Source organism: Notolepis coatsorum (genome assembly GCF_963971535.1).
Source record: "Notolepis coatsorum genome assembly, chromosome: 7".
Taxonomy (NCBI): Eukaryota; Metazoa; Chordata; class Actinopteri; order Aulopiformes; family Paralepididae; genus Notolepis; species Notolepis coatsorum.
In genome coordinates, this window is record NC_140171.1 from 34,065,337 (window position 1) to 34,209,515 (window position 144,179).

At 44.4% G+C, this 144,179-nt stretch overlaps 6 protein-coding genes across 6 annotated transcripts; 1 reads left to right on the plus strand and 5 right to left on the minus strand.

Moving 5' to 3' along the window:
• Positions 1 to 10,011: 10,011 nt before the first annotated feature.
• LOC311231875 (regulator of G-protein signaling 5) lies at positions 10,012 to 16,193 on the plus strand. Its single transcript, XM_084318504.1, has 5 exons — positions 10,012 to 10,153; positions 10,707 to 10,775; positions 10,885 to 10,937; positions 13,545 to 13,708; positions 14,269 to 16,193. The coding sequence occupies exons 1-5, from the start codon at positions 10,110 to 10,112 to the stop codon at positions 14,434 to 14,436; spliced, it is 498 nt and encodes a 165-aa protein (XP_084174630.1). The 5' UTR covers positions 10,012 to 10,109; the 3' UTR covers positions 14,437 to 16,193.
• cUnh19orf53 (chromosome Un C19orf53 homolog) lies at positions 15,440 to 17,732 on the minus strand. The gene is made up of 3 exons (XM_084318505.1): positions 17,584 to 17,732; positions 16,837 to 16,892; positions 15,440 to 16,571 (listed from the first exon to the last, which is right to left on the minus strand). Exons 1-3 carry the CDS (start codon positions 17,672 to 17,674, stop codon positions 16,425 to 16,427), a joined length of 294 nt encoding a protein of 97 aa, XP_084174631.1. The 5' UTR covers positions 17,675 to 17,732; the 3' UTR covers positions 15,440 to 16,424.
• Positions 17,733 to 30,137: 12,405 nt separating this feature from the next.
• On the minus strand, positions 30,138 to 45,472 carry mri1 (methylthioribose-1-phosphate isomerase 1). The gene is made up of 6 exons (XM_084318555.1): positions 45,062 to 45,472; positions 37,133 to 37,356; positions 36,360 to 36,529; positions 35,655 to 35,831; positions 34,587 to 34,811; positions 30,138 to 33,978 (listed from the first exon to the last, which is right to left on the minus strand). The coding sequence occupies exons 1-6, from the start codon at positions 45,191 to 45,193 to the stop codon at positions 33,845 to 33,847; spliced, it is 1,062 nt and encodes a 353-aa protein (XP_084174681.1). The 5' UTR covers positions 45,194 to 45,472; the 3' UTR covers positions 30,138 to 33,844.
• A 6,500-nt stretch (positions 45,473 to 51,972) lies between these two features.
• cc2d1a (coiled-coil and C2 domain containing 1A) lies at positions 51,973 to 107,367 on the minus strand. The gene is made up of 28 exons (XM_084318530.1): positions 107,215 to 107,367; positions 106,686 to 106,774; positions 106,432 to 106,558; positions 105,258 to 105,364; positions 102,357 to 102,599; positions 100,817 to 101,144; positions 100,392 to 100,501; positions 97,276 to 97,348; positions 95,426 to 95,530; positions 92,874 to 93,001; positions 92,551 to 92,623; positions 91,157 to 91,284; positions 90,239 to 90,329; positions 79,958 to 80,034; positions 79,738 to 79,833; positions 74,766 to 74,888; positions 72,710 to 72,768; positions 71,884 to 72,000; positions 68,775 to 68,848; positions 68,009 to 68,067; positions 67,416 to 67,567; positions 67,119 to 67,209; positions 66,029 to 66,184; positions 64,445 to 64,630; positions 64,191 to 64,317; positions 57,782 to 57,858; positions 57,526 to 57,573; positions 51,973 to 56,610 (listed from the first exon to the last, which is right to left on the minus strand). Exons 2-28 carry the CDS (start codon positions 106,740 to 106,742, stop codon positions 56,578 to 56,580), a joined length of 3,045 nt encoding a protein of 1,014 aa, XP_084174656.1. The 5' UTR covers positions 106,743 to 106,774; positions 107,215 to 107,367; the 3' UTR covers positions 51,973 to 56,577.
• A 13,401-nt stretch (positions 107,368 to 120,768) lies between these two features.
• nanos3 (nanos homolog 3) lies at positions 120,769 to 121,419 on the minus strand (the record flags this gene model as incomplete). Its single annotated transcript, XM_084318243.1, has 1 exon — positions 120,769 to 121,419. The coding sequence occupies one exon, from the start codon at positions 121,417 to 121,419 to the stop codon at positions 120,769 to 120,771; it is 651 nt and encodes a 216-aa protein (XP_084174369.1).
• A 1,156-nt stretch (positions 121,420 to 122,575) lies between these two features.
• LOC311231616 (uncharacterized protein) lies at positions 122,576 to 131,700 on the minus strand (the record flags this gene model as incomplete). The annotated part of the gene is made up of 8 exons (XM_084318244.1): positions 122,576 to 122,585; positions 126,938 to 127,112; positions 127,953 to 128,058; positions 128,242 to 128,403; positions 128,873 to 128,976; positions 130,397 to 130,550; positions 131,328 to 131,493; positions 131,627 to 131,700. 8 exons carry the CDS (start codon positions 131,698 to 131,700, stop codon positions 122,576 to 122,578), a joined length of 951 nt encoding a protein of 316 aa, XP_084174370.1.
• Positions 131,701 to 144,179: the final 12,479 nt, after the last annotated feature.

The following is a 144,179-nucleotide window of genomic DNA, read 5'->3' on the forward strand; positions in this document are numbered from 1 at the left end:
GTCACCCACACTAATTACAAGTGTGGTTCAGTCAACTCTACGACAAGCGGTTCAAAATATACAAAAAGCGGGCGCGGCCTAAGGATCAAGATGAATCCCCTGAAGGGGAGGAGCCGAACCATGGGGGCGTGGTCAACATAGACCAATGAAAGGGGATATCCCTACTGATTATGATGTCATAATAGAACATTTTAGAACATTTGTGTTCTATATATATAGAACAATTCTAACAATTCTATATTCAACAATTATCTCAGAAGAACGGCAAATGGAGCTACGAATTCCCAGAACGACCGATATTTGCGATCAGTCGAAGGGCGAGGGGTCGGAGTACAGTGGGGAGGAGAGTGAGAAAGAAGAGAGGGAGGAGGAGGGGTGGGGAAAGTACGTTTGCTGTGGAACGGTGGACGAGCCTTGCCCACCGTGTTGCTGTGTCAAAGGGGATGAGAGGAGAGAAGAACTAGCTGTAAAGAAGAAGAAGAAGGAAGAGGAAGAACGGCAAATGGAGCTACGAATTCCCAGAACGACCGATATTCGCGATCAGTCAAAGGGCGAGGGGTCGGAGTACAGGGGGGAGGAGAGTGAGAAAGAAGAGAGGGAGGAGGAGGGGTGGAAAACGGTGAGGAAGAAGAGGAAGAAGCGGACGGAGAGGAACGACAGCGATGGGGATAGTCAGGGCAAGGGTGAGAGTAGTGGGGAGGAGAGGGGGGGAGAAGGGGGGAAGAGGAAGAAAGTGGGGGACGATAGCTCAAGTGGGCCGGGAGACGAGGGTGCTGGAAAAGATGTGGCAAAAGAGGAAGTGATCCATATAGTGGTCAGGCTTGAGAGGGAGAGGGGTGAGGGGAAGGTAGGTAGGCTCGAGTGGCCCAAACTCATTGCCGCGCAACTAGGAGAGGTAAAGTACGTGAACGTTTTGTGGGATGGGAATCTGGCCGTAGGGTGTGGTAGTGAGGGGCAGGTGGAGGTGGCTAGGACGATGCGGGGCATTGGGGGGGTGGGTATAAGTAAGGTGGCGAGAGTAGGGGAGAAGAGGGGGGGGGATGTAAGGGGGTTTTAGCTGGGGTACCGGTCGAGGTTACAGTAGAGCAGCTGGTGAAAGAGCTAATGGAGGACGGGCGTAATGGCATAGTTAAGAGTGCAGAAAGGATGAAGAGGGGAGCAGAGAGGGCAGTGACGGGGACGGTAGTGATTACATTTGAGGGGGTTGTTCCTAGGGTGGTGTTTGTAGGGCGTAGGATGTATAGGGTTAGGGAATTTGTTCATGATCCTCTTAGGTGCTATAGGTGCCAGGAGTTTGGCCATATAGCTATCACGTGTAGGAAGGGGCTGAGGTGCGCTAGGTGTGGCGGGGATCATGAATATGGGAAGTGTGGAGAGGGAGTGAAGCCGAAGTGCTGTAGTTGTGGTGGGGAGCATAGTGTAGCGTTTAGGGGGTGCGAGATGATGATGAAGGAGGTCGCGGATTGGAGAGAGAGAAGGGAGGGTAAGTTGACGTATGCTGGGGCGGTTAGCAGGGCAGGACAGGGTAGCCAAGAAAGGGTGCAGGGGGTTGAAGGAGGGCATTTGGCAGTGAGGGTAGAGCAGGTAGAGAGGGGAAGGGAGGAGAAATTAGGTATTGTGGCCTTCGTGGCAGGGGTAGTTACTGGTATGGCAGAGGCTAAGGGTAAAACAGCGATTGTGAAGATGATTGTTAGGATAGCGGTTCAACATCTGGGATTGGAAGGTCTGGACTGGGAGGTGGTGTATAGCGAATTGGCTGAGGGGGCTGCGAGGGACAAGGCTGCGAGGGACAAAGCAGCCCAGGATAAGATAGCAGGGGGCAAGGTGGGTCCCGCGGAGGGGGGCTCAGACAGGAAGTAGCAGCAGAAGCTGCACTCCAATGGACAATGTAGGTGATGACGGGGTCCAGTAGAAGAAGAAAAAGAAGGTGAAGAAGGAGAAGAAGAAGAGCCCATAAAAAGAATTGCGGAGGGCAGTAATACGCCTCGATGCGTCTACTCTGCCGGAAATTCAAATAAGAAGAAGAAGAAGAATTCTCTCAGAAGATTTTATTCTGAAGAAGAATCAGGACTGACACATAGACTGAAGCCTGCATTTCTCAAACAGTAGGCCTAGGTGAGTGTCCACAACGGCTAGCTAGCTGTTCTACTTGAATACTGAATGTTAATATTGAATCAGACACTATTGAATACTGAATGTTAATATTGAATCAGACAATATTGAATACTGAATGAAAAAAGACTCATTAATCAGAATCAGAGTAATCACTTTATTTGAGGATATTAAAAAGATTATACTTTATTTTTATTTTTTTATTATTAAAAACTAAGGTTCGATTTAATCAGATTAATCACTTTATTCAAATTGAGGATTTAGTTTGAGGATAAAAAAATAAAGTATAATAATTATTTTTATTTTTTTAAATTAAAATTAAAAACGAAGGTTCAAATGTCTGTTCGAAAAACCCTGACGAAGTTTGAATCCCAAAAACAGGCTTCGGGGACAGCCTTACCAAACATTATTTATATTATTCAAATGAAACTCAAACATGTTCCGTTGTGAGGTCACAGTATGATGTCATAATAGCACATTCTAGAACATTTGTATCTATTCAACAATTCTCTCAGAAGATCTCATTGTGCATCTTTAAACAGGACTAATCAGTCCTGTTCAGACCGATAGACTAAACAACAACACATAGACTGAAGCCTGCATTTCTCAAACAAGATGCCTAAGGCTATGTGTCCACCAGGGACGTTTTATGAGTTGTCAGCTCCTTTCTGTCATTCATTTATATGCTGGAGAAGCGACAGGCGCGCTCCTCTTCCCAGCGACGCGCCTCGCGTTTTATGAGCTCTGGGCGGCAGCGTTTTTGGTCGGAGTGCTCTCAGCGCATAAAGTTGAAACTAGTTAAACTTTTTGGAAAGGAGCGCGCTCATCAATGTAACTAGGGATGCACCGAATATTAGGCCACCGAAAAAATTTCGGCTTTTGGCCGAAAGAGTTTTTTCACCGAAAATATATCACCGAATGTCAAAGAACAGAAACAACCTATAACCTAACACGTGTTGTTGTGATGATGTCATCAAAACACGGCTTCAGTCATTACATGCGCAACGTGAGCTCTTCAGTCCTGCGTTCTGCAGCCTGTGATAACTCCTCTTGGGACTCGGGAGTCGCGCTGTTTCTATGTAAACTCCGCGCGCAACGCGTCCAATAAATGCGTCTTTAACATGCTTTATATCCTCACCATTACTATATGCCCGTCGCGGTTAAAAACCTTTTTGATTAACGTTAGCGTTAAGCTAGCTAACAAGGCTTCCGGTCCTCTTTCACTCGTCTCTCTTAAAGCTACGTCATCCCCCGCTAATAGTCACGGGAGATGTACTAATTACAACAGTCTGTTATGGTTTGAAACCGACCCCAACAGCACGGCACAGACAGGTAGTTCAGAGTTAGCCAAAGACTAGGGCGTATTTATTTCTGAAACAGGAATGGGCGAAATAACAATAAGAACAACAAAGGGGAGAATGTTCTTGGCAGAGTTGTCTGCGGCTCTGCAGATCGTCCCGGTATTGAGATGGTGAAGCGGCGTAGCGCCACTGCCTCTGCGGCTCTGCAGCTACTCCAGGATCCAACTCGGGGAGGAACGGAGAGAGAGAGAGAGTGGTCAATAAACAAGCCAACGAGCATTAACTGTGAGTAATAAACGGGATTTTATTAAACGGGATTTAAGATAAATTGGCCGAAGTCGGCTTTCCTTCCACTTAACACCCCTGCAAAAAAAGATATAACCCTCCCAGGTGAGATACCTATGGTAAAACATTTTAGATGCTTGGGAGTGGAAATATTCCCCACCATAAGACAGACGGTGAAGCACAATTACACTAAAATACAAAACAAAATCAAAGACGACCTTGACAGGTGGACAAAACTTAAAAACTCAGTACAGGCAAGGGTATCAATAGTTAAGATGGATGTACTACCTAGAATCAACTTCTTTAGCTCAATGCTACCGTTACCCCCTCCAGAGGGTTACTGGAAAAGATTACACTCCTCCACATACACATTTATTTGGAATAACAAACCACCACGTATAAAAAGATCCACCGCACAGAGAAATAAAGCAGACGGCATGGCATTTCCAGATTTTTTCCACTATTTTAAGGCATACACATTAAGACCATTGACAACATGGTTTGATCCCCAAGCATTAGTATCCTGGAGAAAATTGGAAGAAAACATAGTAGCCCCACATAGACTTAAGGACATAGCATACACTAAACTACCAATCAAGCACTGTGAGCGGAAATTTGGCCCCATAATTACCCATGCGATCCGGATATGGCGTGAAACACAAAAAAATATCCTAACCCACAAAAATGGCACAATCACACCCCCTTATTCAATAACAATGCACTCTTAATTGAAAAACGTCCTATAAGATTCCCTACAGTATATGGGAAGAGCAAGGCATACACTCATTAGGGGATGTTTTTAACAACCAGGGCTTCTGTAGTTATGGAGAAATATGCACAAAATTTAATCTCACCAAGTCCACATGGCTTTTTTACATACAGTTACGGCTATGTTTGAAGTCTCACGGTGTTCCATTAGACATACCAGTTGAACACCACAGATACCACAAATTCTTCTATGAAAGAGAGACATCGAGAGGTTTTGTTTCAGGTTTTTATCATCAATTACTAACGTCCTCGTATGAAACCCTCCAACTAGACTCTGTCTGGAGGAGGGATATACCAGACCTGGAAAGTGACTTTGATTGGCAAGGAGCATGGGCAAATGTCCGACTTACATCAAGGAACCCGGACCATCAACAAATCAATCTTAACTATATTCACAGGACATACTTGACTCCTATAAGAATGAACAGAATGGGTCTTAAACAAGACTCCAAATGCTCCCAATGTACAAATGGAGACGAAGGGACATTTATGCACATGTATTGGGACTGCCCACCAGTTAAGGCATTCTGGAAAGATGTGACCCAACAACTATCAAAACTCGTATCTTGGAATATACCAGTACACCCCTCTGTATTACTATTGAATGATGTTTTTGAGTTTGCAGTAAATCCACAGCTAAAGAGATTGGTTTTATCGGGAATCACAGTAGCTAAAAAGCTGATCGCATCACGTTGGTTTCAACCGGAAAAAATTTGCCGGAAAGTTTGGTTTCTTACATATCTCGATGTGATTTATCAAGAAATATCTACAGCAAGAATTCTGGGTCTCAATGAATCCAAAATGTCATTGTGGTTAGAAGTGGTGGAGAGAATAAAAGCTAGCTTATAATGGTAGTGTCTGGTTAGGAGCGAGGGATAATGGAGGTACTATCCAAGGAGGGGTCCGGGAGGGGGGGGGGGGTTCGAGCTGGAGCATATGTGTTGTGAAGGGCCAGATTAAACTGAGAATATCCCTTTATTGTTTGATATACTTTGTATATTATTTATATATATACACGGAATATCCCTTTACCTGCGTTCAGACCAGAGTAATATTTGCTCTCCTATTGGACAGCGCCCCCAGGCGCCAGCGCGCAAGCCCCCAACGGCAAGTTCAAAGACAACTGCAGGCATGTCGGAACATGCCCGGAGTCAGCGTAGTAATACGAGACAAGGACTGAGGTTGGGACTAGATATTCACTTAAGTATAAATACGGCGCAGGTGTGAACAGCAGCAGTTCGTCTAAGTAGCTGTTCTTCAAGTTCGGTAAAACAGTGAAGTGAGCAACCTTGCGTCTAAACAGAGCATTGAGAACCGCATGCGAATAGAATGGTAAAAGTGTCAGAGTTTAATGAAGTAACGTTGAGTTCGACTTAATCTAATGTGAAGTAAATAGTCGATCATTTATTGTATATCGTGCGGCCACAGTTCTTTCGTGTGTAGCATTACCCAGCGGTTCGTCGTGTCTTTAGCTAGTGTACTTAACCCGGCTGTGTGGCCTAAATACGTCACCCACACCCGAGGAGTCCTAGGCGGAGAACCGTTGGACATGTACACAGGAGAATCGGCGTCGGCGATTGCAGAACCATTCCTGGTTGGATTATATTGATTTGGGACGTGACCACCGGAGAAGAGCATCGTTGATTTCCACTATCGTTTGGGATTCAACCTCGTGAGGATTACAACTCGGGCCTGCCTCGTGGACGGGGCTGGCTAGCTGTCATCAATGCTGTCGGGCATTTGGATTACAATTATTGCTTTTGCTGCTGATCAAGGGAGTTTACAAGGACCGACTCCTGTACCTGGAGTCTCTTTATTCCTCATTGAATCAGACGGAGTACCCGAACATTCCTCTACCCTCCAGGCCTTACACAGGCCTTACACCCCGGAGGGAACCCATTGTCTCCAGTCGGTACCAGTGTTGCCCTATATAATTGCTACTATACAACAGGTGGTGTCAACTTAGACACATCGTAGGATTCCTGCTATTCTTAGTGACTTATGCTCTTGACTGACTTTACGTATATTCTTCGGCATACAAGCGCGACCCTAATTCTCATTCTGTAACCTAACGTTGCCTAATAATAATAAATTACCCTCAAATACTATTTCTGTGTCAATGCCGTGTTCTTGTGGGTGTTCACCATCTATATTTGATGTACTGTCTGGCCAGTAATTAAAGTACATAACTAGCAGTGGTTTAATCTATCACAATCTTTAATACAGTCAGGGTTTTGTAACCCCTCAGTTACAATATGTGTGTAGGGTTTTAGATAACAGGTATTAGGGGTATATCCTGTATAAGACATTGGTATAATTGGTAATTTCGTTGGATATACACTGTATACGGTAAAATATTATTATATATTTTTTTTGCGTTCTGTTTCTGTACTTGCATGTAATTTTAGCCATCTTAAATTGTTAGTTTCTTTATGCATTGTGTGTTGAGTACTGACTTTTAATAATTTTGTTTTGCAATAATAAAAAAAATAAAAAATAAAAAAAAACAAGCCAACGGAATACAGAGGCAGTCCAGTCCTCCTTAGCTGAGTCCAGTATAATCACACGTGACTTAATCTTCAGTGTTACCAACACACAAGTTTAGCTGAGCCCAGTACAATCCCACGTGACTTAATCTTCAGTGTTACCAACACACAAGTTTAGCTGAGTCCAGTACAAAACAAAAACGGCAAATCTTCAGTGTTCTCCAAACACACAGAAAACAGAGAATCCAAAAGGTTCGTTCCAAAAACTCACCAAAGCGCAAATGCGCAAAGCGGGCAACGAGGCACAGCTCCAACGGATGATAGAGATACACAACAGCGGCGACTTCCATAGACGTCCTGAAGAAAAACAGACGAGGCACAACAATGGGGGGAACAGGCAGTAGCAGTGGTAATCCAAAACGACCCGACAACGACTGACAGAAAGACCCGAGTATATGAAGGGCTCTGGAGCGCTGATTACAAACAAACAACAGGTGCGTGACGGCAATTGGTAATTGACCTAGAAGCGTGTGGCGGCAATGAGCCAATCCTCCTCACAGTACCTTGAAGCGTGTGGCGGGAATGGGCCAATCCTCACACAGTCCTTCCATGTAGGCTAGATTAAACGCTGTGAATTATGACAGTAGTTCAAGTTTCTTTATTAGTTGTCATACAAAAATACAGAGTACATTTATAAAATGCTTACTGTAGCCACTACAGTAACATCATTAAGTCAGGGGGGGTGTAGACTACCATATGTCTTCTCTGTTGGTGGTCTGGGAATGGTGTAGACTACCATATGTCTCCTTTGTTGGTCTGGGAATGGTGTAGACCAGTGTTTCTCAACTGGTGGGTCGCGGGGCCATTTTGAATGGGTGTGTGTGTAAAAAAAAAAAAAATTACAATTCTTTTTTAAAACTTTTTTTAAAACTTTTTTTTTTTAGCACTACCTATCTTTGTGAAAGTGGCTTCTCAGCTCTGGTCCAGCTGAAGACTAAGCAGAGGAACAGATTGGACATTGAGCACAACCTCAGAGTTGCTTTGTCTACCATCACCCCAGACTTTGAGACTCTTGTCAGGAGCAAACAACATCCCCAATTATCCCATTAGTTCCCTGGGATGTTAAGCTAAGAAGTCTGCTAAGAAGCATATATTATTTATTATTATTAGAATTTTATTTCATTGGGTTTTTAGCCCTAGTTGCACTTTTGTAGCATCCCCAGTTATCCCATTAGTTCCCCAAACTTAGGTCTGTTATGTTAAGCTAAGAAGTCTGCTAAGAAGCATATATTATTTATTATTATTATTTTATTTCATTGTGTTTTTAGCCCTAGTTGCACTTTTGTTGCAACACCGGTTATCCCATTAGTTCCCCCAAATTTAGGTCTGTTATGTTAAGGCATAACAAAAAATATTGTTTGTTTCCGGTTGCCGACCGACCCTGCCGATTTAGGTGCGACCCAATATATTTTGAGTTTTTTAATAAAGTTTCATAGAAATCTTAGTCAAACCTTTAGTATTATGGATATTAAACATGCTGGCAGAGTACATGCACCCATGTTGTTGTGAACATTTTAATTAAATAAAGAAATTCCCTATCCATAGTCGCCGTGGGAAAGAATAAAATAAAAAAATTAAATAAAATAAATTCCCTACCTACCCATGCCTTAACTGACAACCAACAGGAAACAAACAATATTTTTTTGTATGCCTAAGCTAAGAAGACTGAGAGAAGCAGCATATTATTTATTATTATTTTATTTCATTGGGTTTTTAGCCCTAGTTGCACTTTTGTTGCACTTTTTGTGTTTATTTCATGTTTTTAACAGTGCATGAAAGATTGTGTATTACTGCATTTTTTTTTTTTATAAATCAGAGTGGTTAAAAAAAAATTTGTCGCGAGTCAATGACTAAGGAAAATGTTGGGTCCCGAGGCTAGACCAGTTGAGAACCACTGGTGTGTAGACTACCATATGTCTCCTTTGATACATGGGGAGTCGCCAGCCGCTTCTTGTCACCCGTCACCTTCTTTTCACATCTGTTAGTGAAATTTAACCAACACCCTTCTGTACATGTGATGGAGGAGTGTACTGTGTATTGAATGCACAGTGCAGGATTGCATTTCCATATTTTAACTAAAACATGGGACAAGAGCTATTGCCTTATTATGCGTATTCCCCCCCAAAATAAATTCACTATTATAAGCAAAAAAATCTATTCAAATTGGCAAATTTTCCAAAATCCCAGAGCTTAACTTCTCATGGAATATGCCCGGAAGGCGAAAATAACACAATTGTATACTGCATGCAAAAACAGCATATGGCTATCATAAAGCAGGCATGTCTATAAAGGGGAGACTCATGGGTACCCACAAAATCCCATTTCATTCAGATATCCTGGTGAGAGGTCAAGGGACCTATTTTCTTTCTCTAACAGTATTGTACAGTATTTCAAGGAAAGCAGTAAGTCCATAATTATGCACCCCAGAAAGCATTGTTGTTCACAGTAAAGTACTGTTTTAAAGATAAACAGTAAGATGATGTAGGAATCTGGCTGTATATTCACAATGTATCAAGTTACAGTGTACAGATACTCCAGAGTTCTTTATTAAAACACATATATGCCACACACAAACATACACCCCCACCCCAAACAGATGAGTGATGCTGCAAATAGCCCACCTGCTTCTCTCTCATCGGGTCTTTTTCATTTGAATACACCTGCTAAACTACAGCAGAGAACAGATTGTGTTGATAGACTGTACAGACCACTGATGATCCCTAACCACCCATAACCCACCCACACACACACACACACACAGAGCGCCCTTGGTCTAATTGCCTTATTGTGTACCCTGGCTTGTTTTGTATCACCTGTTAACAGATCCAGTGCCTCAGTACTGGCACATTATTGCCCTGAAGCACATACACAACCTCTCCTACCAGACCCCCACCACCCCATATCTCCCCCCCATCTCCGATGTCTGGAAGATTGACAGAACAGATTAGACAAGCATGCTATATAAGACTGGCACAGGTAGCTGCAGCAGGAGAAGACACCCAGGTCATGGAGGAAGCTCTATGACTGAACACAGATCCATTCGTTTACCTACTTAACTCTTTTCGTCTATACGGGTCGTCTATAACAACAGGCTGAAATGTGCAAGGGTCTGTCATCTCTGCCCTCCTCCTGCCTGGAGAAGTGAGTATGGAAGGGAACTGTGTTTTTGGATGTGTACGTGAAGACATAATTTATTAATTTCAGAGTGGGTATCATGGCAACTATTTTGCACTGATGTTAAAATGTGCCATCCACAGCAGGTCACATGGCGTCGGTTAACGTGTGAAGGGATGTTGTGGAGAGTAACCTAAACCTAAACTCAGTTTACATACCTTTTAATTTGTGGAGTAGATTTTACCCACCTTTTTTTATCTTCATGCTTTAAATGCATGGTATATAGATTATAGTATATAGATTAAGTATCAGATTGAAAATACATTAGATGAAAATTGGGATTTTGTTTGAGTAAATAATACAAAATAGTACTATTCTATAAATTGTATAATTATTTATGTATATGGAAATATATATATATACAGTATACTTTATATTTTGTATATTGGAGATCATTGCCGTTACTGTGATTGTCGACTTGAGGTCAGTTAACCCACATTTTATTTGACCACTGCTTCACTGTGTGTGTGTGTGTGTGTGTGTGTGTGTGTGTGTGTGTGTGTGTGTGTGTGTGTTTCAGGGCAAAGGAGATGCGAGTGAAACTAACCCACCTAGCTGAGAAGCAGGAGTGGACGCTCCACAAGCATAAGTAGGCCTATACTAAAACAATAACCACAAGAAAAGAAAACTACTGAATGTTGAAACAAAATGTACGTGACATTGGCATTTGACAGTTTCTTTGTCTCTTGGTCTCATAGGAATCACGAAGACAAAGTTCCACATGACCTGGACTCTCTGCTCAGCAGCAAGAGTAAGAGCTGTGTGTCTCTGTCTCTCATCTCCAGTCTTCACCCTACATCTGTCTCTTTCCCTCCAGTCTTCTCTCTACATCTGTCTCTTTTCCTCCAGTCTTCTTTCTACATCTGTCTCTCATCTCCAGTCTTCTCTCTACATCTGTCTCTTTCCCTCCAGTCTTCTCCCTACATCTGTCTCTTTCCCTCATCCCCCAGTCTTCTCCCTACATCTGTCTCTTTCCCTCGTCCCCCAGTCTTCTCCCTACATCTGTCTCTTCACCTCGTCCCCCAGTCTTCTCCCTACATCTGTCTCTTCACCTCGTCCCCCAGTCTTCTCCCTACATCTGTCTCTTCACCTCGTCCCCCAGTCTTCTCCCTACATCTGTCTCTTCACCTCGTCCCCCAGTCTTCTCCCTACATCTGTCTCTTCACCTCGTCCCCCAGTCTTCTCCCTACATCTGTCTCTCCAGTCTCTCAAACTCTATCACATTAGTTTTAGATCAAGACAAAAACAAGAAATTCCCACCTTTAGATTGCATAATGTTGCATTTATTGCATAATACTAACAAGTTCCGTATTTGTACTCTGAATGGATCCAACATTGAGAAGCCTGATTGATTGATTGAACATTTTATTAACAGATTGCAGAATGGGTGCAATACAGTACAGCTCAATACACACAATTGTTAAGGGGATGCAGACCAGAGAAAGACTTCCCTCTTGTTTACATCAGGGTCCCCCATTTTCAATTCATCATAACATATATGACATACAGATAGACAGTACTGTTACATCTAGACATTAATGACATACCAGATCTACAAATATACAGTAGTTTATGAGTACACAAATAGTCTAAAAGAGACATTTGAGGGGGAAGAAACTGTCCCCATTTTAAGCCTCTGAGAATTTTGATTGATGACAAATGATCATTTAGAAAATACGCTGAAGGACTTCGTTCAGGTAGATAAACGGAGAAATTGCTAATTATAATTGTATTGGTTGGTTGGCAAATACACAATTTTTTAAATAGGTGAAAATAACACATTTGTTGTACTGCATGCAAAAGCAGCATGTGGTTAGTTCTGATAATCTCCCTCCAGTACAATATAGATTAGATTCAAATGTATTATCATCATACAGCACAAGTACAGTACACCGCAAATAAGTTTGACATCCAACCAGAGTGCAAATGTAACAGTAAAGTGCAATAGTAATATACGATGTACAGGTGAGGTATACATATATAAATTAGTACTACTGGGTGTAGTGCTAATCAGATGTATGTACAGAATTGTAATATTAATATGTACAGTGATACAGGTATAAAGACAGTATGATAGTAGTCATTCTGGTCAGCAGTGTAACTAGTAAGAGTAGGTAAGGGATATGTACAGATATAGTATCTACAGATACGTATGTAAAAGGATTATGTGCAGGTATATACAGACAGATGTGGATAGATATACGGTAAGAATAAATATATATATGGTATAATATACAGCATTATTGTACATGCTATCACACAGAATTATATGGGTTATATCCAGGTGTATAAGTTAGTAGGTACAGTATATAGGAGGTTTGTAGGACTCAAGACCAGACATGAAATCACAAGACCTCATTTTGAAAATCGCAGTCTTGTCTCACAATCAATCAAAATGCATTTTCACTTGGCCTTGAATCTTTCTTGAACCGCAAAGACTTGTGATGTCATCAAACCCTCCTGCCTATCGTCATGATTAGCGGAGAAATTGTGTACATTTTGACCACAAAATAATAAGTCATGGTCTTGATTTAGACTGCCGTTGTTCCGCTCTCTGTCCTGACTACTGTAGATCTCAGCCCCAGACGGTCTGTCTTGACTACCGTAGGTCTCAACCCGACAGTCTCGGTCTTGACTAATGTAGGTCTCAGCCCCAGACGGTCTGTCTTGACTACTGTAGGTCTCAGCTCCAGACGGTCTGTCTTGACTTGGTCTTGGACCCTTAAAATCTTGGGTCTTGATTGGAACTTGAGTGGAGGGTGCTACGATAATTACTTCTGCACACATCCCTGTAACTGGTATGACACTGTACATTTCTTATTACAAGAAAAGAGCAATCAGCTATCTACTCCCACAATACAGGAGAACTTACTAAACTTGAGAATATCTGATCTTGATAATACCTCATACCAGAAGGGTCTAGGGAAAAATTGCTTTTAGCTATTGTGTACCTTACAAATGGAACAAACATCAGAAGCAGGAACCTATCAAATAGACCTATGTCAAACACCGCCCACTTTTCTTGATCCACCAATCACACCTGTTACTTCCCATGGACAAATTTGTCAATTCGATGGATTCATTCTACCTTTGCTCTCATTGTGAAATTAGATCTTTCTTTTCCTGTTTGCATTATTGCTCAGTCTCTCTTATTAAGCTATGAAGATGACATCAGCATGTTCTTAAAGTTATTACAAGACCAAACCTTTCAACAGATGTAGAATGCGACCATTCTCTCCTTCTCAACTCTCGTTTCTCACCCTCCTCACATCACTGACCCGCCCCCTCTTCTCTCATCACCTATCCCCTCCTCCTTGCTCTATGACCTCCTATCTCTCCCTCTCTCGTCCTCCTCTAGTGGGTCTGCAGGCATTTAGCTGGTTCCTCCACTCAGAGTTCAGCGAAGAGAACCTGGAGTTCTGGTTGGCCTGCGAGGACTACAGGGTCTCCCCCTCACACCTCCAGGGGACCAGGGCCAGTGGCATCTACAGCCAGTTCATCAACCCTGACGCCCCGCAGGAGGTTGGTGGATGATGAGGCATTAAACAAATAAAATACTGGTCGGTGAGGAGGTGGAATGAGAAGAGGGAGCATACAAGTATGTTATCAAGGTGAAAATCAGTCCTTGAAGATGTCTAAAATTCAAGGTAGTATCTTCAGCATCAACGGTCACAATCGATATAGGTTAACATACAAAAGTATTTAAAAGTGAATCCTTTTAGGTAGGCTATTAACCTTTATAGGGTGGCAAACTATGTACAATTTAAAAATAATTACACCAAGATATTAGTTCAAAACATGTTTATCAAGTTAAATTAATAAACTAACTCATCAATTTTACTGATCGATGCGGTGGGATGTTCATATTCAGTTTCATTTCATAGGATTTATTTATTAAGACCTTTTTAAAGTTGCCTAAAACAGAAATGTACCTAAAGAACTATACTTCACCCTTTCAGATGTACAATGAGTTATCAGAGTTGATAACTAAGCAATATAATGATGTCACAATGATTACTGGCCACTGAAAGCTGTAAAAAAAAGAAAAACAACTACTCTCCACCCCTGGTGTGTGTTCTCAGGTGAATCTGGACTCAGAGACCAGGGAGGCTCTGCTGAGTGTCATGGACTCTCCGTCTGCAGACATGTTCCACGAGGCCCAGATGAAGATCTACAACCTGATGGCTAAAGACTCCTTCCCGCGCTTCCAGCGTTCCCCACAATGTACCCTAGCCATTAGGGTCCCATAGAGTAACAGACGGTACTAGCATGAAAAGGTTATCAAGTAACACTTCATTATCATTAGGCATGCATTTGTAATAATAACCAAGTGCTTTTGTGTGTATGTGTGCTTTGACATGTTGATTGTACTTAAGTACAACTGTAACAAGTACGTGAAAAGGGAAGCGGCTTTGCCAACCTAATATGGAGAATGTGTTCTAGCTGGGACACGCTGAAGAAATATCTAGCTGTCTTAACATTGTGAGTGTTTCAAAATGACAAACCTGCATGTGATTCTACCAAGGAATAAAGGTATATCATGAAAAGAATGCATGTTGTAGTAAATCCAGCTGTGTACATAGGACTCCAGAGCTGAGAAAAACCCCAGAATGTTACCGTTGAACCTAGGGATGTCCGATATTATCGGCCTACCGATATTGGCATTAAAATGTGATATCGGAAAATATCGGTATCGTTTTTTTTTTTTTTAACATTTCTATAACCTTTATTTAACCAGGCAAGTAAGAACAAATTCTGATTTTATTTATTGTCAAAAGTATGCATAATGTTGTGTTAATTCCACAACGAGATATGTAATGTTAATTACCTGAAATTATTCTGTTTTTTGGGGGGGGGGGGACCCTGCATATATCAGTATCGGTTGATATCGGTATCGGAAATTAAGAGTTGGACAATATCGGTATCGGTAAAAAAGCCAATATCGAGCATCCCTAGTTGAACCACATTGGTCCAAATGGCTCTGAAAGTCTTCAGACAGCTGAGTCAGTGGACACTAGCGTGGTCGGGTCACAAAGCTAGACTCAGACAGGATTGTCCTTGATGGACAGGGCTCACGGCCTTGAGACATTTCACACCCGCAGCAAAGGATCATGGGAGTGTGTAAACACATAGTGGATTGAAAGGAGGGAGAACCCAACCATACAAAGCCAGACAGGAGAGCCGGGAGTGTGTGTGCATCTGTAAACAAGACGAGACGTAGACACGGCACATCAGACAGACTTCACACACAAAACAAGTCATTAGTTACTATTTTGTCAACCTCACTTTATTCACACTTTTGTATTTGACCATTTTCTCTGTACAGTGGTATATCAATACAAAAATTCTAAAAACAGTGATGTTAACCCTCTTCTTAAAAAAAAATCACAAAAGTGGAATTCACAACGCACAAGCCAGCGATGAATATAACATCAGCATCTCAAGAGTGGCTTCCCGTCATATCCATTCCGTTTTGAGGGAGTACTTCTACAAGGTGAAAAGCAAGCAACCACACACTCTGGGTCTCACTAAAACCTCGATGATTTGCACTGTGGCGCCCCCCAGTGGAGGGTTTAGGGATCACTTTGCAGTCCTGAGACTACATTTCATTACCAAAAAGATCTCGTCTCTCGCTGCCAAGCCTTTCCTTTGTCATTTGCTGGACTTCTGAAAAAAGCTGTAGCTACAACGATCTCCCGAAGCCATATCTCTCCAGTCTTGTGCAAACATACAGTGAAACAACCCTGAGACAGAGGCTACAGATACAAGACTGTATCTACAGCTCTACAACTATGCTTGCACCCATCTTAGACACGTGCCGGGCTTCTAGAAAACACTGTAGATACAACAACAAGCTCCATTACTATACTTCTACACCATCTTCTGCTGTTGGACGGGAGAAGAGAAATCTTATTGGAATGATGGGCAACTGATGACTCTGCCGTTTTGAGTTGAGCAGCTTAGTGTTTCAGTATAATTAGACTCAAGCTGGCTAGGAGTTAGGGCTGGGCGATGACAAAAACACTTTTTTCTTGGAATACAATTCTCATGGTGCCATTTCATTAAATATTTCCATTTTCTTTTAGTTAAAAAAAAATACAGGAACACTTTTCTGAGGAATATCTATATTGTAGACAACGGTATAGTAAAACTCCATACCTTTGCATGGATCCATGATGATATACCTTCATATTCAGTATACCTCCCAGCCCTACTAAAAGAGTACAGTCATGCGTGTCTATTTGGAGCTGGTTCCTGCACGTGGAGCTCCTGGCTCGCGCTTCTTCTCTGGGACCTTCAAGACGCTCAGCTTCTTGTGGAGAGAGTGGCTGGCCTTCTGGACCACATCCAGCTCGATCTTGTTCCTTATGGCCACATCCAGGACCTTCAGGGAGCAGCATAGAAGCTCATGTTAGTGATGGGAGATTCATCTAGCTTTCCAGTATCCACTGATATGAACATTTTGTCTGATAATAAATGTTCCGTTATGGCTGATAACCGATTGAATTGGTTTGCATAAAATACATTTCTACGGTAATCCAATTTTGTACATACTGATAACATGAAAACACTGCCAAATAGAAAATGTCAATGGAACACATGGAAGTACCCAAACACAACCCACTCTACTTTCAACACTTGATTCTTACCCTCTTCAGTTTCTGCTGCTGGACCACATTTGCCTTTTTAGGTGCAATCAGCCTCGCTTTGTATAAAAAACAGACACATTGTCAACTTCACAATCATATTGACATTGTCAAGCTGTCACACATTTCTCACAATAGTCTACAACTAGGCAAATTAATGACAACGAAATCCCATTAAGCAAATACATGAGTTCAATATTTAATAACTCAATATCACTCTTAAATCTGGATAGACAACCAAGAGTCTGCTCTGTGGTTGTAATCTGTGGACAGTTTCCCATTATTATTATTATTATTATTATTATTATTATTATTATTATTATTATTATTATTATTATTATAATAAAAACAATATTCAAACGGCAGTTATGAACAGTAATGAACCAGAACAATGGTTAGGTTATCCACAGAAAATCACCCTGGATTAAGTGTCTGCCAATGGTCTCCCATGCAGTGTCCAAGGTTTTAGGGTTTAAGTTTTCGAATAGACTGAAAAGAGTAATAACGCGACATTAAACGTCCCTGATTGGACAGAAACGAGAATTGCAATGTCTTTGTTCTAAATCAGCGAGTTTCCAATATACAAAGAGACATTCTATGGGTCGAGTCCCTTCGACCTCCACTTGAGCCAACATGGCGGCTGCCACACATGTTCTAATCTAGCGGTTTGAAGAACACTCGTTTTTCAAGTCTGGCCCCTTTCACCGGGTAAATACCATAATAACAGCAAATATATTTATGAATATATACCTCCTTTCTTGAGTCCTTTTGTTTTGTGTTGTGTAGGTTTCTTTGATCCTCCTGGGCGCTCTCCCTTGAACTTCTGTTTACCTTGCGCCATCTTTCCGTGCAAATGTTTTTAAACCTTGACCCGGATACAGACTGTCGGTTTAAGCCCGCTGCTGCGCGTGATTTTTTTCCGTAGCCTCTGTTTCCGACGACGCTCTCTGATTGGCTAGGCCGCGTACAGCGAAGAAGAAAATACCCTCTCTGATTGGTTTAGCTCCGAAGGGTCTCTTCCGCCTTGTACATATATTCTCTGTTTCGAAGTGGTTTATAGGCATAGATATATATAGAACATAATATATATATATATACATTCTATATATATCTATGATTATAGTCGTGTTCGAGATGGATTTCGGTTCGCCTCGAAAGTAGACGAGTAGCCGAGTGAAGCCGGGGGAGGAGTTAAAAAGGCGGACACTTCCGATTTCACGAGAGCCTCTCGCCTAGTCTCGCATGGCAGATACGCTTTCACGTCATCACCACACACACATTACACACCTGTCCAGCTCATTATAATGCGATGGCCGTGTGCAAAATTAGATCAGATTCAAATGTACAGCACACCATATACTGCTATAGTGGAATATACTATTCATATACCATAATGTATACCATAATGTATACCACCATGTACAGTGTCCCCCACCCACCCCTCCTACCCACCCCCCCCCCCCCACCCACCTCCAATGTACAGTCCAATGTACAGTCCCATAATCCAATGTACAGTGTTGTTTGTACAGTTGTACAGTGTCCCCCACCCACCCCTCCTACCCAACCCCCCCCCCCCCCCACTCCTACCCAACACCCCCCCCCCCCCCAACCACCTCCAATGTACAGTCCCACCCCCACCTACCCAATCCAATGTACAGTTTCTACGCCTAATGTATATACTCTTTTCTTTCTGGACTCTTTTTGTATCACAAATACAGTACTGTAATTGCAAATCTGGTATGTCATAAATGTATAGATGTAGCAGTACTGTCTATCTGTATGTCATGTATGTCATATATGTTACGATGAATTGGAAATGGGGGACCCTGGTGTAAACAAGACGAAAGTCTTTCTCTGGTCTGCATCCCCTTAACAATTGTATGTATTGAGCTGTACTGCACTGTACCCATTCTGCAATCTGTTAATAAAGTTTTCATTCATTCATTCATTCATTCATTCATTCATTCATTCATTCATCTTGTTGCATGCTCCTGGCCGCACGCACACACAACACACTGCTGAATAATTCTGTTTTGCATCAATATATATATGTATACTGTGTATATTGAGGCAAAACAGAATTATATATACAGTATTGAGGCAAAACAGACGACGCATGTGTGTGTGTGTCTGACAGCTTGAAGTTTATCATGATGATGATATGATGATAACGCATAACATAATAAAGTTTTCAATCAATCAATCAATTAGCCTCAACGACTACCACCCTGTAGCCCTCACCTCCATAGCCATGAAGTGCTTTGAGAAGCTAGTGAAGGGCTACATCTGTTCCTCCCTCCCCATCAACCTGGACCCCCTGCAATTTGCATATCGCCCCAACAGGTCCACGGAGGACGCCATAGCCCATGTGCTGCACACAGCAGCATCACACCTGGACAAGAGGCAGGGGAACTATGTGAGAATGCTGTTCATCGACTACATCTCAGCATTCAATACCATAGTCCCCTCCAAACTCATAGCCAAGCTCAGGGACCTGGGCTTGAACTATGACCTCTGCCAGTGGGTCTTGGACTTCCTGACGGGCAGACCCCAGGTGGTAAGAGCAGGCAACTGCATCTCCTCATCCATCACGCTCAACATAGGGGCCCCCCAGGGCTGTGTTCTGAGCCCCCTCCTCTACTCCCTGTACACACATGACTGTGTGGCACAGCGGAACAACAACACAATCATCAAATTTGCTGATGACACAGTAGTGGTGGGCCTGATCTCTGCCAACGACGAGAGGGCCTACCTGGAAGAGGTAGAGAATATGTCACAGTGGTGTCAGGAGAACTGCCTCTCCCTGAACGTCAGCAAAACAAAAGAGATGATTGTGGACTTCAGGAGGTCGGGGGTCAAGGACTACAGCCCCCTCAGCATCGACGGGGCACCGGTTGAGAGAGTGAACAGTTTCAAGTACCTCGGAGCCCACATATCCGAGGACTTGACATGGACCACACACATTGACTGTTACGAAGGATCAGATTAAACCGAATATATATATTTATTACTTGATATATATTGCATAGTATTTGTATATCGTCTGATATCCCTTGTGTATTCTTTGTACATATACACGGAATATCCCTTTTACCTAGTACAGACCATAATATTTCGTTCTCCTATTGGACAGCGATCCCCTAGGCGCCACGGCCATACCCCCAAGGTCTAGTTCAAAGTCACCGCCAAGACATGCCTGGACATGACCGGCTCTGCGCAAGAATACGAGACAGAAATAAGGCTGGTACTAGTTTGTTCACCTAACGTATAAATACGGCGCAGGTGAATACAGAAGTACTGTTACCCAATAAGTTGAAGCCTCACACCACGATACAACGTGCTGTGAAGTGGGCCCGTTTTGCCCCAAAGTAGAGCCTTGAGACCGCGTGCGAATTGATAGCTGAAGTATCAGAGTTTAACGCTGTACCGTCGAGTTCGACCTATTCTATTATTCAGTAATAGTCTATTTATGTATAGTGTATCGTGCGGCTACCGTTCTACAGTGACCAGCATTACCAACGCTTCCTCGTACCTAGCTAGTGTGCTTATCCAGGCTGGGCGGCTTAACCTGGTGCCGTCATCCGAGGAGCCCTAGACGAGAACCGTGTGGATATGTACACTGGATAACCTACCCGACGACTGCAGAGCCCTTTTCGGCTGGATTATATTTGCTTTGGTCCTGTATCTGATGGAGCGGAGAATCGTCTACACCCACAACTGTGTGGGATTTACCCTGTGAGGAGCATCGTCGAGCCCGCCTCTAGGACGCCTGAGGCTGGCTAGCTTTCCTCCATGCTGCACTGCATACCGGAGAATAGCTGTTGTTCGTCTGCGGATCAAGAGATTATTGCACTGTCTCCTGTACCTGGAGTCTCCTTATTCCTCGTTGACCCAGACTTTCGTTACCGACAAATCCTCTCCCCTGCTGGCCTACAACCGGAGGGACCCTACTAGTATCTCCCGCTGCCCTACTAGTGTACCATAGATATAATTCCTATGATACAGGTGGTATTCATTATCTCCTGCGTAATATTCTAATGGACTTACGCTCTTGACCTATTCATGCACATTCTTCGCCTTACAAGCGCGACTCTAATTCTCAAGTAATGTAAGATAATCTTCGTGCTGCTAATAAATATTATTCTACCCCATATTTGTTGTGGAACCGTGTCATTGTGGAGGTGTTCATCTCATATACCTGTGTACTGTATGGCCAGTAGTAATGTACATAAGTCAGTAGTGGTTTAATGATACCATACTTATTCAATACAGTCAGGGAATTGTACCCCTCAGTTACATTGACAGTGTTGTGAAGAAGGCACAACAACGCCTCTACTTCCTCAGGCGCCTAAGGAAGTTCCAAGTCAGTCAGAAGATCCTTAGGAACTTCTACTCATGTACAATAGAGAGCATCCTGACTGGCAACATCACCTCCTGGTTTGGGAATAGCACTGCACAAGACCGTAGCAGACTACAAAGAGTGACACGTTCAGCCGAACGCACAATTGGAGGGGGGCTTCCCACCCTCCAGAACATTTACAACAAGCGGTGCAGGGGGAAGGCTAAGAGAATCATCAAGGAATCCAGCCACCCGAACAACTGCCTCTTTGAACTGCTGCGGTCAGGCAAGCGATACCGGAGTCTTAAGGCGAGCACAGAAAGACTCAGAAGAAGCTTCTATCCCCAGGCCATCAGGCTGCTAAACGAACAATAAACACTATGAAACAACCATCAAATGCACACAGCACACACACTCACTTAAACAAACAACACACTGCAGCACCCACTCTCCACACTTTAGATCACACAAACACAATTTATATTTATTGATAAAGGATTTGCACTACAACTCGTACACCTACTGTAAATTGTACCTAAATTGCACCTCATCCCATTTCTGCCTTGCACTATATAGAATTGTATATTAGTACACTGCATAGTATTGTATATTATATGGTAACTCAGTTACGTCTATTCTGCATCGAACATTGTACATATGTCTATACTGAACACTGTGACCTCATTTTTTTACTTCTAATTTACATGCTATACTATGTTATTTTATTTCATACTTATCTTGTCTTGCACAGTCTCTGGAGCGTAACAGTAAGAAGCATTTTGTATAAAAGCATTCTGTACTTCTGTATGACAACTATTAAAGAAACTTGAAACTCAAACGTCTCATAACTCCCTGGCTGTCACGTGGCTGGTGACTGACAACTTTTCTGAGCCAATAGGCGCTTTGCGCGACCGTAGCAAGTCGCTTCCCAGCCGGGAGCAGCCAGGCGGCGTGTAGCTTAATCCCAGCGGAAGAGTGCAAGAGCGCTTCCGCATCCTTCGCCATACGCCAGTACGGTAATGCGCATTTCCTTTTCCTTCGCCCAGGTGCTCGCGCGCGCATGCGCATGAGATCCCCGCTTGGTTCGACGCTTTGGTTCATATTAATCACATATTAACACGCTTTGGTTCATATTAATCACATATTAACGCTAACGCGCCATATTAGCACACATATATACACGCGATGGACGCAGCAGAGCTTGCGGCATTATGTAGCCGTAATCCCCCATGTTTTTCATTTGACGCTTAGCTCAACTGGTATGCCGCCGTGCTGTGGATCCTGCGGTCCGTTGGTGACAAGTTCGATTCCCTTCAATTTTTTTTTTTTATTTTTTTTTTAACATGCATTCTTTCGCTGGTTAAGTTTAGGCATGTTAACTTTAAGCATTGTTTCGGAGTTGGTTATGGTTAAGGTTAGGCATTGTTTCGGAGTTGGTTAAAGTTAGAAGGGTTAAGTTTAGGCGCTGTTAAGGAGCTGGTTAAGGTTAGAGTTTGTCTTAGAGAATGGCAATATTCTTTCGGAGTTGGTTATGGTTAAGGTTAAGGTTAGGCATTGTTTCGGAGTTGGTTAAGGTTAGAAGGGTTAAGTTTAGGCGCTGTTAAGAAGCTGGTTAAGGTTAAAGTTTGTCTTAGAGAATGGCAATAGACAGCCTATTTCCGCACTGCCGTCGCGATAATATACATGTATTCCATAATATGTAAAGTACAGTTGACAGCTGCGTTGTGTTAACGTTACAATGTACAGGGAAATAACATTATGTGGTCCTCGTTTGGATAATATGTAAAGTACAGTTGACAGCTGCATTGTGTTACGTTGCAATGTACGCGGAAATGCTGCGTTGTGTTGCAATGTACTACATGCATTCCATTTCGGCGTCTGAGCGGGGGGAAAGAAAATGCGCATTTGGAGGGCGTTACCGCGGCCAATCAGGGCAAAATGCGGAAGCGCTCTTGCACTCTTCCGCTGGGATTAAGCTACACGCAGCCGGGCGTGAGAGGTACTGTGGCGCCTCGCTCTTAAGGCTGTGCGTGGCTCGCTCCCGCGAGAGTTCCGCGCCTCGTCTCGTCAGATTTTCAGAGCAAGTCGGACAACATTCTAACCGTCATGCAACGTGCTTGGCGAGGCATATATCTATGGTAGTAAAACCTGCGCAGATCTGCGTCCGCCTATCCCATCTCGAACACGCCTTATGCTTAGGCATTCTTTCGAAGTGGTTATGCTTAGGCATTCTTTCGAAGTGGTTATGCTTAGAGTTAGCCAATCGGAGAGCGTCTTTTTCTTCTTCGCTGCAATCAAAGAGCGTCTTCGCTCACAGAGGCTACGTAAAAAAATCACGCCGCTGCTGCGGCAGTTATTAGGAAATAAACGAGGAACGTAAACAACCAACCAACCCAAAAAAAACAACAATGATTCATCATTAATAAACAGCCAACTAAAGTGAAGATTGACTGTTATGTAAGCAAATATAGTGTATACTGTTATAGAAAATATATGTGTCATCCTATTATTACATCATTTGTACAGCTTACTGACTGGGCATGTTCATAGCTCTGAAACAGTATATTCTCTGTACAGCCTTGACTAGTTAATATAGTTTAACTAGTGTACAGCTACTCAGGCAATAGGACACACATTCTAACAGTGTTCTTTATGATGAATTGAAAATGGGGGACCCTGATGTAAACAAGACTAAAGTCTTTCTCTGGTCTGCATCCCCTTAACAATTGTATGTATTGAGCTGTACTGTACTGTACCCATTCTGCAATCTGTTAACACTTTAATCGCCAAAAACGCCGTACCACGTCTTTCCCCGCCATGCTCATTCTGCCAAAGACGCCGTACCACGTCTTTGATATAAATATTTCAAAATTCTGTGATCGAAATCATATTTCTCCCCCGGAGACTTGAGATCTACTGTTGATCCCCTCTCAACTCTCCAACGGTTCAAGAGCGCCATCTGGTGGCCGATCGGCGGATCGCCCAGAGCGGAAACAGGAAATGGAAGCTGGTGCTCATTCCAATTCGGTCCGATCACTCGGTAATAGTCCCAGGACTCGAGCTAGACACAACGGATAGCAATCCGTTACCAATAACTCGATAAACAACATGATTTGGACGTATATACTATTATACAACCTGGAAATGGATTGCATATTTCTACATCCCATAATAGGAATATTTCTGTTCCACGCTCATCGCCCAACGCTATGAGGAAGCTACGGTAAGATTCAGCGTTATTTTTTAACGTGTTCGATACTAACTGCTCTAATGATCATATCACCCACACTAGATGAATCATCCAACGTTGGCCACGGAATTATAAACGACCCCCCCCCCCCCATCCGGTCAACATGAGATGATCAGTAGTAACTTCTAGAAGCACGTCCATTTGAAATTTTTTATCTCGCGCAGATTCCTATCAAGGGATTCTTAATAGGACTAGTTGTTAAAGATCCCTAAATATTCAGCACAACAATTGAATGAGGTTGGAGTGGGGTGGAATTTGGCAATGATCACGTGATGATCACCAGTACGACACATCTTCAGTTGTGTTCCTCGACCTCATTGGGTGTTTCGGCCATTTATCACAATAGACCCTCTGCCGAGGTTGGCCCACCACAGGCTGATCAGGCCTGGGTGTGTGTCGCACGGTGGCACCACGTGTTCATTTAGCAGCCCATGATGGGTCTCTACGTTTCAGCCACAACCAGTAACTGCTCCGTTCTGCTGCAGTGGCAAGTTCTTTGATTGCCTTTCGTTGGGCCTGTCCTCTGATCCCTACTTCCTTCAGGAGCCTTGTGGTGGAACTGGCTACAAAGCCTCTGCAGCCCACCTCCACTGGCCACACCTTCACGTTCCAGCCCCGCCCCTCTGCTTCAGCTGCTAAGTTGGCATATCGCAGCCTCTTCCGTTCAAATGCCTCATCGATGGCTTCCTCCCATGGGACCGTCAGCTCAACGATGAAGACACGCCGGCAAGATTTGGACCAGAGGACCAGGTCTGGGCGCAGGTTGGTCAAACTGTATTTGATCATCAATATAATGCATTTGGGGCTATAAATCACGTTCTGGAGAAAGCTGCAGAAAACGATAAAAACATACTTATACTTTAGAGTTAGACCGTATTTTAGTATGAATATGTGAATGAAAAAGTATAACGTTGCTACACCCTGAATAATAGATACTTGACGTTGAATGGGCCATAGTAATGTCAATTTAGCAATACAATTTAAAGTTATAGCCCTGCAAAGAAGGTAAACATCCCCATAGACAAATAGAGCTGGCGGAGGATGGTATATTAAGAATATAAGCCTGGCGACCAAAGTGTTAATAACGTTTTCAATCAATCAAGGCGAGACAGCACCCCCAAAATTGCCTTTTTGCTTTTTTTCGACAATATTGAGATTGTTATATTTTGCTTCCTAAACATGTCTTCTATGAAACTAGTGACAATAAAATGTCAATAACACACATTTAGTTGTTTATTTTACTTCATTTTGCCTGATTGCATCCATAATGTGCACATATTTAACACTTTGATTGCCTAAGGCTAAATTCATGATATACCATCCCTTGCCAGCTCTATTTGTCTATGGAGAAGTTCCCCTTCTTTGCAGGGCTATAACTTTTTAAATTCTATTGCTAAATTGCCATTATTAGGGCCCATTCAATGTCCTATATGTATTGTTCAGGGTGTATGAACGTTAAACTTTTTCATTCACATATTCATACTAAAATATGATCTAACGTATAAGTATGTTTTCATCTCTTTTTGCAGCTTTCTCCAGAACGTGATTTATAGCCCCAAATGCATTATATTGATATTGATTAGTGTCGAACACGGTAATATTACACGCTAAAACTCACCCCAGTCTCCGCGGGCCGTTGGGCGATCAGCGTGGGGTAGACAGTTTTCCATTATGGGATGTTGAAATACCCGGTCCATTTCCAGGTTGTATAATAATATATACGTCCAAATCATGTTGTTTTTTCGAGTTATTTGCAGCGATCGATGTTCACTGTGTGAAGACTGAGTCTCTCTAACATTAGCGAGTGCCCGGACCACATATGGAGTGAGTCCTGCCGGGTTAAAGGTAACATCCGTTTTTTTCGATCTGCCGATCGGCCACCAGATGGCGGTCTTGAACCGCTAGAGGATTGAGAGGAGATCACACTTGTGTCTCAGGGCCCCGGAAAGGAAATATGATTCCGATCACAGATTTTTGAAATATTGATATCAAAGACGAGTTACGGCGTCTTCGGCAACTTGAGCATGGCGGGGAAGGACGCCTAAACTCGTCATTTGGCAACTAAAGTGTTAATGGGGAAGTGCCTCATTTGCATATATAAACATAAAATTCAGGAAACTTGCAATATATTTTTTCTTAGTTTATATGTACAGTACATAACAAACTGGGAAAGTTTCATAGTGATATCTATTCAATAATTGTTTTGCCTATTAGAGGGTACTACACTTGCTACACTGTTTGTAGCCTGTGTGTAGTTCTGTTCAGTTCAATAACATTATTATTATTATTATTATTATTATTATTATTATTATTATTATTAAGTTATCAGGCATGTGTTTAGGTTGTCTATTACTAATGGTTTGATTGGGTGTTGTGTTTGTAAATAGCTGTTTCAAAAATAAAAAGTATGGAATTTTACAATACAAAACTTTTGAGGTCGTTTTCTGAAAAACTAGTTTTTATGCATTTTACTTACACAAAGAGTTGGAACTCCATTTCCCTAGTACCTACACACACACCAAACTTTCCACATTTCTTCCCATCCATATTATGCTTCTTTCTATAGGAAGTTTTGATGATATATATCATTCATAGCCAGGTTTATAATACATTTTATACCAAAACTAGGCGATAAATCGTATTTTTTATGACAGTAGACAGTATTTCCTGATGTATGGGCTGATAAGAGGACATAGCCACAAAGTCTTTCTATACGTTTTGTTTTGAATGTATCAACAAAATGAAACAAAGTTTTTGAATCTGGCATTATCCATTTTGGTGATGCGAGTCTTGGCGATACATGCAAATATGTGCATATTTAACACATTCGTGGCCAACCACGTATATATACGTGTTTCGGATCCAACGCTTGGCTTTTATTCCATTGTAATATCCTACTCAATGTCACAGAGCGGCACTGCAGATTTACCCTACTCTTGGGATTCGGAAAAGTGCATTACCGGCCAGATCCTCGTAGGGGCGCTGTCTCGATAATGCAGTGTTCCCTGTTACTTTTTTGTTAGCCTGAAGCTATGGCTTCACCAGATCGCCTGGAATACTTTTTGCGACGCGGAATTCAGTATGCAGTAAAGGAATATAGCATCAGCCAATGGACATAGCGATCTACCAGATGGCGATCGATAACTGGGAAATCCTGTTTGGGATCCAACCGGCCCACGGTAAGAGCTTTTTCACGTAAATTACAGCCCGATCGGGCCTTGCTTTGATAGCCGACCAGCGTATGAGGCTAATGCCGTTATTGGTAATCAATAATCAGAAAAGACGTCCCCGCCTCCCCCTTTCATGCATTCATGGTGGACCATGATACAGATAATATGCATTTTGAGTTTTAGCTCTAGCTTGTGTATAGCCGAAAACGCCATTCGATTTAACATTATTAGCTTAGCGCTCTGTATCTCACCTTCCAGGAAATACCCCAGAACATTGCGGTATATAGTTCATATTCACGACGCTATAAAATGGAAACGTATTGATGAAAAAATTATTTATTTAAGGCATATTGAAGGGACGGTTTATAGTGTCAATTGACAATGACAATGGACAGATAGCAATAATATAAAGTATAGATTTACAGTAGCTCTACAAACAGCCTCACGCATAATGCTTTTTTTTTTATTTATCCACTTTCTTTTCTTTTCTATTTTTCTCCCATCCCAATTTTCATATCGTCCAATTCAACCCTCCCCTGTCTTCGAACGTTGTTTCTTGCCTCCCACAAGCCGGCTGCAATGTGGACTAAGTCATACATAGCATGAGTCCCCTCCGATACTCGAGGTAACAGTCGTTGCATCTTTTCACCTGCGCGGCTCGATCTTTCAGCGTCAGGGGTCTGGGCTTTGGAGGGGCCCCGCCCCCGTCGCTTCTTGATTCTACTGCGCAGGCGCACCAACCGACCTGTAGGAGTCGCTGTCCACAACGCCCGATCCCCACCCTTCTGTTTCCCTCCCCGTAATACGGCCAATGTGTATTACTGTGGACGACCAGCTAAACTGAAAGCAATGTGGAGAGCGGGGCTCGAACAGGAAGCATCCTGTTCGAGCCTAGTCTCCAGCATTCGTTGCGAGCGCCTTGCCCACTGCGCCACGTAGCCGCCCCTGCACAATGAAAGGTTGTTATGATACGCTGGCCTTATAGAGTGAGATTAGACGGATCCCAGTGGCCGTGAAAGTGTTAACACTATCGGTGCCTACCTTGTTTACCTTTTTACCCCGTTGAATGCCATCATCCACTTCAATGTTAGCGTTAAAAACGCCTAATCTATGTTTTAAATTATGGCTATGTGTCTAATCTGCCCGTCGTAACCCGTGTTACCAAGTAAACAAATCACGGAACGATGGCCAGTTAGCCCGCGGCACCCTAGTACTACTAACGTTAGCTCTCAGAACGGTAGCCAGAAGCCTGCAGCATCCTAGTGCTACTATCGTTAGCTCTCAGAACGGTAGCCAGAAGCCTGCAGCATCCTAGTGCTACTATCGTTAGCTCTCAGAACGGTAGCCAGAAACCTGCAGCATCCTAGTACTAGTAACGTTAGCTCTCAGAACGGTAGCCAGAAGCCCGCAGCATCCTAGTGCTACTATCGTTAGCTCTCAGAACGGTAGCCAGAAGCCTGCAGCATCCTAGTACTACTATTGTTAGCTCTCAGAACGGTAGCCAGAAGCCTGCAGCATCCTAGTACTAGTAACATTAGCTCTCAGAACGTTAGCCAGAAGCCCGCAGCATCCTAGTACTAGTAACGTTAGCTCTCAGAACGGTAGCCAGTTAGCCCGCAGCACCAGCAACGGTAAGCGTGTCTCATTTAATTTCCACCACTGAAGCGGGTTTTCCCCTATCGATTGCGTCCCCCTGTGTGTAGACAACCAGCTCTGCGTGTGCTCGCTCCACTAGTGAGGACTGGTCTCGCCCTCTGCTGGCGCGTGCTGTGTGTGCACTACAACCAATGCCGTCCCTGTCAAAACTCCGTTTCAGTGTAATAGAAACTGAAACGCATCTGTGATTTTGACGGTATTGATTTTCAATACCGTCAGGATTTCTAAATACCCTGGTATACCGTCATACCGCCCAAGCCTAATGTGTACTTATGCACGCTATAGACACGGGCTGAAATATCGATTCTCTTATTTCCTCATCAGCGATCACAGCCACACACAGCATAGGGCAAACGCTTATATCTCAGTGAAAACAGGTCTGATTATCCTAAGACTGGTAAAATAGATTCCTTACCTGAGATCAGATGTTATCCAAAAAGTTACACAGGGATAGACTATAGGGGGCGCTTTATTCCCATCCTAGCTCCTGATGGGGCTGCTGTACCAACGGGAGACTCGGTTGATGAAATATGAATTCAGATCGCTAATAAAAAAATAAAACGCCATTTGTCGTCGTCGGCACTCACCGCGGGGGCTGATAAAACGCGATATGACGTCGCTGGCATCCAAAGTGTTAAGGGGGGACAGCACCCCCTAATAGGGAAAAAAAAATACTTGAATATATATCACTATGAAACTTTCCCAGTTTGTTATGTACATATAAACTAAGAAAAAATATATTGCAAGTTTTCTGAATTTTATGTTTATATATGCAAATGAGGCACTTCCACCATTAATATGATATTATGAATAAACCAGAGAATAATTTGGGGACCCTTTTTAATCTTCCCACGATCCTGACCCACTTTGAAAAACACTGAAATCATGGTGATTTTTGTTCCCTCTTCTTTAATGTACTGATGTGAAAGAGAAATCTCTTGAGTCATGACTGCAGTTATACAGCATTATATTCATATATATATATTAAAAAGAAATCCAGTTTTGAACTATCTTCACATATTACAAAACTAAACCCAGATCAAGTGATTATCAATAAGAACAATGACATACTTGCACCTAAAAGAGGCCCTCTGAACAACACTCCTATATGCTCACCAACCTCACTGCCGCTAATACACAAGCAAGCCAATGTAGGGAACGTTTTAAAACGAAAAGTGGGTAAAAGGTGACAACCAGCACAGAATTTCGTCACCAGATTATTATTATTCAGCCACTTTAGGGGTCGGACACCTTTAATAATTATGCCCAAACATTGCAGAATCTTCAAATGCCCCCAGAGGTTGATAACACCAGGACAAATATCCTAAACTTGGGATTGAAATTATCATTTTAAACAATGGTGAAATCTAGTGGAATCAAAAGTCCTGTAATGATGAGGATTATTCTGGAACCGGTCAATCTAGTTAGCCAGGACATGGTGGGCTAACAGTGCTAGCATGCCTGCATGATGTACATGTGTGGGAGGAGAGGTAGTATGTACGGTTGAGGAGGCCTCCCCGGTGTGGCATACTAAACGACAGCTTAAAAACAACTAGCAATCACAATGGCATCAAATAAAACAACAGATCACAGCCAAAGAGGTGTAAATTATCCTCATGATTTACAAACAAACCGTGTACCTTTTTTTTTCTTTTCTTTTTTAAAAAGGAAATAATTTTGCGAATCCGACGGCCACTAAATTGCTACATTATTCTGGATCGTCCCGATTTCTCTCTGTTCTCTTTAAATTTGTCTCAACAATAACCAAGACCAAGAATAAACACAATATGCACAAGTGTATCTTTACCCCTTGTGTGACTTAACAGCATCTGTTGTGAGAAGAGGAGGATAAGGAGGAGGGGTCAAGAAGAAAAGGGGGGGGGGAGACTGGGAATGAGAAGAGGAGGAACGAGGAGAGGGAAAAAAGTGGTAATTATTAGGACGTGGAACAGACAGTGACACTATGGATATTCTGGAATTGAAAGAAATCAAGTAACTTTTTCTCTAAATATTCTATCTTGTGGTTTTCCCTGGATCCCACAGCGGTACTGGAGGAGAGTGGTGGAGGGTGACTAGTAGGAAATCGGAATATCTGATGTGGTGTAGAAAGGCAGGGTTGGGTATTTGACCCTTGGAATGGTGAATAACCATGTGGGAAGAATGCATGGTCGTAGAGGGGGGGGGGGGGGGGGGGGGGGCAGTGAGAAGGTAGGCTACTAGGTACGATGAGGGGGTGGAGGGATTATACTGTAGGGTTAGAATGATAAGCTCAGGATGGGTCGGTCAGTGCAGTCGACAAACGTAGGACACACTGGAAACACCCGTCCTCATCCGTCCTCATCCTCGTCACATCACTCTAGCTGTAGGGCGGGCGTCACTCCTGTTAGCTCACAGGTTAAGAGATGGAACGCTGCTCTAGTGTTCTCTCCACGACGCGCTCCATCAGGCCAGCTAGCTGTAATCCACGCTGTGAACTGTAACAGAACTGTACTTGCTGGTGGTGTAAGGCAGTGTGAGCAGTGTGTGCCCCGGCTCTCGGCCTGTGACATTCAGTGTAGCGGGTAGGCAATGTCTCATTAGACTGTCCGAGTCCGTCTGCATAACTCTCAGAACAGGACGAGCTGATTCAGGACCAGCGGTCAGGTCACATAACCGCATGAACCTCACGATTTTAAACCGATCTCAGGTCAGTGCTCCTTAGTCTAAATTTCTTTATACACACAGCCCCTGATCTCGTACTAGACTGGTGGGTTGAAAGTTACGTCTCTAATAAGATGGCATTCCAGTCGATGAGAGGGATAGCTCCCTCTACACACAGCACCGAGGCAGGACTGTTTAGCTAAACATGGCTCCACCAGCTTTATCAAAAGGATAAACCACGGATATCTCGCTACCTTGCGACAGCTGGTGTCATTACACCAGCTAATCTCTTAGGACACAACGTAGAGTAGATGATCACAAACCATCCCACCAGCCTTAATAAACTGGTATGTCTATTTTACAGAAATACAATACAGGAGGTAGAAGAGACATTTCAAACTCAAAGCAGAAGCGGTTATTGGCAAAGTTAGCCATTTTAGCTTCTGAATTTCTATTGTGCATTCTGTGTGGTGGTGGTGGGTATTGATATGATTAAGTATGATGTTGTATGGTATGGTACAGTTGGGGGACAGCAAAGAGGTATAAATATAGCCATGTATTATAATAGGCTTCAGCTGACTATGGAGGACTGTTCTAGAAATGTCCATGTAGTGTTCAACATTTTGTAACAAGTAATAACACACCATGTGACTGGCCTTGCACGGAATGTTTGTGTATCCGTCTCCCTCCCGACATGGCTCGCCGTAACCATTGGTAACCACTTTCAGAAGAAAATGCCTAACTTCTGTGCAGTAGTAGAGTAGGGTATACATTGGAAAAATGTGATTACTGTTCCACTGCGACTTGTTTGCAAGATCCTGTAACAAAATACAGATTTGTGAAATTTCTGTTGATATTATTTCTCATATATCGACACATGGCAACAATTGTTTTGCACATAACAACCGATGTGTCTTCCGACATGGAGGAATAATTGGCGTCCCAAACATTCTGCGCAAGGCCACTATTCTCAATATCATTAAGCAATTCAGGCTCTCAAAATGTACAAGCTACTGATTTTCTTGAACTACACTATAAAAAGAAAACAAATGTTAATATAACATTTTTGATTGGGTGAATTTAGTGTTAAAACAACCACATATCTGGTTAGAATTATGCTACCATTAACTATTAGGGGTTAGTTTTGTACATATGTACACACTAGTATTAGGGTTATATATTTACAAGTAGGCAGCAGCATTTCAATCTCACTTGAGCACTATGGCTGATCAAAATTGTTACTATTAAATGACAAATCAGTACCTTTTATGAAGATACAAATGTTTCCACTGTAGCTAAGCAGGCCCCTGAAAAATAACCTTGGTAATGACTTGTCAAAGTTTGTTCACCTAGGCCAAATAGAATTTATGGAAGTCTAGCTGAGCACTATTTATCATTGCATAAGCCATTTTGTAAAAAGAGAAGGTGAGAGAGAAGGTGTGTGAGAGAGAGAGAGAGAGAGAGAGAGAGAGAGAGAGAGAGAGAGAGAGAGAGAGTGAATATGAAAGTATGAATTCCTTGGGATGAGATGAGCGGGAGACCAGAGAAAAAAGGAAAAGGAAGGGGGGTCAGGGGAGGAAGGGGGGTGTTGTATACTTCTGTGTCTGTTGCATCCCTGCAGTGTGTGTGTGTGTGTGTGTGTGTGAGAGACTGCAGAACCTGTGATTTTATGTGCGCGCCACTGATCTTTGTGCACCGACATGTGTGTGTGTGCAACACTGACTCTGTGTGTGTGTGTGTGCATGTGTGAGTACTTTTAATAAATGTAATAACTTAATTCCACCACAATCACGTCTGTGTGTGTGTGTGTGTGTGTGTGTGTGTGTGTGTGTGTGTGTGTGTACATGTGCGAGCATGTAGGTGCGAGCGTGTAGGTGTGTGCTGTGATGGACTGTTGAGTGTGAGTTGTCAAAGTTGCAGTAGCGCACGACGGACCAGCAGAGGGGGCTGAGGGGTCTACAGGGCAGTGAGGCGGCCGGTGAGAGCAGCCTGGAGCTCGGAGGGCAGGAAGACTCCCAGCTCTGTGATGATGCCACCTGTGATCAGCTGGTGAGGGGTCACGTCAAACGCTGGGTTCCACACCTCGATACCTGCAGGACAGGGGGGGGGGGGGGTTGATCTTTTTTGCCTTCTTTTAAAAAAAGAAAACATCGCTTTCACGTTGAAATCATGGAATACAGCAGGAATACACAACGACACAGCATTATGCAAAAAAATATGCAATCTTTCTTTCCTTTTTTACTTGTTTTTAGACACTTTGCATACAGTATACAGAAATAAAGATTGTGGGGTGGAGAGAGAGAGGGAGTGTGAGAGAGACAGAGAGATGCATGCACCTACACAGACACACTTCATCCTGCGCCTCCCCAGGGGCCTGTGTTCTTATTAAACTAATGTGTTTTAATTACTGTGATGTCACAGAGAACCTCTCCTTCTCTCCGACTGTCTAATTAGAGATCACATGACACGCCTCAATCAGCCCTCACTGAGCCACCTGGGACTAGCTCTCATCCTCCACTCCACATCTGTCACTTCTCCTCTCTCCACCACTCTATGTTCACTCTCTCTATTCTCTCCATCACTCTCAATGTCTATTCTCCTCTCTCCAACACTCTCTCACATCCACAAAAACCCCAGCCACCCCAAAAATCACACATCCACAAAACCCCAGCCACACCACGAACACCAGCTCTCTTACCTGGGGCGGCGATGCGGATTCCGTTGATGCTGGTGAGTTCCTCAGGGGGGCGCACCTCTATGACGATGTCCCTGCCGCTCTCCAGACTCAGGTCACATGACGTGCTGGGCGCCGCCACGTAGAAGGGAATGCTGTGGTGCTTGGCGGCAATAGCCAGCTGGTAGGTGCCCACCTTGTTGGCTGTGTCGCCATTGGCAACCACCCTGTCTGCCCCCACAACCACGGCTGAGATAGAGAGAGATGGGGGGGGGGGGGGGTGTTAAAAGGGAGAGCAGGAGTGAGAACAGAGGGGGGAAAGGAAAGAGCATAGGAAAAGACACACGAAGATAGACAAGACACACACACGTCACACACACACCTGGGTGATATGACCAAAATATCCCATCACAATATATTTTATTGTTTGTTTTGAAGGTAGAACGGTATTTAATGGTAGAAATTACAACGTGATATGACACGATTTCCTTTATGTCTTTATCTTGTAATACATTTGTCATAGTGCTATTTCATTCACATGGTTTTCTTTTTATTTAGTACTGCTTTAACCCTTACTATAGAGAAGGAGCTCCAGCAAAACCACCAGAGCTGGGGGACCATAGAGAAGATGGCCAAAGACAGATGCAAGTGGAGAAACTTTGTTGCTGCCCTATGCACCAGCCGGCATAATGGGGATAAGTAAGTAAAAAGTTAACCCTTTCACTGCCGCACTACCAAACGGTTAACCCTTTCACTGCGACAATTTGTCACACATAAGGTACATGGACAATGACATTATAGTGAAATGCTTGGTTCTGTATGAACCTCCTGCGATTGTGCCTCATAAAACAGCAAAAGACCAAACAATATACAAAACTAAAATGTACAAAATGCAAAAATGAGGTAGAAGAGGTATTTGTGTATGTAATGTGTAATGTAATAACGGAACACTGCAACAGTAGTTTGGTGTCTTATAAACCATGAGGGTAGAGCACTTTGTGTGTATGACACGAAAATAAAATAATCAATCAAATATATATATTATGATATGTATATAGTGGATGGCGGTATTGTAAAAGTTCACACACACACCTGTGATGGCCCTTTCTCTCATGGTGAGGGCAGCCATGCTGTCTGTGATGAGTGTAGCAGGGAAGCCCTCAGCCACGGCCTCATAGGCCGTCAGTCTGGCCCCCTGGTTGTACGGCCTGGTCTCTGTGCAGTACACACGCTTCAGCCTGCTCAGTGCATGGAGGCTACGCACCACACCTACAACACACACAGTCCTGGTTACAGTAACTTCATTATCGCCATGGCTATTAGGAAACCTTTTCATCTACTAGCCACAACCATTTCATCAGCATTATTGGTAAATGGAATGCATTTATATAGCTCTTTTATCCAAAGCGCTTTACAATTTTGTTCCTCACAGTCATTCACCCATTCACTCACACGGTCAAACACTGACAGCAGAGACAACCATGCAAGGTGCCAACCTGCTCATAGGGAGCAGTTAGGGGTTAAGTGTCTTGCTCAAGGACACTTAAGACACTTCTGGGAGAAGCCAGAATCGAACCGGGAACCTTCCGATTACCAGACGACTGCTCTACCTCCTGAGCCACGGAGTTTTTGGAATAGATTCGTGCCTCCAAAACAATGGTTGGTTTCCTGCCAAAGCAGCCGGTAGAATTAGACAAACTTATTAGCCGCAGCTAACATTCACCAACATTTTCCTAGTGGCTGGTATCAATTTCCCACCATGAATATCTCTCTGTATCAATCCAGTGCCAGCCTTACCAAGTGCAGTGCCGTATCCAGCGGTAGCCAGCGAGCCCGTGTTGCAGTGTGTGAGGATGGTGACAGAATCCCTCGGGACCCCAGACAGGATGTGCTGGGCGCCATAGTTACCAATCTTCTTGTTGTCATTGACGTCACGTTCCAGCATTTCCTCGATCCAGGCAATTACACTGCAGGGTGGGAGGCCGTTACAGGCAACGATTGAGATACTGATTGAGATGAGGAGTTAAGTGTGTCCATCAAGTTTGATCTTGTGCATTCTAACTATTCTAACAATTAAATCCCTGAATGATTCTCATTATCCTGCCTCATCATCTATAAGTCTCAGAAAAACAATGTTTCTCCTCAGTAACTGAGGAACCATATACTGTAAAGTTTTCAGATGAACAATATTTTCAAACTTTATTTTCTAAAGACGGTAAGTTGGTGTGTTGTGTTGATTCATAGTTAAAGACAAGTGATTTGAATTCACCAAAAAAGTTAAAAAGTAAAGTAATATAGAAACATGGGTAAACTGTCCTCTATCTATCGATCAATCTTGCCTACATCTCTTCCTCTCCTCTGGAACTGCTCTTCTTCATCATCTCAATGCTCTCTCCTTCCTTCATCTTTCTTGATTCTGCGACTCCTCTGTGCGTTAGCATTCTCTAAAGTTATGTACTATGGCTTCATCCTGTGACGTCTCTCCTTGCACTGCCTTTATGCGAGTCATTTGTAGTATTTGCACGTTTAAATAAAGCTAACGAAGTAACTCATTTGCCCTCCATCCCTACCTCTCCCGCAGCTGTTCAGAGTTCTTCTCCATGCTCTCGTTCTCAGCAAACTCTATCAGCTCGCGGGCGGCACGGCCCATGTTGACGGCAGTTGGTCGGGCGGAGGTCAGGTGACACAGGGACTCCCGGATGAAAGCCACAGGGTCGTCGCCTCCGGCCCCCGCCCGCAGCTCCACCGCCAGGCTGAGGCAGCCGACGATGGCGATGGCCGGGGCACCACGTACCTGGAGGAGACAAGAGGAGTTACTCATGTCTTCAGCGTCTCTATCTGACCCATGCTCCAGCCTTCAGCCATGTGGAGGGTCTCTCTTGCTAAAAACACCACTCATGTGTATGCAGGCCTCTTCAAGTTCAGTCTATCACATGATGATAGAACATTGTCTTAGGTTAGGGGCTCACAACCAACATAAAAACACACCCACAATTTAACGACTCGTAAAATTACATTAAAACACAAACATTTTTGCATTTTTGCAGGGGGGGGGGGGGGTTAAAAAGCTCACAGCATGATATCACACAAATGGTCCATCCACACCAATGCACCACTCTGCGGCGAGGTGCTGAACTGTCTAATTAGGTCTGAAGACCGACGGCTTCTCAGTTACAGTGGGTGACAATATTGTCACAAGGAAAGATGAAATTACCTACCTGGGTTCCATCCTAGAGGCTAATCTCTCCTGTGACAAAATGGCATCCAATGTAATAAAAAAAGTCAACCAACGAACTCGATTCTTGTACCGGATCTCCTCTCTGGTAAACAAGAATACCCTGAAGACTCTGGCAGGAGCACTCATTCAGGGGTACTACGACTATGCTTGCACCTCATGGTACCAAAGCACCTCAAAGGCGCTAAAAACAAAATTACAAACATCTTGACCTTACTCCTAGAACCCACCTCACCCCTGCCCACTTTGACAACCTAGGATGGCTTAGAGTAGACGACAGAGTACAGCAACTTGCAATGGGCCTGGTCTACAAGATACACTACACGACCAAGGTACCCATGTACATGTCAAATGTCAAGTTAGACCGCGCTCTCAAGATACGACACTGGGTGCTGAAATCCCATTAAGTATTATATAAAAGAAGCAGTGAAGCCAGACCAGCACTCTCAGGTTCAAAATTTAATGGCAGCCTGAAACAAACATGTTTCGGAAATATGTATTCCTTCTTCAGTGTTATAGCTTGCAAGCTATAACACTGAAGAAGGAATACATATTTCCGAAACATGTTTGTTTCAGGCTGCCATTAAATTTTGAACCTGAGACCCATGTACATGTCAAAATACTTCCCAAAGGTCAGTGAATACCACGATCACAACACCAGAGGGAGCTCCACAAATCATGTTAAACCCAGATTCGGCTCAAATAAGGGACTAAACACGTTTCGCAATTATGCCACATCAATGTGGAACGCCCTACCCAATGCTGTAAAGGAATGTGGATCACTACCCACTTTCAAAACCTCTCTCAAGGGACACCTACGGGAGACTGCAATTCAACACTGGCCCCTGTAAATATCCTAACCCAACCCCCTCCAATGTACAGTCATTTACATAGTATGGTTTTGTCAATAGTCCAATGTACAATTTTGTTTGTTTGTACAGTATCTCCTCCCCCCCCCCCCCCTCAATGTACAGTTTTGCTTGTTTATACAGTGTGCCCCCCCCCCCCCAACCACCTCCAATGTAAATTACCCAGTATGGTTGTCAATATCCCAATGTACCCAACCCCCCCCCCCCCCCACCCAACCTCCTCCAATGTACAGTTTCTACGTCAAATGTATATACTCCCTTTTCTTGACTCCTTCTGTATCACAAACAGTACTGCATTTGCAAATCTGGTATGTCATAAATGTATAGATGTAGCAGTACTGACTATCTGTATGTCATGTATGTCATATATGTCCTGATGAATTGAAAATGGGGGACCCTGATGTAAACAAGACGAAAGTCTTTCTCTGGTCTGCATCCCCTTAACAATTGTGTGTATTGAGCTGTACTGTATTGTACCCATTCTGCAATCTGTTAATAAAGTTTTCAATCAATCAATCAATCAATGAGCCCTCAGTTACAGGGAGCTTTCCTGGAGCCAGAGGGCTATGGTGTCCACTTGTGTGTATGTGGGTAGGAAGCGCTCGTCTGTTGGGGGGGCTATGGTGTCCACTTGTGTGTGTGTGGGTAGGAAGCGCTCGTCTGTTGGGGGGGCTATGGTGTCCACTTGTGTGTGTGAGTAGGAAGCGCTCGTCTGTCGGGGGGCTATGTCATCAGCATATGTTAAAAGTGATAATCTGTTGCTATTGCTGGTGGTTTTGTTTGTGTATATGGATAAAAGGATGGGTGACAAGAGCCCCTTGGGACCCTAGTATTTAAAACAGTGTTGCTGGATTTAAAGCGATTCACTTGGGGTCATGTTGGGGTCAGTCCTTTAAAAAAATAATCCTTAATCCAGTGTTACCAGCCAAGTAAGGTATCGGTGGAAAAAAAAAAAAAAAAAGTATTAACCAGTGTTGTGTTGACTTAGAGGTGGTGCAGAAGTGTGTTTGCATATTAAAAGCAGATGAAAAGCGCATGAATAGGGACTTCCGGTTGAGACACTGACAAGATGACAGCGTAAAGTGATAAACGTTTACTAATTAAAATATGAAAGAGGGCAGAGATGACTACTAGGAAAAAAAGATAAGAGACAAACACAGCTACAGTTGCAAGGCGAAATCGAACAAAGTCGATAGCTATGATAGCAACGAGGGCGATTCAACGCCTCTGGAAAATACAGTGGACTTGGGCCTGATACTGAGAGCCGAGAGATTTGACGGGAATACAAGACCCAACTCGAGGATATCAAACTAAGGGGAATTAACTAAAGCAAACATGAGACTGGACGAGGCTGAAGGGCGAATTATGAAGACTGAGGAGAGGATTCAGAACACGGATGATATCATGGCTGAAATGCTAAAGCTACAGGCTGAGATGGAAGATAAGCGAACAGATCTAGAGGGCCGCTCCAGGCGCGAAAATATCAGAATATATGGAATCCAGGAGGGGGCAGAAAAGGACTCCCCGTCGATGATCATGTTTGTGGAAAAACTACTCCGTGAAAACTTTGCCATCCCCGACATAACGAGTCTGCAAATCGAGAGAGCTCACCGTGCTATCAGCCCACAACCACCAGCGGGCATGCAGCCGAGATCCATTTTGGTAAAATTCCTCAGCTTCAGAACCAAAGAAACAACACTACGTGCGGCATGGCAAAAGAAAGGATTCACCTGGCAGGGGATGCGAGTCAATCTGGACAATGACTATGCCCCACGCATTCCCCAAAAACTGAAAGAATAATATTCTTTCCGTTTTTGGGGAATGCGTGGGGCATAGTCAGAGATACAGAAGGTACAGAAGAACCTGAAGGACAGATACTAGGCTTGGGCGGTATGACTTTTTTCATACCGTTACACCCTGATTACCTAATACCCCGGTTTACGGTATATGACGGTATGACTTTCATTATCATCAGGGGGGGGGGGGGCAACCCGTGTTACCAAGTAAACAAATCACGGAGATGGCCAGTTCTCCCGCAGCAAGCTAGTGCTAACGTTAAGCTCTCAGAATGCTAGCAGTTCTCCCGCAGCAAGCTAGTGCTAACGTTAAGCTCTCAGAATGGTAGCAGTTCTCCCGCAGCAAGCTAGTGCTAACGTTAAGCTCTCAGAATGCTAGCAGTTCTCCCGCAGCAAGCTAGTGCTAACGTTAAGCTCTCAGAATGGTAGCAGTTCTCCCGCAGCAAGCTAGTGCTAACGTTAAGCTCTCAGAATGCTAGCAGTTCTCCCGCAGCAAGCTAGTGCTAACGTTAAGCTCTCAGAATGCTAGCAGTTCTCCCGCAGCAAGCTAGTGCTAATGTTAAGCTCTCAGAATGCTAGCAGTTCTCTCGCAGCAAGCTAGTGCTAACGTTAAGCTCTCAGAATGCTAGCAGTTCTCCCGCAGCAAGCTAGTGCTAACGTTAAGCTCTCAGAATGGTAGCAGTTGGCCCGCAGCATCCTACACACAACAACAACACACTCTATCGTCACAATGCTTTACGGTATTTTCACAGCACTGTCGCAACATTACCGTAAAGCGTGAACACCGTTGTGATCATACACAACACTACAGTTAGCTCTCAGAATAGCCAGTTAGCACCAGCAACGGTAAGCGTGTCTCATTTAATTTCACTCACTGAAGCGGGGTTCCCCTCCTCCTCCTCCTCCTCCTGTGTGTAGAGACAACCAGCTCTGCATGGCTCGCCCCACTAGTGAGGACTAGTCTCGCCCTCTGCTGGCGCGTGTGTGCACTACAACAAAACTCTACCGTCGGTATTTCGAAATACCCCGGTATATCCTAATACCGTCATACCGCCCAAGCCTAACAGATACATCTACTTTCAAACAATGTTCCCTGCTCGGCTAAAAGTAAAATATGATGAGGGGACAATGCTCTACGAGACTGTCCCTCTATGCATTATGCACTTTACTATGATATGCACTTTAGGGGATATATTTTTTTTTATCCACTTTTTCTCCTTATTTTTCTCCCATTCCAATTTCGTATCGCCAATTCTCCCCTTCAATTCTCCCCTCCCCTGTCTTGAACGTTGCTAGACTATGCCTCCCACTGGTCGGCTGTAGTGAGGATAGAAGCCTTGTATCACGTATCCCCTCCGGTACACGAGGAGGCAGCCTGTCGCATCTTTTCACCAGACAGCGCGGACTCTCAGTGGCGAGGAGTAACGCGTGGGAGGCTCACGCTGCCCCCGATACTTCCTGTCTCTGCTGTAAAGGCGTCACCCAACCGACCTGTAGGAGTCGCTGTCCACAACGACCAATCCCCACCCATCGACTTTCCACCCGCTACCGCTGCCAATTGAGATAGTATGACGACTGGCCCAAGCCGCAGGCAATGCCGACTCGGGGAGTCGAGACCGGAGTCTCTTGCATTGGTGACGAGCGCAATCTCCGCTACGCCACCCAGCCGCCTTCACTTTAGGCCGGGGATGTTATCAACTTTTTATTTTATTTTTTTATTTTTACCGTTTCTACTCTGCTCCTGTATTGGATTAGTTGTAGACACTAGTGTTTGCTCTGTACCTGTATTCCAATGTGGATTCGTCCATACATGGCAAATAAAATCTCTGACTCTGACTCTGTAGAGGAGGCAACTCAAGACATGGCTATGGCCATGGTTACACTGGTGTAAAACAGCAACGTTCTATTTTCGCTTGCATGTCCAAGTTAAAAAGAAACGCAGTTTTGGCAGGAAAACGCGTTTTTCTAGTGGCAACGCTGAAAGGGTGTTTTCGTTTTGGAAACTCGCCGACAATGGTGCCATGTAATTTGCACGAGCCGGATACGGAGCCGTTCTGCCCAATGCCCATGCGCAGTAGAGACCGACGCCAAATTCTCCCCTGGCTGGACCTCGACTCCGTCCATTAGTTATTTCCAGTGTTTACAGCAGAGCTGTCCCAAGTAGCTGCGGCTACCAATGTGTTGTCAAGTCATTGTTATAAGGAGCCCAGTCCAAGCTACAACAGTCTGCATTCCCTTAACAATTGTTTGTATTGAGCCGTATTGTGTAATGTGTACCCATTCTGCAATCTGTTAAATAAAGTTTACATCCATTCATTCTGCTAGCATTAGGTCTGCCCATCAAGCCCATCGAGGCGCCGGAGACGCTGATGGAGCAGTTGAAGCAGCTGACATGGCAGATAGGCGGTAGGCGAACCGGGAGAAGTGAACCCCACTCCAGAGGTGCCACAGGCCTGAAGTCATTCTTGGCTTTGGCATGGGGTGGTTCCTTCCATGACCTGGGGACAAGACTGGTGTTCAGGAACAGCTGGAAAAGCCAAGCCTCCACAACACCCAGCCGAGCCTCCACACCACACCACCCAGCCGAGCCTCCACACCACACCACCCAGCCGAGCCTCCACACCACACCACCCAGCCGAGCCTCCACACCACACCACCCAGCCGAGCCTCCACACCACACCACCCAGCCGAGCCTCCACACCACACCACCCAGCCGAGCCTCCACACCACACCACCCAGCCGAGCCTCCACACCACACCACCCAGCTGAGCCTCCACACCACACCACCCAGCTGAGCCTCCACACCACACCACCCAGCCGAGCCTCCACACCACACCACCCTGCTGAGCCTCCACACTTGGCACAGGCCTGCAGGGGCGTAGATGGTGTTGGTCGGCATCCAGTCCTTCATGGGGGCCAGTCCTGTTGAACCTGGTGTAGAAGGTGTTGAGCGGCTCTGAGCAAGAGGCAGGGTCCGGGCGCTGTATCTGGGCCAGTTTCTGAGCATCATGGTGTCGAGACCCTGCCACGCCTTCCTCGCATTTCTCCTGGTGAACCTCTCCTCCGTCTAATTTTTCTAGCGGAGCTTGGCCAGCTTGGTTTTGCTTCAGCTACCTTTTCGGTTCATTGACACACATTTTGTCTGTCTGTATACATTCCATCTGAGGTTGAGAGACAGTGACACAGGGCTTGTTGTTAGGATAGAGTAGTCTCACCAGTTTAGTTGGAATGACATGTGTGAGCAGATGCATTGAGCAGCATGTTCAGGTCACTCGCACTTCTCAGGAAGATCATCTCCCAGTCAGTGAGCTCATAACACCCCCTCAGTGTTTCCACAGAGTCATTATTCCAAAACGGGATGATTTTTGAATAGACCTTCTGCATTTTCACTGCTGCTTGGCAGCAGTAATATTACATTATGGTCGGAGAAACCAAGGGGCCTTGGAGACATTATGCGCCAGGGAATATCTCCCAAACACAAGTGCAGCATTCTGTCATTTATAATCTGTAATCAGCTAATACTGTGTGTGTTTGTCTTCTTCATTAGACCAACCTATACTGACATATAAACAGGTAGATGAGTAGAACTGAAGCAATACAATGATGATCCAACAGTTGCCATAGTACACACACACACACACACACACACAGTATAGAGGGCCATGATGATATCATCTCTCTGTGAGAATCATCTATCTCCCAAGAGGCGCTATTATCATCATGACATCATCCTCTTTGCTTATGGTACATTCCATCACTCTGCCACACTGCGCCCCCCCCCCCCCCCCCCCCCACACAGCCTATAAGACAAAAGGATGAACATCTAGTAGGCACAGGTTCAGTGTTCACAGAGCAATAGGTATTCTAATCAAAGAGAAAAACCTAATAGTATTAAAAGATCTGAACACACCCTGCTCATGCTTCACACATGGCAAAAGATGCATCAAGTGAGGGTGTTAGAGTAGAGCACCGAGACCAAAACGCGAACAAAAAACCTGGAATAGATCATTAATAATTCATCAATAATCTCTTCCAGAGAAAAAAGGGGGGATATATTTCATGGATAGCTGGCTGTGTGCGGATATACCTAGTGTGTACTTGGTCGTACATGATAATGTGAAAACTGTAAATAAATGATGGGACCCCCAGCCCCCAGGTAGCTTTCGGGGATGCCCCGTTAATCGGGCGCTGATAAGCTTGGGGACTGACCGAGCCCCGGCTGTCTGGGGCGCCTCTATAATATACCACACCGGGGCCCCCCGACTGCACGCAGCAGCATCACTGTAGACTATTGTGGATACTATTGTGTGGGTGCGAATCGTGCGATAGAAGCGGGTGCTGTGGATGCGATTCAAAACAAAAACAGGCCAGGACCCCAGACAGTGACAAACCAGAGGACAACAAACAAACCAGCGCAGCCAGCCAGAGTCAACCACATGTGAATGATGAGCATCAACACAAAAGACCGAGAACCGCAAACAGAGTCAACATAGAACACACACATCATGCAGCATGCACAGTCAGGGGGAGACCTGGAGAGTCGGGGTGCGAGGAGGAGGAGGAGGATCATGGAGGGAGAAAGGCGAGCTTATTCCTTGCCTTCATCGACTTGATCGCCTCGTATCCATCCTGAACCGAGCGGACCTCGTCAAACACCGTCTCGTGCGGCAGCAGCAGCTGGTTGAGGATCTGCAGAGAGCCGGCCCGGTAGCGGATCGCTTCGAGCGTCATGACCCGAACAAGGAGATGGTGGATCGGATGGACTGGTGGCGGCGGTGCACACACACACACACACACACACACAAACACACTCACTCACAGTCTCACACACACTCACGCTCCACGCACACGTTGACGTGACAACAACGGCCTGGTTTGTCGGCGGCCCCGGGTGTCCAGATTGGAGCGAGGGGGTGCGGGAAGGAAGGAATCAAAAGGGGGCCCCGCCGGGGAATGAACGCTAGTTAGCCGCCTAGCAAGCTGTGTGGATTGGCGGAAGACGAGAGGGTTAAAATCTGTTCCCACTGACAGGCACACGGAACCACGTGTTCTCTCGAGCAGGAAGCCGTCCCGTCGCTGATCACGCCCACTTGGCACTCCTTGACGTTTCTAGTCTTCGCTCCTGTTGTGTTCAGGTCGCAATACTCCTCCGCCTGTCTGTCAAGCGAGCAGCAGGACCCTTTGAACTTCCGGTCAGGCACTTCCAAGATAAAAGCCCCCCATTCAAACTCGACAAAATACACAAATTGAAGTGATGTCACATAAATGTAATATACATAATTACATACCCTTGGAAAAGGGTTTATTGCATGTGAAAGTTGTATGTGTATGTATCAAGCATCCTTGACATCCAGGGACAACGATGTAAATAAGTCATTGGCTTTTTCGTTCCTATCCTTGACTAAAGCAATTATGTGATGTAATAATCTGTATATGTTTTGTTGTCTAAATAAATACCTACCTACCTACCTACATACCTACCTACCTATGCATATCCTTTTATATTGTGCTGACGAATTGTACTCTCAAGCTTGTTCCCATCACTCAGAAAGCCAATAAACGGGTACATTTCAAAGCTTGTTAAAAAAGAAAAAAAAGGAAAGAAATCGAATTGCTGCCACAAGACGATATACATGTAGACTAGATTCATACTTCCTATTTCATGGGGAATTGCTGTTTAAGGCATATCCTAATAATATAATTAACTGCTGATGCCATTTAAATACTACACATGTAGGGCTTGTTGCCTTGATTGATTGATTGATTGATTGATTGATTGATTGAAAAATGTATTAACAGATTGCAGAATGGGTACAATACAATACGGCTCAATACACACAATCGTTAAGGGGATGCAGACCAGAGAAAGACTTTCGTCTTGTTTACATCAGGGTCCCCTATTTTCAATTCATCATAACATATATGACATACATGACATACAGATAAACAGTACGGCTACATCTATACATTTATGACATACCAGATTTACAAATACAGTATTGTTTGTGATACAAAAAGAGTAAAAAAAAAAAAAGAGAGTACCGTATATACATTTGACGAAGAAACTGTACATTGGAGGAGGTGGGGGGGGGGGGACTGTACATTGGACGAGGTGGGGGGGGGGGTTGGGTAGGTGGGGACTGTACATTGGAGGTGGTTGGGGTGGGGTGGGGGGGGATGGGTAGGCAGGGTGGGGGTAACTGTACATTGGATTATCGACAAAACCTTACTTGGTCCAAGAAGAGGGTCTTGTGTATTACTGGGTTAGGACATTTACTGTACATTGGAGGGGGTTGGGTTAGGACATTTACAGGGGCCAGTTTCGAATTGCAGTCTCCCGTAGGTGCTCCTTGAGAGTGGTTTTAAAAGTCGGTAGTGATTCACATTCCTTTACAGCTGTGGGTAGGGCGTTCCACATTGATGTGGCATAATTGCGAAACGTGTTTAGTCCCTTGTTTGAGCCGAATCTGGGTTTAACATGATTTGTGGAGCTCCCTCTGGTGTTGTGGTCGTGGTATTCACTGACCTTTGGGAAGTATTTTGACATGTACATGGGTACCTTAGTCGTGTAGTGTATCTTGTAGACCAGGCCCTAGCGAGGGGGAGACCGGGGCACAGTGGATCAGAAATCTTATATTTCAGCATTTTTCCTGGCTTGATGACAGCATGGTTCTGGTCTATTGTGGAATTGATAGCAGAATATGTTCTCTATAAAACATGTCTATCATATCCTGCCAACTGCCAAATATGAGATGCTGAGATGGGGTTGAATGTAAAAATATATTTGATCCACTGTGCCCCAGTAACGGGATACAGTGGATCGCTACCTGGGGCACTGTGAATCAGTCCAGATATGATACATTATTTTTTCACAAACAGCATCTTTATTGTGTGAACGAAGCAAAACTTCCATGTACAAATAAGACATGTCAACAATAGACATATCAACCACACCAACAGTTGAAAATACTGAAACAATATGAAATGTTTTGCTATACTAGTAGCCTATGTAAAACCCAGCGTAATGCTGGGAACTTTCACACACGCATCTGACACATCCTGTACATTTGGGAAAATGAATGTGAATGATACATCATGGTCTCTGACTTCTGTCTGTCCAGGTTTACTGATGTACAAAGGACCCCTCCTGGCTACATTCCTATCTGTGAACAAGATAATCACGGCAACACCTAACATTGTATTATTTTCATGGTTATAATGAATAAAATGCATCGCAAACTAAACACACAACAGTGCTTCAACATATTATTCAATATTGAAAACCATCAGTTGCAGATGCTGAATTGTTTTACAATACCTAGTGCAGCATATTTGAATACAAGGAGAAATTGACTGGAAATATCATATGGCGTGCAACACGTGCTGTGCCACCATGCTGAATGGGGTTGGGCAGCTTTGCTACAACATCTTCAAACAAAACTTCTGATATGTCATCGATATTTGGGAAAATGAACGTGAATGACTTTGGTTTCTCACGTCGCATAAACTTCACTTCAAATGTGGTTTCATCAGCATCCACAATGCGGCTTTGGACCTGCCCTACATACATTGCATTGGTTTTCTTTGTTGCAAACTTTGTCAACACAAAATCTGTTGCCATCAGAGCATTGCAATCCGGCAATTCTAAGTCCTCTAGTTGGTCATCATCAAGGTTATCATAATCTGATGCGTCATCACAAAGTCTTCTCGCATCAGCATCCGTGTCAGAGTTTGACGTGTCTCCCTCCATATCATCATCGAATTGCAGCTTCCGCTCCTTCTTTTTAGCTACTTTTGGCTTTTTAGACTGTTGACTGCCTTGTTTGTTCTTCTTCCTTTTGCTCTGCTTGTTGGCTGCCCTGATTTGTTCTTTGATTGGAGTGTCTGTCAGAACAAGGGTTTTTCCCTTATTTTTTCCACCTTTGTTTTTGCGCTGTGGTGCCTTTGGAAAAAGGCTGATTTCTTCTGGTGTGATGATAGGCCTACTCAATTCTGTTGAAGTTGAACCAACTGCTTCGAGTGCCTTTGAAGATGTTGCAGTGTCATCTGGGGCTTCATGTGAAATTTCTGGTGCAGGTCGATGAAGTTCTTTGGCTGGTTTAATGTGGAGTGAAGGCGAACGGGTAAGCATTGCCCACTATCTGAGCGATATCATGGATTGTGATAGGTTGACCGGGGTGGTTGAGAATGAAAGCATTTGCTGCCTGGTTGAAGAATGCCTTGAAGGGTCCGTACACAGATCGATCCAATGGTTGCATTTTGTGGCTGCAGTGTGGTGGCAGAGTTAGCATAACCACACCGTTGTCCTTGGCAAGATCAATGGTTTCAATCGATAGATGGGTGTCATGGTTATCCAGTATTAGCAAAACTGGACGCTCCTTGGAACACTTGGTTGACTGGATGAAGTGTTGCATGAATGCTGTGAAGTTATCAGTAGTCATCCATCCTCAACAGTCCCTGGTAGAGCACCATGGATCATTGCATCTTTGAAATGCACTCGAGGGAATACCATAAATGGAGCAACGGAATTTCCAGCAGCATTTATTGTACCAAGCATTGTTACCAAAGTACCTCGCTCTCCTGAGGTAATCTTCCCAACTTGCTTCTCATTTTTGCAGGCGATCACTTTTGTGTTGCCAACTTTCTGGACGGTCATGCATCCAGTTTCATCTGTATTGTATATGTCATTTGGGCCGAACTTATGTCTCTTCATAAGCTTCTCCAAGTTTTCTGGGAATGTTTTTCCATTTCTAGCAGCAAATTCATACGCCAGCCCACAAACTTGTTTTCGCGTCAGTCCATACTGAATTTTTGATGCTTTGATCAGATAATCCTGCAGAAGTGTCTCTTCGGCATGCGTCAAAACCTGGCGGCAATTGTACTTTGGTGAGTATGCCATTGAATCTTTGCTTTCAGCATCTTGTGCTTTTTCCACGTATGTACGTAGAGTTGAGAACTTTATATCGTCTGTTTTACAAACATTGCGAATACTTTGTCCCGTGTCAAGTACTTTCTTGACGGCCTCTTTAATTTTTTCATTGTCGGTATTCCCAATTTTTCTGGAGTCCAGTTTTATGTTGCGTACCATTTTTCTCAAACCAGACAAAGCATGCAATAGTATGGCACAGAATTAATATATATATATATATATATATATATATATATATATATATATATATAGTTATATTTGGAATAAAAAATAGTTAAATTGAGGAGTTAATATTGCCGTTAGTCAACAAACAAAGCGACCTCCTTTTACCGGGGCACAGTGAATCACTTGAAAAATGTATCCACTGTGCCCCGATTCACTGTGCCCCGCATGCACTATGTGCAATCATGTGACATTTTTTCAATCATGGCCATTAGCAGCAGAGAGGACACATGCTCATAAAACTTCATTAAATATCCCTCAAATTACCAACATGTGCTTGGTTTCTTATTCCTGGATGATCTATACTAAATCACAAAAACAAAAGAAACCCGACATTTTACATTTGATGGTACAAAACAGGGATTACCTTTCAATTCTTCACAAAGGTGTGTTGCCTGGAAATTAAGCACATTTTCAGCTATGGATTAACCAGAGGCACACACTGATGACATCATCAAGGCATTCCTGTGTACAAGTTTCTATAAATAGCCACTGATTCACTGTGCCCCTTGAGCCACTGTGCCCCGGTCTCCCCTACTTATCATGGGGTGGCACGGAGTGCAACCCCGTCCCATGAAGAACGCATGCCTGGTTGTTGTTTATATCTTGCAGGCATACTTCCCATTTCCCCACGTGGAATGCACCCGATTGGATAAATTACATGTTGGTTCTCCAGTGTGACATCTAGTGGCTGAATGTTATATTTAAGCATTACATCACGCGCAGGAGTGGTTTGTGACCAATAAACTAGGGGTGGTCGTTAGGCCCGAGGCGCAGCCGAGGGTCGTTAGACCCCCCTAGGCATGGTTTATTGGTCACAAATCACGACTGCAAGTGATGTAAAGCTTTTATACAACTGCCAGATTCATCCAACCTTATTTCTATACAATAAACACACATTAATCGAAGATTTATTGAAAAAACCATCCGCCAGAAAAAGTAGTTCCCACAACTACAAAAAAGACAAGTTGCCTCCATGTGGAAGCAGCTTGAAGTGCATCCAACCAAACTAACACATCCAACTGTGTATTATTGGAATGATTGAGAGAAGTTGCCTCATGTGGAAGCAGCTTGAAGTGCATCCAACCAACTAACACATCCAACTGTGTATTATTGGAATGATTGATTGAAAATTTTATTACCAGATGCAGAATGGGTACAATACAGTACGGCTCAATACACACAATTGTTAAGGGAATGCAGACCTACTTTCCATAGAACTTCATTCTTAGATGCTTCTATATAAAGTAGGTAAAACAAATTAAAAAGTCTTCTTTGCCCTATAGGAAAAAAACGTTTTCTTCGCCCTATTCTTTTATTTATTTTTTTAAACCTACTGTAGAGGGCCTAAACTTAACCAGTTGGAAACCAAGCGTACAGTAATAAAATTAGCAATCAATCAATCAATCAACTCAATAGGCCATGCTCACTTAGAACAGCGCAGCACCCAGCTCTCTGACTATCCCCCGCGTTGCAGGCAGAGTGTGTGTGTGTGTGTGCGTGCGTGTGCGTGCGTGTGTGTGTGCGTGTGTGTGTGTGTGTATGTGTGTGGGGGGGGGGGGGGGGGTGTGTGGCGGTGGGTGGAGACTAGAGCGAGCGCTGACAGTCTAAAGGAAAAAGAAATTGAAAAAAAAAGCAAATTAATCCATCAAACAATCCGCGATTTTTCTTTTGTTACAGAATGATTCAAGACCCATCAATTACATCATCCAACATTGTTTAAACGACTAAGACATTCGCTGTGACAGAATCGCTTGATATTTAGTCGTTTAGTCGCCATTAACATATCCATTTGTAAAGATTATTGGCCACCTTCTTGTGATCCGGCAGAGTGATGTGATGTGGGTCGGTTGTGGGCGGGTCCTGGGCCAGCAGCGTGGATTGTTGCCAATAAAGACGTGTTAATGGCCAATCAGAATCGAGAAATTTGCATGCCGTTGTATAAAGCACTTTTAACTGCTACAAATTGTATCATAAAAACCGAATTTTCTCGCGCTTTTATTTCGAAGGCAAAATCGCTATACCGGAAGTGAAACTGCTGCCAGGTGCTGCGCCCGTGACGGAGACCTGAACGCAAGACCCTAGTTTTCTCCCCTCCTCCATTAGCCTTTCCCCTTTGTCAGTAGCATTTTCGCATTTAGATAAGTTATTAGCATAACGGCAAAGCCTGGAGCTTTTCCTACAATGGAAAGCAGTCTCAACAAAGGAGGGGTGGGTATACGATTCATCTGTACAGTCCAGAAATAGGGAAAGTAGCCTATATTATTTAGATAATGAACTGCCATCACGTTATTTATTTATTGCAAACAGGAAAAAGACAACACAATGCTTGTTTTTATATTTTAATTGAACCATGATCCCTCCCAAAACAACATACAACATCAAAGCCTAAACAATCAGGCATATATACCTTTCCACCTCCAGACACAATTCATCACATTTGCAATTAAAAAATAGAGCAAATTGCTGTATATAATATATTAACAAATTTACGCCGATTGCCATTACATGATAACATAACAGATACATGTAAAAGACAAAACAATAGTTGCCCAACCCCATATGGATACATTTACTGCAGTTGATTGGAACAAAAATACAAACAATCCACCAGTATGTTGCCCTTAGCTGCATACTCAAGACTGAGGGAGTGTGAAAATGAGAGGGGAGGCAGAGAGGCAGTGGGGAAATGAAGAGGGACAAAGCGTGTGAGAAATAACAGAAAGAGTATGTGAGCCACCAGCAGAACTAACTTTAATGTCCTCATGTCCCTACTCCCTACCCTGACCAACCAGCTACCACACGGAATACTGATGAGCCCATTGCCATAGCAACAGGACAGGCTCAGAGGCCATAGGGTTACGAAAGAAATCGGCTGACTTTTTGGGAGAAAGTGTGTGTTTGGGGGGGATGTGGGGTTAAAGTGGCTTCCCTCTGTTGATCAGAAAAGAGAGAGCTCACCATGAGAGAGCGAGAATGATTCCACAGATAGAGGTGGATGGTTGCTCTGTGGATCACTTTGGACTACACACATCAAGCTAGCTTTAACCAGGATTAAGTTAATGTTCCTGCTAGTGAAGCGTAGGGCAGAGGCTGGATTAGAACAAACCACTTATGAACCTCACATCTGACCCAGAAATTACTAGTAGTCAATACTAATCAACATTAAAGGAATAGGCCACGTTTTTTAAAGAAGAGTATCAGAAACCTCAATATCTTTCTCCATGCTGCCTAAATGCTTCTGTACATTTATCAGTTTTTGTGATTTCTCAGTACAAATTGCTTCAAGAAAACCAACGCATGTAGCAACAGTCTTAACTCCCAGAGCCCAACAATTCACCTCTTCCACAACGATACATGGATTTGCTACACATTTTTGCTGTTCCATGACAAATGCCGTAATTTCCATGACCTATTATTGTCAATATCTACATTCAGCTGATACATTTTAGTGTTAAATAGTTATTGTGACTGTCCCAGGCTTTATGTTGGCCAGCTATAACAATCACTTGGGATTTGGGATTGATCAGGAAGTGTTATTTTGGGTTATTATTCCTTCAAAAGATAACTAGATCTACTGCAGCAGCCACGCTTGCTATTTATAATTTGAGTAGTGAAAACAAGAAGTCTATGAACAAATGTCCATGTTTCAATGTCTTGGTGTAAAAGCCCCTCTAGATAGTCATACAAATGTCAAACACATTCATTTATTTATCTTAGTAGTTAGTCAGCGGCCTATTGTGATGTCACTGTAGATTTCAATGACACAGAATATTTTGTTGTGCACATGGTGACATCATTAGGGGATTAAAGCACTACAGGGAGATCCTCTGTTACTGAACAGCTCTGCTTGATGCGTCAGTGGTGAGGGATACGTTACCATAGAGATACAACTGTAGAGGAGAGACACATTGCTGTTGATGGAGTGGGATACAAATGCAGCCATCTTACCAGGGTCAACTATTCCTAATCATCTCCATAACAGCATCGTTTCATCAGCAATAGAATGCTTGATTTATCGTAAAACAGTGAGAGAAACATTACAAACATTCTAAATGCACTGCTCGATTTAGACCGTTGTTTATTTCATCCCTTTAAGTATTTTCCTGAGCTATTTAGCATTTTCTAGTTTACCCCTAAAGAAAACACGTTTACGTACGGAGATACGATTGGACGATATTTCTCTTCAACCAGTTAATGTCCAGCTCCAAAAATAGGTCAGCATTATCTTGGCCACTATTAGTAAATCTAATAACTTGGGACAAACCAAATATCTACTATTATCTAATATCTACTACCTAAGAAAGTGAGATATGGAGCACCTATAAAACCATTACACAAAGAAAAAAGTTCTTGTGACAAAAAAGAAAAGAAAAATGTAAATTGTACTTCCATGTTAGCTGATCTGTAGAAAATGTATTCCAGTAAGATATTTCCAACTATTATAGACACCTTAGGTTGTAACAACAGTTCGGTTTATGTAAAAACAGAAGTAAAAGCACCATACATGCTACTTCCAGGTAAGACGGCTGCCATATGGTCCCATTCCAGAATGGCAATTTATTATGACATGTTGCATCTATTGTTTCATATATATTACGTTCTCTAATCGATCACACGCGGGACACAATCCTTTGTCCAATATCCCAACTGATGACGACATCACAATGGACTTACCATTGTCCGCCAAAGAGTTGACAAGAAATCGAGTGGGCATTAAACCGGTAATAAGAGTAACAAGAATAATGTGAATAAATCGATGATGATGAAGGAGGAGTCAATGGAGCTTCTAGTTCTCAGCTTGTACCACATGTACAGAATAGTGGAAAATACATAGATGGGGAAATGCTCAGATATTGCCCCCCCTATCTCCCATCCCCCATACCTCTTCTCCCCATTTAACCCAGCGGGTGATTCTTTCTTGTCTCGATGAGTCGTCTCCTTGGTGACACAAACACTAATCCCTCATTATGGGATGCGGTTGGAGCCCCCCTTTTTTTATATTCCCATATCATACGGCTCCAAATGGAGCAGATTACTGTAATCTGGGAATACTGGAGCAGACAGATTATATTAAATTCATTATCCCCCCACACACACACACATACAATATGGGAAGGAGGTTTAGGACACCATAGTCCACGAGTTACACTTTCTAATTTTACATAGACAAAAGATTTGTTTGGTCATCTATAGAAGCTAAACGGTCAAGACATTTCACTGTGGCTGGTTCTTTGTCTGCAGTGGTTGTGGGGGTATGAGTGTTCATAGCTCCACTTGGTGCACATGGCAATTTTGAGCAGTCGGAATATTAGGACGATGATGGGAGAATTTGAGGACTGATGGGCTTGTTCTAATTACCGTCATCATCATCGTAACTGTAATCCATGTCCTGGTTTTTAACACATTGTCTGCCACGCAGTTTGGCCATCTTATACCACTCTCTGCCAGCGCTGTAAGCCTATGGAGTCGCTCACCTTGTTTGCAGGGCTATAACTTTTTAAATATTATAGCTATATCAACATTACTATGGCCCAGTCAACATCGGGTATCTATCGTTCCGGATGTGGGAACGTTATATTTTTCCATTCATACATTGTCGTGTTAGTACCCTCGTGAATATAAGTATGTTTTTAGAGTGTAGAGCAGTAATTCCTAGAACGCAAGTTATAGGCCCCGAAGCATATGATACATAATCGATTGGCGTTTTGTTCCTATACACGCTATATTAAAAAATTCAAATGTATATGATCGGTATACATTATGCTTCATCATGCATGAAGGAAAGGGGGAGGGGGGGTCGTTTATGATTCCTTGATCGTCAGTAACGGCTTTATTTAGTATGGGTTGATACGTTGATCAGACTGATTGCAGTGAAATAAATGGACAATCGAGCTGGAAATAACGTTAGATTCCTCTTACCTGTCGCAGATGAGTCTGGAGGAAAAAAAATCCAATTATATGATTTCGATCTGCTAGATCCATTTTCCGTTTGTATGACGCAATAAACGCCGAAATCATATTGATTCTTGCGTATCGAAAGCAATCCAATGCACTCGAGTGTGTATCTTGATCCACGTTACAAGATATTTCTGCCGGAGGATTTTCCCCGATGCACCGAGCGCCACTTCCGGTTTAGCGTGGAGTGTAACTCGCCCGAATTCCACCAGGCGGCGGTATTGAGGCGTTGCAATATCAGACAGGGTCCAGCTGCCTCCCGGAGGGAGGCTGGATGAATTATGAATGCCATGGCGAAAAAATGAAATAACGATCCCAAAAACGAGTTTACTCGTTGTTGGCGAACAACGATTGGCGGGCAATAACGAATATACTTGTTGTTGGCGCACAATGTGTTAATATGGGGAATCGATTTTATTTCCCACACTTCTTTTGCCTTGTAGTTAATTTAATTTGAAAGTTTTACACCCCTACCTGAGCCGGTGGACTAGGAAGCTTTGAGTGACTCTTAAAAAGAGGATTCCTCACTGAAGCAGACGGGAGAAAGAGGAGAACTTAACAGAAAGAACGAGGGGAGGTGGTTCAGAAGCAGCTCTCTGTGTTGCCTGGTGTTTAAGTGTAAATGAGGCGTCTTATCCCCCCTTGGCCTTGTTTCAACAGATGTATCGGGGTCCCTCTGCGGTTACAAGTCTACTTTGTGAGCAGAAATGAAACGGTGGAATATAAGAACTGCTGATGACGGGGACCTGAGGGGCTTCTACATGCATTCGTGTAACAGGACGACGTGGAGCAGCATAGGAGTGTCATGCTATAGGTGTATACTGTATAGCTTAAAGACGCTCCGGTTACTGTTTCTGGTGTGCGTGTGCATGTATACATGTGTGTGGGTGTGTGCATGTGTGCACACGTGTGTTTGTTCAAGCCCACTTACATGTTGCATATGTGTGTACGTGTAGACTGATATAACAATACGCCATCCAACTCTATTCCTTTGTTCCTTCTCCTCTCACACACTGCGTCTCTTCCTCAGTGATTCCAGCTGAGAAAGAAAGAAAGTTATACTTTAAAGGTGCTATAGATAACATTTTCATGTAGAGTAATCTTAAAAAAAAAAAAAAACTGTATAAAGAATAAAAGTATTGCTTTATTGTTTTAGCTGGTCCAAAATGAAGGTTGTTGTTTATATGTCGCAGGCATGTATCCCCTCCCTACTTTCCATTTCCACATGTGGAATGCACCTAATTGGATAAAAGACAAGCTGGTGCTCTAGTGCGACATCTAGCGGCTGAATGTTATCTATAGAACCTTTAACTTTATTGTGTTATCTTCTGTATGTTCAATCAACATGTATGTGTTGCAGTGTTTGACCTTTAATATATTTTTTTGATATGTCAAATAAATCAAATCAAATCAAAGGAGGGAAGATCAAGAGAGTAAATAGATTCCATCTCCATGGTAATACTCACAATATTCCATGTACTCATGTGTATGTGGATATTGGTCATCAGGATATGATGACACATAAAAACCTTGTCCTTGCAAGGACCTTAACCAGGAGATAAGCTCAGCTGCTATCTGGAATATTAATGTGCGTCTAAGTGCCCTCATTCATTGGTTATGATAAGGAGGACACTGGACAAGAGAAATGGATTAGCCAGTCTTATGTCCTTCTTGGGCTGTACACAGAATAGGTATATTGTCATAGATCCATGCAAAAGTATGGGTTTTTAGTACTATACCATTACCGATATATAAGAATCATACAATTATGCATGTATTTGTTAAGTTAATCTAAATAATATATAATAACGATTTTGGTATACAATTTGACATTTTAAAATCACTGACATATTGTATTTAAAAAAGATGTCTAGCACAGTAATTTGCACTGGAGAAAGCAAATACCAATTGTTATACCGTCAAAAATATTTTTACCATATTTTCCCAGCCCTACCTCATTCTCTACCAGCTTCAGCCTGCCCAGAGCATCCCTGGCAGCTTCCTGTAGAAGAGCAGGTCTGACACATTATACTCCAACACAAAGACACACACACAAAGACACACATACACAAACATAAATACACTAGCAGACCAACACAAACATAAACACTAGCAGACCAACACACAAACACATACATACCACACTAGCAGACGAACACACAAACACATGCATCAGATACACGAGTAGCTGACCTTGACCCTGTACTCACCCGGTTGCCTTGGGCAGAGAATTTTTTCACTGAGTCAGCAAGTCCCTGGGCAAAGCGTCGTAATACATTCTCATATTCTACACGGAGAGGGAGAGAGTTGTTTCCATTACACAGAGTGACCTCTATATGTATTTGGACGGAAACACATTTTACTTGTGAATCCCATTGAGACATGTAATGTGATTTTGGGCTACACAAATAAACTTGACTCTGTTGTGTGAAGTGACAAGGACTATGAGATTTAAGCATAGAACGTCAATTATCAGTTACGGGATTTTTCCGGCCTTAAAGAATGAACAGTTCATGAGCACAGACCTGGCGGGAGAAACAAATATGTGGACTGGCATGATATCTTCTTGGAGGGGTTTTTCAACATAACATAAGAAAAAACGTAATATAAAGCCATTCGTTTTCACTTTTTGAAGGACATTTTACCAACAAAGCTTATTAATTACATTCCCTCTCAGTTCACCACATTGTTTTGTGGCAAGAAAATATCTATCAAAGAGTTATTCCTTTGCATAAGCAAAACACCTTTCGTTAACAAGGGTTTCTCTGCAACAGAATCTCTGCTCCACTGTGCTGTGGCTTGGCGTGAGCCATTGGAAATAATGGGTTTCAGAGGGCAGTGTTGTGGTGCTGTGGCTCGACGCTCTCCGTGGTGCTGAACTGGACAGTGTGTGAAAGGGCCTGGGGTGCTGTGGCTAGGCGCTCTCCGTGGTGCTGAACTGGACAGTGTGTGAAAGGGCCTGGGCCCTCATTTATCAACAATTCTTAGAAAGTCTTCTATTTCCGTACTTAAACACAGAATTTAGAATGTGTGTACGCACATAAAAATCGGGATTTATCACACGTGCGTACACGGGTCGTACGCACACTCCGTGTTGATAAATACCATTAAGTTCTACGCTCCACTCTCGTGCACGATTTTAAGTATTTGCATATAGAACCGCACGTAATTAACCATATACGGTAATGGAACACCCCCATGAAATGTGGAAAAGTGGACTAAGCCGAGCGAAGCGTGTTATGGGAGAAATACGAGACTGGCTGACAGACATGTACACGTACGGTGATGTCGGATATGATATCTATTAACTTAAAGACCATATTAACTAATAAAGACCGTGCTGGAACATGACTGCCTTTTTCCGTTTTGTTCGATTAATACCCAGGGATTAAAGTTCTCCTAAATTTTATTACAAATCGCGACGGATTTTCCGTCAATGTTCTACCTGCATATGATTTGTAGAGGCATACAATCTATTTTGATGTCGGTATTAGGTAGCCTATATTACAATAATACGAGAACATATACAAGAACAATGAATCTCACTGCCATGTATGATGTAGCCTATACGCCATGTGTAGCCTGCCTATATGTGATCAATACAAACTTGAACTTGAATTCCATCATGTCTGTGTGCGGGAGCTCACAAGGCTGTTGTCACAATGTAAATAAGAACGTGCACTGAAAAGTTACAGTATGTAGTTGGTTGATTATTTGTATGACAGTCAGTAAACCCTTGCAAAAAGTATCTGTTTTATTTAATTAATTGAAAACATGCAGCATTGCCTTTCCTCCCGGCCTGCAGCAACAACATGAATCAGGCAAATGCGCATCGCAACATTGACTGAGTGGAATCCCTTTCTATTCACATAACTGCATTTGTAATGGAGCTTTGACAGCTACAGTAACAGTCTATTGCTCGATCCATCTCCAATATCACGATGGACCGTGCCGGTGGTAAAGACCAGAGGGTGGAGAGGACTTTAATGAATTCCATCATCATATTTATATGTTGTGTGTGTCCACTATGTTTGTTACTTTGTTATTTCCCCCCCCTATCTATGTAAAGCGACCTTGGGTCTCTTGAAAGGCGCTATATAAAATGAAGCTATTATTATTATTATTGTTATTATTATTATCACGTCTGTGCGGGAGCTCACAAATAGACTGTTAGTCTCAGTGATGTTTCAACGGAGGTAATCTATTATAACCAACAAATTGAAGTAGAAAGTAGGGCTGGGCGATATGGCCAAAAACGTTATCGCGATAAAATTATTAAATTATTTTCATATAACTCGATATCGATAATTATCGTCGATATAATGTCTGTCAAGTTTAATTAACTTCGTATGCCCGGCGCCGATGGACGGGCTATTAATAGACTTGTTTTTCTGCTGCGAATGTCTCGAGAGTCGAGTTGATGTCGTCATCAGTCCGCGCACGTTAGCAGTTAGCCAGAGCAAGCGGAGTATCTCATGACAATGTACTAAATATGACCCTAAAATACTCTGTTCCGCCCCAATACATTGCAACCATGTCCACCGTATACCCCACACTACTATAACAGTTACCCTCAGAATTCAAAACACACACCAACTCGGCAGGTAAACTGTAAAATAGCGCCGTGCAAGCTAATTATCCTAGCCAGCCTCGTTTCCAAGCGGTGTATTCCATGACAATGTACTAAATATGACCATAAAATACTCTGTTCCGCCCCAATACATTGCAACGACGTCCACCGTATACCCCACACTACTATAACAGTTACCCTCAGAATTCAAAACACACACAAAACACACACCAACTCGGCAGGTAAACTATAAAATAGCGCCGTGCAAGCTAATTAGCCTAGCCAGCCTTGTTGACTACTGGAGTCCTACCTCCGGGTCTCCTTCCGGGTCTCCTTCCGCTGTCGGCCATCTCCTTCACTGATTGGTTGGTTGTTAGTGCGTGTGCTCATATCCAAGCTTGGAAAATCGATATATCGAAACTTCGCGACCACGTTTCATGTTTATTTCGAGGAAATAATTTATCGCGATAGTTATCGTTATCGTTTTATCGCCCAGCCCTAGTAGAAAGCATCTCGTTGTGACCAATATTATTTGGAAACATGACACAAAATAATAGTATTTAGCTTTTTATTTGAAACAATATTTAATCGCGTTTGGAGGTGGCTGTTCTGCGTCTGCCCCCGCCCCGTGCCAAACAAGCAGGCCAACCTCTTGTTCGCGTGTGAGCACGTTATAATTACACTGTCGCTATCTTACAATAAACTATAATGAATTACGGGTCATACAGAAGTTGAACACGCCAGTGTTGAAACGAATGTACGGAAGCTTATTTCCGCGTTGCAGACTGCAGTCTTCATATTCTACCACCGGGCGCCAGGTACGCATGGCCGGAGCTGTGCGTAAATATACGCACAAAGTCAAGCACACGTTCAAATTGATAAGTCCCACACTTTGCTTAGAAACGATCGTACGCACGGGTTACGCACATATCTGTGCGTACGCAACGTTGATAAATGAGGGCCCTGGTGCTGTGGCTCGGCGCTCTCCGTGGTGCTGAACTGGACAGCAACTGAAAACTCTTAATTTCTCTCTCAAGAGTGTTCACTTATCCAAAAGCGAAAACTGAAACGAATATATATCTTCGGAGTGTCTCTCCATTTATTTAACTCGACTCAACAACACAGGCAATAGTCTTTAGTCTCCTCCTCTAATATCCGTAATAACATCGGGGACGGAGGCTCATCCGGCCAGGGGGGGCACAGGTGACTCTCTGGGCGGGGCCTGGACCCACAATGCCTGCCGGGACTGCATGAGCAACACCCCTTTTGGTCCTTGGTCCAAACAACGTAGTCAAGTGATCATAATGTAGTTGACAATTCTTAATATTCAATGACTTCTAAAACACTATCTGACTCTTAAGAGCATCACTCCATCAAACTCATCCAGGCAGACGGTCCTCCAGTTGGTTATATTCATGGTGACAACAACCTCGGATCAATTAAAGTGGGGATACTAGGCTATCTTCCCACTGTTAGAATGAAGGTGATGTAATGATATTTCAACATTGTTGTCACAAGATTTCTGCCGCACAAGCGCTTCTTCCCAGCACCCAGAGAAAGACATCTAGTGGACACCAGCCCTCAACACTTCCACACTACCAAAGGGTTAACCCTTTCACTGCGACAATACAGATGGTTAACCCTTCCACAACCCCACTACAGAAGGTTAACATTTTAACCGTCTGTAGTGGGGTAGTGAAAGGTTAACCTTCTGCAGTGTGGTAGTGAAAGGTTAACCTTCTGTAGTGTGGTAGTGAAAAAGTTAACCGTCTGTAGTGTGGTAGTGAAAGGTTAACCTTCTGTAGTGTGGTAGTGAAAGGTTAACCTTCTGTAGTGTGGTAGTGAAAGAGTTAACCTTCTGTAGTGTGGTAGTGAAAGAGTTAACCTTTTGTAGTGTGGTAGTGAAAGAGTTAACCTTCTGTAGTGTGGTAGTGAAAGAGTTAACCTTCTGTAGTGTGGTAATGAAAGAGTTAACCTTCTGTAGTGTGGTAGTGAAAGGGTTAAGCAGACCGTTCTCCCTTCTGTTTAAAGTCTGAGTTGATTGAATTGACCATATTCACATGGTGGCCATTTTGCTCTTATGTCATGCTTAGGATGGGTTATTGGGAACATGGGTAGAAAGGAACCCAACCTGAGCATGACATAAGAGCAAAATGGCCACCGTGTGAATATGTTGAATTGAAGGTGAATTGATCACAACCCTAGTGCATGTGTCCATTTGTGTGTGTCTTTAACACAGTCCTCGTGTTTCTGTGTCTGTATCTCTGCAGTCAGTAATTACATTTCAAACCTTTATTTAAACTCGAAAGGCAACTGAGGTGTTTACAGTAGTGTTGTCACGATACTGGAATTTCGACTTCGATACCTTGAAAAGTATCGATACTGGGGAGCTCCAGTAGCTCACCGCGTACCTCGGACGCTATTTCGGCGTCGGGGACAACCGTGCGCGTCACGGATCTGGGGTACACGAGTTCGACTCCCGGACTCGCCGTATTTTCTCAGAGTGTCTTTCCCCCGATCTATACCCCATTCAACCTGTTTCTGTCGGTCATGCTTGACCAGAAAAAGCGATAAACGCTAAAAGAACCAGCTGACTGGTCAAAGTTTAAAAAAAAGAAAAGTATCGATACTTCGATACCATTTCGATATAAAAAAAAATATGTATATATATATTTTTTTTTTTTCTTCTTTTTTTTAAACAAATTTAGCTTTTGTTGCTGGTTGATTCTCCTCAGCTTCTCTCTGGTACTATAAGAGAAGATAAATATAACACTTTTAAAACCCTTTGTTTATCTTTAGATCACACATTTAAAAATAACTGTTCATCTCACTTCAATCATTTGTATTGCAAATGCAGAACATGGTATTTTCTCAAGCAGACAGATGTAAACACTGTAATCTGTGTTGCATGTACCTGACAAACTGAACTGTTTGTATTACAGTTAGTAACAGTTTAGATTTTTATTTAAAGATAACGAGAGCGAGCGAGAGAGAGAGAGAGAGGTAGCGGTAGATAGAAAGAGAGACAGAGAGAGAGAGAGGTAGCGGTAGATAGAGAGAGAGACAGAGAGAGAGAGAGGTAGCGGTAGATAGAGAGAGGGAGAGAGAGAGAGAGAGGTAGCGGTAGATAGAGAGAGAGACAGAGAGAGAGAGAGAGAGAGAGAGGTAGCGGTAGATAGAGAGAGAGACAGAGAGAGAGAGAGGGAGAGAGAGAGAGGGAGAGAGAGAGAGAGAGAGGTAGCGGTAGATAGAGAGAGAGAGAGATAGAGAGAGAGAGGCTATGCTCGGAGCATTTTAGTAACGTTACATTTTCAACAAGATTGCTGCTATTTAAACACTTGATGGAAACGGGGTAACGTTAACCTTATGTCGACTGTAGTATTGTATGACCTCGACATAACGTTTAAACGTTTAAACTCCGTTTCCATGCAGTATTTATAACGGTGGCCAGCTAAGCTAACGGAGCTAACTGCTAGCAGTAGCTAACGTTAGCTGGTAGCTGTAACGTTACAACGAATCAGCTGTTGATATTATGCACCATCAGTAGACAACGTATCATGTATTAAACTAGAGTTAATGGTTTAATGCTTCAGTCACAGTGACGTTGAAAGAGCAGCTGTCACAAACCTCTTTCATTTATTTATGGAGATCCACGCTGGCACTGCTAAAATGTTTGTTTACTAACTGAAGACGGCTCTGTGAGGGGGAGGGCTGGACTCGGAGCAGCCGGAGGGGCAAGCGCGCTCTGAACAGCGCGTCATCAACTTGCTGTAGAACACTCGCCAGCTGGTACCGATACTGCAGAAAGTATCGGTATTTCGGGAAATGAGTATCGAAGCCGTTTTAAATATTCAGAATCGATATGTATCGATACTTCGATATTTTTGACAACACTAGTTTACAGTCACGTCGAGTTTACATACAGAGACAAGCAGTCATAGATACATTGGGGAAGATATATTTTCTTCCCCAATTGAAATGTATTAATTGAAAATGATTCATAGTCAATTATGTACATGCCTGTGTGTGCGTGCGTGTGTATTATTTACCCGTCATCAGAGCAGGAGAGCCTCTCTCTAGCTGGGCCTTCTGCCACTGCAGTCTGTGCGTTACCTCCTTGTGCTGATGCAAGAGGTCGGAGGGGGGATCCCGTCGATTCTTTCTGTACTCCCCAATCTGAGGACAGACGGTATGGTATGATTGCCAAGGCCCTTCAACCAATCCCCAGACACGTTCGACTCGGGCAGGTTACAACTATCGCAACGACTTATGAGTTCATCACAGGCAGACGGACGAGACCCACCTTTCTCTCGAACTTCTCCTTGTCGTGGTTGAGGAGGCTGAAGCTGTGGAGTTTGTACTGGGGAGCAGAGGGGCTGCTGGAGTGGCTGCTGCTGGAGTGGCTGCTCCTGTTCTGGGGAGCAGAGGGAGAGGGGTGGCTGCTCTTGCCGCTCTGTTCACTCCTGGGTTTGGACCGAGGAGACGGGGCCTAATACGCACAAACACGTACCACACATTACTGGAGGAGGGGCCTAATACGCACAAACACGTACCACACATTACTGGAGGAGGGGCCTAATACACACAAACACGTACCACACATTACTGGAGGAGGGGCCTAATACACACAAACACGTACCACACATTACTGGAGGAGGGGCCTAATACGCACAAACACGTACCACACATTACTGGAGGAGGGGCCTAATACGCACAAACACGTACCACACATTACTGGAGGAGGGGCCTAATACACACAAACACGTACCACACATTACTGGAGGAGGGGCCTAATACGCACAAACACGTACCACACATTACTGGAGGAGGGGCCTAATACACACAAGTTACTGTAGGAGGGGCCTAATACACACAAACACACACGTTACTGAAGGAGGGGCCTAATACACACAAACACACGTTACTGAAGGAGGGGCCTAATACACACAAACACACATGTTACTGTAGGAGGGGCCTAATACACACAAACACACATGTTACTGCAGGAGGGGCCTAATACACACAAACACACATGTTACTGTAGGAGGGGCCTAATACACACAAACACACATGTTACTGTAGGAGGGGCCTAATACACACAAACACACACGTTACTGCAGGAGGGGCCTAATACACACAAACACACATGTTACTGTAGGAGGGGCCTAATACACACAAACACACATGTTACTGCAGGAGGGGCCTAATACACACAAACACACATGTTACTGTAGGAGGGGCCTAATACACACAAACACACATTACTGTAGGAGGGGCCTAATACACACAAACACGTTAGTGCAGGAGGGGCCTAATACACACAAACACGTTACTGCAGGAGGGGCCTAATACACACAAACACGTTACTGCAGGAGGGGCCTAATACACACAAACACGTTACTGCAGGAGGGGCCTAATACACACAAACACGTTACTGCAGGAGGGGCCTAATACACACAAACACGTTACTGTAGGAGGGGCCTAATACACACAAACACGTTACTGCAGGAGGGGCCTAATACACACAAACACGTTACTGCAGGAGGGGCCTAATACACACAAACACGTTACTGCAGGAGGGGCCTAATACACACTAACACGTTTCTTTTCTTCTTTTAAAGGAACCCAACCTGAGCATGACATAAGAGCATAATGGCCGCCATGTGAATATGGTCAGTTTACTCATGCATACGGGTGGTCAACTTGAAAATACATATGAATGTATCCGGGATATTAACTAGTATCCAGAAAACTATATACCGGTATTCAGAATATTATATCCAGAATAATAAGAATGTAAACACACTCACTGAAAACGATTGGCATCCAGGTTGCTGTCTACCAGCCCCCCAGTGTGAATGCAAAACCTCTCTTTCACTCTACTCACCCGTTCCGTCTGTCTGTCGGGGGGCGAGGGGGAGGAGAGGGGGTCGAGGACCAGCCACTTGTCAGTGACCGTCTGCAGCTGAACTCCCCCAAGAGGCTCTCGGATCTTCACCCTCACCTCCAGCTTGCCCCCGGTGGCCTTACGCCCATCCAGTACCTAGGAAACATAAAACGTATATACAGAAATGAGCATAAACCAATATTCTACAATGAACTACATTTGATTTCATGTCAGTTGGTTGACATTAGAACAAATGCATCAGGAAACTCTCTGTTGGCTGTTTTGGTGTAATGTTTGATGTGTTGCTAGGAAACTACAGTTGATTTCTTGTCGGGTTTGTTGGAGTGTTTACAAATATCAAATCATGGCCAAGATGAACAGTTTTAGCAAAATATCATTGTTTTTCTATATCTGGAAGCAACATATTTTTTCCATCAACAACAATCAGTCAAGATGTAACTGTGTTGACAGCTGACAGGAAACCAAATGTAGTCAGCTGAAGAAATGCCGGTTTGTGTTTATGCTGTCAGGTTGTAACCGTCTATATGTGCAGAAGGTAGGTGTTTAGCAGCGTGTGTTTATGCTGTCAGGTTGTAACCGTCTATATGTGCAGAAGGTAAGTGTTTACCAGCGTGTGTTTATGCTGTCAGGTTGTAACCGTCTATATGTGCAGAAGGTAGGTGTTTACCAGCATGTGTTTATGCTGTCAGGTTGTAACCGTCTATATGTGCAGAAGGTAGGTGTTTACCAGCATGTGTTTATGCTGTCAGGTTGTAACCGTCTATATGTGCAGAAGGTAAGTGTTTACCAGCGTGTGTTTATGCTGTCAGGTTGTAACCGTCTATATGTGCAGAAGGTAGGTGTTTAGCAGCGTGTGTTTATGCTGTCAGGTTGTAACCGTCTACAGTATATGTGCAGAAGGTAGGTGTTTACCAGCATGTGTTTATGCTGTCAGGTTGTAACCGTCTATATGTGCAGAAGGTAAGTGTTTACCAGCGTGTGTTTATGCTGTCAGGTTGTAACCGTCTATATGTGCAGAAGGTAAGTGTTTACCAGCGTGTGTTTATGCATTCCTATGATGGTCTCTCACCTCTATTATCTCTCTGATCTCACACTGGTTTTCCAGAGACTCCAGCTTCAGTTGAGCATTACCCACAACCTTGTCTGTCTTGAAGAGACCCCTGCAGAGAGAGAGAGAGAGAGAGAGAGAGAGAATGGATCAAAGGAAACCAAAGAAGAGTGTGGACAATTTACTTTTCAAGGGGTTTCATATGAAGAACTGTATTATATTATTATTAGAGAAACACCCAGAGAAGACAACGTACCATTAGATCACATATCACAGACAGATTGTGTAAAAGAGACCAACAGCCTCTGGTCTTCTTACCCCTTGTGGATGATCTCAAACTTGATGCCTTTGGTCTGGACCACCCGCTTGAAGCCTCGGTGGGTTCGGTTAATGTTCAGTTTGAAGCGCTCTTTAAACTCTGGGTTGTTTGTGCTCTTCACTGTACTGGTCTTGTCCCTCTGGGCCTCCTCCTGTGCACGCACACGCACACACAGCAGAGTCAGACAACACACATACAGACAGACGGACACACACACACACACAAAGACAGACACACACACACAAAGACAGTCAGACAACACATGTACATATACGTACAGACAGACAGACAGCAGAGTCAGACAACACATGTACAGACAGACAGACAGACACACACACACACAAATACAGACAGTCAGACAACACACATACATTGTATATGTACAGACAGACAGATACACATACATACAAGTACAGAGAGACAGACAGAGAGGCACAGACACACACACACACACAAAGACAGAGTCAGACAACACACTTACAGACAGACAGACACACAGTTGTTTACAAATCAACAGAGTGAACCACTGACAAAGACACTGGAGAATGTCATGATGCCAGTAAACACGACTGGATGACAGACTGTCTCTTACCACACTGGGGAAAGGAAACTCAAACTTGACACTGGCATCCAGGTCACTAGGGGAGACACCTGAGGATAGAGGAGAGAGAATAGAGAATCATGTACACATGTTTTAATTGATTTGTTATCCTTGCTTTTGTCTACCCATGTGTCGTTATTGTTGTGATTGTATATGCTGTGATTTTATATGCTGTATCGATGACTGCTTGTCTCTGCATGTAAACTCGACGTGACTGTAAATGAGGGAGACCTCAGTTGCCTTTCGAGTATAAATAAAGGTTTGAAATGTAATGACTGACTGCAGATATGATTATGATACAGACACAGAAACACTAAGACTGTGTTAAAGACACACACAAATGGACACATGCACTAGGGTTGTGATCAATTCACCTTCAATTCAACATATTCAAATGGTGGCCATTTTGCTCTTATGTCATGCTCAGATTGGGTTCCTTTCTACCCTGTTCCCAAGAACCCAACCTGAGCATGACATAAGATCAAAATGGCCACCATGTGAATATGGTCAATTCAATCAACGCAGACTTTAAACAGACTAAGAATTTAAAGAGAAATTGCAATTCACTTGCCGATGATGAAACATTCATTCTTATTTATTATAATATAATAAACAATATAATAACAACCCTTTCATGCCAATTTCTTTTCAGAATTAGATTATTAATTATTATATATATATTTTTAAATATTCCAAATCCTGAATTCGTGAATTGATCCAAACCTTGACAAGCACACACATACTCACAGACCAGTACCTGAGGGAGCTGGTAAATTCACCCCTTTAATGATGTACAGTATCATGTCGCTAGCGGTCAGGTCCGGGTAGATCCTGCAACATGAACAAACACATGACCAATCACTGCCGGCCTCAGGAGAGTGCAAGACATCGGTCAGGTGGCAGCATCATATATATTGGCCAAACGCGGCTGTTAACTATGAGCTGTAATGGACTAGCGCCAGGGTAACTTTGCGGTTAGCCGTTAGCATAATACTGGTCCAGAGCCAGAAGGTCAGTCAGTGAGTGCGAGTCACTGAGTCACAGTCGGTCTCTGGGTCCATCTGGCCAACATGGACGACTCCGATTACGGCTCAGAGAGCAGCAAAGATGTCCAAAGAACTAGGGCTGTCCTTGACTAAAGAGATTCTAAGTGGAATTAGAATCTCTTATATATGCCAAATAAATGTTTACTTGGCATATACCAATAATATGTCCTCTGCATTCATCCCATTTCGGAGCAGTGGACGTTCTAACTCCAGTTCTAATGCCAGTGCCTTTGTCAAGGGTATGTACTAGGGCTGTCCCCGACTAAGGATTTGGATAGTCGACTATGATTGGCCAACATTTGCCGTTAATCGACTATTAGTCGACAAAAAAAAAAGTACAATATATATATTGTTTGATTGGCAAGGAGCATGGGCAAATGTCCGTCTTACATCAAGGAACCCGGACCATCAACAAATCAATCTTAATTATATTCACAGGACATACTTGACTCCTATAAGACTGAACAGAATGGGTCTCAAACAAGACTCAAAATGCTCCCAATGTACAAATGGAGACGAAGGAACATTTATGCACATGTATTGGGACTGCCCACCAGTTAAGGCATTCTGGAAAGATGTGACCCATCAATTATCAAAACTCGTATCTTGGAATATACCAGTACACCCCTCTGTATTACTATTGAATGATGTTTTTGAGTTTGCAGTAAATCCACAGCTAAAGAGATTGGTTCTATCGGGTATCACAGTAGCTAAAAAACTGATCGCATCACGCTGGTTTCAACCGGAAAAAATGTGCCGGAAGGTTTGGTTTCTTACATATCTCGATGTGATTTATCAAGAAATATCTACAGCAAGAATTCTGGGACTCAACGAATCCAAAATGTCAATGTGGTTAGAAGTGGTGGAGAGAATAAAAGCTAGCTTATAATGGTGGTGTCTGGTTAGGAGTGAGGGATAATGGAGGTACTATCCAAGGAGGGGTCCGGGAGGGGGGGGTTCGAGCTGGAGCATATGTGTGTAGGGTTTTAGATAATATGTATTAGGAGTATATCCTGTATAAGACATTGGTACAATTGGTAATTTCGTTGGATATACACTGTATACGGTAAAATATTATTATATACTTTTTTTTGTTTTCTGTTACTGTACTTGCATGTCATTTTAGCCACCTTAATTGTTAGTTTCATTATGCATTGTGTGTTGAGTACTGACTTTTGACAATTTTGTTTTGCAATAATATAAAAAAAAAAAAATATATATATATATATATATATATATATATATATATATTTTAATCATTCCATTTGGGCTGTGGGGGGTGCTTAATGTCTGAAGGAGTCGACGGAAGGCTTCTTGTCCTCTGCAAAAGCATGCAATTGGTCCACTGATGGATACATCTTGATATTTGTCTAGTGTGTTCATTAGATGGGTGAAATCCTCTTTCAGTGCCTCTGTGCCTGTTTTCTTAGACAGTTAGCCTCTGGTATGCGTGCCATTAGCGTTAGCCACGCTTCTAGGCCTCTTTTCTTTTGTATTCAACTAAGAGGTTGGCAGTCGACTACGGCTCCTTTCGACCGATTAGTCGACTAATAGGGGTCAGCCCTAGTATGTACCTAGCATGCATGTCTTTTTGCGTGTGGGAGGAAACCGGAGTACTCAACTAACAGTCATGTGATTTTAGTCGACTAATCAACGACTTCATGAGTTCATCTGCAAAATTGTGGTTTTCCCACTCAGAGGGACCTCGTTCAGTAAGGAAAGAAAGACGAGAAAACGATGAATTGACAAAAACATTTCCCTTGATAAGAAATACAGAGTCAATAAACATCTCTTGCTCCGTTTCTACCAGGCCATTATACAAAGCATCCTCACCTTCTCCATAACTGTTTGGTACAGCAATCTGGACACTCATTCAAAAAACAAACTACAAAGAATCATCAATAAATCCTCAAAAATAATCTGCACCCCCCTCCCTTCTCTCGAATCACTCCACCGCCAAATCACAATCAGGAGAGCCAGGAAAATCATCTCCGACCCCACTCACCCAGCACACCACATCTTCCAGCTGCTGCCCTCCGGGAGGCGCTACAGATCCCTGACCACCAAAACAACCCGGTTCAAAAACAGCTTCTTCCCCACTGCCATACGGACACTGAACTCCCTGTAGCACCCCCCCCCCCCCTCCCTGTAGTACCCCCCGCAACCCCCCTTACCTCTGCTGACATGGACATGGACAAACTCTGAACTGTATCTATGTAATTGTGTTTTCTTTTATGTACGCTGTAAGTGATGTTATATGTTCTATGTTTTTATGTTTTTATGTTGGAACTGCTATGCTATGCACTGAAACCAAATTCCACCAGCCTGGCTGGGTGGTCATTAAAGAAATTGATTGATTGATTGATAGCACTACCATCACTGCTAGTGCTGCGACATATAATGCTATACTATATTGATATTTTTGATGCATCGTTAAAGGTGCTATAGATAACATTCAGCCAGTAGATGTTGCATTATCCAATCAGGTGTATTCCACGTGTGGAAATAGGAAGTACGGAGGGGATGCATGCAGGCAACATGTAAACGACAACATAAATTCTGGACCCGCCAAATTCTTTTAAATGATAAATTCATTAATTGGTCATTTTTGTAGGGGGAAAAGCTATTATTTTATTCCACACCTTTCTAAAAGCTCTGTGGATGTATTATTATTATATATATATATATATATATATATATTTTTTTTTTTTTTTTTTATGATTACTCTACATAAAATTTGTATCTATAGCACCTTTTAATTTTTTTTTTATAAGACTTGAAAGTGGCACTGTAACAACAACAGATGAACAAGTTGCTGACTTGACAACGTTGAAGGTCCTCTCCTCTGTTCGGCACTTGGGGACGGGGTGGCCCTTGGCGTGGGCCTTCTTCAGTATCTCAATGTTCGTCATGCACTCCTCAGCTAGCTTCTCGAACCTGAGGAGAGGGACACCTGATAATTACACACACGGATGCACAGACAAATAGCACCGACCAGCAGGGTGGCCAAGTGGCTAAGGAGGTTGTCGAGTGCCTGGAATGTCCCAGGTTTTATCCCTGCAACAGACGGTGTTCATTACCGTTAAAGTGTCCCTGAGCCAAGGCACTAAACTATGGCTGAACGATGTGGATGAAATATCATATTGAGATTAATTTTGACAGATTTAAATGCATACTGGTGTGACTGGTGAGATGCATACTGGTGTGACTGGTGAGATGCATACTGGTGTGAGAGTTACAGGTTCATGTGTCTCACAGAATCATGCGAGGGTGGGGGGGGGGATTATACACACAAATAAACACGAAAACAAAAAGATAGGGATGCACTGATATGAGCATTTTGGCCGATACCGATATTAAGATTTCTGTTAATCTGTGAGTTTGATATGACCGTATAAATAAAAACACATTTCTAGGATAATACAATTTTGTAAATGCTATTTTTGTACATACTGAAATAATAATCCTGTGCTGTATCATTGTCACAAGCAAGTAATGTTAACCAAATAAACTCAGCATGGCCAGAAAATGCACACACAGCAACAACAGCAACAACAGCTCGATAATCATCAGTTGTTTAGATCAACCAAGTTTTTCTCACCAGACCGATGCAATCAATAAGAAAACTGCGAGAAATGTTTCTTACTTTGTGGTCTCAGCAACATTGCCCATGTGTGTAAACTGTTGAGAATAGCGCAGACATTTCTGTTGAAGAGAAATAAAAAAATAAATAAGAAAAGCACAGCTAATTAAAAAAATTTCGCCAAAAGATAAAAAATTACTTGTGAGTGAAAGGCTGAGTGAGAGAAACACTGTTAATGCTGCTGCTACTCAGCTGGAGAGACAATCACCAGCTACTGTCTACAATAAATATCATAGAGACTGAAATCACCAGCTACTGTCTAGAGTAAATATCATAGAGACTGAAATCACCAGCTACTGTCTGGAGTAAATATCATAGAGACTGAAATCACCAGCTACTGTCTAGAGTAAATATCATAGACTGAAATCACCAGCTACTGTCTAGAGTAAATATCATAGAGACTGAAATCACCAGCTACTGTCTACAGTAAATATCATAGAGACTGAAATCACCAGCTACTGTCTACAGTAAATATCATAGACTGAAATCACCAGCTACTGTCTACAGTAAATATCATAGAGACTGAAATCACCAGCAACTGTCTACAGTAAATATCATAGACTGAAATCACCAGCTACTGTCTAGAGTAAATAGACTGAAATCACCAGCTACTGTCTACAGTAAATATCATAGAGACTGAAATCACCAGCTACTGTCTAGAGTAAATATCATAGACTGAAATCACCAGCTACTGTCTACAGTAAATATCATAGACTGAAATCACCAGCTAATGTCTACAGTAAATATCATAGACTGAAATCACCAGCTACTGTCTACAGTAAATATCATAGACTGAAATCACCAGCTACTGTCTAGACTAGAGTAAATATCATAGAGACTGAAATCACCAGGCAGCTACTGTCTAGCTACTTCGGTTTTGAAGTCAAGGTTCGGTACAGTGGGGGAAAGTTTGGCTTTCCATGTTCCACCAAGGGGTGATGTAGTGTGCAGTAACTAATTGTACTTGTAGGGCTGTCAATGAATATTCTATATTGAAATTAATAATCAACTTTACTTGTAAAAAATAAAAATAAAAAATTATAATAATAATGATAGATTGTGAAAAAAACAGCCCCCAGTGGGCGGTCGTCAGTGGTTAACATATCGTTGTATTCGCATTCGGTACACAGCCGTTCGGTACGGTACGGTACACACTGAAACGGTTCGGTACGGATACGTGTACCTTTCCACCCCTACTGTCTAGAGTAAATATCATAGAGACTGAAATCACCAACTACTGTCTACAGTAAATACTGAAATCACCAGATACTGTCTACAGTAAATATCATAGAGACAGAAATCACCAGCTACTGCCTAGACTAGAGTAAATAGGATAGGATCTGTATTGTGAGATCTGAATCTAAGGCAAAGGAAGACTGATATTTTAATGAAATGTAGTATTTCTTTTTTTTTATAAATGTCATTTAATTTGTATTCGACTGGGGATTGTTATACAATGATCAATGGTAAAGTTCTGAACAAAGGGGTCTCGGTGTACCTGTCAACGTCTGTGCATATTAAAACAGGAGTACAGTGCCATTATTCTTTTTCAGGATTTGAGATTTGCTCCAGTTAATCTTTGCGAGGGCAGCATATAATTAAAACAGGGGGAAGATTCACCGGAGCACACAAGACCGTTTAGGCCTTTATTTCTGGTGCATATAGTAAAACTGACTAACATTTTGAAAATAAAGATCTAAAAACTGTGTGTTCTGAGGGAGGCCACAGTTGTGATTGGAGGACCAAGAAAAGAGGGTGGGGCTTGAGATAGGTCCATTTGCAGGCGCGGCTCATGGGGGTTATATTTTGACCTTGCTTGACTAGTCAAACAATCAACTACTGATAGATTAAATAAAGATAAAGACTGCTGAAAATCCATGTTATAGTTTCTATTTTGGAATTAGTGTAGGACTCACACAATGCATACAAAGGCAAGAATATATACCAACCTCATTGGTGACATACAACAGGAACTATGGTATGTCATGTATTCATTAGGCGGTTTCGTTGCATGTAAAACAATGAGCATAGTGAGAGCGCAGGCGGAGTGCGTTCTGACCTCGTGCTGCTGCCGCAGGAGCTCCATGAGCTGGTTGTACTGTTCACTGGAGCGGGGGGAGAGAGGAGAGGTTCGGGAGCGGGACAGGGAGTAGTCCTCCTCGCTGACTGGAGCACTGGGAACCTACAGCGGGAGGTGCAGTGGGGAGGATAGAATATGAAAGGACAATTACAATTTATGCCTCACATTCACCCATTCACAATTAGGGGTTAAGTGAGAAGAGGGATAACTGTGTACACTAGGGGAGAAGAGGGATAACTGTGTGCACTAGGGGAGACAAGGGATAGCAGTGTGCACTAGGGGAGACAAGGGATAACTGTGTACACTAGGGGAGAAGAGGGATAACTGTGTACACTAGGGGAGAAGAGGGATAACTGTGTGCACTAGGGGAGAATAGGGATAACTGTGTGCACTAGGGGAGAATAGGGATAACTGTGTGCACTAGGGGAGAAGAGGGATAACTGTGTACACTAGGGGAGAAGAGGGATAACTGTGTGCACTAGGGGAGACGAGGGATAACTGTGTGCACTAGGGGAGAAGAGGGATAACTGTGTACACTAGGGGAGAAGAGGGATAACTGTGTGCACTAGGGGAGAAGAGGGATAACTGTGTACACTAGGGGAGAAGAGGGATAACTGTGTGCACTAGGGGAGAAGAGGGATAACTGTGTGCACTAGGGGAGAAGAGGGATAACTGTGTGCACTAGGGGAGAAGAGGGATAACTGTGTGCACTAGGGGAGAAGAGGGATAACTGTGTACACTAGGGGAGACAAGGGATAACTGTGTGCACTAGGGGAGAAGAGGGATAACTGTGTACACTAGGGGAGAAGAGGGATAACTGTGTGCACTAGGGGAGAAGAGGGATAACTGTGTACACTAGGGGAGAAGAGGGATAACTGTGTGCACTAGGGGAGAAGAGGGATAACTGTGTACACTAGGGGAGAAGAGGGATAACTGTGTGCACTAGGGGAGAAGAGGGATAACTGTGTGCACTAGGGGAGAAGAGGGATAACTGTGTGCACTAGGGGAGAAGAGGGATAACTGTGTACACTAGGGGAGACAAGGGATAACTGTGTGCACTAGGGGAGAAGAGGGATAACTGTGTACACTAGGGGAGAAGAGGGATAACTGTGTGCACTAGGGGAGAAGAGGGATAACTGTGTACACTAGGGGAGAAGAGGGATAACTGTGTGCACTAGGGGAGAAGAGGGATAACTGTGTACACTAGGGGAGAAGAGGGATAACTGTGTACACTAGGGGAGAAGAGGGATAACTGTGTACACTAGGGGAGACAAGGGATAACTGTGTGCACTAGGGGAGAAGAGGGATAACTGTGTGCACTAGGGGAGAAGAGGGATAACTGTGTGCACTAGGGGAGAAGAGGGATAACTGTGTGCACTAGGGGAGAAGAGGGATAACTGTGTGCACTAGGGGAGAAGAGGGATAACTGTGTACACTAGGGGAGAAGAGGGATAACTGTGTGCACTAGGGGAGAAGAGGGATAACTGTGTGCACTAGGGGAGAAGAGGGATAACTGTGTGCACTAGGGGAGAAGAGGGATAACTGTGTGCACTAGGGGAGACAAGGGATAACTGTGTGCACTAGGGGAGAAGAGGGATAACTGTGTGCACTAGGGGAGAAGAGGGATAACTGTGTGCACTAGGGGAGAAGAGGGATAACTGTGTACACTAGGGGAGACAAGGGATAACTGTGTGCACTAGGGGAGAAGAGGGATAACTGTGTGCACTAGGGGAGAAGAGGGATAACTGTGTGCACTAGGGGAGAAGAGGGATAACTGTGTGCACTAGGGGAGAAGAGGGATAACTGTGTACACTAGGGGAGACAAGGGATAACTGTGTGCACTAGGGGAGAAGAGGGATAACTGTGTGCACTAGGGGAGACAAGGGATAACTGTGTGCACTAGGGGAGAAGAGGGATAACTGTGTGCACTAGGGGAGAAGAGGGATAACTGTGTGCACTAGGGGAGAAGAGGGATAACTGTGTGCACTAGGGGAGACAAGGGATAACTGTGTACACTAGGGGAGAAGAGGGATAACTGTGTGCACTAGGGGAGAAGAGGGATAACTGTGTACACTAGGGGAGACAAGGGATAACTGTGTGCACTAGGGGAGACAAGGGATAACTGTGTGCACTAGGGGAGAAGAGGGATAACTGTGTGCACTAGGGGAGACAAGGGATAACTGTGTACACTAGGGGAGAAGAGGGATAACTGTGTACACTAGGGGAGAAGAGGGATAACTGTGTGCACTAGGGGAGACAAGGGATAACTGTGTGCACTAGGGGAGAAGAGGGATAACTGTGTACACTAGGGGAGAAGAGGGATAACTGTGTGCACTAGGGGAGAAGAGGGATAACTGTGTGCACTAGGGGAGACAAGGGATAACTGTGTGCACTAGGGGAGAAGAGGGATAACTGTGTGCACTAGGGGAGAAGAGGGATAACTGTGTACACTAGGGGAGAAGAGGGATAACTGTGTACACTAGGGGAGAAGAGGGATAACTGTGTGCACTAGGGGAGACAAGGGATAACTGTGTACACTAGGGGAGAAGAGGGATAACTGTGTACACTAGGGGAGAAGAGGGATAACTGTGTGCACTAGGGGAGAATAGGGATAACTGTGTGCACTAGGGGAGAAGAGGGATAACTGTGTACACTAGGGGAGAAGAGGGATAACTGTGTGCACTAGGGGAGACAGGGGATAACTGTGTGCACTAGGGGAGAAGAGGGATAACTGTGTACACTAGGGGAGAAGAGGGATAACTGTGTACACTAGGGGAGAAGTGGGATAACTGTGTGCACTAGGGGAAAAGAGGGATAACTGTGTGCACTAGGGGAGAAGAGGGATAACTGTGTGCACTAGGGGAGAAGAGGGATAACTGTGTGCACTAGGGGAGAAGAGGGATAACTGTGTGCACTAGGGGAGAAGAGGGATAACTGTGTGCACTAGGGGAGACAAGGGATAACTGTGTGCACTAGGGGAGAAGAGGGATAACTGTGTGCACTAGGGGAGACAAGGGATAACTGTGTACACTAGGGGAGAAGAGGGATAACTGTGTGCACTAGGGGAGAAGAGGGATAAAGGCCCTCCCATAGTCGAGCAGACTGTACACAGAGCAGACTCCGCGGAGGTCCGCGCGGCTCTTTGAGCTTTGATCTCAGCGGACAGCAGACCCACAGGTGCGAAGCTCCTATTTTATGACGCGCGGACATCCGCGCCGCTGACTTGGTGTCACACAAAACGCTGCTCGGCGTTTTGGTTGACATCGAACTGCATTTAATGTGACGCCGATCTGCATTTTACTCTGACCACTCGCTCCGTGCCAAGAGAGATGTTTGAATGGCTTTTCTAAATGAAGTGTGTAAAATTGCCAGTTTTATTTCGAAATATTGGAAACGGAGATAACATAGAATGTTATCTCTGTTTCCAATATTTTGAAATAAAACTGGTGCTTTTATTTCATGCAATGCGTGTTTGTCATTTCAGCACCAGCGCTGTCCACCTCAAGCCTATACGGTACATTGCATCTCGCTGCCTATATATCTGTTATTCAAGTGCGTAAAACTGCCCGTTTTATTATCTAAATATTGGAAACGGAGATAACACTCTTTATTTTGACATCGGATGACGACGACATGACAGAAGTTGAACAGCGTGGGGACAATTGTGTAAACTGGCGCGTGACATGTAGGAAATTGGTCCGCGGAGGTCCGCTCGACTATGAAAGCTCAAAGAGTCCAGTGGACCTCCGCGGAGTCTGCTCTGTGTACAGTCTGCTCTGTGTACAGTCTGCTCGACTATGGGAGGGCCTTAACTGTGTGCACTAGGGGAGAAGAGGGATAACTGTGTGCACTAGGGGAGAAGAGGGATAACTGTGTACACTAGGGGAGAAGAGGGATACCTGTGTGCACTAGGGGAGAAGAGGGATAACTGTGTGCACTAGGGGAGAAGAGGGATAACTGTGTACACTAGGGGAGAAGAGGGATACCTGTGTGCACTAGGGGAGAAGAGGGATAACTGTGTGCACTAGGGGAGACGAGGGATAACTGTGTGCACTAGGGGAGAAGAGGGATAACTGTGTGCACTAGGGGAGACAAGGGATAACTGTGTGCACTAGGGGAGAAGAGGGATAACTGTGTGCACTAGGGGAGAAGAGGGATAACTGTGTACACTAGGGGAGACAAGGGATAACTGTGTACACTAGGGGAGAAGAGGGATAACTGGGGGAAAATAAGTCTGTGAAATAACAAGAATAATGCAAAGAGCAGATGCTGAGAGCATGAGGATGGGCAGAGAGGAGAGGCTGGAACACAGTGGGTGCAGAGCGAGCAGGTGTAAAGGGAGGTGTTCATCAGAGGAGAGGCAATCAAAGACAGCAAGGTATGAGCGGAACCACAACTGTGTGAAACTTGAAACAGCAGGGATACTCACGTGCACCCACACGTGTATTGATCTCACCTCTGTGATTTTCTACCTTCCATCTGCTTCTTTCACATCTTCAGTTAACACTTCTATTACACACACACACTCCTGTGACATTGAACACCCCCCCCCCACACACACAAACACCTACACAGACATCCCCACTTAACTTTAGTATCCACTTTGCCTAAACGCAGGATAACTTTTTGAGCCACTTGTCCGAAGGAGGGATGGCCTACACACACACACATAACTGTGTGCACTACACGCGCACACACACACACACACACACACCTACACACACACACACACACACACACACACACACACACACACACACACACACACACACACACACACACACACACACACACACACACACACACACACACACACACACACACACACACACACACACACACACACACACACACACACACACACACACACACACACACACTAACCTCAATCATAAACTAAGATGGCTGACGTAAATATGTGAGCACACACACACTATAATGTGTATATTACCTTGGAAATGTCTACAGGCAGTCCAGCCTTGGCAGCAGTGAGCATGGGGTCCAGTCCCTTGGCATGTCTGAGGTGCTGCGCTGCACCATCCATGTCCTAGAGACAATCCATCAATCAAGAAGATTTAAAGGTTGAACACTAGAGCCAGTCAAAATATAGACAGCTGAATGTAGACATAAGAGACCATTGTGAAATAAATGACACAAGAATAAAGTCATACCTTCATCTGCTTGGAGCGCAGGGCCGCTCGCACAAACGCTTGTCGCCTTAGCAACAGGAAATCCAGCTGCTGCTGGGCTATAGGAATGATTTGAGAAAGAGTGAAACTCGGTTTTGTATGACACACATAATAGTAAATAAATAAACAATGTGTTGTGAAGGGCCAGATTAAACCGAATATATATATTTATTTATATATATATATTTAATTGTATTTGTATATTCTCTAATATTCCCTGATATCCCTTGTATATTCCTTGTACAATATGCATTGAATATCCATTCTAGCCTACTGAACATCCCATAATAGTCTCCATTCTACTATTGGTCGAGACCTTGGTGCCAGGCTGCCATACCCCTCAGACCCAGTTCAAACGTACCGCTCGACATGTACGAACAAGTCCTAGTTCCGCGTAGGAATCTGGCTACCGCACCACTAATGGGACTATTTGTTCATAGTGCGTATATATACTGCGCTACTAAAGTGGGACTTTTTTTTCAGTCCAGTTTCTTACCCTCCAATAGAGTCACAGACGTAAAGCCTCCCCGCGATGCCACGTGTGGGAGTAAGGCCAAGTTCGGCCTACCATCGGTATTGAGACATTGTGTATATTAATATTTGAATAGTCATATTTGGCACTATATCGTCGAGTTGGACGTAGTCTATTAAGCTAATAATAGTCTGTTAATATATAGTGCTTCGTGCGGTGAGAATACTACCGTAGTCAGTACCCCATCGTTTCGGGCAGAGAACTGGCTGCTTACCCAGGGTGGTTGACCCTATGTGAAGCTGCACCCGAGGAGCCCCAGAGCCGACGAGCGAGTGGACCTGTATACCGGATTATTCTACCGACGACAGCCCGCCTTCCCAGGCACGGATTATGCTTTGGATACTTTGATTATTCTATGGATAAAGACCCCCGACACTACTGTGTGTTGGAACCCCCCCCCCTGGAGAGGACGCAAGGTGAGGAGACGCTCTGCAAGACGAGGTCTCTCCACATCTCTCCCCCGTGGACCGGAGAGAGCCGGCCCACAAAGAGTCCACCTGCTTTCATCTGTGGTCCAAGGATCGCCGGCGCATTGAACGGCACTACAGTGGGTTCACCTGGGATACCCTTGGCCGGACGAGGCAGCTGGATTCTACCCCCCCCCCCTCCTACTCCTGTCGGCTTACAAGCGACCGGATTAACCCCCTCTAGTGTATCCAGCCTATAATCATTAAAGTATCATTGCTGTTATTCCTTAACTATTCCAGGTCGTATATTTACCACCTGCGCCTTCAGAGATTGGACATTATCTATTGATATACCGACGAATACTCCTTGCCATAAAAGTGCATACTATTTCAATTCATAAATGTAATTAAGTGATTAAGTGTTTATTCTACACACCATCGCTGTGTAGGAAATAAAGACCTGTTTCTAATTCGTACATTTGTGTTGGATCCGTTTCATCTACGTGAGAGTGTTCATGATAATATATTTATGCCGTGTACTGGGTGGCCGAATATTAAGTACAAAGGTAGTGGTAGTAAGTATCATATCTAGTAATACAGTCAGGGAATTGTACCCCTCAGTTACAATTGGTCCTTCGAGCCGGATGGTAATTAGTGTAATATTAATATAGTGTTATTAATATTGAAATGGCCTATGATGAACACTCCACGAAACGATCCTCCTAACCAATGCCCGCAGCGCGAACGACGGCTCCCTCAGTACTTAGAGGCTTACGCTGTCAGTCAACAACCTAGTCTTCTACTAACAGTAAACGCGGTAAAACTAGAAAGTAAAAGTATGTCTAACCCCAACGCCCAGACTACCCCGACCATAGAGGCCCCTACGGGCTCTAATGTAACTGACCAAGTTCACGGTGGGGACCAGTGGGAACCAGACATGACTTCACACCCCGCCAGTACTGAAGAAGTAGTCCCCGATGAGTCCCGGGAGGAATACAACGCTACCGAGAGAGAACTCGGCACGGAAGAAGACGGGGAGAGCACCGTGGAGATAGAGCTCCAAGGCTCCGCAAGGAGTACCCCGAGGGAAGGCTCCCCTATACAACCACCTTCTCCCAGCGAGGCAGAGAGGACCCTACAGCAGGCATTCCTCGTCAGCCTGAAAGCCTCTACTGAACGCGATAGACTCCAGGGTGAACGCGATCGATTGCAGCTACAGCAACGGAGCGAAGAAGAGCACATACGCCTGGAAATAAGACGCATTCAGATGGAAGAGAATGTGGCCCGAGACCGAGCAGACAGCCAGCGAGCAGCTGCTGGTGCTCTACGGGACGCAGAGCGCGACAGACAGCAAGCGCAACTAATACAACAGCTGATCAGACGGACAACACCCTCTCCCTCCGCCAGAGGCTCCAGGAACTCGTCTAGACACACCTCCAGGGCGGCATCCCCTAGCCGAGTAAACAACCCTAAACTTGACCAACAGACGAGGTCTATACCCCCCACAGACCACCTCCCCCCACCGGTCCAAGCGAGACCTAGCAACCGGGAAGGAGCAGCATATCCTGTGGAGAGGCTAAACCAGAGACTACAAGCACTGGATGACCTAACTGAAGACGAAGAGGAAGAGGAGGAGAACCGCGCCCGAAGACAGCACAGTACTCTACCGGACCAGGAGGTCCGGTACAGCCCAGGCTATACTCCCGCGGAGCTGCGCTACAGACCCCCGACTCTATACACGGGTGAGCACGACGCACGACCCGCACCGAGGAACAGCACCTGGACAAGCGGGCCATGGTACACTGCCGGTACCAGCCCATACCAAGGAGCGGGAGGAGACTCGCCTAGGAGGCCTCTCCCCCAACGCTCGCCGATGTATCCACAGTCAGCGTCATACATTGGCACGCCTATGGTACCCGACTTCACCCAAGAGAACCGGGCCCAGTATACAGAACTCCGCATGTGTCTGGAGACCATGTTGGTGGATGTATTGGATGAACGCCACAAATACGCCATCCTACTGCAGCACTTAAGGTACCCCGCGCACATAATATAGCGCTCGCCTACGCGACTTCCACCACCCCATACACAGCAGCGCTGGTAGCATTGGACCAGAGGTATGGGCGCATATGGGATTACGTGATCCAGGAGATCCGACACATCGACCGCTTACCCCCAGCAATAGACAATCGAGCACTGGACGACCTGTCCATCAGAGTGCAGTCCCTGGTAGGGATGTTGGGAGCGCAAAGAGAGAAGGGGAAGTATGAACTTTACGCCAACTCAAATGTGGAAAGGATCCTGGAGAAGCTGCCGCCCGCTCATCAGGAGCGCTTTAGGCGGCAGAGGGACCACAGAGACCCGAATGGCCCCGAACCGAACCTCCTCGATCTAGCAGACTTCCTGGCGAGAGAAGTCAGCAGCCTACGGCTAGATACATTCGGACGGAGCACCCCTGGCTCCAGAGAAGGAACCAGACGACTAAATGATGGAAGAAGATCGGTGACTGTGATGCACCAATCGGAGTCAGTACCGAGCAGCAGGAGCCACAGTACCCCCTCCAGAACGGAGAAGTGGAAGATAGTGTGCCCCTACTGTGAGAAAGAACACTGGCTAGCGCAATGTGACTCCTTCCCCAAGCTGAACGCGGAGGAAGCAGGTCAATGGATAAAGTCCAACAAGCGCTGTTTTCGCTGTGCGCGCTCACACATGGCAGCCGAATGCCGCTTAAAGAAAAGGTGCACCAAGTGCGATGGAGCCCATCTGGACATACTTCACGACAGTAACAGACGGCGCCCTTCACCTGCACCATCCAGCCGCAAAGCGAGCGTCATGTACATCGATCCCGCCAGCAGCAGTGGAGCCCGAGTACTCCTAAAAGTAGTGCGTGTGACACTAAGCTACCAGAATAAAGTCCTGGACACTTACGCCGTCCTCGATGACGGGTCAGAGAAGACCCTGCTGCTCGCCTCCGCTGCGGCCCAGCTAGGGCTGCGGGGAAGCGAAACCCAAATGACAATTCGGACAATAAGACGAGATTTGAAGACGATAAAGGGCGAGAATGTCTCATTCTCTATCGCAGCAAGCGGCCAGCCTGAGCGACGGTACCAGATTGCAGACGCTTTCACCAGCCAAGAAATAGGACTGTCGCGGTACACATACCCCGTCGCCAAGCTGATGGAGAAATATGCACATCTGCGCAAGTTACCGATCCCGCTCATAGACAATGCTATGCCGACCCTGTTGATAGGCTCCGACCATGCAGACCTCATTGTCCCGATAGACCGGGTTCATACCGGACCCCGAGGCTGTCCTGCAGCAGTCGAGACCCGTTTGGGATGGACTCTCCAAGGCCCGCTCGCCAAATCTCTCAACCGAAGTACAGCCACTAGATGTCTCCACTCCCGAGTCACAGAGGGAGAAACCGCACTCCTGCAACACGTAGAGCGGCTATGGAGCTTGGAACAAATGCCCTTTAAGAATGGAAAGAAAGACATTCGCTCTAAAGATGACATTTACGCCATTCACCTCCTCGAGACAGGGACCAAGAGAGTCCCGGTCAACGGCGTGTTGAGATACGCCACGCCACTCCTGCGGCGAGAAGGAATGCCTACTTTCCACGCCAAGACAGACGCCATAGAACGGTACCTGCTGAACACGGAGCGGCGCTTAGCCAAGAACCCCGCCCAAGAGAGTGTATACCGCGCTGAGATTGAGAAGCTCATCACAGCGGGACACGTCACAAAGATGGACATTAAAGAGGCTGACCAGACCACTGAATCGTGGTACGTGCCCCACCACAAGGTCCATCACAACGGTAAAGACCGCATAGTATTTAACTGCAGCTACCAGATCGGATCCCAAAATCTGAATAAAGAGTTACTGCCCGGTCCCACACTCGGCCCCTCCCTACTCGGCGTTCTACTCCGCTTCCGCCAGGAAAAGGTGGCCATCAGCGGGGACATTAAAGGAATGTTCCTGCAGGTGAGATTAGTAGAGGCGGACAAGCCCCTGTTACGGTTCCTATGGAGAGAGAAGCCAGGAGATGAGCACCCAGCCATCTACCAATGGGAAGTCCTCCCCTTCGGAACGACGTGCAGCCCCTGCTGTGCGACATTTGCACTACAGAAACATGTAGCAGAGGACCCAGCAGCGGACGAAGAGGTCCGACACAGCGTAAAGAACAGCTTCTACGTAGACAACTGTCTACAAAGCCTTTCAACCCAGGAAGAAGCCGAGGCTCTCCTGATTAAACTCCGCGCCTCATTGATCAAAGGCGGCTTTGATCTCAGGCAGTGGGCCAGCAGCGATCCGCAAGTACTGCGCAGCCTCTCCTCCGAGGACAAGGCAGCCAGCAGCGAGACCTGGATGGCTACAATCCCGGGAGAAGCCCAGGAGATGACCCTGGGATTGGTGTGGCGATTCAAAACAGATTCGCTTCACTACAGACACAAGCCCCTGACTACGGAGCAGGGAAGGCCGGCGGCGGCGCCGACCACCAGACGGAGTGTGTACACAACACTCGCCCGACAATATGACCCGCTAGGATGTATTCTACCGTACACCACCAGGGCAAAAATGATTGTACGAGCATTGTGGGACAAGGACCAGGGCTGGGACGACCCCATTCCCGCACACCTTGCATCCACCTGGAGAGAGTGGGAGATGGAGCTCCACTCACTCCCAGGCGTTAATATGCGCCGAAGCTACTTCCCACCCAAGGTGAGGCCAGAGACATGTAAAATGGACTTACACGTCTTCAGTGACGCCTCAGAGGTCGCATACGGATCAGTAGCCTACTTGCGGGCCCAAGACCAGGGGGGAGAGATCTACACAGCATTTGTCCTCGCCCGCTCGAGAATAGCCCCACGCAAGCAACAATCTATCCCACGTCTAGAGCTCGGCGCAGCCCTAGCCGGAGCGCACCTAGCCACGCTCATCCAACGTGAGCTCACCATACCGGTGTCTAGAACAATCCTGTGGTCAGATTCCACGACGGTACTCGCCTGGATCAAATCGGACTCATGCAAGTACAAAGTCTTCGTGGGAGTCAGAGTCACCGAGATTCAAGACTTAACCGAAGAGTTAACCGGAGAAACAGAGTGGCGCTACGTTGATACAAAACAGAACCCAGCTGACGTCATCACCCGGGGGATGCCCCTGGATGACCTCACCCGTCGCAATGTCTACAGTGACGGCCCCGCATTCCTAAGACTCCCGGAAGGACAGTGGCCCATGCCTATCCCGAGGGAAGCAAGTCCAGAGGAGGTGGAAATTAAGAAGTCTGTGTTCTGTGGATTGAGCACCGTAGCCTCCACCGACCCTAACATAAACGATTGCACGTCCATAGAGAGTGCACAACAAAGAACATTCCTGCGGTACCACCCGGAGTGCAAGTCCCCCGCTGATATGTCAGCAGCTAACTACGAGGAAGCAGAATTGCTTCTACTGCAGCGAGCCCAGAGAGACTCGTTCCCCGATGAATTGGCCTGTCTACAGGGAGGAAAGCCCGTCCCATCCGACAGCAGATTAATTCACCTGGCCCCCGAGAGCGACGCTCACACCCTCATCAGAGTGGGTGGTCGCCTACGCAGAGCCCCCAATCTACCGGATGACATTAAATACCCGATCGTATTGAACAGCCGACACAAGGTCACAGAGCTGATTATAAAGAAATACGATGAGGATGTACATCACGTAGGAGCAGAAAGAGTCTTCGCGGAAATCAGACGTCGTTACTGGATCCTACAAGGAAGAGAGGCGGTACGACGCTTCCAACGAACATGTCTAGACTGCCGCAAGTGGCGCGCGCAGCCCAGCATACCAAGGATGGCTGACCTTCCTCCATGTCGCCTCCGAATCGGTGACAAGCCATTCCACTCAACGGGTATGGACTGCTTTGGCCCGCTGCACATAAAGAAAGGAAGAGGAACCGAGAAGCGGTGGGGTATTGTATTCAAATGCATGACCACCAGAGCGATACACATCGAGCTTCTCCCGACCATGAGCACAGACTCATTCCTTATGGCCTTCGTAGATTCATATCACGGAAAGGAAGACCGTCTACCCTATTGTCCGATCATGGGACAAACTTTAAAGGCGGCGAAAGAGAGCTGAGAGAGAGCTTCCAAGCTATGGGCCCAGAACTTAAGACCCACCTCGCTCCAGCACAGGTTGATTTCCAATTCAACCCCCCAAACGCACCCCACTTCGGTGGCACTTGGGAACGAGAAGTGCGCTCCATAAAGACAGCCCTGTACGCAGTACTTGGGGCCCAGACTGTGGCGGAAGAAGTCCTAATGACAGTCCTCACGGAGATTGAGGGAGTACTTAACTCGAAGCCCCTCGGATATGTCTCCAGTGATGTGGCGGATATCGACCCAGTTACCCCCAACACACTCCTGATGGGGCGGCTAGATCCCACATTACCCCAGACAATGTACCGGCCTGAAGAAGCGAACGGCCGACGAATGTGGAGGTACAGCCAAGTATTAGCCGACAAGTTTTGGAACAGTTTCCTACTGCACTACCTACCGTCTCTACAGACCCGCCAGAAGTGGGTAAAGGAGAGAGACAATTTGACAGAAGGAACAGTCGTCATGATTATTGATCAATCACTGCCCAGAGCTATGTGGCCGGCAGGCCGCGTGGGCAAAGTGATCACCGGTGCCGACGGCAAGGTCCGAGCAGCTGAAGTGCTCGTCCAGGGTCGCACTTACACCCGTCCCGTGGCAAGGCTCATAGAACTGCCTCGACTCCCAGACACAATCGATGATGACCATGACCCTACAACCCTATGACTTTGTGAAGTTGACTGACCCCTACAGCAAACCCTTATGTGTAAATAGACAACGCGATTAATCTGTCTCCGTTTAACTGATTAGGTCTGGGACCTATTCAGGGGGTGGCTGTTGTGAAGGGCCAGATTAAACCGAATATATATATTTATTTATATATATATATTTAATTGTATTTGTATATTCTCTAATATTCCCTGATATCCCTTGTATATTCCTTGTACAATATGCATTGAATATCCATTCTAGCCTACTGAACATCCCATAATAGTCTCCATTCTACTATTGGTCGAGACCTTGGTGCCAGGCTGCCATACCCCTCAGACCCAGTTCAAACGTACCGCTCGACATGTACGAACAAGTCCTAGTTCCGCGTAGGAATCTGGCTACCGCACCACTAATGGGACTATTTGTTCATAGTGCGTATATATACTGCGCTACTAAAGTGGGACTTTTTTTTCAGTCCAGTTTCTTACCCTCCAATAGAGTCACAGACGTAAAGCCTCCCCGCGATGCCACGTGTGGGAGTAAGGCCAAGTTCGGCCTACCATCGGTATTGAGACATCGTGTATATTAATATTTGAATAGTCATATTTGGCACTATATCGTCGAGTTGGACGTAGTCTATTAAGCTAATAATAGTCTGTTAATATATAGTGCTTCGTGCGGTGAGAATACTACCGTAGTCAGTACCCCATCGTTTCGGGCAGAGAACTGGCTGCTTACCCAGGGTGGTTGACCCTATGTGAAGCTGCACCCGAGGAGCCCCAGAGCCGACGAGCGAGTGGACCTGTATACCGGATTATTCTACCGACGACAGCCCGCCTTCCCAGGCACGGATTATGCTTTGGATACTTTGATTATTCTATGGATAAAGACCCCCGACACTACTGTGTGTTGGAACCCCCCCCCCCTGGAGAGGACGCAAGGTGAGGAGACGCTCTGCAAGACGAGGTCTCTCCACATCTCTCCCCCGTGGACCGGAGAGAGCCGGCCCACAAAGAGTCCACCTGCTTTCATCTGTGGTCCAAGGATCGCCGGCGCATTGAACGGCACTACAGTGGGTTCACCTGGGATACCCTTGGCCGGACGAGGCAGCTGGATTCTACCCCCCCCCCCTCCTACTCCTGTCGGCTTACAAGCGACCGGATTAACCCCCTCTAGTGTATCCAGCCTATAATCATTAAAGTATCATTGCTGTTATTCCTTAACTATTCCAGGTCGTATATTTACCACCTGCGCCTTCAGAGATTGGACATTATCTATTGATATACCGACGAATACTCCTTGCCATAAAAGTGCATACTATTTCAATTCATAAATGTAATTAAGTGATTAAGTGTTTATTCTACACACCATCGCTGTGTAGGAAATAAAGACCTGTTTCTAATTCGTACATTTGTGTTGGATCCGTTTCATCTACGTGAGAGTGTTCATGATAATATATTTATGCCGTGTACTGGGTGGCCGAATATTAAGTACAAAGGTAGTGGTAGTAAGTATCATATCTAGTAATACAGTCAGGGAATTGTACCCCTCAGTTACACAATGCATGCATATTTATAGCGCTTTTCTGGTACAAGTACCACTCAAAGCGCTTTACAGTTGACCATAATTCAGACTGCAGCCATTTTGCTCTTATGTCATGTTCGGGTTGGGTTTCTCTGGAAACCAACCTGAGCTGTGACATAAGAGCAAAATGGCCACTGTGTGAATATGGTCAATGGAATGACTGCATACATTTTTCAGTATGGGTTTCCCCAGTGGGAATTGAACCCCAAACCCTGTGTGGCAAGTGGCCCAGTGTTGGGGAGTAGTCAACTAACGTTACATGTAGTTCAATTAGGACATTGCATTGACTTACAGTCCTTCCCTAACCCCTCACCTTAACCATAACCATACATCCTTAGCCCCTCACCTTAACCCAGGCCATCAGAGCCTTGAACACTGAACTCTCCACACACAAGCACACATGAGCACACACACACCACACACACTGTACACGCTCACACACTAGCAGCCACTTTAACATGAGCACACACACACTCATGCTGTACACGCTCACACTTATGGTCACTTTACAAAAGGAAAGGTCACTTTAAGAATAGTATAGTATAACTTGAGATTGTATAATATAGCATTGTATAGCAGTGTACATAAAGACCCAGTGCCTCATCCGTAGCTAACAGTGTATTGCACTACCGCAGGACCTAGCATGTCCTACCATGCTCTGTAAAAACTCATGTACATATACCGATATGCCCTACTTTGATTACTTGTATTATTGCACAATGTCGTTCTATTGGATTCTTATTATATTTATATTATTATTATTGTATTATGCACAATCGCTGCGGGCAAGACCCCCCGCATTTCATTGTATACTTGTATGCCGTGACAATTAAAACTCTTGACTCTTGACTTGACTACATCCCCGACACAGACTACTGACCCAAAGGTCTCCAGGATTTTAGCCTAAGTCACAAACACACACACACCCACACACCCAATATTATACTGTGCATACCTTTAGGTCCTAGTTTGAGGGTTTGAGCAGGAGCGGAGGAGCCTGGTGGAGCTGGAGCTTTGGATTTCTGGGCTGAAGGACGCACTGCAGGCTACAGAAAAACAAAGAACAGGTTTAGAATCACTGGGTTGAATTGTTACTCCAGGAAGCATCTACGGAGCTTCTTTTTGGAACGTTCAGCGTTTCACTTTCATGGTAATCGTGGGGTCCACAGCATCCTCTTCTTCTGCTTTTTTCCATGCCTTATTGCCTTGTTGGCGGCACGGTGGTGTAGTGGTTAACACTGCCGCCTCATAGCTAGAAGGTCCAGGGTTCGATTCCCGCTTGGGGACCAGGTTTCCGCGTTGCCAGGTACCCAGGTGGGGTATCTCCCGGGCCTTTCTGTGTGGAGTTTGCATGTTCTCCCCGTGCTCACAAGGGTCCCCCCCCCCCCCCCCCCCCCGCCCGATAAGATAAACCCAATGGAAAAACATGCACAACAGATCGCTAACCCTGTTGCGTCCCTGACGAAGACGGACAGGAGCACTTGGATTGGTCCCCAGGGCGCGGCCCTACGCCGCAGCCCCTATCTGCTCCCGGCTGCCCTTTGGGGGAAGGACGACAGGATGGGTCAAGTGCAGAGACTCAATCGCATCGGCGACGCAAGAAAAAATGTGTGTGTGCCGCCCATCACATGTGTGTGTCACTGCTTGCCGAATAAAGACTTCTTCAAAGTCCAGTTATATATTGAGAGTGTATCCCTTTGCTGGCTTTCTTGTAGACAATTGTAAGTCACTTTGAATTAAAGCATCAGCTAAATTAATAAATGCTCATATTAAAAGAGGCTAAACTGTTTCCTACAAGCTGCGTTTCTGTTAATAGTTTGCTAATAATTTCAGCATCTGTGGTAGTGTCCTGATCTATAAGTTTTACTGTTACCATGGCAACTTCTCCTGTTCCACCATCCTCTTCATCCTCTTCTGCGTCCTGATTGGCTATATTCATGGCCGTTTCCAGGACACCCATGAAGTTCTGCTGACTCTCTAAACCCTGGAGCGGAGGACAGCCTAAGAGGACCCCACACACACACACACACACACACACACACACACACACACACACACACACACACACACACACACACACACACACACACACACACACACACACACACACACACACACACACACACACACACACACACACACACACACACACACACACACACACACACACACACACACACACACACACACACACACACACACACACACACACACACACACACACACACACACACACACACACACACACACACACACAACTGGTAGTTCAGTATGTTACCTGGTGGTACTGGTAGTTCAGTATGTTACCTGGTGGTACTGGTAGTTCAGTATGTTACCTGGTGGTACTGGTAGTTCAGTGTGTTGTTATCTGGTGGTACTGGTAGTTCAGTATGTTCTCTGGTGGTACTGGTAGTTCAGTATGTTACCTGGTGGTACTGGTAGTTCAGTATGTTCTCTGGTGGTACTGGTAGTTCAGTATGTTCTCTGGTGGTACTGGTAGTTCAGTATGTTACCTGGTGGTACTGGTAGTTCAGTATGTTACCTGGTGGTACTGGTAGTTCAGTATGTTACCTGGTGGTACTGGTAGTTCAGTATGTTACCTGGTGGTACTGGTAGTTCAGTATGTTACCTGGTGGTACTGGTAGTTCAGTATGTTCTCTGGTGGTACTGGTAGTTCAGTATGTTCTCTGGTGGTACTGGTAGTTCAGTATGTTACCTGGTGGTACTGGTAGTTCAGTATGTTCTCTGGTGGTACTGGTAGTTCAGTATGTTACCTGGTGGTACTGGTAGTTCAGTGTGTTATTTAGTGGTACTGGTAGTTCAGTATGTTATCTGGTGGTACTGGTAGTTCAGTATGTTACCTGGTGGTACTGGTAGTTCAGTATGTTCTCTGGTGGTACTGGTAGTTCAGTATGTTACCTGGTGGTACTGGTAGTTCAGTATGTTCTCTGGTGGTACTGGTAGTTCAGTATGTTACCTGGTGGTACTGGTAGTTCAGTATGTTACCTGGTGGTACTGGTAGTTCAGTGTGTTACCTGGTGGTACTGGTAGTTCAGTATGTTACCTGGTGGTACTGGTAGTTCAGTGTGTTACCTGGTGGTACTGGTAGTTCAGTATGTTACCTGGTGGTACTGGTAGTTCAGTGTGTTACCTGGTGGTACTGGTAGTTCAGTATGTTCTCTGGTGGTACTGGTAGTTCAGTATGTTCTCTGGTGGTACTGGTAGTTCAGTATGTTCTCTGGTGGTACTGGTAGTTCAGTATGTTACCTGGTGGTACTGGTAGATCAGCCAAGTTGACTGGTCGTCCAGCTTTGTGAGCTCTGATTGCATCCTGGTATTGCTGTTAAGAGAGTAGATATGACTTAGATAATAACGCTATTACTGATTGAATACACTAGATATTACTGTATTTTCAATCAATAAGAAACTAAAAGACAATCCTTATTGTATTACATATGGATTTCAGAACACTGATTTTAAAACACAGCATCTGTGCCTGATGAGGAGCATGTGACGGCTTGAAACATTGAAACATTTAGTCCAGTGAAACGAGGTCCACCGCCAAATGAAAAGCACGTGGTCTACATTACCTTGACGATGCGCTGGTGCATGCGGGCCTTGCGGTCATCTCCTTTGCTCTTGGCTCCCTCTGCGGCAGCCCTGTATCTGTCCATCCTCTGCTGCAAGGCCTCCCCCACGCTACCAGGGACAGGCAGGGCTGTGTGAGACACACACACACACACACACACACACACACACACACACACACACACACACACACGTTGTATAATATGTACACAACATACATAGCTTTGACCTCCACTTTATTAAGCAGTAGGTAGGAGGGATTATGTATACTTAAAGATCCCCGCCAGATGTATTTTAAGTCCTTCAAAAACTTTCTATATTGAATAACAATTTGTGTTTGTATGTTTTTTCCCCACCAAATTGTTCAGAAAACACTGAAAATGGCATCTCTACACCATTTCCAAAGAATACAAGGATCTATGAATATGCAACTTGACAACAAGTAGCCATTGCATATTTACCAGGAATTCCACGTCTGCAGCTTAACCCATTCCCCGCCAAAATCACTGTTCAGCGTTATTGCCTGCCATGCGTTGTCTGCCAATATCGCTGTACAGCGTGTTTCAAGTTCATATTTCATATTTTCGTCATGGAATTCATATTTCACCCACGGAGCCTTGTCATATGCTGCGGGAGCCATCACAACTCTGCAACGCTTCAATACCGCCACCTGGTGGCTGATCGGCAAGTTGCAACCGGAAGTTGATCTCTTGGGTTCCCGGTGCGTCTCACTATTCCATCCGGGCACTCGCTTATCGTCCCTGGACTCAAGACACACACCGTGGATATCGATCCGTTGCCATAACTCAATAATCCACATGATTTGGGCGTATATTAGTATTATACAAACCGGAACTGGATCGCATCGATCCACATCACATAACTGGGATCTGTTGGCTCCACTCTCATCGCCCATCGCTACGAGGAAGCTGCCGTGAGTTTCAGCGTTTTTCTTTATCATTTTCGATACAAACAGCTCTGATCTATATATCACCCATACTACATAAAACGACCCCCCCCCCCCCCCCCCCCCCCCCTCCGTTCACCCACGGATGATCAGTCATAACGCTTAGGACCATGTACAGTTGAAATTTTTAATATAACGTTGATCGGTATCAAACAGCATTTGATAATCTAATATATGCATTTATGTCTATATCTCACGTTCTAGGAAATACTGCAGAAAACGATAAAAACATATTTATACTCTAGACGGTATTTTCGTATGAATGTGTGAATGAAAAAGTAAAACGTTCCTACATCCTGAACGATAGCTAATCGATGTTGAATGGGCCATAGTAATGTCAATTTAGCAATACAATTTAAAAAGTTATAGCCCTGCAAAGAAGGTGAACATCTCCATAGACTTATAGTACTGGCAGAGAATGGTTTAGGATGATCAAAGTGGTGGCAGAGAATGGGTTAAGACATACCTTAAGACAAGGTCAATACCTACTCAGCTGTCTGTGTCTGCTGAAGCTAAAGGTATCAAGTTACCACATATTGGACCATGATAGGTTCAACCCATTAGTGACATCTAGGGATGTCCCGATCCGATCACGTGATCAGGATCGGGGCCGATCACGTGATTTCCCGAAGATCGGGATCGGCAAAAAAAATAAAGAATAATCTGTATTTTCTTTATTTTTTGTATTCAACAAACATGACCATGTTCACGTCTTAAACTCATACTGAAGCCTTAGTTTTGGTTTTAAATTGCATATCATCATTCATTTATTTATTGTCACACAGAGCAGAAGAATTTTGCCAAAACAAACCAATAGTATCCAGCTGCAGAACGGCAGACCAGCCACACTCTCAGACCCAAATGCAGTTCCTTTGATTTAATTATACATCAAATGATTTATGTCAAGGATTGCAATGCCTCGCTTGAATGAAGTTAACTTTTCACCTGGATAACGTCAACATTCAGGGTGAATGTAATGTGAGAAATTGGGATTAAGAAAAAAATAAAAATTTTGATCGGATCGGGAAAGATTGGTATCGGTAGATACTCAAAATCACATGATCGGATCGGGAGCAAAAAAATTTGATCGGGACATCCCTAGTGACATCATATGCAACTCAGATTTCAGGGAAGTACAGAGATGCTCTCCCTCTTCAGGAGAATTGTGTGAAAAAGGGGCTCTGGTGGCAACTTGCAAGCTCTGCACAAATAACAATCTGTATAGTCAAAGTCATGTTTCCAAGAGGGGTTATCCATAAAAAACACGTTTTCGAGTGGAGAGAATCTTTAGGATTAGGGTTAAGGTACGAGTTAGGTTTATAAACAGCCATAAGCAAATGCCCCAGGGGCAAAATAGTGTGAAAATAGGGAGTGGTGTTCGTACTTTCATCCAGCATCCAGAGTGACTCTACCGATCCCTCTACAGACTGTTGAGCTCAAAGCTGTGTATGTTGTGTACATAATTATATAGCTCTTGTGTGGTAAGTAGCCAAGCTGTGTGTCAAATATAAGTAAATAAATATCAGTGGGTGCTTGTTGCCAATTTGCATTTAGATTCCTTCAAATTCATAGATACCGTGGTCTTACCAGCATTGGCCACTGGGGTCACAGCAGGGGAAGGAGCGGCAGGAGCAGCAGGTCTGGAGGAAGACTGGGGAGCAGCAGGAGCAGAGCGCTTTTCTACAACATCACCTGGAGATGGACAGAGGAGAGAGGGGATCGAGAGGAGGACATAGGAGAGAGGAGATCGAGAGGAGGACAGAGAGAGGGGATCGAGAGGAGGACAGAGGAGAGAGGAGATTGAGAGGAGGACAGAGGAGAGAGGGGATCGAGAGGAGGACAGAGGAGAGAGGAGATCGAGAGGAGGACAGAGGAGAGAGGGGATCGAGAGGAGGACAGAGAGAAGGGATCGAGAGGAGGACAGAGGAGAGAGGGGATCGAGAGGAGGACAGAGGAGAGAGGAGATCGAGAGGAGGACAGAGGAGAGAGGAGATCGAGAGAAGGACAGAGGAGAGAGGAGATCGAGAGGACAGAGGAGATCGAGAGGAGGACAGAGGAGAGAGGGGATCAAGAGGAGGACAGAGGAGAGAGGGGATCGAGAGGACAGAGGAGAGAGGATCGAGAGGAGGACAGAGGAGATCGAGAGGAGGACAGAGGAGAGACAGAGAAAGGGCGAGACCAGAGATTCAGAAAAGTTATTATCCATCAAATAACAATAAGTTGCAGAGATAACAATAAGGACAGAGAATGAAGAGGAAGGAGAGTGGAGGAGAGCGAGAGGACAGAGGAGAGAGAGGAGGAGAGAGGACAGAGGAGAGAGAGGAGAGAGGAGGAGAGGAGAGGAGAGAGGACAGAGGAGAGAGGAGAGAGCAGGACAGAGGAGAGAGGACAGAGGAGAGAGGACAGATGAGAGAAGAGGATAGAGGGAGAGAAAGGAGGACAGAGGAAGAGAGAAGAGGACAGAGGGAGAGAGAAAAGGACAGAGGGAGAGAGAAGCTCTTATGCTCTTAGGTCACACTCGGGTTGGGATTCCGAACAGGGTGGAAAGGAATCCCAACATGAGCATGACATAAGAGCAGGAGGACAGAGGAGAGACAGAGAAAGGGTGAGACCAGAGATTCAGAAAAGTTATTATCCATCAAATAACAATAAGTTGCAGAGATAACAATAAGGACAGAGAATGAAGAGGAAGGAGAGTGGAGGAGAGCGAGAGGACAGAGGAGAGAGAGCAGAGAGAGGAGGAGAGAGGAGAGAGAGGAGGAGAGAGGACAGAGAGAGAGGAGAGAGGAGAGAGAGCAGGACAGATGAGAAGAAGACAGAGGGAGAGAGAAGAGGACAGAGGGAGAGAGAAGCTCTTATGCTCTTAGGTCACACTCAGGTTGGGATTCCGAACAGGGTGGAAAGGAATCCCAACCCGAGCATGACATAAGAGCAAAATGGCTGCCGTGTGAATATGGCCAATGTCGACTCCTAAACGTGCCTCTCTGTCTTGCCTCTTGCCTGTCCTAAACTTGTCTGCCGTACACAAACATCCAACGAGCTCCAGCCCGAGCTTCAGAGCAGCCAGGCAGGAGGCTTTGAGTAAGGCTCAGAGTCGTAGCAAGGGGGGGGGTTGTTCTTTCCACTGCGTGTAACTGGCAGCCTTTTAGTAAATAAATAAGTGATCAAATAGAGAAAATAAGCAAAACAGCCATGGCTAATTCTTTGCTCCCACTGACCTTGTTCATGTTGTGTTCTAAGAAATGTGAGTCAACGAACACATCAACAATGTGTTTTTCTGTTGTTCCTTTTGGCATTGTTCTTAGTTCTTCTTGAGACAATGTTTAGCTACATCATTTTAACCCCAGATTTATTTTCTCTATTTCTCTTTGCACCTTTCATTGCTTTGTAAAATAAAAAGGGTGGCTTAAGTTGTGATTCCATGTGGCTCCACTGACCAGGAGGGGGCGGTAGGGAGCTGAGGTCAACAGGCTCCCCTCTGTCCAGCGCCTCCACCACTGGATCCAGTCTCTGCAGAGGAAAGTCAGATGTAGTGTGACCAATGCAACCACTCAATCAGTTATTTTTTTTTAATTTCTTTTATCAATGTGGGGTATATTCACATATATTTTGATGAATTTGTGTTGAAGATGGAAAATAATAATTTGGAACTTTTCATAACAGAATATAAATCTGTTAAATATCAGTGTTTACCAAGGTAAACAAACCTTTTACAGCCATAAAATAAAGCAAAAAGAAAAACTCATATTTACATGTTGCATAGTGTTAGTCCCCTTTCCTTGATTAGGCCTTTAAAAAGGTCCACTTGCACTTCACAAAACCAGATACAATGTTTTCCGTATATTACGGGGCGATTTCTGATTTCTCTCCCACTTTCAACTAGTGCCACCAAGTAAAATATGAACTTCCCTCATTGTAATCGCAGTCTAAAACCCTGAATTAAGGTCCTGAATAGTCTAGAGCCCTGCTCAAAATGCAGTAAATTGTAATGTCGTAAATAGGAGGGTGAGAATCGGAAATATCGAGTTGACATCGCTCCTATTCGATTACTTAAACAACCCGATGCAAATCAATGTGAATTCTGGTCTGACATTACATACACAGTGACCTAACAACAATATAGCCTGAATATGAATGTCTGTTAATACTGTAGAACCAATCACATCCCTCCTTACATACAGTATTGTAACACAATTGGCAATATATTGGGAGGTGTTTTCAACACTACTACACTCAGGTATGCACAGGCTGAAATGGTGGTTCCACTGAAGAGCTACTACCCCAACACCTCCAGTATGGGCAATGGCTTAACGTTACACTTCAATATGCATGGTAAATACACAGTCAACTGTTCCTTGTCTGTCCCAGTGTGGGTTTCTTTCTGTCTTGGTTGCCATCTGACCAAATATCTTGCCACTATTTGGTGCAAAGCTGTAAACAACTGCTTTGTCCTGAATAATCAGGCTCCCGACTCTAACGACGAAGCATGTCAGATGGGCACTCCACTGTGATCCCCACACCAGGACAAATGGGAGAGTAAACAGGGAATAGGCAGCATTTGTTCACATTCTCCAAATGTAGGACAAAACAAACTGATGTAAACCATGATGAAGACCATCAATTCCCAGAAATTGTCATAATAACCTCCTTTTTACCCCCTTGAATGCCATCATCCACTTCAATGTTAGCATTAAAAATGCATAATCTATGTTTTAAATTATGGATATGTGTCTAATCTGCCCGTCGCTTATCAATGACTTGTTTGCAGTCAACATTGTCGAAACGGATATTTTTTTTTTTTTTTATCGGTTCATATCCTTTTTATAGCATTTCGAAAAGCTATCGTTCTCTCTAAAATTTCCGGAAAATTGAAAGATTCCCCCATAAACGGCATTTATTGGAATATTCTCGAATACACTAGACACGTTGTCATTTGTCGGCCTATTTATGAATCGTTTTCAAATAAACGCTAGATTATCGATAGTATATGTGTACTTATGCACGCTATAGAAGCGGGCTGAAAAATCTATTCTCTAATTTCCTCAACATCACACACACACACACGGCACATGCTGATATCTCAGTGAATACAGCTCTGATTATCCTAAAACTGGTAACATAGACTCCTTACCTTAGATCAGATGTTCTCCAAAAAGATTATTCCAATTCCTGATCGCCATTCCAAATATCGATCACGTTTATTGATTGATTATTGGCTGCTGTAAATATATATTACACGCTGCTTTCCATCTCGCGATCACTTCCATGTTCATCAGACGGCTCGCCAGCATAATGGAGCCAGTTGGCTCCACCTCTACAGATCCAGCAGTATAATCGAATGGGCTGCAGTTACACAGGGATAGACGATAGGGGGCGGTATTTTCCCATCTGAGCTCCTAGAGGCTCTGCTGTACCAACGGGAGACTCGGTTGATGAAATATGAATTCAGATCGCTAATAAAAAAATCAAACGACAAAACATGTCGTCGGCACTCAAAGTGTTAATGAATAAAATGAATTTATTCACACACACACACGATATATTACATATATTCATGTGAAAACATCATCGTCGATATTGTGTGCGTGTGCCAGGTCTCCCAAGAAGCTATTTAAAGCTTTTGGAGGGAGCCTGATCACAAATATAAACAAAATAAACAAACAAAAACATACAACGTGGGTAGGCTTGCACACCTACCTACTAACAAACATACAACATAGATACATAAATACAGACAATTAATATACGCAAGTGTGGATTCTATTTAGAGATATGATTTGAGCAGTTCCTCTTTCAGTGATTTCTGAGATTCATAAGCATATTAAATGTCTGTGGAAATGGGGAAATCTCCTGCCGCTGAATGGAGAAACACCGTAGGGCGACTGAAGGGGAACGCCTGAAGACGGATCACACATAGCTTTTCAAAATAGCGCAGCCGGTGTTGGAAAAGCAGTTGCTTGACACTGTCACTGACAAAACAAACGTGTTTCAAACAATGAAAACGTCCTGCTGACAGATCTTATTCGGGCCAAATACAATAGCAAATACACCAAAAGTAGGCGTGACTGCAAGAAAAGCCAAAGCAGCCGGATTCGCCGGTCTGATGTACACTGGTTTATGTTGCACACAATCTTACACATATCCCAACACGGTAAGCAGTGATGCACAAATGTAGTTAATTTGCAAGATATTGTTAATGAGTTTGTCATGTTATCCGACGATGCTGAATCTTTGTGATGTGTTAATTACAGGCTCAATGAAATGATTTATGGAGAGAGATCAACTGAATTAAAATATAATTAAAATTAGTAAGTTGTTTTATAAACTTAAAACATGGTTTTTATTCATTAAAAACATCACAAAGCAGTAGAATCAAAAATCTAGTGAACTAAAGATCGTGGCAATAATCTATCTCGGGAAACCAACCACACAGATTACTGGGACAAAATAAAGTGCAGATGTATCTTAGGTGAAATGCACCTTTAACTACCGTATGTGATCTCTGTTATGCATCACAGAGACAACAGAAGAGGATTGGTTGAGGCCCTGTTACCTTAGCGATGAGGTAGTGTCGTTTGGCCAGCTCAGAGTCTCCGCCCTGCTTGGCGTGGATGGCAGCCAACTTGTACTCCCTCTGTCTGGACATAACCGCCAGCTTCAGCTCTGGAGGAGACAGGAGAGCAGAGACACAATAACACATTTTTCTTTATTTTCATCTGCGTTTGGCTGCGTTTATTTTAACTGGTCTGTAACTTTACAATCATTGCAAACGAGGACAACCTTGATGGTTGTTAGAGTTTTAAATAAAGGTTTGAATGAATGAATGAAAATTAATGGGAGGGAGGGAGAGAGAGAAAGAGAGAGAGAGAGAAAGAGAATGTTCTGAATACATCAGCAGTGTGCACCTTCATTTGTGAGCCACTGAGAACCCCACAGTTCCGGGTGGGTGCATGTGTGCACTTGAATATGTATATATACCTGAGTGCTGTGCATTGGGTTGGCAGGGGGTGAGGGGGGAGATAGCGGGCGTGTCCGGGGTTATGGCAGAAACAGGTTTCTGTGGTGGAGCCAGAAAGTTGGGCCTAGCATTAGGGGCTGAAGGTGGAGCCTCCCTCAGAGGTTTCTGATTGGTGGGTGGGGTGGGCATCAGTGCAGGGGCTGGCAGTTCACTTTCCTTGATTGGTTCAGGTTGAGGTGCAGGTTGAGGTGCAGGAGTGGGCTTTCCACCTGTTGCGACAGGAGGCGGGATCTCCTCTTCATTGATAGTTTTCCCTTTTTTGAGAGACACCAACATGGACTGCAATGTCTAAGAAGAAAGAGGATAAATATTAGATTCTGTATTGTACAGCATTGATTTGGGTTGAATTATGCATTGTAAGTATAGAAAAAAGACAGTAAAATAAGTAACTACCGTATTGTGCCGAATATAAGACTCTTAGAAAAAACGATCTGAAAAAGGAACGTCATCTTATTTTTGGCTTTAACCCTTTCACTGCCACACTACCAAATGGTTAACCCTTTCACTGCGACACTACAGAATTTTAACCCTTTCACTGCCACACGACAAAGGGTTAACCCTTTCACTACCCACTGCAGAAAGTTAACCCTTTCACTACCACACTACAGGCAGTTAACGTAACAGTCTGCAGTGTGGTAGTGAAAGGGTTAACCTTCTGTAGTGTGGTAGTGAAAGGGTTAACCTTCTGTAGTGTGGTAGTGAAATGGTTAATGACTTTTAAAATGTCATTATACAATCATTAATGATGGGGGGGGGGGGGCATTTCTCCTCTCCTCAAGGTGCGAGGAACAGCTAGTCTCCAGGGCTCTGTCCCAACCGGTTCAGGTCCCCTACAGATTTCCGGTTGCATGCCGGGGGTGCCTGGGTGTACCCGACTGGAGGACCAAGCGAGCCCGCATGTCGAACCGAAACCAAACCAGTGTGGAGGTCTCACCAGGGCCCTTGTGCGCCGCCGGGTTCCCAACTCGCTCCTCCCCGAAGGTTGACTGTCTCCCCTGTGAGGGTCCGAGCACCTGGTGGTTACAACCCCTCTTCCTACCATTCTGTGTTTGTGAAAGTGGCAAACCCAAAAACAGTTGGCGGTGGATCACTCGGCTCGTGCGTCGATGAAGAACACGGGTAGATGAAGGAACTAATGTGAATAGCAGGACACATTGATAGACACTTCAAACCCTGGGTTAAAAAACAGCCAAATTTTTTTTTTATATATAAAACATTTACCAAAAGATGTTAAAAAACAACAGCCTATTGTTTTATTCAATTTTTTCTTTTTAATAAAAGATGATAAAAGTAACAGCCTACGTTGAATAAAACAATGTGTATTATTATCATTATTTTCTAATACAATTATTTTCTTTGGTCTTCAAAAAGTATTTTTCCAAAGATTTGTCTTGAAAAAGAGGGGTCGTCTTATAATCAGGGTTGTCTTATATTTGGACCAATACGGTGCAACACAGACAAAGGGCAGAGGTTATCCTGAGGTTTGGAGGGATGAGTCACCTTTAGCCCGCGGTCATATCTGCGAGCTTTGCTGGACTCCCCTGCAGCCGTGGCGTTGCTAACGGCAGTCTGGTACATGTCAATGCGCTCCATCAGGTGGGACTCCAGCCCAGCTGGGCCACTGGGAGTGGTGGGGGTGGAGCAAGGAGTGGAGTTGGAGCTGGTTAGAGTGGAGGCAGGAAGAGGAAGAGCAGGTTTTGGAGGCTCCTCCTCACTGTCCCCTAAAACCTCATTCAGCTCTGCCTGTGGGTGGGCCGTGACAAAACACACTGAATGTAGAGGGAAATTATGAAATGCAAAATTACTGACCATTATTCACACAGCAGCCATTTAGTCCTTATGTCATGCTCAGGATGGGATTCCTTTCCACCCTGTTCCCACCTGCAAAATGGCCACTGTGTGAATATGGTCAATGCCAGTAATTGTTTTCACTGTTATTACACTTAGTTGACAAATCGGTCATTAGGATCTTAGTTGACCAAAACTGTTTAGTAGGTTAGTCCCCCTCCCCCCATGCCGTTATTTCACTTCAATGATAAGCACCACCAAAATGCCATCAAAATCATTTTAATAAGCACTAGATTGAAGGGTCATTTTGCATGTCTGTATTAATTTGCAGAAGGACAATAATGTTGGAAAAGCAATTTGACATATTTATCCATTAAAGGGGCTAATCATTTAAGGGTTGTTTCAAATAATTTTTTGGAACAATTTTGGTAATATTGTGAAATTTTCCTTTTATAGCAATGTATACAAATAAATCAAATGCACTGCGTAAAAATCCAGTCTCTGTGACTATCCCAGGCCCTATAATCAGAATTAGCTAACATTAATTACAGGCCTGAATCTTAAGAACCAATCTGCCAAGTGGTGTTCCAGGGGTCACAACGGAAAACTAAAACTATGGTCGCTTTTTTAAATCCAGCTAGAGGCTGCCTGTGCCTCTGAGAGTCTGTAGAAAACCTCTGTTGTGCGTAGAAGAAAGAAAAGGAAGACCAAAGACTACCTGGAGATGCACAGTAGAGAAAGAAAGAAAAGAGGCAGGGTGGAGCTCATGGCCTGAAGCAAGAACAATGGCAGCTGACCGGGAGAAGTGGAAACGCTCTGTGAAGGCCTTATGTGCCACTAGGCACGAAGTGGATAAGTAACAGGTGTGTAGAGCATGGTGCCAGGCTTGCTTGCTCTATTTCAGCTGGACATGTAAGCTCAGTCTTGCTCATTTCTCCAAAAATGCCTACCCCACCTTTAATGCTAGTCGTCAAACTCGTATGACCATTAGTCACTAAGAATATCTTGAGTTGAGGACAGGCCTATACTTTGATTAACTCAATCAGCACTGGACCTGATGATAGTCGGGTTAACTCGACAACCGGTCAGCGCCAGACCCGAGTATAGTCGGGTTTTCATAGTTATTTCTTTTATTCGATATTTCCATGCATTACAGGCACACAGACATCTGGGTTAACATGGGGAATCATCCTGAGAATGCCAAAGTGCAATACCGGCCGCATCCACCCAGGTGGCAGTATCAAGCACCCTTTGAAACATTATATCTTGGCCTGTGCGCCGATCAAAAGTCTCCGGTCGGATTTTTATTGGTCGGGTAAGGGGACTGGTTTAGAGCCATATGAAATCTGTTTTATTTTTTTCCAAATTCCATTTTATTTTTTTCCAAATTCCGTTTTTTCCGTTTTAATATTTCAGAATTCTGTATTTTGCTTTGTACGCTCATTTTACCATCAGAAATAGTGTCTGATAAGTGGGAATGAATAAATGTCCACAATTTAATAAGATATAACAGTCCATTTAATAGGGCTGTCTTAAATACTTTGAAGCTTCGAAGCTTCGTTCGATGGGCATGGGATTCAAATATGAAAATAAAATTTGATTATTAAAAAAAAAAAAAGTATATATATTTTTGCAAAATCAACCCTGCCTCTCTTTGTTAACTACAACAAGCAATGCTGTTTGTTATTTAAGATGAGGTTGGACTCGGCACTGACAGATTTGTGTTCATTGTGCTGCTTTTATAAAGCCTCAAATGACGGCTTACAATATTTCATGAAAGGAAAGTGTTTTGTTTGTCTAAGATTTAAAAAGGTTTAAACTTTACAGCACTGACAAAGTTGAACAAAGTGCTGTACAAGTCCCACAACACAAAAAAAAAAGTAAAAAAAAAAAAATCTTTTTTAGTTGAATCCATTTTTATTGCTCAATTCCGCGATTCCGTCCGCGATTCCGTGATCGCGGATTCCATATGGCTCTAGACTGGTTGTCCCGATCGTATTGCGAAGCGTGAAATGCTCCCAGTGCATGATGTGTAGCGGATTATGTTGGCGACACGATCGACACCAATACTGGGACTCGCGATCAGATAATTGGAATATTCTTTTTGGGGTACATCCTAGTGAAGGTAAGGCCTATATGGTATCAATCCTGCTGTGATCCAACCATGACTTCACTTCGATCACAATATATGTGTGTAACGTTACTCCACAATGTGTGCCGTTGGTGACGCTCAAAGCATAAAAAAAAAACGTGTACAGGCGAGAAACGGTAACGTTTTTAGTGAATTGCACGTATTGCTGCATAGTGTCGTTTTCTGGGATTAAACAGGATTACTCTAAAACTATACTCATATTCACCACGGTATAAAACGGGAATGTATGGATGAAAAAATTATTTCTTTAACACATATTGAACAATAGTCGATGTCAAATGGGCCATAGTATTGTATCCATAGCTATAATATAGAATATAGTTATAGCTCTACAAACACCGCCACGTATTCCTATATTTTAGAGCGTCGGCCTGTTAACAACACATCACGCATATTGCTGTGGCGCTGATTGAGTTAAGGTACATCATGGGTGGATCAGGGGGGGGGATGAGTCTGTTTACCATCAGGTCTTCATCATCATCTAGTTCTTCATCACCACCTTCATCATCATCCAGGTCTTTCATACACAGAGCTGCCATTCGCTCGATCTCAGACATAGGAACAGGGCCTAGACGTGGAAAAACACCCTCATTAGGAACACGACAGGATCACATAGCAGATCATCACTAGGGTGTAGTATCATCAAATAAACTCTCACCGGAAATCCAATGTCATATAATATATAGATTCACTTTTTTACAGCCTTTTCTTTTGCCTTTATGAAATTATTTTAGGGGTAATGTTCTGCATTCACAAGGCCATCTCATCAAATCCATTGTTTAACAAGATACAAACTGTCACATTAATGTAAGTTATAATAGTAATAATAATAAATATTATTTGTATAGCACCTTTCATAAAATAATTGGAGCCCTAAGTGCTTCACAGCAGTAAAAATAGACATACAATGCAGTAAAAAAAAGAGTCTTAATGTAAGAGTTATGACACTGTTGGTACACATTTATTTTTTGAGTAATCTCTATTTCAGGGCATGTTCTGAACTTTTTTTTTTTTTATCCACTTTTTCTCCCATTTTTCTATATTTTTCTCCCATCCCAATTTTCGTATCATCCAATTCAACCCTCCCCTGTCACGAACGCTGTTTCTTGCCTCCCACAAGCTGGCTGCAATGTGGACTAAGTCATACATAGCACAAGTCCCCTCCGGTACTTGAGGTAACAGCAGTCGCATCTTTTCACCTGCGCAGCTCGATCTCTCAGTGGCGAGGAGTAACGCGTGGGAGGCTCATGCTGCCCCCGACACTTCCTGATTCTACTGCGCAGGCGCACCAACCGACCTGTAGGAGTCGCTGTCCACAACGCCTGATCCCCACCCATCAGTTTCCCACCCCCTAATACGGCCAATGTGTATTAGTATGAACGACCAGCTAAACTGAAAGCAATGTGGAGCGCTGGGCTCGAACAGTCGAGCCCAGCGTCTCCGCATTTGTGGCGAGCGCCTTGCCCACTACGCCACGTAAGCCGCCGGCATGTTCTGAACTTTTAAGGGCAGGACTTCCTCCGTGCATTTACTTTTAGGTGTGTTTCATTTGCAAGTTGGAGACTGCATCCAATTCATTCACATCTTCAGCAATGAAGACAGTCATAAAGATAGGTTAAGATAAATATTCCTTACCTCTGCCTCCCTTCTTACCAGGCATCCCTCCTCCTCCTCCTCCCATCAGAGCCAGCAGCTCTGCTTCCAGCTCTTCCTCATTTCCACCCTCATCCATCCCTCCATCCAGGTCAAGGAGTAACCCCATCTTAGAGAGAGAATGAACAGGAAGAAGAGTCGCTTTTCAATGCCTGAAGCATGTCTGCTGCTATTAATGTTACCAGTATGCCCATCATCACAACATTTGATCACCAATAAACCACCAGGTGCATTACCTGTTTGGCTCGAGCGGCCCCTTGACCCCGAGGCGGGGGGTTCCGACTGCGACTCATGGATTGACGTCTATTATGGTAACTAGAGAACACTGGAAAGACCATATGAAATTGTGAACAGAGAGCGTCGTAGACAGTGCCGCATTTGCCAAACTTTAACAGTGTATTTAATGTGAACCTTAATCATCATATATGATGAATTGAAAATGGGGGACCCTGATGTAAACAAGATGAAAGTCTTTCTCTGGTCTGCATCCCCTTAACAATTGTATGTATTGAGCTGTACTGTACCCATTCTGCAATCTGTTAATAACGTTTTCAATCAACCCTTGCTAACGTTAACGGGGTGACGTTAGAAGTCGTGGCGCTGTCAGTACGACTACTACCAATGTACGTTAGCTATATCAGTCAACACTCAACATCACACATGTCATTTCCAGTTGTAGAGTTAAACTAGTGTTTACTATGTTCGCTAGGTGCCATGCAAGTTTGTAAATAATACCAGTAGTACCACATGCTAACGTTAAATTACCTTGTCACACGTTTCCAGGTGATTGTGATGTTACAAGATTCGCGTATTAATTTAGAATGCAAAAATAATTAAGACAACTTTTAGAGAGAAGCAAGATAGGACTATCTAGGTAGTTTATGAATTGAGCTGTCAAAACAAACGCAAAGAGAAAGAGTCGAGTTGTGGAATTTACTTCCTGCTTCGCGTTTCCAATGGCAACGCAACTCGTGCTTTACGGCTTTGGGCGAACACGCCCCTTACTAACGTAAACAGTATTATCAGCATCAAATATCACCATCATATAAATAACAACTTTGAGGTAACTTAACTACAGTACACGCATTTGTACACCTTCTCCCCAATTTAGTCGTTCTGTTAATTCCCCGTGTGTTGCCTCTGTACACTAGTCTGCAAAACAGCTCTGTTCAAGGTGCCTTAGTTAGGACCAACTTAGTTTGAAAGAAAATGCGGGAATATCTTTGAATCGCATATACCATATAGCATCACAAACAACAACCAAGCTTATATGAACATGTATGAGTTATGCAGTGATGATGTATTAGTTATCAGAAGTAACCGAACTATATTTTCTGCGTAATCATCGTCGTTTCAATGGACACAAATGCCATGGACACTCCCCCCCCCCCCCCCAACTCATTTCGGTTCTTATTTATAAAAGAGACTCAAATATGTTATACATATATTACAATATGTTATGGTAAAATAATACGAGTTATAGGTAGCACCGGTTTGTTCACTTTCTCTTTGGGCAGAGAAGTTTGACAGGCGGAACCAAAGTGTCGTCCAACTTTCTGCATAGGAATGTGTAACACTACAGTTGAGGCTGAACAAGATTGAAACGTAGCCGCCCGTAGACAACTACAGTTTCGCTGTTGTTAATAATAGGGAACTTATTTAGCAAGCAACGTGTATTGTCTGAATTTAAGCTAACGTTCTTGTCCCTCCTCAAATTAGCTACAGGTGAGGATGCTGTGACCTGCTCTGACTGTAGGCTAACGTTACCTGCTAAGTTACATTCACTCCAGATTTTCCATTTCTGGAAAACGTAAGTTGGATAGCAATCAAAGTAAATATTATTTGTCATATTCTTTAATAAACTGTCTTTCCTTATATTTGCAGGGAGAAACAATGACCACAAGAAGGGCTAAAGTGATCAACAATGGTAATAGAATAGAATGATCTTTATTGTCATTGTTACAATGTTAAAACGAAATTTAAAATGCAGCCCTAGGTGCTAGCCATAACACAGTCCTAGATCATAAAAACACAGTCCTAAACGCAGTATTAAATATAAAAACAAGAGTAAGGCATAATAGACATAACATAAACATAAACAGGGGGGTTATAAAAGATAATTGCACTATCCCTTAGTGGGGGGGGGGGGGTGCAGGGAGATTGTTGTTTTAAATTTTAGCTGAGTTTAGTGCACATATGGCCCTGGGATAAAAACGAAACTTCAGTCTGTTAGTCCGGGTGGGCATGACGCTGAAACGCCTGCCCGAGCGCAGCCGTATGAGGTGTTTGTTGCCAGGGTGGTGTGGGTCCTTAAGTATTTTGACTGCCTTCTTAAGACAGCGGGAGTTGTAAAGTTCTTCCAGGGAGGGGAGAGGGCATCCAATGATTTTTTGGGCCGAGTTGACGACCCTCTGGAGCGCCTTCCTCTCTGCGGCTGTGCAGCTGAGGAACCACACGTTGATGCAGTAGGTGAGGATGCTTTCCACGGAGCAGCGGTAAAAGGACCCAAGCAGGTCTTGTCTATGGTGGTAATTCCTGAGTATTCTCAGGAAGTAGAGTCTCTGTTGTGCCTTCTTCACGATCGCCTTGGTGTTGGTTCTCCAGGTCAGATCATCCTCCAGGTGGACGCCCAGGAATTTGATGACAAGACTCTCTCCACGCATCCCCCGTCGATGTACAGGGGCTGTATGTCGGTCTTCTTCCTCTTGTAGTCCACGATCATCTCCTGGGTTTTTAACTTATTCAGCTGCAGGTTGTTAATTTTGCACAGGGCTGACAGCTGCTCTACCTCATCGCGGTACGCGGTCTCGTCACCTTTTGAGATACAGCCCACCACAGTGGTGTCGTCAGCGAACTTGATGATGGTGTTGCTGGGGTGGACTGCGGTGAAGTTGTGGGTGTAAATAGAGTAAAATAAGGGACTCAGCACGCAGCCCTGGGGGGATCCGGTGCTGATGGCTGTGGAGTTGTGGGGGCCTATCCTGACCCTCTGGGGGCGGTCAGACAGGAAGTCCTTGGACCACCGGCAGAGGGGATGGTTTAGTCCAAGATCCATGAGTTTGGGCACTAGTCTGTCAGGCAGGATGGTATTGAATGCAGAGCTAAAGTCCACGAAGAGCAGCCATGCGTAGCCCCCCCCCCTCTCTCCAGATGGGACAGGGTAGAGTGGAGAGTTGTGGCGATGGCATCCTCCGTGGACCTGTTGGCTCTGTAGGCGAACTGGTGGGGGTCTAGTCCGGTGGGAGGCTAGAGATGATGTGGGGCTTGAGTGTCTTTTCAAAGACCTTTATGGGTAGGGAGGTGAGTGCGACTGGACGGTAATCGTTCAGGCAACTGATGGAGTTCTTCTTTGGGACCGGAATGATTATGGAGGTTTTCAGGCAGGGTGGGACGATGGCTTGGGACAGGGACTGGTTGAAGATCTTAGTGAAGACCCCCGTCAGCTGGTCAGGGCAGTCTTTCAGCACCCGTCCCACGACACCGTCCGGCCCCGCCGCTTTCCTTGGGTTCACTCCCTTCAGTGTGCGTCTCACCTCGTGCTCCGTGAGGATGATGCTGCTGAGGGCTGGTGAGTGTGGTGAGGCTGCTTCTGTCGGCACCACCTCAGGGGTGGCGTTGATGTGCAGTGTGGCTGTTTCCGTCGGCCTCGCTTCGAATCGTGCGAAGGAGTTCAGCTCCTCTGCCAGCTGAGGGTCACCCTCATTGGCTGAGGAGTGGCTGGGTTTGTAGTTGGTCATCTGTTTGACCCCCTGCCATACCTGTCTGGTGTTGTTGCTCTGGAAGCAGTCCTCAATCTTCCCCTTGTAGTCGGCCTTGGACCTCTTGATACCTCGCTTCAGGTTGGCTCTGGCAGTGCTGTATAGCTCCTTATCTCCAGACCTGAAGGCGGTGTCCCTCTCTCTGAGCAGGCGCTGCACCTCTCCCGTCATCCACGGCTTTGTATTGGGATAGACCCGGAGTCTATGCAGTGCTTGATGTATCCCAGCACTGATGAGGTGTACAGTTCCAGGTATTCATGTTCAAAGACCTCCCAGAATCCTAATTGGCTCCTTCCAAACATTAGTCATCAGTTAATATGTAATATTATATTCAACAAGGCAAAGGCATTAAAAAAATATGTATTCGTCAAGTTAGCTGAAATTACTCTCTCACTCACTCATGTCACAGTCATATAAAGATGTCAGCTATCTAGCTAGTATACAAGGTCATTGTAGAGTTAATTATGCCATAAAATACTAGACATCATCTAACGTTCTTGACTTAGCTTCATGTTCTTTTTTAGAGCATTTGGCTTCACACCCACCTAGATCACTCAGGTCAAGGAAGAGGGGACACCCAGACGATGAAACTGTCCCACCTGATGACATTCAGCCCATGCTATCTCAGCAGGTAATTTGAGATTATCTATAGGCCAATGGGTTAATGTTAGTCTATTAGTTACTAACAGTTAGTCTAATTAACAACACACATTAGGCCTAATAGTATGTTATTACATGGTGGTGTTCTCTCTCATGTTCAGGACACCAAGGAAAATGTTTTGACTCCACCATCACATTCTGCCCAGCCCCCTCTACAAGGAGATACGAACAGCGCAGCTCAACAAGAGCAGACAGCGGAACAGACCGTTTCTTCCCAGCAAGAGGGCGACGCGGTGGAAGAACATTCTGTGGCAAAACATTCCACGGGTGAAGTAGTGGAAGGGACAACAGGGCAAGGCGAGCCCACGCTGACCTGTGCCAATAAAGACTCAAACCTCCAGAACCTCAACACAGAGTCTTCCAGGAAGAATGACCAGGGCAGAGTGGAAGAGAAATCCACCGTTTCCCTTTCCCTTAGACCCATGGACATGGACCAGGCCCTGCCAACATCCCAGGAGGGTGGAGTCTGTGAAGAGGATGGGCCTGGAGAGAACTTGGAGCATGAGATCGAGAGCAACAGCGGCAGCCAACAAGAGCCCAGTGTTAAATGTGCGGGTGATAATAAGTCTAACAATGGCACAAAAGAGGAAGTGTCGGCATTGCCAGCAAAGAAGAGAAGGAGGAGGATGGGGATGTGTTTTCCGAGAGAGAAGAAGAGTCACAGCCTCGAACCAGGGAAACGTGAAAGTGAGAAAAATGACACGGACGGTGAAGATGAGAAGGGAGAGGGAGAGGTGTTTAATAATGAAGAGGAGAGGAGCGTGTCACAGACGGAAGACAATACATGTCAGAGCGGTGATACTGGCACCGCCCTAGTGGCTGTAGAAGGGACTGTGCCTGTGCCCTCATCGTCGTCTACAGGGCCGTCTGTCCCAGCAGGCAGCATCACCGAGCAGAGGGAAGTAGAGGTGGAACTTCACACAGAAGATTGTGGAGAGAAGGCCAGGTTGGGTTTTGTTGTTGGAAATTGTATATTAAAGGTGCTGTAAGTGGTATTTATTTGTTAAAATACATGTAAAATATGTTAAAATAATAGCTCTACATTCCGACAGCCATCACTGTTATAGTGTTTGGTCAGTAACATTGGTCTCCCAGTCCCTCCGCTCTGCAGTAAACAGAAAATACACTTTATCCAATCAGGAAAGAGAACTTTTGCAAATATGTGCTTTAAACAGGTAAAATAATCTGCCAGTGCAGTAAGCAAATCTATCTTGGCCAGTGCAGTAAGCAAATCTAGCTTGGCATGAAGAGGGAACGTGTTCATAGTGAGTAAGTAACAGGGCTGTGGTCACAGCCTCACAGGCACTTGGGTGTTCTATTACTTTAATACTGCAGTTCTGATTTCATATTGTGAGTCCCGATATGATATTTGTATTTTCCTAGATAATATAGCAGCATAGTGCACACACCAAGTATATTAATGTGAGATTGTGAGTAAAAACAATCCAATCATTATGTAGGCAAGACATGCATGGTAACTGAATAGTTCTGCTTACAGAAAAAGATAGCCTACATCACAGCTTTCCCTTGATGGTTTTCATTTTTTCTTTTTTTTTTACAAAAAAATCGAATTTGATCATAGCCAATAGGATAAATAAGCGATTGCAGCGATCGGCTCCAATTCCACTCTGTTTGATCCTATCGGGACATCCCTACAATCAAATATTCGTTTCACACAGCAAAAGAATAGTGCCCCACAGAACTTGAGAACTTTATATTTAAATGCACTTGTTTATATTCAGTTGCAAAGCATCATCAAGAAATCTTATGTCACAGGCCAGAAGTGGAAGAACAGGTCCAGGTTTCCATGACTACCTCAGAGGAGACAGATGGCAGAGGTCCAGGCTGCTCAGGGGAAGGGACCTGCCAGGCCAACCCCAGCACAGAGCCTGGTTCCATGCATATGAAAGACACAGACTTGGGTACCCCAGCACGGATGGAAGGGTGCCTGGGTGATCCTTCGCCTGGAGAAGAGGGAGGTGAAGATGACACCATGGTTGAAAAAGATGGTGACCAGAAAGAGGACAGGGAAGATAGATCAGGAGAAACAGATTGTTATCCTGCCAACAACACCACCCCTCTGGATGCACAGGCAGACAGCGAGCACCAGGGACTGGGAGGGGACCAGAACTCCCTTGTACAGATGGACAGCACAGCTGGACAAACCGAAGGGATTATGGAAAGGTCTGGGGTTGCTACTGAGGCTGACATTCCGTCCACGGACACTGGTCCTGGGTACAACTGTAGCGGGGAGCAGTTCTGGGAGGCTGCAGCAGCACCTAGTGGCTCAGAGGAGAATGGCAATGTGAGTGGTGGCACAGATTTTACGGGGGATATGTAAACACAGTTTACACATCAGAATCACAAATAGGTACAAATCAGGGGTTCTAGTGTGGGACACAAACCTAGTGTGTCTCAAATCGGGGACCCCATCACATTTAAACATACTAGTACTCTGATCCCACCAAAGGCCTTTGTGACCCATTTTGGATCCCCCAACCCGCAGTTTAACTAAAGGGATTAGGGAATTAAATGATTATTACAGAATTAGAATTATATAGCTTCTGAAATGGACCTTGAATTTGTGGAATGAGTTTGGCTGTGTGTTTCCTTTCTTCTTTTCCCCAGTGTGGCACAGACAATCCGTCTCCTGTGACCAATCGGCCACCCCAGGCCAGGGACGTCCATGACTCATATGGATCCATCACCTTGGACTACGTGTCTGACTCTCAGCTGAACAACATTGTCCTGATGTAAGGAAGGGGGGTGGGAGCTTAGGTGTTGCAGTACGTGATCACAGCCTGTGGTGTGGAGGAGAAGGGCAGGGGAGACATTGATATGGGAGGGAGGTGGAGAGGGTCCAGGGATGAGAAGCGCAGATCTTTGCTGTACTTGACTTGAGTCTTAAGAAGGCCAGTGTTGGGAGTCTTCTCAAAGCTTGCTTGATTGACGGGTCATAAATTAGCTGTATTGACCATCAGATAACCAGTCGCCCAAATTTCCCCAAGGTGATCAATAAAGGAATATCTTATCTCCTAAAAAGAGATGAGGAGAGTGCTCCTTTGACACACCAAACAATGTAACACCCAACGACATGTTGGGACAAGTTAAATAAAGTCTCCATATAGTCAATAGATATGATATTAGTTACATTAGTAAAACCACCCTATTCTCATGGCCCCTCTCACTCTCTTTAAGATAATATAACTCAGGGCACCAGGGTGGCGCACCACGTACAGCACTGCGGTGCAACACGGCCGTCCCGGGTTCGACTCCCGGACCCGGCGACCTTTGCCGAATGTCTTCCCCCCTCTATCCTCCCATACTTCCTCTCTCTGTACCGGACTGCCCGGAAAAACCAATAAAATATCTACCAAAAACATAATTAAAAAAGATAATATAACTCTTGCATCTCCTTTCTATTCTTCTCTACGATAACAAACACATTTACCTGCAGCAAAACTGTCCACAAGATATGGGGATGTTTTTTGTTGTAATTTCCTCTTGAACCTTTTCCAGGCCAATCAGTACAGCCTGTTGCACCTATAACATTTCCCCCTTTCTCCCATCCAGTGAGGAGGAGGTGATGGAGGGAGGTGGTGGTCCCAGGTCCTCAGACTGTCATGAGGATGCTACAGAGCTAGTCTGTGGGCTGATCAGAGAACTCTCATCTCTAAAGTAAGCAACTTTTCTCCTTGTTATACCCTTTTCTTACTCTCACTATCTTACCAGCCTGTCTCATCCTTGGGGTCAGGTCATTATTTGGAGCTGGGCAATTAAAGAGTAATACAATGATATTGTCAGAAGTTCTCAGACAACTCCTCCATTGTCAAGTTACATCACGGATGACAACAAAGATGAGTACAGAGCGCTGGTGGAGAGCTTTGTAGGGTGGTGCGACAACAACCACCTCCAACTCAACACCAGCAAGACCAAGGAGCTGGTGGTGGAATACCGGAGAGGCAAGGAGAGCCCCCCCCCCCCCCCCAACTCCCATCACTATCCGAGGGGAGGAGGTGGAGGTGGTGAAGACCTAAAAGTTCCTGGGAGTACACATGAACAATAAACTGGAGTGGTCTGACAACACATCCATCAACAGGAAGGGACGGAGCAGGCATTTCTTCCTGAGGAGACTCAGGCCCTTCAACATATGCAATAGGCTGCTGCAGTCGTTTTTTACCAGTCTGTAGTAGCCAACATCCTCTTCTTCACCGTGGTATGCTGGGGAGGTAACATCAACTCAAGAGACACTAACAATCTGAACAAGCTGGTGAGGAAGGCTAGCTCCTTAGTGGGAGTCGAACTAGATAATCTGGAGGTGGTTGCGGAGAGGAGGATGAGGAGGAAGCTGGACGCTATGCTAGAGAACCCCTCACCACCCCCTCTGTGAGGAGCTAGAGAACCCCTCACCACCCCCTCTGAGGAGCTAGAGAACCCCTCCTCACCACCCCCTCTGTGAGGAGCTAGAGAACCCCTCACCACCCCCTCTGTGAGGAGCTAGAGAACCCCTCCTCACCACCCCCTCTGTGAGGAGCTAGAGAACCCCTCACCACCCCCTCTGTGAGGAGCTAGCAAAGATGAGGAGCATGTTCAGCCATAGACTCATTTACCTCTATTCTGATATTTTTATGATCTATATTTTATTGTCATTTTGATCCTGTCTGTACCTGTTCCTCCCCTCCCCTGTGCTGCTATGGCACCTGGATTTCCCCCAAGGGAATTGATAAAGGAGCATCTTATCTTATCTTGATACATTTTGCAAAGATAATGGTCATTTGAGCATACTTTTGTATGAAAGATTAAACTGCTTAAAACCAGAGATGAGGGAGAAGCTTTGTCGTGCTGATTATTTTCATCATCGTTAAGATGTTCTCAAAATGGATATTTTTGTATCTTTAACCCACAGTGGACATTTCAGTTAGAAGAATTTAACCTAGATGTAGTGACAGTAGATATATGATTTATGACATGGGCAATTGGCAGGTGACCCTGTATCATACATTTATCTGACCTCATCATAAAAAAATACATGAAAATTGTACATTCAAATTATACAGATTAAAGACTAATGAAATTGTTATACAAAAAAGTGAAAAGGTCATTTTTGTCAACTTTAAAAGAACACACCAACATTTTGGGAAATTAGCTTATCGTCTTCTCCAGAGAGAGACAAGAAGATAGATACCAGTTTCCTCTCTGTGCGTTCAGTAGAAAGCTATCTGGCTGCATGTTAGCCTAGCTTGTCTCTGGAGAAGATGACAAGCTAATTTCCCAAAATGTTGGCGTGTTCCTTTAAGTCTTTTTTCACTTCCCCTCCTCTCCTCCATGCCCCACATCTGGCCGGCCCCTCCTCCCTGGTGAACGTTTGACTTCTGATGTCATTGGTCAGTTGCATTCCCTCCCTTCACACCTGTGAGCTCTGATTGGCTAGATTGTCCCTTTTAGATCTCAGCTATAGACTGCCCGGCACCTTCAACCAAGGCTGTTCTCTACCAAACATACTACCACCACCAAATTACCTCCCAGCACACTACACACACACTGCACACACACATACACACACTGCACACACACATACACACACTGCATACACACACACTGCACACACACACCTCCCTGGTGAACCTTTGACTTCTGATGACATTGGTCAGTTTCATTCCCTTCACCCCCACCTGTGAGCTCTAGTTGGCTACATTGTCCCTTTTAGATCTCAGCTATAGACTGTCCGGCACCTTCAATCAAGGCTGCACACACATATACACACACACACACACACCTGTGAGCTCTAGTTGGCTACATTGTCCCTCTTAGATCTCAGCTATAGACTGCCCGGCACCTTCAATCAAGGCTGCACACACACAAACACACACACATATATATACACACACACATACACACAAATCTAAGAGCTATCCAATATCGGTGTCTGTAATTGTGCATCCCAAATAAAAATATCTGACTTTTTAAGATGCAAGGTTTTCACCTGACTGCAGTGAAATAATTATTACATTGTTTGCACACACACAAAACAGTTAGTGTAACATTTTGACTATCTCTTTCTCCATCAACCCTTCTGTGATCTTTCATTCCTTCCAGTCGGACTGTGATGGCCGCCCATCGGGAGTTGGAAAGCGTGCGCCGAGGGAAGAAGCGTGTAAGAGCCCCCCCTCGCCGAGGGTTTGGTCCCCAAAGTCCCCACCAGTCCCAGATGTAACTATCACTCCAAGGGCCCATGGGTAATGAAGTGTTAGTGCTCAGTCTCATGATAGTGTACTATATCGTAATATCTAAACTAGTATACTCCCAAGGGCTCATGAACCCCTTAGTGTTTAGTGAAGTACAGCCATATACCCCCAAGGGTTTATGGGAAACAAAGTCCCTTAGCGTTCAATCTCACTCTATTGTACTTTATCATAATATGTATACCAGCATATCCCCAGGGGTTTATGAGCCAATTAGTGCTCAACTCCCTGGTGAACCTTTGACTTCTGATGCCATTGGTCAGTTTCATTCCCTTCACACCCACCTGTGAGCTGATTGGCTAGATTGTCCCTTTTAGATCTCAGCTATAGACTGCCCGGCACCTTCAATCAAGGCTCTTCTCTACCAAACATACTACCACCACCAAATTACCTCCAAACACACACACACACATATATATACACATACACACACACACCTGATATGAATTATCCTTACCGATATCCTGTTTTAGTTCAGTATCAGCCTGATGCTGTGTGTGTGTGTATATATATATATATCATAATATGTATACCAGCATATCCAATTAGTGCTCAATTCAGTTTCATGATATGGTACTTAATGTTAAGTATAGCCATATACTTCAAGGGCTCATGGAAAGTGTAGTCTCTGTGTTCAGTCTCTTGGTATTATACTTTATAATAGTTATAGCTATGTATTCCAAGGGCTTGTGTGAAATATAGTTAGTGTTCATTATTGTGATATTATATTAATAAGTATAGTAATGTTCTCCTAAGAGTTCCTCCTCTTGTTCTAACATGTTTTCTATGCTCACGTTCATGGCTTTATGTTATTTTGACTTCTTTTTTTTTAATAGAGGAAGGTACTATAAAACAGGTTGTTATTTTAACTTCAATAAACAGGCAGCTACTAAGCCAGGTTGTTATTTTTACTTTAATAAACAGGAAGGTACTGTAAGCCAGGTTGTTATTTTTACTTTAATAAACAGAGGAGGGTTCTGTAAGCCATGTTTTGTTATTTTTTCTACTTTAATAAACAGAGGGTTCTGTAAGCCGTTTTGTTATTTTTACTTTAATAAACAGAGGAGGGTTCTGTAAGCCGTTTTGTTATTTTTACTTTAATAAACAGGATGGTACTGTAAGCCATGTTGTTATTTTTACTTTAATAAACAGGATGGTTCTGTAAGCCATGTTTTGTTATTTTTACTTTAATAAACAGGATGGTACTGTAAGCCATGTTGTTATTTTTACTTTAATAAACAGAGGAAGGTTCTGTAAGCCATGTTTTGTTATTTTTACGTTAATAAACAGAGGAATGTTCTGTAAGCCATGTTATTATTTTAACTTTAATAAACAGAGGAACATACCGTAGGCCAGGTTGTTATTTTAACTTTAATAAACAGGAACGTTCTGTAAGCCAGGTTATTATTTTAACTTTAATAAACAGAGGAATGTACTGTAAGCCAGGTACCAAGCTGTTTTTATTATTTTTTTTTTGTATCTTGCTTGATCTGGATGCAACTTGAAGGTTTAGTCCTGAGAGAAAGTTGTGTACTGGACGACAGCCTGCTAGAATGCACCATTATTGTAGCTCAGGATTGAGAGGGCTGCCCCCATAGTCGATTAATCAGACTTTGTTAGTCGATTAGTCAATTGTTGTTCTCCCCCTTCCCCCCCCCCCCCCCCCCCCCCCCCCATGATGAATGAGTTATTTCTTGAAAGAATTGTAAGCACATCTCTGGCCAGCACTCGATTGAATAGGTCCTACTGCATTACTGTATGTGTAAAACAAAATGTTTACAGATTAAATCAGCCCATCGATCAGTCAATAAATCCTATGACTAGTCAACTAAGAACTGCTACTTCTTTAGTATGGAGTATTCTTCTATAATAGGACAGCTCTTAGTTAACTACAGGAAAACAACCCTGACTTGAGGTGTATTTACAGGGCTTTCCCTGCCTAGGTGTCCCACTTAGGGTGCTGTAATTTTTCTTTTGGTATAGTATGTTAAATAAGTGGTCTACATGTTAAAATACTATAGCTCTACACCCCGACAGCAATCACTGATATAGAGTGGTGGTTGGTCAGTCATAATGGATCTCCCAGTCCCTCCTCTCTGCAGTAAACAGAAAATACATTTTCTGGAATCCCGTTCCCACTTTATCCAATTAGGAGAGAGAACTCCACACTGCAAAAATGGTCTGACAAAAATTTAAAACTATGTTAAGCAAACGTGTCCTTGAAACAAGCTTGGCAAGATTTCTTGAAATAAGTACAAATATATAGGGTTCCCTCTCCTGATTGGACAAAGTGGCAATGGATACCAGAAAACTTATTTTCTGTTTACTGCAGAGCAGAGGGACTGGGAGAACCATGTTACTGACCAAACACTATATCAGCGATGGTTGTTGGAATGTAGAGCTATTTTGCACACATTTTAATAAAAAAATACCACTTACAGCACCTTAAAGTATTTTTTCTTGCCACAATGGTTAAAGGGCAAGTTCCAATTTTTGGACCCTGACCCTGTGGAGTAGTTTTCAGTGTTTGTACAGACGTATTGGACCCTGAGCCCATGCACTGGAGTAGGTTTCAGCGTTTGTACAGACGTAGCCCCATTAAGTTTGTGGCTAGCTGGAACTGCAGGTATCCAGCATTATGTAATGTTTGTGTCTAGCTGGAACTGCAGGTAGCATTAATTGTGCTGAGAAAGGACTCTACCGATTGACATCATTGGTAAATCAAAACCGCTCTCAAAGAGCACCTACGGGTGGCTGCAATTAGAAACTGGCCCCTGCAAATGTCCAAATCCTCCCCCCACCAATGTACAGTTTCTTTCCCTTTGCATATATATATTTTATGATCCCTTTTTACTACACAGTTCTGTATGTCTTGTATGTCATAAATGTCCTGATGAATTGAAAATGGGGGACCCAGATGTAAACAAGACAAAAGTATTTTTCTGGTCTGCATTCTCTTAGCCGTTGCTTTGTATTGAACCAATTCTGCAATCTGTTAAAGTTTTCAATCAATCAAATAGGAAATAGGGGTCAAATTCTGAACTTGCAAATTTATTTGCTGCATCTTTCCTTTGCACAAAACATATTTTCTCATATTGTGAACAAGATCCAGTGTAAAACACACCACACTGATGTTACCACATCACATGCACTTGGAAAAGCAAAGTTTAAAAGAAATCACACACGAGTAGCGAATTATTTAGCAATTTCTGCACATAAACAAGTCCATCACAGTGTAAAAATGTTAAAATGTACATGCTACATGAAGCCATTTCCAATGACTGCATTTATGTCAATTATGTCTTTGTACAGGAAAGGTTGTATAGGCTAACAGCATAGTTTTTAAAACAAGTATATAGAAAAGCACACAACTATGTCGCCTCCCCAACAGTAATTATCTCGAAGGGGGCAGTCGATAATTAGAAGTTGTCCAAACAGAGGCCTCTACATTTTAGGCCAACAATTATACATGTAAAACAATCAAATGTACTAACGAGGAGTCGAACCTGGATTTTTAAGTACACGGCAAACCTTTCAAAGCATGCAAATAAAAACAAAACCACACAAAAGGGATAATATTATTAAATACAAATAAACACACACCAGGAACAGTGCAGGGCACCGAGAACACAGACAACCTCGGAGATCTCCTGGACGGTTCAGCGGGTGTGTTTCGTGTACACGGAGCAGTACGCGCCGTCCACCCGGGGACAGAACCGCTTGGTGTGCGCCTCGGCCCCGGTGGCACCGCAGAGCGGGCAGACATACGCTCGCAGATAGGGACAGATCACACATCCCGCTTGATCCTTCAACAAATGAGAACCGAACACGGACTCGGATTCTCCATTTTGCTTGCAGAAACTGCAGAAGTTGCGCTCCGGCGACGGCATCAGCTCCGACGCCTTGAAACGCGTCGCTCTCTTCATGCGCTCTCTCGGTCCCGGGGTGTCCGCCGTTATTCTGGGGAGGAGAGGCTTGGGTTCCACGGTGCCCCGTCGTGCGTCAATATTCAGGGAGCCCATGGCGTTCCAGAGTTCATCATCAACTCGCCGACGAGGAGGGGATGATAAGTTTTTACGCGTAGATCCCGGCGGCGCGTCGCGGACTTCATCGCTTTCTGGATGCGGAGTTAACGAGCCGGAGAGCGAGGACTCATCAGAGACGGAACCGAGGAGGTCTCCACTTTTTAACTCTCGGATAGCATCCGACAACCGCATATAGTCTCGCCACGGCTGGAACACTTGTTTGTCCGACTCCATGTAGCGCGGTTGCAGGTGTTGAAGAAGGAGTTCACAAATCATACCGTTCATCCTCAAGCCGCTCAGAGAAGAAACACTTCGCGCGCATTACCACAGTCTGCAGGTTGGAAGATGTTCCCCACAGGCACTGGAAGGGAGGCGTTGATTGATAATTGGCTACAAGCGGTAATGGCAGTCATATCAGCAGCGAATGAGCTGGGGCCATCCGTGCATCAGCACCAGCCGTGTTCAACACAGAGGTGCCACTACGCATGACGTCATTTGGCCCCCAAAACAGTTCCACAGTGGAACCTCGTCCAACTTTATTCTGAGTAGTGTGGGTTATTATTATTATTATTATTATGGTACGGGCAGCTCTACTACAACGAGCCGGTTCCTTTGAATGATCCCACGAATTCGACCATCCATCTTTGTGTGAAATCTTAAAATTATACAACTGATTTAAATTAAAAAAAAACATACTAAAAGTAGTTTATTTGAGGGGGCTCAACATTTTCGCACATGATCTTGTATTCAAGTCACAGAAGTCCTATGACCACAAATACACGGATGGTTGTTGTGTGCTCACATCATACTGATCTCTAGATCAGAAAAGGTCAAGTTTAATTTCCCAGAGTGACAAATCAAAGAGGTCTTGGTAAACCGATGACACAAACAGAATAGCTTATTTTTTGTATTCCTTTTGATTTAGGAGTAACCAAGGATGTCAGAGTAGATCACCAAGACAATTCACCCGCCATGTACTAAATCTCTGTTGGAAACAGAAAATGAGCAGTTATGAATACAAAAAAAAAGTCTTTATTGATCAACAATAAAACATAATAAAAAAATACAAATCTGTTGCAGGAACATGCCCTCGCCCCCCCGCCGCACCCCCCCGGGATACTAGAATGACCAGTCCATGGATGGAGGACAGGGTGGACGCAGTGTCCTCCTTACACCGGCATCCCAGATCTCCAACTGGGGATCACCCTCTGTGATTCTAAGGGAGATGAAAGATAAATGGTTGAGATAGATAACTTCAACGCTAGTCTTTAGCAGCCTAAAGAAAACACGGCATTCCCCAGGATTGCATACAACGACATATCAGTAAACAAATATTTTCAAGGAGCCACTTTCTGCATCGACTTTTCTTTAAATCCAGAGGAATGAAAATTCAAGATATTTATTTGTCATATTCACAGTTAAACAGACAAATCTTACTTTGCTAGTCCCTCCTTCACACATAATCACAAAATATAGACTTAAAATAGAATTACAAATATTAAGAAAAAGTTTAATGCTAAAATAAAGAATCTTAAAATAGACAAGTATAAAAATAAGGCACAAGTGACAGAGTATTGCACATCCAGTTCACACAGTGTAGTGGTAGAAGGATAAGTGCACACTATGCATTGTTGCAAATAATGGTAGTGGAGGTGACCGTGAAGTGACAGCAGCAGTCGGAGTGTTTGTGTAGCGTTCACAGTTCAATCAGTCAGAGATGAAGTTGGCAGCAACCTTGATTAATGTAATAATCCTCCGCCCTCCCAACTCATGTCGCACTGCAATTGGCTCCTACAGCATTTTCTCTGCCTCTTACTTCCTGGCTGGTGTAGCCAGCAACAGCGGTGCAAGCAAGCTGGGATGCCGTTGCCACTATGGCAGGTGCAGGTGTTGACATTAAGGATGCTTTGCACCATGGGACAAGTATGAAAAGAGTTATGATATTGAATCAGGAATGTGGGATCTTCATGCACCTGGTAATGCAGTTCAAAAAGGTTACCCTTTTTTAACCATTTTACACAAGGCAATTGAAATCCGTCTTTTCACATTTCCATCCTAGATATACATGGTCCCTTTCACATTATGCATTTCTTCAGAGGTCCGAGCGCAGGCCAGGCTTGCCTGCAGTGTAGTGCACCTAGAGCACTTTTGAGGTCAAGTGCCTTGCTCATGGACACATTGGCAGAGATGGTAGGTACCATAGATGTTGTACCAGCTACCATAGGCAGCGGGTATAATAGGCCAGGCTAGGCTATGCCTACCCAAATCGGCAGCCCCAGTCGGCACATTATTATAGGCAGCCTAGGCTACGCTATTGTGTGTGTGTGGGCTGCTGCAGCCCGGTGGTGACAATACGCAAAGGGTCGGCCAACCGAGGTGTCAATGGGTAGGTGTGGTGTCCGTTTAACATTCCAGACTGCAGGCAGTAACCAATCACGCCGCATCATCAAACTAACCGATGCCAGTCTGGTCTTCAAAATCCTCCATGGTCTAGCCCCACCCCCACTTTCCGAAATTTTCACCTCCAGGTTCACCAGAACTGTTGTACCGGGTGACTTGGCTGTTCCATTAAGGACAAGTACATTTAGCAAATCAGCCCTCTCCGTGAGAGCTGCCAAGACCTGGAACTCCATTCCAAGTTACATGCCACCTGGGCATAACACCAGATCACCTGAGGCAAAGGGCTTGCTCTACGAGGGCATGCATGATGAGACTGAGTCAGAGTTAATCAAACCGTGGAAACTTTTTAGAGCTACTATGTACATTGTTTTCAAAGCATGATGAGATCCAAATTACGGAAAACGATTCCTTCATTGCCGTCGGCACCGCAACTTGTGAACGGTGGCATCCAATGTAATAAAAAAAGTCAACCAACAAACTCGATTCTTGTACCGGATCTCCTCTCTGGTAAACAAGAATACCCTGAAGACTCTGGCAGGAGCACTCATTCAGGGGTACTACGACTATGCTTGCACCTCATGGTACCAAAGCACCTCAAAGGCGCTAAAAACAAAATTACAAACATCTCAAAACAAACTGGTCAGACTACTGCTTGACCTTACTCCTAGAACCCACCTCACCCCTGCCCACTTTGACAACCTAGGATGGCTTAGAGTAGACGACAGAGTACAGCAACTTGCAATGGGCCTGGTCTACAAGATACACTACACGACCAAGGTACCCATGTACATATCAAAATACTTCCCAAAGGTCAGTGAATACCACGATCACAACACCAGAGGGAGCTCCACAAATCATGTTAAACCCAGATTCGGCTCAAATAAGGGACTAAACACGTTTCGCAATTATGCCACATCAATGTGGAACGCCCTACCCAAAGCTGTAAAGGAATGTGGATCACTACCCACTTTCAAAACCTCTCTCAAGGGACACCAACGGGAGACTGCAATTCAACACTGGCCCCTGTAAATATCCTAACCCAACCCCCTCCAATGTACAGTCATTTACCTAGTATGGTTGTCAATAGTCCAATGTACAATTTTGTTTGTTTGTACAGTGTCCCCCCCCCCCCCCCCCTCAATGTACAGTTTTGCTTGTATATACAGTGTGCCCCCCCCCCCCCCAACCACCTCCAATGTAGATTACCCAGTATGGTTGTCAATATCCCAGTGTACCCAACCCCCCCACCCAACCTCCTCCAATGTACAGTTTCTACGTCAAATGTATATACTCCCTTTTCCTGACTCCTTCTGTATCACAAACAGTACTGTATTTGCAAATCTGGTATGTCATAAATGTATAGATGTAGCAGTACTGACTATCTGTATGTCATATATGTCCTGATGAATTGAAAATGGGGGACCCTGATGTAAACAAGACGAAAGTCTTTCTCTGGTCTGCATCCCCTTAACAATTGTGTGTATTGAGCTGTACTGTATTGTACCCATTCTGCAATCTGTTAATAAAGTTTTCAATCAATCAATCAATCAACGGTCTTTTCCAATGAGGCGCATCCGAAACTGGCTAAGAAGAACAACAATATGCGCCAGGAGAGACAGTCAACTCTGAGTCCGCTTCACATTGAAAGTGATCTCACAGACAAACTTAAAGCAGAAAAGATCATTGATGCGCGAAACGTCGCATTTTTATTTTGTTGCATTAAGGTAAGACAATGGTTAATTATATTGGATGCCTTCATTTGAACAATTAATTTGCACTATATGAAATGAGTGGGGCTCGCTGTAGTAGCCTAGTGGGTGTGTGTATTGTATGAAATCAGAACAGCACCGTTTGCGTGCAAGCAAAAAATGTGCACGCTCCGCGCAAGTCACATCGCATCTATAGCCTACCCTAATGTCCAGCTCACCCGCCGCCTATGCCAGCCACCCTCCAGTTGTTAGCTCACAGCTGGAACACATCCTCCTGTTAAGTGACCTTTTAGGCACAAAAAAACTGAACATCGCCACATTCTCCTTGGTTCATTCTATCATTATTGATATTAATCTGAGACATTGTTCCATAAATCTGCCACTATGTAACCCGTCTGAATTCTACCACTGCTAGTGTAGCAAAGAAGCCTTGCCTGAAGCCTAGTAAGCTTTAATATCTCCCTTAGTCAAGGGGTATCTTCCTCTGGCAGAGTGGTAGATGTGTGGTTTCCCATGCAGGTGATCTGGATTCAAACACTTGTTCAATTATTCTGGATAGTGTCTCAGCAAAGCCCCGTAGGATTATCAATGACACCAACCATCCCAACCACAAACTTTTAGCTGATGCCGTCCGGCAAACATCAAGGCGCAACACTCCTCCTCATCTCTCTCTCCTCCTCCTCCTCCTCTTTCCTCTCCCTCCTCCTCCTCCTCCCCCCAGTCAGTCACACTCATGAACAAACACTAACAGCTTGCTACCTGCCTGCCACTACTCTGTATACACACACACCCCATATCCACATTATCACTGGACTATTATATACTGCATTTAAAAAAAATTATTGATCTTTTTCCCCCTCCTTTTCTCCCATCCCAATGTTAGTCGTTATGCCAATTCCCAATCCCCTTCCTGGTCGCTGCGCACTTAGCCTCCACTCTCCCAGACCGACTGTGGAGGCTATCACGTGCTTCCTCCGACACACGTCTAGCCAATCAACCGCTTCTTTTCACCTGGCAGCGCGGACTCTCACTGAGAGGGTGTAACGTGTGGAAGGATCACACTACCCTCCTTAGATCCTATCCGCGCTGAGCAGGCGCCCCGACCGAACTGTAGGAGTCGCTGTTTACAACGACCCGGACCCACCCCGCCAGCTTTCCCACCCTCTAATACTGCCAATTGTATTAGTGTGAACGGCCAGCCAAGCTGGTGACAACGCCGGAGCTGTGAGCTGGATTCGAACAGGCGAATCCAGAGTCTCCTACGTTGGTGACGAACGCAATCTCCGCTACGCCACCTGACCGCCCTCTGCATTTTAATTTTTAATGCTACTTCAAAGTTATTTTCTATGCTATTTTATGCTTTTTCATTACCATTGCTGCTGTAAAATTGAGGAACCAAGACCAAGGAATTTCACTCTCCTGTACTTGTGCATGAAGATGTGATAATAAAGATCTGAATCTCCCAGATAATGCCATGCAAAACCAGAAGTTTACTATCATAAAAACAATAATTTAGACCTCTTGTTTCCTGCTTTGGTAGAGGTGTGTTCATGTACACAAACTTTGACTAAAACTGAAGGTGAATTTTATTTGCAGATGGATCTTTGCTCAGAGTAGGTTCTTACAGAAGTGCCGTGCTTTGAATGGACCTCCGTCCCAAATGGAGGCGACAACGCAAAGAGACCTGGACTAACCTGTTGCTGTATGGCAGCTCAAGGATAGAGTAGAGCTCAGGGGTGCTGGGGGTTTGAACCCTGACCTGAGCCCATGTACGACATGACCCCGCCAGAGCTGCGATCCCCGACTCTGTGGACGAGGGTGTGGCAGGACGACAGCCAGACAGGATCATGTGGTCCATACCAGAGAGATCTACAAGCAAGTGCACACAGTGGGTTGGTTGCTTCAGGAGTGGATATGGATCTACCATACTAGTACCAACCACCTACCTCTGGTTGTTTTCAACACAGACCATACTTTCCTCTCACCTGGCATCATAACAAACTCAGTGCAGACGTATCATCCAGCGTTGAGCTCTAGAGTTGTTCAGTAACTCACAGTGCAGACGTATCATCCAGCGTTGAGCTCCAGAGTTGTTCAGTAACTCACAGTGCAGACGTATCGTCCAGCGTTGAGCTCTAGGTTGTTCAGTAAACTCGGGGCTGAACGGTAGAGGTGTTCACCAACATCTTCAACCTCTGCCTCAGTCAGTCTGTGGTCCCCATCCCCTTCAAGGCATCCAGCATTGTCCCTGTACCCAAAAAACCAGTAGCCACCTGCCTGAAAGACTACAGTACATCCCTGTCACACTGACATCAGTCATCATGAAGTGCTTTGACCGACTGGTCAAACCCACATCTTCCCCCGCCCCTTGGACTACAAATTAGCAAGTTTTGTTTTTCTATGTGCTCAAGTCGGTGGGTTTCAGATCGCTGTGCTGTACAGAATTAAAAAACAAGACACAAAAGATACACTCGACTGCTGCGGTGGATATTTCTACTATTGCCCCATTGGATTGACTTGCAGCGAGGAGAGCTTCAACCAAATCGAGCATCGGAGGAGAAAAAACAATCCTCATTTGTGGTTCCATTGACGACGTTCTGGTCAGAATCGATCAGTGTGATGCCAGATGATGGAACAATAAGGCCTGGGTTGAAAATGTTGACTTATTCTTTGAGCGAACAGATGATGCAGATACAAAAGCAGACTCACTTAGGGCAGTGCTGTTGTTGCCATGTGCCCCTTTTCCAAATGGTGACGAATCTCGCAGATACTGCTGCTTCAGTAGAGAGGCCTTCTGCTGCTCAAAATCCCTCCGCTGTGTACGCACAGACCAGACAAAATAAAACCCAACTAGCCCCCTCAAACCAGAATGACATAACGATGGATTCTAAATCATCTACAGAAGATCCCATGGACCAGACACTAGCCCGTCACAGGACCTTACCCTAACTTGTCTCTTCACGCATCACTTGCAAACCATCCGTCTCCCCTTGCTCACCTCGTGACCCAGTCGGATAGCAGCGTCGGTGAAGGACTGTCTCTCCCTCTGGAAGCTCCGCCTCTGCCCTTTTAGTTCCGTCCAGCGGGTCTGCAGCCGCTCCCAGTCCTCCAGGAAGTAGGAGTCAACTAGGTCAGACGGGACAGATGAGACGGCACTGTCCTGCAGACACAAGAGATGGAGAAAACAGGCAACCACAGTAATAATAAACTTAACTTTATTTGTCTAGCACCTTTCATAGAGAAACTGCAGCTCAAAGTGCTTCACAACAGAAAAAAGACAGGCATAAAATGAGCACATAAAATCACAGTTTTTCACATTAGGATCCAACATCCCAACAGGCCACATTTTAAAATAGACTAATAAAAAGAGTAAGATAAAATAGACAGAGTAAAATAGTGCAATAAAATAGTAGAATAGATCAAATACATTTTTTAAATAGTAGTCCTGTCAATGGTAGTACCAACAACAGAATTGGAGTCTCGATTCCCACTGGGGCCAACCATACACATATGAAACCAAGGATGTATAAAAGCTGCCAAATTCAATTCTGTATATATATATATTACACACACACACATACTGTATATCTGTCCATGACTGATAAGAGTGCATGTGAGAAGAGTCCTACCTGTAGAAGCTGCTGCTGTACTTTGACTAGCTGCTGACTCTCCTCCAGGTCAGTTTGTAGTAGAGCCAAGAACTTGTCCTGGTCAGTAACCATAGCAGTGTGGCCTACACACAGTCCAGAAAGAGTATTTTGCGCTTAAAAGAGTATTTGTTCAAGCTATGCATCCTGGATTTGTTTCCGATGGGTCTGCATGTTTTATAAAATATTCAAGAACCCATGGCTTAGAGTTCAAAAAATTGAGCAGGCTCCTTAAAGGGATATTTCACTTTAGTAGAACTTGTCAAGTTTAAGCAGTCTCACCTCTATGTAAGGTAATGCAAGTGAGCTAGAGACCACTGCTGTCCCTGTTGTCCACTGCCAACACCTTCCTAGGTGTCAGGCTCCTCATTCACTTCACTTCCATTCATTTTTGTAAGCTAAGTAAATATTATACTTCTGATCATCCTACTGTTGTACAGATTTCAATAATACAGACTATTCTGAGTCAAAGATATTAGTTTGTTTTGGCATTTGATGAGTCTTTACCGATTTATTACATTTGAACATTTCTTATTGCTTGCTGAAAGATTTGGTCAAACTACACCACAAGTGAGAAATTGTTAATTTATTGATAATTTGAAAAGGGCAGAATTAGCTAAATAAAAACAAGTATCTTTGACACAGAAGAATATATTAATACAGAATTCCACAAATGAATGGAAGAGAATGAGGATCCCGATACCTGGGAGGAATGGTGGTGTTGACAACAGACAGCAGGGACTGTAGTGGTCTGGTCACTAGCTTACTTTTAGATAGAGGTAACACTGCTGACAAGTTCTACTAAAGTGAAATATCCCTTTAAAGAGTAACTTCACCCTGGGAATAAAACCTGTATAGAGAGACTACCATCTGCTGGTTTAACACATTCAATTACAATCTGCTTTCGACCAATCTTGGCCCCATGTGATGTACAGGTATACAGGTAATTGTGTTATAGTGTAATGTTATATATGTCTATGCATCTGTGTTCAAATACATATTCTATCTCTGTACAGCTTGACTAGTAATCTGACCAACTAGTATAACAGCCCAGACACTAGGCTACAGTCTGTGTGTGTCTCTTTAAGGAGCTGTAGCCAAGGCTGTTTATCTCCCATGTTAAGCCATAACAAGGGTTATTGAGTCTTGTTATTTATTTCCCTAACTGGGCCACAGTTTGTTTATCCTTTTTTTTTTTCTTTTTTCTTTTTTAATATATATATATATCTGGACGTCATTTCAATTGTGTATTAATGTACGTCTGACTAGACCTCTTGGTTACTTTTTGGTCAGACGCGCATGTTGACATGTTATGTCTCTCTATAAACAGATCTCTGTGGAAGCACAGATATTAAACCATGTTCTATGTTTTTTATATAAACAAATACTACATTTCTACGGTTCACTGTCGATGGCTCATTTGAAATATTCCACAACATAAGATATGTGAATTCTCAAAATGGTTGGCACTCTTTTTAAGGCTGTTGCAGAAAAATGCACATATACCTTCTATGACGAGGTCTTCAAGCCTCCTCTGCACTTTCCTCCAACCCTGGACCACACCACCGGTCACATGGTCACCTAGTGCCAGCTCCAATTCAACCAGTGTTTGTTTGTCCAGTAGCATTTCCTCATGGTCATCCACAGAGTCCTGTAGGACCTTCAACAACACGTTGCCATCAACATTTTAACATCATCACTAGTCTTGAAGAGAAGCTTCATACTGCTCTCGCTCAGCACCACGGTCATCTATTGACTTGACTAACGTTTCGGAACTAAAGTGTGCAGCAATCTTGTTTTTCAAGACTGAATTGAATCTGCCTCCTGAGCCACTGTCGCCTCCCTGTGAAAACATTGCTGCATGAGGCCCATATAACATTATATATTCAGTAAGTTACCCTAGGGCTCATCAAGTCCATTCAAATACCAATAGTGTAGTTTAATAAAATAAAATGCATAGAGGCATGCAATGCAGGAAAAGAAACAACTGCTTGTTTTTCTCAGTCACTGAAAGTCAACATTTCAGAGAGACTAGGTTTTCATTTGATATGGATGATCTAGATAAGTGAATATGGTTGATTAACTACACTATCAATCACTTCCTATAGAACTTTTTTTGGTAAACGGTAGTGTAAATGGACTGCATTTATCCAAAGCGCTTTACAACTAATATGCCTCACATTCACCCATTCATACACCAGACAGACAACCATGCAAGTTGCCAACCTGCTCATTGGGAGCAGTTAATGGTTAAAGTGTCTTGCTCAAGGACACTTTGATACGCTGGAATGAAGGAGCCAGAATCGAACCAGGAACCTTCCAATTACCAGGCGACTAACATACCTCCTGAGCCACTGGAAACTGCCTATTGGGCATGGAAACAAGTGCCAGTACTCAAAGTCCAGTTTTAGTGCCATGACTTGAGAATGGTTCCTACCTGCTCCATGTCCACCCTGAGAGCATGCAGTAGAGTGGTTCCTACCTGCTCCATGTCCACCCTGAGAGCATGCAGTAGAGTGGTGAGGCTGTGGCGGAGCTTCATGGCTTCTCTGAGCTCCGCCTCTCGACGCTCCAGCATCAGCCGCAGTGCTGCCTCCTCTTTTCTACAGGGAGAAGGGGTGCTAGATGGATAAGTGGAACAAGGTAAAAGAAGAAGAAGAAGAAGAAGAAGAAGAGGTTTGGAAATTATAAGGATGCAAACCCTCAGAAGAAGTGGAATAATAACAACCTCCTTACTTCACCGTCCTGACCGGTCTGGCTGCCTGGTCCCACTTCTTCCGGCCTCCAGGCAGAAGATTCAGCAGCTCCATGGCTAAAGAGATGACAAAATGTCTGTATGGGTGTGCGTGTGTGTGTATGTGTGAAACAAGAATCTTTGCAAATCCGTGAAAAATAAGCTCATGAGAGAGAAACAATCAAGAGACAAGTATGATTGTATGACTGAATCAGAGTTTAATGTACTCGTTATAAAATACTAAGAATGTGAGTCTCACAGGGGCCCTTTTCTCTGTTTCCATCACTGAACTGGGACAGTCGTTCCTTCAGCCTGTTACTGTGCTGTTCTCTACGTCTCAACTCAGCCTCCTGTTGGTTACACCTCAGTTGCAGCCGAGAACTCTGCCCAGAGAGTGGCGGAGAAAGGTAGATAGAATAGTTTATTGATTTAGAATGGAAATCACATACATTTGATCACAATATGAACAGGTATACATTTCTCCATTTACCAATAGGATTAAAATAAAACACAATAAAGCCATAGGCTTGTTTCCATTGTGGTCCTTCATCATTGGTGTCAGTGGATTTATGTACTGGTGTGTGGACGTGGGTGTTTGTAGTGTCTGTATGTCAGGATGTGTGGTATAAAAAAAGAATACATACAATAATATTCCATTTTATAGACAATAAGAATAAAAAAGGAACACCACATTAAAAAAAACAGCTTCTGCTACTTATGATCCACCTCTTTATAGCTAATTTAAAAGTGGAGAAGGGGTTTATGGGCTTCAACTCCATTGGTAGGCTATTCCATTGTACTGCTGCTGAATATAGGAATGAGTTCTGGCCTATTTTTCTATTGCATCTCACTGGGACGATGTCTGTAGGACTCCCCCTGGTGGCATGTCCGTGTACATCCCTTACCATGTTAAAATATCCACCAAGATATTGAGGGACAGTATTCCTGAGTATCCTGTGTGTCATGTTGAGTTTTAATTGAGACCCTCTCCTCAACCCTGAGCCATTTGAGGCTGTTAAAATGTGTAAGGTGAGTCCTGGGATGGAGTTTTAAAATCATTCTAATTTGTTCTGAGCTGTCTGTAGCCTACCTTTCAGTGCTACTGTGATGCCAGTGTACCAGGAGGAGCATGCGTAGTCATAATGACATTGGATCAGTGCCCCTGCCAGGACTTCCATTGCTGACCTGTTAATATAGGTGGACACTCTACAGAGAAATATTTTTCTCTGATTGATCTTTGTGATCACCTTTTGTGCCATGCTCACCCCTGATAAGGTGTTGTCCAAAACACATCCTAAGTATGTGACTTCCTCCTTTGCTGTTACCTCGATATCTCCTACCACTACCTTGAACCTCTTAAGTCGTAAGAAATCTAGCAGGTATCTTGTCCTGTCCTGTTGCCTTGTTAGGATTGAGCGCCCTCAGTTTTTTAAAAACTGTGTCCTCAGTCACACTCGCAAAGGAGAAGGAATCTGTCTGTATACCTTTCTGTTTGTAGTACTCCCCTACCTGTTTTTCCCCATACATGTCAGTTGTACTTGGCAGTCTCTTAACTAGGGTATTCGCTATGGTGTTAAAAAATGTATTTAGACAATTAGCCATGTTCTTATTGCCTGTAATCACTGTGCCTCCTATGTCTAGAATCATATTTTTAGCTTTTGTCCTGAGCTTGTTTCCATACCCTGTTTGCTTTAAGCACTTCCATAATTTTTGTGGATTCGATTTATTCTCGATAATTTTGTCATTAAAATATTCAGCCTTGGCTTTCTTGATCATTCCCGTGACCTAATTTATTTTCTTCTTGAACTACTCATAAACCTGTTCAACCCTGTTTTTACTGAATTTCTAAAATGTGTCATGTCTGGACTTTATTGCTGCCAGGATCTCTGGGTTCATCCAGGGCTCTTGTCTGATTTTCGTTCTCATTGTTTTTTTCTGGTGGAGAAAGAGATGGAGGTAAGGGGATGATGATGATGATGATGATGTGAGCTTGTGTTGTATATAGAGCACACATACCGTGGGCTAATCGGTGCAAATCCAGGCCACTGGTGGGTTCTTGTGGTATTCCTAATGTGTTTAGGACTTCTGGTGACAATGGTTGTGCTTGTTTATTTATTAATTTATTTGGGGGGGGTATAGAAACACGCTCCTAATGTCCCATATGCTTTACCTTCTCCCTCTCATGTCTCACTGCTTCCTGAAGCCTGGTCGTGTGCTGATCCCTCTCTGCAAGCTGCTCCTAATGGAAGAGCAGAGTGGTGATACACAACCTTTTGGTCAATGCAGATGGTAACACTCCCAATAAAGAGACGCAACAGTGTTAAAAATCTATTGACACGTTTCCCAGCAACACAGTGTTCCTATGTGATATGAGGCAGCAATGCAGAGGCAACTTCTTTAGACAATGTTACCCATCGCAGTTGACACAAAAGTCAAAAAGTTGCCCAGATTATCAGCATTTAGATGTAAATTAAAAAGGTGCTGATGCCTTTCTAACACACATGCATGCAAACACCTACCCTGAGTGAAGGTACCCCCTCTCTGGGCTCCTCCCCGCCAGCCCACCAGGTGGCAGTGTGGGACAACTCAGTCAGAGGAGAACTGGGGCTGGGCTCCCTCCCATGGAGCAAGTAGGATTCCTGCAGATCTGATGAGCAAGGAACACTGAACAATATCAAATTCATATCGACATCGCAGTATGAAATAACTCAATATCCACATCACAAACACTGTAATTATGGACACTCAAAATCCAATCCACACATCAGACCAAAACTAAGTTGTCGTTTGGCGGATTCCACCTTTAACCCTTTCACTACCAAATGGTTAACCCTTTCACTGACAATACAGCAGGTTAACCCTTTCACTGCCACATGACAAAGGGTTAACCCTTTCACTACCCCACTACAGAAGGTTAACCCTTTCACTACCACACTACAGAGTAGTGAAAGGTTAACCTTCTGTAGTGGGGTAGTGAAAGGGTTAAAGGGGAGCATATCTATGTTCCCCGGGTCCTATGTTCTCCGGTAGCGATAGATAGTCAGACCACCAGCCCTGATTCCAAACTCTAACCTTAACCAACTTCGAAAGAGGGCCTAAGCTTAACCAGTTCGAAACAAGGCGGACATTAATAATTAATAAAATAAAAATAAATACAATTTTCAATCAATCAATCAATCAGGGAACATAGGACCCGGGGAACATAGAACCCGGGGAACATAGGGATGACCCCGGTTAAAGAGGTAAGGGGAGGATAGAATGAAAAGTGGAGGTTGATAGGAAGCAAGTGAAAAAAGAGCAAACAGGAATGGAATGAAGGGAGCAGAGTACTCAGTGCCAAATAGGTGTTTATTTGCACGTCACAGCTAAAAGGTGCACATTTACCTGTGTACTGCGGACCTCTCGTCTGTGGGCCAGCCTTTCTCTGGCCATGCCTTGACGCCATCTAGACACCACATTAAAAAATGTGTCACAAACTAGCCACACCCCTGTGATAGTGTGGCACTTAATTTGGGTTTTCACAATAAGCAGTATTGTGAATTTTCTTATTTTTAAGTTTATGAAATAGAGCAGACACAGATGAAATGGAATGCTAATGTATCTGCTATCTTACCTGAGCAAGGAAACTTCCTGACACAAATTAAACCGCCTACTCGCCCCCAGGTGATGGCATTTCAGCTAATTACCAGAGCCAATTCCAATCATTTGAATGTGAGTGTAGTGTTAGTCTAGAAACGGTAGAACATGTGGTAGAACAGTGTACATTGTATCAAAGGCAAAGGAAAGGTCTTATTAGGGATTTGAAGAGGGAAAAGATAGCACTTAAAATAGTTGATATTTTGCAAAGGAATTCTGGAGAAGTTTGTATGGAGAGTTTATTTTATTTTTTGAGAACGAATTTTATAGGATTTAGGACATCCAGATCCACACTCCTTTTCAGTAGATGGCGGTAATGCTCGTCGAAAGTGATTGCCAACCGCCAAAAAATAGAAAAGAGGAAGAAGAAGAAGAAGAAGAAGAAGAAGAAGAAGAAGAAGACTCTCCATCAGAATACTCACACACAGTATGGGACATGTAGTTGATTTATGAGTGTTATTTTGTCCCTGGGGGTTAAGAGGAAATATAAATCAACTATAAGTGAACGTATAGATAGGAAAAACTGTCAAACTGAAAAAAGGCTATGGGAAGGATATGTAGTAGATGTAGCTGTATAGTGTGTCATTTTATAAGAGATGTAGTATTCATACAGAGATGAATCAGTCCAGTCTCCACACAGACATTAAACTCAAACTCAGTGTCTCCTGTTGTCAACATTACATGTTAGTCGACTGATGTGGAAGAAACAACAACTAATAGGCAGCGTGGCTACATGGGTAGAGATCTCTGACTCATTATCCAAAGATCACCGGTTTGAGTCCCGGTCAAGGCCGCTGTCCAGCAGGGACTTGGCAGTAACAACGCCCCTGTTACGGTGATATAGGTGCACCGTACAGTTGAGAGTGCCGTCCCTTGGATGAGACGTTAAACCAAGGTTTCCGACTGAATTTGGTCCTTAAAGAACCCAGGGCGCCTATTGCAAAGTAGGGGGTTGCCCGACGTTCCTGGCCAAATTCCCAATCTGACATCAAGGTCACCTAATCACCCCCCCCCCCCCCCCCCCCCCCCCTTAATTGGCTGATATCAACCCCTGTCTCTTGAGCCTTTCAGCCATTGTGTGTAGTGTGACGGAAGCCATTGAGCCTGCTACACAATGGTGGTGAAGGAGGCAATTTCCTACATTGTAAAAAGTTATTTGAGTGCATCTAGAAAAGCGCTATATAAATCATCATTCATTCATCATAATAGACTATAAATCTGGACGAGCACTGAAGATTAACACAGAGATATAATTGCAAACTCACATTGCTAATGTATATACACACAAACACAGTGCCACCAATCCTTTGGGGCCCTGGGGAGCTCAGCCCAGGGGCCCTCCGCCCCATATGACCAAGTCAGTAATCCACCCAGGCCTTGTGATGTTTGGCATCGACACCATTGGACGCTTTGACCCTGTGATCTTCAGCATCGCCGGTGACGAGGGTGAGTATGGGGGTGAGTACCACTCCACTCCCTTGCTTGTGTCCCCTCAACAGTTCTACCAGTGTCTTGCAGGATCCACCAAGAGCTGGGAGGATGTCCACGACGTCATGAGGACCTACCACCACAGACTGCTGGAGGAGAGCGACGAGCTGGAGCTGCTGATTGGTCAGCAGGAGAGGAGGCTGTAGGAGAGAGCGACGAGCTGGAGCTGCTGATTGGTCAGCAGGAGAGGAGGCTGGAGGAGAGCGACAAGCTGGAGCTGCTGATTGGTCAGCAGGAGAGGAGGCTGGAGGAGAGCGACGAGCTGGAGCTGCTGATTGGTCAGCAGGAGAGGAGGCTGGAGGAGAGAGCGACGAGTTGGAGCTGCTGATTGGTCAGCAGGAGAGGAGGCTGGAGGAGAGCGACGAGCTGGAGCTGCTGATTGGTCAGCAGGGGAGGAGGCTGGAGGAGCTGTGGGGCAGGAAGGAGACCTTGGAGGGCATCAGGGACCAGCCGGTGGCGGCGGTCAGGCGTCTGGAGTGAAGCCGGTCCAGACGTACCAGACGTACGTTAGCAGGAGCGGAGCCCTCAGGAGCTTAGTGCTAAGTATAGCTATGGGTAAGTAAGTATAGCTAAATTACTATATTTTGCAGACATCCTTAATTAAATTCCTTTATTTCATAAATGTATTGCATGTCCTCCCCCATCTCTCTCCCAATTTCTCTCTCTGACTATCCTATCAATAATATACATTTATGCAATGTAGTTGAAAACATGTCTGTAACTACAACAAAAATTGTTTGAACTGTGATAAGATGTCCAATCTAAATATTTTCTTTAAAATGATCAATTCCAGGGTTGCCCTGGTGGCGCACTATATGTTAAGACGCATGCTGCGTAATCGCAACATCCTGGGTTTGAATCCGGCCCAGGACATGTGTTGCATGTCCTCCCCCATCTCTCTCCCAATTTCTCTCTCTGACTGTCCTATCAATAAAACTAAAAGCACACCTAAATAATATCTTAAAACAATTTAAATAAAGATCAATTTCAATGAGGGACTCATTGGAATTGGACCACAAGAGATGACATGAAACATATGTGTACATGCTATACGTCCTTCATTCATTGAGGGGAACTATTTATGTCATGCTTTATAACAACCAGACAAAGTTGTATTATTCAGAAACACTTTATTTTATTTTAGTCATCTTTACAGGTCGCTCTGGGTCTGTGCCGTCCGGCTGCTTGCTCTTGATGTGCCCCCTACCTGGGTGACGTTGATTATAACTTATAACTTGCAGGAATCGCACCAGCTGGCCTACAACGAGAGGCTGCCACTCTCGCCCTAGCAAGGAAAGCAGTGAAGCATGACTGGCACACCCTACATAACACCACAACAACAACAGCACCTATGAGCAGACTCAAGTCCCGCCACCCCTACAACAAGGCGGCACAAGAGATGCTCCGTTCCACCACTGAGGACCTATCCAGAAATGGATGGCTGGCGGCAGCCTGGAAGAGAGAGAACAGATGGTGGAGGTAAACGGTACCCTATCCCCCCCCCTCCCAGTGAGCTGTGGTGTTCCACAAGGAAGCATACTAGGACCGCTACTGTTCCTAATTTATGCAAATGACATGTCGTCAGCTTGTGACTGCAACTTGTTCCTGTTTGCGGACGACTCAGCCCTGCTGGTCTCTGACAAGAACAAATTACAGGTTGAAAAAACCCTCAGCTCGGAACTAGGCAAAATCTGCATATGGCTCGCTGATAACAAACTATCATTACACATGGGCAAAACAGAGTCCATTCTCTTCGGTTCAAATAACAAACTCAGCAAGACCGACGGCTTCTCAGTTACAATATTGTCACAAGGAAAGACGAAATTACCTACCTGGGTTCCATCCTAGAGGCTAATCTTTCCTGTGACAAAATGGCATCCAATGTAATAAAAAAAGTCAACCAACGAACTCGATTCTTGTACCGGATCTCCTCTCTGGTAAACAAGAATACCCTGAAGACTCTGGCAGGAGCACTCATTCAAGGGTACTATGACTATGCTTGCACTTCATGGTACCAAAGCTGTTATGGTTTGTAACCGACCCCAATCGCACAAGACAGGTATGAGAGTAAGCCAAAACAGGGCATTTATTTATTACATAACAAAAAGCGGCACAGTCCCTTTAAGGGAGAACACAAAAACACTAGAGTCAAAGACATATGGAAAATGCGGCACTGTGCCTTTAAGAGGCGAACAGGCTAAGGGACTAAGGCTAAGGGCCAGGGCTAAGGACCAGGGCTAAGTGTCAGGGCCAGGACCAGGGGCACTGGAGAGGGGGACAGGGACAGAGGCCCGGAGAGGCGGGCTGGAGACAGGGACAGAGAACAGGGTTAAGGCCTTGGACAGGGCGAGGGCCAGAGCTGCTTACAGGGATGAGGACAGGGTTCCGACGGCGGAGGCCTGGCACGGGAACAGGGGCCCCGACAGCCGAGGCCGGGCACGGAGACAGGGGCCCGACGGCGGAGGCCTGGCACGGGGACAGGGGCCCGACGGCGGGGGCCTGGCACGGGGACAGGGGCCCGACGGCGGAGGCCTGGCACGGGGACAGGGGCCCGACAGCGGAGGCCGGGCACGGAGACAGGGGCCCGACAGCGGAGGCCGGGCACGGAGAACCTCTTCCTCGGATGCTGCAGATGGGCAGCGCAGAACACAGGGAGTCCCAGGGGACCGGGGCGAAGAGACGCCATCCTCCCGTGAAAATAGGAAGCGATGGCGAGCCGCCTTGACGTCTGGAGTGGGAACACTGGAAAACCTCCCGTAGAGAATTAGAGAGCGAAGACGGCGTCCCACTCCAGGCAAACGGCGACAGGTGGTGATGGCTGGGCCGTCGTCTCACGCCGGAGACGCGGCAGGTGATGGTGACGTACAGAATGGTAACGTACAGCACTCCATGAACACAGACACAGATACAGAACGACCCGACCAGGACTGGAAGGGAGCCTGCCACCTAAGTACTCTCCCGAGCAGATTGCAAACTCCCAACAGGTGCGTGAGGGTAGAGGAACAGAATGTCCAAGGGTGGGGGCTGGTGAAGAGTAGGAGGCAGGCAAAAGTTCTCACAAGGGTGGGGGCTGGTGAAGAGTAGGAGGCAGGGAAAATCTCACAAGGGTGGGGGCTGGTGAGGTGAGGAAAGGGAAAAAAAGGTCCAGGGAACAGGCGAATCCTCACAAAAGCACCTCAAAGGCGCTAAAAACAAAATTACAAACATCTCAAAACTAACTGGTCAGACTACTGCTTGACCATACTCCTAGAACCCACCTCACCCCTGCCCACTTTGACAACCTAGGATGGCTTAGAGTAGACGACAGAGTACAGCAACTTGCAATGGGCCTGGTCTACAAGATACACTACACGACCAAGGTACCCATGTACATGTCAAAATACTTCCCAAAGGTCAGTGAATACCACGACCACAACACCAGAGGGAGCTCCACAAATCATGTTAAACCCAGATTCGGCTCAAACAAGGGACTAAACACGATTTGCAATTATGCCACATCAATGTGGAACGCCCTACCCACAGCTGTAAAGGAATGTGAATCACTACCCACTTTTAAAACCACTCTCAAGGAGCACCTACGGGAGACTGCAATTCGAAACTGGCCCCTGTAAATGTCCTAACCCAACCCCCTCCAATGTACAGTAAATGTCCTAACCCAGTAATACACAAGACCCTCTTCTTGGACCAAGTAAGGTTTAGTCGATAATCCAATGTACAGTTACCCCCACCCTGCCTACCCAATCCCATCCCCAACCACCTCCAATGTACAGTCCCCCCCCCCCCCCCCCCCCCATCCCACCCACCCAACCCCACCCCACCTGCCCAACCTCCTCCAATGTACAGTTTCTACGTCAAATGTATATACTCTCTTTTCTGGACTCTTTTTGTATCACAAACAGTACTGTATTTGCAAATCTGGTATGTCATAAATGTATCTGTAGCAGTACTGTCTATCTGTATGTCGTGTGTGTCATATATGTTATGATGAATTGAAAATGGGGGACCCTGATGTAAACAAGACGAAAGTCTTTCTCTGGTCTGCATCCCCTTAACAATTGTATGTATTGAGCTGTACTATACTGTACCCATTCTGCAATCTGTTAATAAAGTTTTCAATCAATCAATCAAAGAGTGGGAGAGTGCTGGGCCGCGTGAATACTTTCGGCAGCCCACTTGTCCTTCCGCATTGCTCTGATTGGCCGAGCGCGCGCATGCGCATGAGCCGCGACGGGCTCCTCAGCCAGGCAGGAATACTACGCTCCGCTTAACCCAATTTATACAAATGGAAGTATTGATTACGCCGTAACGAATCATTAAAAAAATATACCGTTAACTGGAATATGTTGTTTCTTTACACATATGTTGGATAATGTAATTGGTTTGTCATGACAAACCAATAAAAAAGAAGAAAGAAGAAGAAGAAGAAGAAGAAGAAGAAGAAGAAGAAGAAGAAGAAGAAGAAGAAGAAGAAGAAGAAGAAGAAGAAGAAGAAGAAGAAGAAGAAGAAGAAGAAGAAGAAGAAGAAGAAGAAGAAGAAGAAGAAGAAGAGGAAGAGCTCATTAAAAGAACTGCGGAGGGCAGTAATACGCCACGATGCGTCTACACTGTCGGAAATTCTAAAGAAGAAGAAGAAGAAGAGTTCATTGTGCATCTTGAAACAGGACTGAGGACTGAACAGATAGACTAAACAACATAGATTGAAGCCTGCATTTCTAGACCAAGGTGCCTTGCCTACCATTTTGCTGTGGAAAGAGCCGGCAAGTTGATATTTACGGCTTTCAGGTGTGGAGGAATTTTGTCATGTGTCGAGTTGGCGGTGATTTTGGAGACTGGGAAAATACAGTTTTCAGTTATTATTTTTATTAAAATTATTGAATTATATAATTATACATTAGAACATTCATTCATGGCAAAACCAATCCTGATATAAAATAAAATAGAATAGAATAGAATAGAAATACAGAGGGAAATTTGGCACTACAAATCGCACACAGTAAACAATAAACATTTAGGTTGACAAAAACAAAGTCACGAATAAAAATAAGCCTAAGAATAAAATATGGTCTGGGATATACATTTCCTATGTTATGTATATACATTCTAATATAAAATATACAGTAAAAATATACAGAAATATACATAAGTGTACAGTAATTAAAGGGTAATATTTGTGTACAATGTTGGTTTAAAAGTAGGAGTCCAGTAAGATGGTACTGTCACCCTGTGCTCAGTGATGCAGTGAGGCACAGTGATGCATTATAAAGTCTGATGGCTGTTGGAATGAAGGACTTCCTGTGCCATTCAGTGCTACATCTTGGGAGTCAACACTGAATGTGCTCCTTCTGAGGAAGTAGAGTCGGCTCTGGCCCTTCTTGTAGAGTGCTTCTGCATGTTTTGACCCGTTCAGTTTATTGTTATTGTTATTGTTTATATATTTTGCACATAATCTCACACACATCCAAAAACACAGTTTTGCACACATTAATTTAGTTTGAGAGTTATTGAGAGTAAATTTGTTTGAATATGGCCACCAGTGATGTCATCGGAGACATTGGATCCTTTATGTTGGATGTAATGTATGTTCTGTATCACACTAGCTCACGCTCAGCGTCTCATGCATATATCTCGCTTCAGCATATATACACTGAATAAATTTCAAAATGTACCTTTAAATGCCAGCATTCATCTGGCCACACCCCCATCCGCTTACCTATATAAGCAGGGGTGGTGCCACACACTCATCTCCTTCTCAAATTTCATCACAAGCAACGTGTTGCTATATGCCCACTTGACGTGGAGAAAAATATTAGCTGGAAAAGCAATGTTTACGAGGAAAGGAAGAACAAGGAGATACGTTGACATCATATCTTTATTTTCTCTCTCACTATTTTCGAGAAAATACGGCGATATTGTCTTCGTCACTGGAGTGTCTGGAAGATGGTGATCATTCTAAAAATCCTCCACCGGTTTTTCGTATTGCACGCCGCTGCATGCCTCTCAACTGCAGTTCCTTGCTGTGTTGGTTGGGGTGAAACCTTTCAGGACACAGCTGAACTGTAGGACGCGCCGCTGTTGTGAGAAGCGGTGGGTTTCAGGTTGGGTGAGTACTGTTTGCTTGCGGCTCCACTGTTAGTGCTATGGGGGCTAACTGACAATGTTTACGAACACCGGCCCCAGTTTAAGGTCTTTTGGTTCAGCCTCTTGGGCAGCAGCGGAAGACCTTGATCTGAAGCCCATTATAGTTTGACTAGTGGGCCACGACCATTAACACTGGTGATCCCTGTGTTTTCTGGACGAGTGGATATCTCTCTGTCACCGTGTTAAGGCCCCATCTTTCATAGCCAAATGAGAGTATTCCCTCACGAGGAGATATGGGCATAGATGTTCTTTAGCGGAAGATCTGTGTTCAAAGTCAGCTACACAGGCCAGTTGGGTATTGTGCTGGCTCCGTCGGGTGTTGGTAAAATCACTGTTGTAAAACTGTGTTAACATCTTGTTTCTCTTTTCTCTTAAAAAGTGAGGAGGGTTTCAGAACGGCGGCCTGTCTGGGTGAGTGTTATATCATTGTGTACAAGTTCAGGTGATAGCTGCTTAGCTTACGGTTAGCCAGTCAGCTGTTAGCTGCGGCGTTAGCCTGCTGTGATCACTGCGTGGCCTACTAGGTTGGGCCTACTGTTAGCCAGTCAGCTGTTAGCTGCGGCGCTAGCCTGCTGTGATCACTAGGAAACGTTAGCTTGCTGCTATCGGCCAAGGCCCAGCGCGGGGTGGTTCCGGCTCCTCGCGCGCCGCCGCGAGCTCCCCTCTGGTCGCGTGCGCCGTTTGCTCGGCGTCTCGCGGGCAGGGGCAGTAGCGACCGACGGTTGGAGCGGCCGTTAGCTTAATGCTACTCTGTTGAACGTGCTTTGATTATAACATGTTTTAAACACTCTTGACTACGACGTCATCTTTGACAGAGGATGTTCGTCGAACCTGCCCTGGGCCAGGACGGCAAAGCCTGCGTCAACAAAGGGGACCGTAGCGACGGGTTGGAGCGGCGACGCTGCCCAGATCGAACAACACAGGACGGCTGTGTTTTCTACGGTGTCTTGAGACTGCACTTCGTTGATCTACGCTCCGGGTAGGCCAGGTCTGACCAGACCTTGTACACTTCTTCTGGCTTTCCCTTCTAAATGTTTTGTAAATAACGATGTTTTCCAAAACGAGTGTTACTGCACTACATTTAGGATACGACGCGAGTTGTGTGTGAATTGTCTTGTCACTAGGTATTTAGCTTCTCTGTGCAAATCGGGTTGTTGTTTCAGATGTGAAAATGATCTGGTTTGTTGTGTTGAGAAACATCATGTGTGTTTATATGTACCGTGTACTCACAACTAAGGGGGTTAACTAACCTATAAAGCTATGCTTAGTGACAAATGAGTAAAGAATGTTCTT

Coding starts and splice junctions, on each gene's coding strand:
- LOC311231875 (XM_084318504.1), top strand. CDS start 10,110: ATGTGCAAGGGTCTGTCATCTCTGCCCTCCTCCTGCCTGGAGAA. Junction 10,776..10,884: donor TGGACGCTCCACAAGCATAA/GTAGGCCTATAC, acceptor TTGGTCTCATAG/GAATCACGAAGACAAAGTTC. Junction 10,938..13,544: donor CTCTCTGCTCAGCAGCAAGA/GTAAGAGCTGTG, acceptor GTCCTCCTCTAG/TGGGTCTGCAGGCATTTAGC.
- cUnh19orf53 (XM_084318505.1), bottom strand. CDS start 17,674: ATGGCGCAAGGTAAACAGAAGTTCAAGGGAGAGCGCCCAGGAGGATCA. Junction 16,893..17,583: donor AAAAGGACTCAAGAAAGGAG/GTATATATTCAT, acceptor TTTTATACAAAG/CGAGGCTGATTGCACCTAAA. Junction 16,572..16,836: donor AGCAGCAGAAACTGAAGAGG/GTAAGAATCAAG, acceptor TGCTCCCTGAAG/GTCCTGGATGTGGCCATAAG.
- mri1 (XM_084318555.1), bottom strand. CDS start 45,193: ATGACGCTCGAAGCGATCCGCTACCGGGCCGGCTCTCTGCAGATCCTC. Junction 37,357..45,061: donor AGGCGATCAAGTCGATGAAG/GCAAGGAATAAG, acceptor TGTCTCCTCCAG/GTACGTGGTGCCCCGGCCAT. Junction 35,832..36,359: donor TGGATACGGCACTGCACTTG/GTAAGGCTGGCA, acceptor TGTGTGTTGTAG/GTGTGGTGCGTAGCCTCCAT.
- cc2d1a (XM_084318530.1), bottom strand. CDS start 106,742: ATGAGTCGCAGTCGGAACCCCCCGCCTCGGGGTCAAGGGGCCGCTCGA. Junction 79,834..79,957: donor TGCGCTCCAAGCAGATGAAG/GTATGACTTTAT, acceptor GATTGTCTCTAG/GACATGGATGGTGCAGCGCA. Junction 64,631..66,028: donor CCGACAGACAGACGGAACGG/GTGAGTAGAGTG, acceptor TGTGCGTATTAG/GCCCCGTCTCCTCGGTCCAA.